The 144,179-nt window shown below is 38.2% G+C and overlaps 3 protein-coding genes and 2 pseudogenes across 3 annotated transcripts; 1 reads left to right on the forward strand and 4 right to left on the reverse strand.

The window, feature by feature from the left end:
- Window positions 1–20,292: 20,292 nt before the first annotated feature.
- Window positions 20,293–21,291, reverse strand: LOC125112973 (olfactory receptor 5L1-like; annotated as a pseudogene).
- An 8,835-nt stretch (window positions 21,292–30,126) lies between these two features.
- LOC125112899 (olfactory receptor 5D18-like) lies at window positions 30,127–31,065 on the reverse strand. Its single transcript, XM_047755388.1, is given in 1 exon segment — window positions 30,127–31,065. A coding segment is annotated over 1 exon segment (939 nt).
- Window positions 31,066–51,362: 20,297 nt separating this feature from the next.
- On the reverse strand, window positions 51,363–52,316 carry LOC125112890 (olfactory receptor 5L1-like). Its single transcript, XM_047755368.1, has one exon. The coding sequence runs from the start codon at window positions 52,314–52,316 to the stop codon at window positions 51,363–51,365; it is 954 nt and encodes a 317-aa protein (XP_047611324.1).
- A 10,206-nt stretch (window positions 52,317–62,522) lies between these two features.
- On the reverse strand, window positions 62,523–63,411 carry LOC125112974 (olfactory receptor 8K3-like; annotated as a pseudogene).
- A 20,055-nt stretch (window positions 63,412–83,466) lies between these two features.
- On the forward strand, window positions 83,467–84,405 carry LOC125113051 (olfactory receptor 1030-like). The gene has a single exon (XM_047755527.1). The coding sequence runs from the start codon at window positions 83,467–83,469 to the stop codon at window positions 84,403–84,405; it is 939 nt and encodes a 312-aa protein (XP_047611483.1).
- The last annotated feature ends 59,774 nt before the right edge of the window (window positions 84,406–144,179 follow it).

Genomic DNA, 144,179 nt, shown 5'->3' on the forward strand with positions numbered 1-144,179 from the left:
AAGTCTGTCTGAAATTTGCTAAATATGACTACTAGAACTGTAATTGTTCAGTCAATTGATATATGGATTTATTTTTTTATTTATTAATGATTTTAATTTTTCCATTATAGATGGTTTACAGTGTTCTGTCAATTTTCTACTGTACAAAAAAAGTGACTCAGTCACACATACATATATAGATTCTTCTTCTCACATTATCCTCTGTCATGTTCCATCATAAGTGACTAGAGATAGTTCACTGTGCTATACAGCAGGATGTCATTGCTTATCCACTCCAAATGCAATATTTTGCATCTACTGCCCACAAGCTCCCAGTCCATCCCACTCCCTCCCACAGTTCCTTAGCAAGCACAAATATGTTCTCAAAGTCCATGAGTTTCTTTTTTTGTGGAAAGTTTCATATGTGCTGTATGTTAAATTCCAGATATGTGTGATATCATATGGTATTTTCTTTCTCTTTCTGACTTAATTCACTTAGTATGAGAGTCTCTACTTCCATCAGTTCAGCTGCAAATGACATTAGTTTTTTTTTTTTTTTATGGCTGAGTAGTATTCCATTGCAAATACATACCACATCATCTTAATCCATTCATTTGTCAATGGACATTTAGGTTGTTTCCATGTCTTGGCTATTGTGAATAGTGCTGCAATGAACATGCAGGTGCATGTGTCTTTTTTAAGGAAAGTTTTATCAGGATATATGTCTAAGAGTGGTATTGCTGGGTCATATGGCAGTTCTATGTACAGTTTTCTAAGGTACCTCCATACTGTTCTCCATAGTGATTGTACCAGCCTACATTTCCAACAAAAGTGCAGGGTGATTCCCTTTTCTCCACACCCCCTCCAGCATTTGTTATTTGTGGACTTATTAATGATGGCCAGTCTGAGTGGTATGAGGTGGTACCTCATAGTAATTCTGTTTAGCATTTCTCTAATCATCAGTGATGTTGAGCATTTATTCATGTGCTTGTTGGCCATCTGCATATCTTTGGAGAAATGCCTATTCAAGTCTTTTTCCCATTTTTCAATTGGGTTGTTGGTTTTTTGCTGTTGAGTTGTATAAATTGTATATTTTTGAGATTAGCCCTTCCGTTCCATCATTTGAAACTATTTTCTCTCATTCTATACATTGTCTGTTTGTGTTTTCTTCTTCTTTTTTTTTAATGGTTTCCATTGCTGTGCATCACTTGTCAGTTTGATTAGGTCCCATTGGGTTATTTTTGTTTTGATTTCTGTTGCCTTGGGAGACTGACCTAAGAAAAGATCTGTAAGGTCAATGTCAGAGAATGTTTTTCTTATGTTCTCTTCCAGGTGTTTGATGGTGACTTATCTTACATTTAATTGTTTAAGCCATTTGGAGGTTATTTTTCTGCATAGTGTAAGGGTTTTTTCCAGTTTCATTGATGTACATGCAGCTGTCCAGTTTTCCCAGCACCACTTGCTGAAAAGACTTTATTTTCCCCTTTTTATATGCATGCCTCCCCAAAGATAAATTGACAATAGGTCTTTGGGTTTATTTCTGGGTTCTCTATTCTGTTCCAGTAGTCTGCATGTCTGTTTTGGAATCAGTATCACACTCTCTTGATTATGGTAGCTTTGTAATATTGTCTGAAGTCTGAGAGAGTTATGCCTCCTGCTTGGTTTTTTTCCCACAATATTGCTTTGGCAATTCTGGGTCTTTTGCAGCTCCATGTAAATTATTGGATTGCTTGTTCTAGTTCTGTAAAAAAATGTCATGGGTAATTTGATAGGGATTGCATTGAATCTGTAGGTTGCTTCGGGTAGTATAGCCATTTTTATGATATTAATTTTTCACACCCAGGAGCATGGAATTTCTTTATATTTCATTTAATCCTCTTTAATTTCCTTGATTAATATCTTATAGTTCTGAGCATATAAGTCTTTCACATCCTTGGTCAGGTTTATTCCCATGTATTTGATTTTCTGCATGTGATTTTAAAAGGTATTTTATTGTTGCATTTCTTTGCTTATACTTCATTGTTATTATACAGAAATGAAACTTATTTCTGAATGTTAATCTCTTATCCTGCCACTTTGCTCTATTCATTGATCAGTTTGAGTAGTTTTTGTATTGATTCCCTAGGGATTTCTATATATAGTATCATGTCATCTGCATTCAGTGACAGTTTTACCTCTTTAATTCCAATTTGAATAACTTTTATTTCTTTTGTTTGTCTGATTGCTGTGGCTAGGACTTCCAATACTATGTTGAATAAAATTGGTGAGAGTGGGCATCCTTGTTTCCTTTCAAATTTTAGTTGGAGGAATTTCAGCTTTTCTCCATTGAATATTATATATGCTGTGGGTTTGTCATAAATGGCTTTTATTATGTTAAGTTTCTTATCTCTATACCCACTTTGTCAAGAGATTTATCATGAAAAGATTTTGGACATCTTAAAGTAGTTTTTCTGCATCTATTGAGATGATCATGTGGTTTCTGACTTTTCTTTTGATCATGTAGTTTCTGACTTTTCTTTTGTTAGTGTGATTGATTTACATATGTTGAGCCATCCTTGTGCATCTGGGCTGAATCCCACCTGGTAGTGGTGTATGATCTTTTCTATATTTTGTTGGATTCAGTTGGCTAAAATTTTGTTGAGAATTTTAGAGTCTATATTCACCAAAGATATTCACCTATGGTTTTATTTTTTGGTAGTATTTTTGTCTGGTTTTGGTACTAGGGTGATGTTGGATTCATAAAATATCTTTGAGAGTGTTCCTTCTTCTTCAAACTTTTTTAAAACCCTAGGAAGTTTGGGTATAATTTCCTCTTTGTCTGTTTGGTAGAATTCTCCCATGAAGCCATCTGGTCCTGGATTTTATTTTTAGGGACTGTTTTTGTTACATTCAATTTCATTTCTAGTGATTGGTTTCTTCAAATGATCTATTTCTTCTTGATTCAGTTTTGGCAGACTGTATTTCTCCAGAAAGTTGTCCATGTCTTCTAGGTTGTCAAGTTTGTTGGCATACAATTTGTCATAGTATTCTCCTGTTTATGTTTTTTTTTTCTATTTTTCCAGTATCGAGATTCTCCTTTTTCATTTCTTATTTTGTTTATTTGGCTTTCTTCTCTCCTCTTTTTGGTGTGTCTGACCAGAGGCTTGTCATTTTTGTTTACCTTTTCAAAGAACCAGCTCTTGCTTTTATTGACTTCCTTCTATTTTTTCATGAATCTCTATTTTATTGATTTCCTCTCTGATTTTTATGATTTACTTCCTTCAGCTAACATTAGGTTTTGTTTATTCTTCTTTTTCTAATTCATTAAAGTCTTGGGTTTAGTTGTCGACTTAAGATTTTTCTTCTTTTTTTTGAGGAAGGCCTCTATTGCTGTGAATTTTCCTATAAGCACTGCTTTTTTGGCACCCCATTGATTTTTTTTTTTGGTATCAATTGGTAACACTTTTTTTTTTTTTTACAAACAATAGGTATTAGATCAAATGATTACTATAATCCAAAGGAAGTATTTAATAATCAAAGCAAATGCCATTATACATATTGCCAATACAAACTTAATAGACAATACTCATCTGTACGAGTTATTTATTTATCTTTAACCCCAAAACTATTTTAATAAAACAAAAAGCCATATTAAGATTTTTCCATTAGAAAACAATGTTATTTATAAAACACTGGATGGAAATATATATGTAAAATATCACTTAATCATTTCGTGGAAAATCCACCACTCCAATACCATGCAAAGTGTTTTAAGCAATGATTAAAATCAAATAAATGTAATAATTAATAAATTCCAGCTATTAAAAGAAGAAACCTAGCAATGTAGATGGCTACACAATATTTTTGACTACTCAGGTGTAATTTTTATTTTATTAATATTTATTTATTTATTTACTTTTGCTTTTTAGGGCCACACATGCAACATATGGAGGTTCCCAGGCTAGGGGTGAAATTGGAGCTACAGGTTCTGGCTTATGCCACAGCCACAGCAACACCAGATCCAAGCAGCATCTGTAATCTACACCACAGCTCACAGCAACTTTGGATCCTTAACTCAGTGAATGAGGCCAGGGACAGAAGCCATGACCTTATGGCTCCCAGTCTGATTCACTTCTGCTGAACCACAATGGGAACTCCAGAATTACTTTTTTACATCTATTTGTTTTTTCTGAGTCCTACCACATACCAGGTGCTGTACTTGTCCCTGTAGATATTTAAGAGAAAGTTGGTAAGGAGGAAGACCCCATAAAGCACTCCTTTGATTACCAGATTTAGATAATGAAACCCCAACTAAAAGGACAGAGTCTTCCAAATTTTATTTGATTTTATTAGTGAGGAGGTTGTTTGGTAAAGAGAAGTCATGGAATATTATTTATAATTCATTATTCCAATTGAAAGAGCATGTCAAAAGATAATTTGTTGTTTTTTAATGAGTTTAAGATTTGGCAGTATGTTGTTACATATGTGGTTCACTGACTCATTGTGAATCCTACAAGGCACACTGCTTAAACATTTTCTTTGTAGGCACACTGAGTAAACATTTTATTTGTATTTAGTGAAGTAATGGTATTAGATACACACTTTTGTCTTAAAATTCAATTCAGTTTAGGGTCCTGTGAAGAAAGTAAATCAAGTTATGGGGTGGAAAGGCAAATAAGGTAGACTAGTAAGGATTATTACTATATAAAGAAGTTTTATTTTCTTTTACTTTGAATAACAAGATGCTAACACTACTTTTATTAAAACAGGCAAACAAACAAAAGATTGCAACTACTGAATTGAGGCAAGTACTAAAGACCCATAAACTGACAATGCCATCCATTCATTACTATTTCTTCTTCACAAGACTGTTTTCCTTAAACACAATGCATAATCTAAGCTATAATTTGGAAATTAGCCAAGCATAACAATTACATTTGCAGGTAATACACTATTAGTTTTTGAAATATATTCAGTCATTTTTCATGATCCATCTGCAGTTAGGATGAAATAAGTAAAATTTTGTTTCTCGACTTGCAAGATGAAAAATGCGTATATAACATTTTTGCATATGTAGAAAATTGACAGATATAATGGAAAAATAAAAATCATTAAAAAATAAAAACAAACATTCATCATATAAATGGAAAACATTTTAAATAATATTTTCCAGATATAATGGAAAAATAAAAATAATTAAAAATAAAAACAAACACTCATCATATAAATGGAAAAAAATTAAATAATATTTTCACATAAGACATTTAAATAGTCTTCAGGTCATAACATTTTGGTACTTAAGGTGATTCATCCTGACATGCTACATAACCACAATAACTGTTCAACTTTTAAATTAAAAATAAATTCAGATAAATTGTAACAGATTTGGCATGGAATGTTGTAAGTTATTTCATCAGTAATCTGATTTTACTGATTATAAATTTCTGAGTTTGAAAACCTCAGAACAAAAACTGCAAGAAAAGTAATTCTTGATGGAATGTGAGATCTTCCTCAAAATGAATCTAGGACCTCACAATCTCAGTGTTTTATTAGAACATAAAGAAACACAACAAATTTGTACATTTTATTCCCATTTATTTTTCACCTTCAGTGTGCTCACAGAAAATTTTACCACCTTAAGCAGGAGTTTAGTAGCAGTTTTTGTAAGCAAAGTTACATCCCATCTCTAAGTCAAATTTGTCAAAGCTTCTCCAGTATTTACAAAACATGATAGACAAAATGCTACACAAAACCAGTGATTCTGAAGATTTTATTCCTTAATCTCAAAGACAAGTGGAAAAGAAAGCATTGTCTGCTGTAATCAAATACATACCACAGTATAAACCATAAGCATTCCCCTTATTATAGCTTGGATGAGTTTAAAAATTGTGTTTAAAAGGTCTAAGATGATTTCAGTTTTACAAAAATGGCAGGGTAGAATGGAAAGCACAAACTTCATGTGCTTCTGGATATCAAGATTTTTTTTTTTTTTTTGCAATGGTCACAGTTAAAAACACCTGGCTAGTAATACATAATTACACTTTATTAAGGTCATAAACAAACAATAAACAATAAAACCTATACAACTTGTAATTCTACAGCAGGATGGGGCTGAAGAATGGGTGCTATGGAACTTAAGGAAAAAAAGTTAATATAAACCAAGACACAGAGACATTTGTCTTAAGTAAAGGTGGAAACCTGGGGACTCAAGGTCTCAGGGACCAAGAGCCCTACCTCAAGAAACCACACTGCTTTTATTGTGCTCTTGAGGATTAAGTCAAGCAAAAAGGGGGTTGTAGGTGCAGGATATAGTTTTTTTTATTATTTTAAAAGTCACTTAGCTGGTAAATGGTTAAAATTTTTACTCTAAACTATAGGTATTTAAGAATCACTAGCATTTGAGTTAGCTATCTATGCATAGCATTTCAGAGAATCCTCACTGTGCTTCTGCAAATGGCATACCTATTTGTGGCAACCCTGTGTGCCTAGGTTTGCACCTTGGTTCTCTTTTCTAATGCATATTCTGTTAATGACCACTCACAAACCACTTGGTCATGAGGTTCCTCTTTCTCTTATTCTTTGCACATATCATACATGTGCAAATGGCATGCCAATCTGCACAGGTCCTGCATGCCTAGACCATTGTATTATGTCCTCATTCAGCTGACCCCATGAATAACCCATGCCCTTAGGTCTTTGTTCTTAAGCTTAAGTCATTTACCTTCACTGTGACTGTTTCTCAAGCAGGAAGATGGGACTAAGTAAGGAAGGACAAGATCGAGTTTTAAGCAAAGAGGCTAAGAAAATATTATGAAAACATGTCTCACAACAAATCACTGACTGGTACAGCTAACATGAGTTAAGTAAAGAGTTCCTATGGTTTAAACAAATTCCTAAGATTATGATCTTTTTAAAAATATGGGTATTGGTAGTTTATTTTTTTATTACAGTTTTTGTTTTTTCCTTTCTTTCCTTCTTAGTCAAGACTTGTAGTGTTTTAAACCAGCTTCACAAAATACACTGTAATAAATTTTCTTAAAAAAAAAAAGAAGGCTAAGCCTTTACACTGTTTCTAGTGATACACTATCTTGGCAATATTATGTACCACTTAAATTTCCCCATTATGACTTCTATCAATTCATCTGATATCCTTTTTTGACCAACTCATCTCCTTCATATATGGGCATGTCATCCATAGACTGACAAAGACAGTTTACATTTTTGAATAAAGATGCAAAGTATACAAAAATCATTAATAATGATGTAAAAACTAAAAATAAAAGAGAAGCAAGGCTGAGGAAATTAAGCATTCCTCAACCTGTTGGAATGGTGGTAACAGGATGATCTGAGATGGGATCTGTGGGGAGGGGAGAAATAAAATTTACTGCTGAAAAAAAAGTAAAACAACAAAAAGACATCTTTAAAATCAACCCCCAGTCATAGACACGCTCTCCACAACCAGTATGTATCACGTACCACCACTGCAACAAACAAGCTGGGGGGAGAAACATTCTTTGATTACCTTACAAAAATCTAGCCCTTTTACTCTGCTGCCTCTGCTGGGGGGCTTCTAGACTGAGCTCAGGCTCTGCCTCCTGTGAGGGGGCTGCACAGGCTGACACAGCCGCTGTGGCTGCCTCCTCCACGGGGGCCACCTCCTGCTCCATTGGGGGCACCAGACCTGTGGCAGAGGGCACCTTGCTGGTCTTGGGCTCCTCAGCCTTGCTGGGCTCCTCTGTGGCCTTGGCCTCCTTGCTGGCAGGCCCTTCCTCCAGTGCTGGATGGCAGCCTCCTGGGGATTGGCCTCCTGAAAGTCACCCCGCCCCCACCCCACCTCGCCTCCTTGCCAGTATCTGCTGCCTGCATCCTGGAGGCTGCACCTGTCCTGCAGGTAGCTGTGGCAACCCCAGGGCAGCCTTGTCCTTGCTGCCTTTGGCAGAAGTGCTGGCCGTGCCCTCAGCCTCAAGGGCCTTTTCTGCTTTCTTCTTCTTGAAGGAAAACCTGCTCAACTTGAAAGATTTCTTGAAGAAAATTTTTCAAGATTCTAGTACAGAGAGACAGGACACCAAGGCTTTTTGCCAAGAAGCAGTGTTTATTCATGCCAGCACTGGCTCAGTGGATTCATATCCAGAGGCTGAGCCCCAAACACAATGAGGACAGTGTCTTATATGCCCTCCATTATTTTTTCCTTTACACTTTTTTCCCTTTGTTCCCCTTATAAGGTAGCATACACTATAAATTCTGGTTGGATGGTCTATGCTACAAAGATGCACAGGGATACTGATTATGTCATACTGCAGCAAAGCTGTGCATGCCTGCACAGATGCTGGTTGTGCAAGTTGCCTTCCCACATTTTTATGGGATTGTGGTAGGGCCCCTACCACAATCCCATAAAAATAATGAGATTCAAAGTGACCATAGGAAGGGATTTTTGTTTCCATTTTTGTTTCCTGTGAGGAATTGACAGGACAAAAGAGTTTAGGGTCAGGGTAGTAATTAGTAAAGAAGTAACAAGGTTTGTTACTTGGTCCTACAATCTCTGCTTCTGTTAAAATGAGTATCTTCTATGCTCATGACACAGAGAGGAAAATTTTATATTTTTATTTTTATTTTTTTATCTTTTTAGAGCCACACCTATGGCATATGGAAAATTCCAGGCTAGGGGTTGAAACTGAGCTGCAGTTGCTGACCTCCACTACATCCACAGCAATGCCAGATCCAAGCCATATCTGTGAACTACACCACAGCTCACAGTAACACCAGATCCTTAAATCACTGAGTAAGGCCAGGGATCAAAATCAAATCCTCTTTGACATGAGTCGGGTTTATTACCACTGAGCCACAATGGGAACCCCTATAAAAATAATTTTTAATTATGGTTTGTATATTTTTTAAACACAGTTCTATTGCATACTTAATAATCTACAGTGTAGTGTAAATCTAAGTTTCACATGCACTGGGAACCAAAAAAAATGTATAGCTCCTTTTATTGCAATATTTACCTTATTGTGGTTTTCTGGTACTGAACCCTCAAGATGTCTGAGGTATGCCTAAATGTGTCTTTGTACTTTCCTACAGTTCTTAGTATAAGATTTCCACAAGTAATGACTCACTAAATGTGTGTTATTAAACATTTCCCTGTTGTCAGGCTGCTGAATGTTCTCTATCTCTGTTGATATAAGTCTGGTAGATGTTCAGCAAAATAAGAAGTAAACAGCATTTGAAGGCTCTATCTACTAATATAGTTCATATGAACAAAGGCCATCTCTTTAAAAATGTATTGGGAAAACACTTTCCAAAAAGATAGCCAATTTGCTTCCAAAATAGCTACATTTTATACATAGAAACACAGTAGAGAAAGGTGAAGACCAGGAGGTGGGGGTGGGAGAATTGAGGAGATGTTGGTTAAAGGGTTCAAACTCTCAGTTATGAGATACACAGCATTGTGATTAAATTTACAGTACTGAATTACATACTTTAAATTTGCTAAGAGAGTCGCTGTTAAATGTTCTCACCACTAAAAATAAACAGTAATTATATAACCAACTGGCACAGGTGTTACCTAAAGATATGGTAGTAATTGTATTCCAATGTATAAATGTATCAAATAAATACTGTACTGCACAATTCCAGGGAGCCAGAAAAATAAATAAAATGTTGCCCCTGAAGTTGTGCAACATGGCAGCCTTAGGTGATACTTTACTTCTTGGGCATGTTTTGAGTGATCATTTATAATATACAAGTTATTTCAGGCTGCCAACAAGGACACATTTCTATGTATTAATTAAAATCTACTGCTGAATATAACAGAAAATAATATTTTACTACTGTGTGTTCTGTCTTATTGTAATAGATGTATTTCTTCACAGGCAAATGCAAGATTTGTGTGTGTGTGTGCAAAGTAATTTATGAAGTGATAAGTGTAAGCCAATGTACATCTACAAAAACTCCAGGGGTTTTGTTTCTTTTGAAACTTCACTGGGTACTAGATAGAAACCTACATTTTTTTTTTCAGGGTCTTATAATGTTAGAAGACATTGTAGGCTAACATCATTAAAATAAGATATTAAAATATTTTCTGAAAATCATGGTGAATTCATTTTTATAATTTCAAATCCATGTATTTCTACACCTAATTACATTGACTATTATCTGTAGTTAAATGAATTACTACTGACAGTGGGCATTTTGGCATTGAAGCTGACCTTTTGTGTATGTGTCTTTTTGATCTTTTTATGGCCTCACCCAAGGCATATGGAAGTTCCCCTGCAAGGGGTCATATCAGAGCTGTAGCTTTCAGCCTATGCCACAGCAATGCATGATCCAAACCATGTCTGCAGCCTACACTGCAGATCACCACAACACTGAATTCTTAACCCACTATGTGTGGCCAGGGATCAAACCCAAATCCTCATGGATGCTAGTCAAGTTTCTTAACCACTGTGCCATGAGAGGAACTCTGCTTTGCAGCTGACCCTAAAGCAAAAGTTTCAACAATTCAGCATTCAACATGTTGTTTGCTAATTCTTTTGTAGATACCCATATATACAGCTTGTATGTTTATTTTTTTATTCCTAGTCTGGTACAAATATTCAACACTTTTTTTCATGTGCATCTGTTGAGATGATTATATAGTTTTTCTTCCTTTACTGTATTTATGTTGTAGTTCATCTTATTTTCGAAAGTTGAACTAATTTGTATTTTTAGTATAGACATGTGTCCACAACAAACTCTGGAGAGTATTTCATTCAATTTGCTAATAACATTTTGTTTAGAAATTTGTTATATTGATGACTAACCTTTATTTTTCATATATTTATCCAATATTACTATTATTTTTATTGTTTTAATACTGTGAGAATAAATGTCTGAATAATCTTAGCAATATGGGTTCCTTGAATAAATACTATAATTTCCTGATAAAACACAGTGGTTTGTGTTTTCTTTATATATAAAATGCTATTACTTCCAGAATTCCCATTATGGCTCAATGGGTTATGAACCCAATCAGTAGTATCCATGAGGATGTGGGTTTGATCCCTGACCTCAATTACTGGGTTAAGGATCTAGCTTTACCATGAGCTGTGGTGTAGGTTGCAGATGCGGCACAGATCATGTGTTACTATGGCTTTGGCATAGGCCTATAGTCACAGCTCTGATTCCACCCCTAGCCTGAGAACTTCCATTCACTTCAGGTGTGGCTCTAAAAATAAAAAGCAAAAAAAAAAAAAAAAAAAAACTATTATTTCAATTTATTTGTTATAGACTATTTAGACTTTCTATTCTGCCCTGTATCTATATTTTTATTATTATTATTAGGAATTTGGATATTGCACTCCTGGAGTAATGCTGTTTGCAACATTATATTATCTCTGCAACAATTAGGCCATGATGTTTTCTTTTTCATTCCTAACTTTTCTTATTGTTCTTTCTTTATACTTGTCTAATTGCTTGAACTTTGTAAATCTTATTAGTCTTTCTAAGGAATGAAATTTTGCCTACTGATTATATATATTGTAATTATTATTTTCTGCTTTTATAGTTAATATTTTTCTTATATTTATTTCATTTAGTTTTTTCTCTTCTTCTAATTTATTTAAGTGCCTAATTGATTTCTTTTTATCTTTATGTAACTTAAATGTATATTTGCACACAGTACCACTTTAGCTTTAAAAGAAAAGTTTTCATTACCAGTCATATTATTTTCAATTTTAATTACTATTTCTTCTTTTATGTAAAGATCACTTACGAGAGTCAATTTATTTCCCCCAACTTTGTGTTGTGGTTGTTCTCTAGAAATGCCTTTTACTGAATGTCAACATAATTTTATTCTTGTCAATAATGTGCTATTAGGATACTGCTACTGAGGATATAATAAGACCTACTTTATTGCTTTGTAGCTGATTACTTTTTATGAATATGGTATTTTTGCTTGAAAATGTTATACTTACTACATTTTAAAGTGTCATGTTGTATTTATATTCATTATATTGAGATTTTATTTAGTTTAAAACTTCTATATCTTTATTAAATTTTAACATCTTAATCTCCCTGGCTTAGAATTATCATTTTTTTTTCTTAGCATTTCTACAGTGTTGCATTTATATATGTGTGGTGTTTTTATTAGTTGCATGCATATTTATAATTTTATATCATCCTGATGACTTTCTTTCTTTTAATGGAAGTGTAGCTGATTTACAATTTAGTGTAAAATTTCTGGGATAAGTGAAATGATTCAGTTTAATGGACATATTAATTTATATATACACACATGCACACACACACATATTATATATGGTACTAAGTACTATATATATAAAGAGAGAGAGGACCTTGTACAATAGGACCCTGATTGTTATCTAATTTATATGCAGTAGTAGCTATCTGCTAATCACAAATTCCTAACTTATCTCTCCATACCCTTTCCCCTTTGGTAGCCATAAAGTTGTTTTCTATGCTTGTGAGTCTGTTTCTGTTTTATAAATTAGTTCATTTGTTTCATTTTTTAGATTCCAATATAAGTTGTCTTATATGATGTTTGTCTTTGTCTAACTTCATTTAGTCTGATAATCTCTAGGTGCATCCATGTTGCTGCAAATAGCATTATCCCATTCTTTTTTATGGCTGAGTAATATTCAATTGTATATATGTACTTCACTATATTCATTCCTCTGCTGATGAATATTTAGGTTGCTTCCATGTTGTAAGCAGTGCTGCTATGAACATTAGGGTGCATGTATCTTTCTGAATTAAAGTTTTCTCCAGATACATGCCAAGGATGAAACTGTTGGATCATACATTAACTCTATTTTTAGGTGTGTGGTTTTTTTTTTTTTTTTCCTTTTAGGGCTGCACCCATAGCATATGGAGGTTCCCAGGCTAGGGGTCTAATCAGAGCTTCAGATGCCAGCCTATACCACAGCTACAGCAATGCCAGATCCAAACTGTGTCTGCCACATATACCACAGCTCATGGCAATCCCTGATTCTTAACCCACTGAGTGAGTCCAGGGATTGAACATGCAAACTCATGGTTCCTAGTCAGATTTGTTTCCACTGCAGCACAACAGAAACTCCTATTTCATGAATTGAGTAGCAGTCTGTCTGGCAAGCAGAGAGGAGGTCTGAGGAGCTGCACAAAATGGAAGGATATTATAGGTAGAAGCCACACCTGAAAAGGGCATACAGAATTCCCCTGACTAGGGGTCAAATCAGAGCTGTAGCTGCAGGCCTACACCACAGGAGAAAGTTTCTAACAAAGAGCAAATCATTCAAGTGGGGCCACCTTCCTTTGGGGATGGTGTGTCTATCAGGCAGATTACCTCACTACAGCTAACCAACTAATTCTGGAATGACTGGTTAAAGATGATATTCCTGAGAGAGGCTGGCACTCATAGATATTAAGTCTTGGTTTGCTGACGTGGGACTCAGCACAACTGGCTCCATTTGGGGCCTGTTATTTATTTTTTAAACATTTGCACTGATACCTTTATGGTAATTTTCTTTCCATATGAAGTCCTTTCCTTAGAAATTTATTTAGTGAGATTACTATTTATAAAATTTATGAGCTCTTGCTTGTGTGATAATGGGTTTAATTTGAACTTAATTTTGAAAGATAACACACTAGTGGAAAATTTAGAATGGTAGTTACATTTAAGTATTTTGAGGTCATTGTTTCATTATCATCACTAAGTCACTTTTCTTTTTTTGCTAATGTCTGCCTTTTTTTATCATCCTTACCATCTTCTTTTACCTGTAGGCCTAAGCTATCATCATATCTCACCTGGTTTCCTGTAATAAAATTATAACTTGAACTCTGCCTTACCACCATCATCCTCAAACATACATTATTATTACACAGCAACTGGACTGATCCCTTTAAAGTATAAGTCAGTTCCCTGCTTAGAACCTTGCAGAGAATTTTTTTTATACTAAACCAAAACCAAAATCATGGCCAAGGTCTGGCCCCACTTGCCTGATTCCATTAACCCTCTGACCCTACGTGACTATGTGTCTTTTTTCTTTTTTTTTCTAACTTTACTCCAGACTCTTTGGCCTCTTTGCTCTTCCTTGACTAAGCTAGACACAATCCAACCTTAATGCACTTTTACTTATTTTTCTTTTTCATGGAACATTATTTTCCAGACATGCAATGCTTAACTCCTTCACTGCCTTCGAGATTTTCCTCAATGTTAGCTTCACATAGAGTAATGTCTTGAAAACCTCATTTGAAATTTCAAGCCTTACTCATCACTCTCAGTGTACATGACCCTAGACTAATGTTATAATTCTTATACCCTTATAACAATATTATGTACTTATTTCTAATGCATATAATTATTTTTATTTCTCTTTCTATACCATGTAAGGTCTGTGAGGGAAATTTTTTATCTATTTTATAATATTTCCACATGTCTTGAGCAGTGTTCACTTTTCCCCACAATTAGAATTGTTCAAGATATTTTGTCACTACATTGAATTTTGAACTGTGGTTGAATAACTCAGTAAATCCTTCCATGTAATTTTATATATCATCTAGTCCTCTTGCCCAACACCATCAAGCTACAGCCTCACACATGCAACCTGAGTTCTTTAAATATTAGCCAGATCCTACAATTCCTTTGGTGTGCAATATGTCTTTCTGGAGCAGGATTGAACTTTTCTGCCTGGGCTTCAGTTAAAACTGCCCTGGTTTTGCCCTATAGAAAGTGGTATTTTTGGAGATAGGGGAAAAAAGAAAAACTCTTGTTTTATGCTTTCCCTGACAAAGGATATCTATTTTCTTTTTCAAAGGCCAAAGGAGCCATTTTTGCCAGTTAGCATTCAAGGGAATTTATGAATCAGATGATTTTGATCATTGCCACTGCATGTTTCAGCAACCTACAGGTCCCAGTTGACATAGACAGAGGAGGTTATTGTGCCTGGAAATTTTCTCTCACTTTCAGTGCTCTCACCCTCATGATTAGGTTCTAAACATAATTTTTGGCAAACTCAGCCCCACAGCTGCAGCAGATGGGAGTGTCCTTTAGTGCTGTCACCGAGTCTCTCTGGCATTCAGAACTCCCCACAACTTGGCAACCAACTGTCTTTAGCTTGTCATTTTTATGTTTACAAAGTTTTAACATGATCAAAAGATGCAATATCAGAAAAGGAGGATTAAGGAGGACAGGAACAGGAGTAGAGTAAGATGAAAGAAGTTATGCACTATACTTAACTGGCCATAGCATTTTAGGAAATACAATTACTCCATTACAGGAGACTTCTTTGAATAAGCACTTAATAGCTTTCTTTGTGTTAGGTGCTTAACTTTGTTATAACTCTTTATTTTTTCATGAGGCCTCTCTAGGAATAATTTGGGAACCTAAGGCATTAGCCCCTCATTCATTGTGTCCATTGTGGTAGGTGCAAGTGTCTGGAATCTCTGATTGCCCTTGCAAGTGTCAGGCTCCATGATCTGTAGTTGTGTGTAATACAGACAATGTTGTAGGACTTCTGCACAGAGAAACAGGACACCAAGGCTTATATCCAGGAAGTAGTGTTTATTTGTGCCAGCACTGGCTCAGCAGATTAATATCCAAAGGCTGAGCCCCAAAGGCAGTCAGGTGTCACCTTATATACTCCATTAGGTTTCCCACTACATCTAAATTCCTTTGTCCCCTTTATGAGTTACTCTATAAATTTTGGGTAGACAGTTACAGATATGCCTGTCCTCATGGATACAGGTTAAGCTACATTGTTGCAGAACTGCACATGCATGCACAGATACTGGTATTGCATGCTATCTTCCCTGTGTTCTGGGAAGGCCCTTCCTCCTCCCCACTATATTCCTCCCTTTGATGCTCTGATCCCCTTACCAGGGTCAAAGAGCATCATTTTGATCTAGGGGCTTATATTTCCATAGCATCATCATGTGTGGCCATGTTTTTTTCTTTGACTATGGCATCAATGAGGTCAGATACAGAACTTATAACTAGAGGAGCCAGACAGGATAAGTCAGGAAGCCTCCCAAGATCATGAGCATGACACGCATGAGGGTTTTGAATCCCCCAATGGTTGAAAACCATCCCCTGAATAGCTCTCTGGAGTTTCAGCACTTCCAAGTCTGTACTGGGACATAAGCCATTTTTCTGATGTTTGTGGCTATGTCAGTTATGGCCTGGCCATTGTTGTCTATTTGGAGGCAGTAGTTGGTTTAATTAAATTTTCCACATACTTTTTCCTTCTTCTGTTGATAGGTAATCTAAGGCTAGGCAGCTTTGGTAAATAGCTGCATGCATTTGTGATTGTTGTTTTGCCATGAAATCCAGGGCCATGGCTGTTTTTTTTTTAGTAATAATTTCCAGTACTCTCTGTAACCTGATAAATCAATTGAGCGTATATATAGGTGTTCAATAGACCCAGCTCACATCTTGTACCAAAGTGGCTGGAGCATATGTCTCAATAATTCTCTGGGATGGCCACAAATTTCCTACCATCTTTGTTGTCCTCCTATCATAGGACTTCTTTTGATTCTAACCTTTAGGTTCTGATAAAGGGGAACCCCTAGATTTTTCCCTCCTTGTTAGGCAGGAGGAAATATCCTGGTTGAATTATTGCAATTGTGTAACTCCCCTTCCATCAAGTAGGGAGTTTTGTATATATTCTTTTTCCATATATCCAATGGGGAGCAGTGCATCAAAATAAGGGGACCAAAATGAGGAATAGAAACAGTCTATTTGTCCCATTTAGTGACAGATCCCTTAAGCTTCTGCTATGCATAGGCTAGTCGGCCTCCAGAGTAACTAGAGCAGGGCTGTAATCCTCAAAGATCCCTGAAGCTGCAGCTTGTTTCTTTCAAATGGTCAACTTGCATGGTGTTGAGGGATCAGGGATATACCCCCAGTCTCATGCTGCTGGCTTTACTCTGCTGCAGATTCCAAGGAGCCACTTCTGTCACATTTACTGCAGTAAGGGTGGATAAAATGACAGTAAATGGGCCCCTCCAAGGAGGTTTTAATGGCTGGACATTCCACTCTTTTACCCATATAGCATCCCCTGGTTTGAAGGGCTGGGGGTCTGTGATTAGGCTTACAGGTAACAGTTCCCTAACCCATTGATGGAGGGTGGACAGGGTGGAACTTAGTGTCTGCATCTGCTGCCTCATGGTGAGGTTCCCTAGTTTCTTTAAGTCCCCCCTAATGGGGGGGGGGGGTCCACAGAGGATTTTGTAAAGAGAAAATCCAGTCTGTTTAGTAGGGCTGGACATAATTTCTAGCAAGACTACTGGCAAGAGCTGGTCCCAGTGCACATATGTTTCATGATACAGTTTGTTTAACAAAAGAAAGGGAAATAGTAATCAACTGCTTAATCTGTCTCATTTTCTCACATTCATACAATGTCTCTAACCCAACTCCCAGTGCCTTAGAATTGTGGTTTCATCTCCTGTCTCCTCTATGAGAACTCCTGTGAAACTACTAGGGCAACTCTGACAGGTGATTAGGCTTTCCTTCTGCCTCTTAGGGGCAGGCCACCAAATTGAACCTGGGTTCTTACCAGTCTGATGGGTGGTGCTTCCTTGGATGGTTCCTGGGCATCGCTGGGTTCTTTTGTGCTCCTGGAGTCCTTGCCCTGACATGCCAGGAGTGGTAGTCACCTACAGATCAATTAGTCCACTGGCACCAGGTGAAGTCACCTCTCCTGGCATCCCAGAAGTTGCATCCTGGCAACAAGGAAGGTGAAATCACCATCACCATCTCCAAATCCTGGATGAGCCCCCAGAAATGTTGCAAGATTCTCATATAGTAAGACAAGACACTGAGGTCTTTTTGTCAGGAAACAGTATTTATTTGTGCCAGCACTGGTTTAATAGATTCATATCCGAAAGCTAAGCCCTGAAAGCAGTGGGGCATCACCTTATATACCCCATTAGTTTTCCCACTACACATAAATTCCTTTGTCTCCCTTATAAAGTGTTCTATAAATTTTGAGCAATTATATATATGTTTGCACTCATGGATACATGTTATGCTACATTATTGCAGAACTGCTCATGTGCACACAGATGCTGGTGTTGCATGTTTCCTTCCCTTTGCTCAGGGAGAACCCTTCCCTTCCCCACTACAACAGAAAAAAGTAAAAATCATTGAACATGAGGAATTCTTCCTTTCTCTTGCTGTTTTCTTTTCTCTGTTTGTTTCTAATTTTTAGTTTGACACATAAAATAAATATACCCTTTGACAAAAATCAGCATTAGGATGTTTTCTGAAGTCTTATTATATATAAAATATATTATTATAGAGAAATGTTTCTCATATACTTTTTCTTGAAGATATATGTACTTTGATTATATCATTTTATTTGACCCAAGAAATAAAACATAGAAATAAAGTTTAATGCTGTATCTACATTCCATGGCTCAATGATTTATGCCTTTCACTTACCACTTCCCAAATTCTGAACCACATTTCCTAATTCTGATAATCAAAGTCACAAAATGCTAAGGGAGTTTATATTTGATGATTAAAATTTCTTTTGGAGAAAGCTACCCAGGAAAGGCTCCTCTTAGCTACTAAGACTAAGAGCCACCAAGGAAAATAAAAAGATTCTTAATTAGGAAATGAATGGAACTTATTATATTTACCACACACCATGGAACCATACTTAGAAACTTAGATAGATCTTAAAGTGTGACCACTACACTCTGTCACGTTTGGTTTAAAAATGTTACAAAGAATGAAGTCTGTCTATAATTAATATAATAAAATGAAGCCTGAAGGTGCTTGATGTGTACTTGAGTGTTTAGTTTTAGAGAGATAATAATCTGTTGTAAGGAATTTGAGAACAGATTTAATAAAAAAAAAAGTCTTTGTGCAGTAAAGTGCAAATTCCTAGAATGCCTTGTTTGTAGACTTGTAACTCTTCTATCCTTTAGGCTGTTCTTCTGCTCCTGGGACTTGCAAACTGAATTTCCCAGATAGCTTTTTTTTTCTTTTTTTTTGTTTTTTGTTTTTTGCCATTTTCTTGGGCTGCTCCTGTGCCATATGGAGGTTCCCGGGCTAGGGGTCGAATCGGAGCTGCAGCCACCAGCCTACACCAGAGCCACAGAAACACAGGATCCAAGCCTCGTCTGCGACCTACACCACAGCTCACGGCAACGCCGGAACCTTGACCCACTGAGCAAGGGCAGGGACCGAACCCGCAACCACATGGTTCCTAGTCAGATTCACTAACCACTGCGCCATGACGGGAATTCCAGACATACCTAGGATATACCATGTGTACGGTGTATTGAAATAAAGCAAATATACAGAATCTACGATAGTGTGTGGGATCACCACAATAAACTGAATATCATTAATAAAGGCAACAAAAATTTTGGTGTGCAACAGCATTATGTCTAAAAAGTGTACAAAGCTTAGTAGAAAAATAATTTATTGCTAAAAATGCTAACCACTATATAAACCTTCAGTGTGTCATAATCTTTTTGCAATAGCAACATCAAATATCACTGATCTCATATCACCACAACATATACAATAATGAACATGTTTGAAATATTTCAAAAGTTACCAATGTGTGACAAAGAAACACAAGTGACAAAATGCTGTTGGAAAAATATTGCTGATAGCCTTCTTGCACAATAAAGCAAAGTGGAATAAAACATGGTATGCCTGTGCACATACACAGGTACATACACAAACACATATACAATACACTTGCATACACACTAATTTGTTTCAGAGATTATTCTAAATTAAATGCACTTGAACTGTTGTTTAATTTTCCTAAAATTTCTATGATATTATTACTAAATGTCTCCATTTTTCAGAGGTGATGAAATATGAAGTTCTAAAAACACTGGACTCAGCAATGACAACAACAAAATGATAAAGGAAGCAATAAATAAACAATAAACAGGATATATAGACATGTGAGATTCTCATTCTGTCCATAAATTGATAAAAGGTGTGTTCTTCACTATAAAATAACAGGTATTGAGTTTTCAAATGACTTTCAGTCCCCATAATAGATATTAGAATAAATGTGATTCAAGTTAGATCTTCATTAAGCTGCTGAAGCTTTTACAGTAAAATAAATGTGTGTGTCTAAACAGTCCAGTAACCATATCCATTTAAAGCATTTTAGATCAAATATAAGTGAAGAACTAGAATATGAATTTTGAAATATGTTCAATTCTAAACTTGTGAATAGTTGAGAAACAAAAATAAGTGAATCAAATTACACACTACTATCAACATCATAAATGTCCCCCCACTCCAAACCCTACAGTCCATCAATTCACCTTTCCATCAGCCTCCACTTTGGGAATGAGAATCCTGCTAAAAAAATATGATCTCTATGAAAATCTTTTGGGGTTCACCACTTTTCTGAGAGCTTCTTTCATGTCCTTGTTCCTCAGACTGTAGATCAGGGGGACAGCATGGGAATCACTATGGTGTAGAACAAGGTGGCCACTTTGTCTATGGCCATACTGTTTTTGACAGAATGGGGCTGGCAATAAATGAAAATGAGTGTTCCATGAAAGACAATGATGGTTGTGAGGTGGGAGGCACAGGCAGAAAAGGCTTTGGGTATTCCTCCTGCATAGTGCATCCTCAGCATGGTGATGAGAATGAACAAATAGGAGGTGAGGATGATCACATTGGATATGATCTCATTGAACATGGCCACAATTAACTCATAGTGACCTCTTTACAAGCAAGAAATGAGGGGGCATATCACAAAAGAAGAGATTGATCACATTTGATCTGTAGTAAGGAATCTTAAGAGCTAAACACACGTGAATCAGAGAACACACAGTCCCACAAAGGTAGCAACAAGACACCAGCTCCACACAGACATTTTGGGACATGGTGGACATGTATAACAGTGGGTTAGAGATGGCCAAGAAGCAGTCATAGGCCACTGCAGCCAGTAGGAGGACCTCAGTTACCACACATGTGCAAAACAAGTAAATTTGTACAACACACCTCAAGAAGGAAATGGCTTTGTCTAAGCCATTTATGATGTTAGCTAGCATCTTGGGAACAATGATTATGGAGTAACAGAAATCCACAAAGGAAAAGTGGCTGAGGAAAAAGTACATGGGGGTGTGGAGGTGATGGATGACCTGAATCAACCCAATCATGCCCAGGTTACCCAAGATTGTGATTCTGTAGGTGACAAGAAACACCAGGAAGAAGAAGCCTCCTAATAGAGGGGCATCTAAGAATCGAAGGAGAATGAATTCTGTGACAGAGGTGCAAATATCCTTGTCTATGACCAAATTTATTGAGGCTGAAAAAAATGTTAATAGATATTCTCCATTATACCATCCCAAACTCAGTTTTGACATTGTCCTAAAAACACTTGAGAATTAAGTAGGATAGTTAAATTTTTTTCAGAATAGAAACAGGACATTTTTTTGTGAAGTTTAGGAAAGTTTCGGACATTGTGGCACATATAGGCATAGTGTTCACAGTTTAATTCACAAATCATACAAAAGCATTCACCACTGTTAAGAGTATATATGATTTTTTTTATTACTCAATGAATTTTTTACATTTATAGTTGTTCATTGTGCATCAAAATCCAATTTTAGAGGATTTCCATCCCACAACCCCAGTGCATCCCCCCACACCCTGAATTGTCTCCTTTGGAAACCACAAGTTTTCAAAGTCTGTGAGTCACTATCTGTTCTACACAGAAGTTCATTCTGTCCTTTTTTCAGATTCCACATGTCAGTGAAAGCATTTGGTGTTAATATCTCATTGGATGACTGACTTCATTTAGCATAATTTCTAGGTCCATCCATGTCGCTAAAAATTCCAGTATTTCATTCATTTTAATGGCTGAGTAATATTCCATTATGTATATGCACCACCTCTTCTTGATCCACTCCTCTTTTGATGGACATTTATGTTGTTTCCATGTCTTGGCTAATGCAAAGAGTGCTTCAATGAACATTGGAGTACATGTGTCTTTGTGAGTCATGGTTTTCTCTGGATAGATGCCCAGGAGTGGGATTGCTCGACCAAATGGTAGATCTATTTTTAGTTTTTCTGAGGAATCTCCATACTGTGTTCCATAGTGGTTGCACCAATTTACAATCCCACTAACAGTGTAATGGGGTTACTTTTCCTCCACACCCTCTCCAGCACTTAATTGTAAGTAGAATTTTGATGATGGCCATTCTGGCTGGTGTAAGGTGATACCTCATCAGGGCTTTGATTAGAATTTCTCTAATAATGAGTGATGTTTAACATCTTTTCATGTGTTTTTTGGCCATCTGTATGTCTTCTTTGGACAACTGGCTGTTTAGATCTTCTGCCCATTTTTTAATGGGGTTGTATGTTTTTTGGTATTAAGCTGTAGAAGGTGTTTGTAAATTTTGGAGATTAATCCCTTGTCAGTCAATTCATTTGCAAAGATTTTCTCCCATTCTGTGGGTTGTCTTTTCATTTTGTTTAGAGATTGCTTTGCTGTGCAGAAACTTTTAAATTTAATTAGGCACCACTTGTTCATTTCTGTTTTTACTGTCATTACTCTAAGAAGTGGAACTGAGAAGATGTTGCTGTCATTTATGTCAGAGAGTGTTTGGCCTACATTTTCCTCTAAGAGTTTTATAGTATCTGGTCTTATATTTAGGTTTTTAACCCATTTGGAGTTTATTTTTGTCTACTGTGTTAAGGGGTGTTCTAATTTCATTCTTTTATGTGTGGCTGTCCAGTTTTCCAAGCACCACTTCTTGAACTGGCTATCTTTTCTCCATTGTATATTCTTGCCTCCTTTGTCATAGATTAGTTTGCTGTAGGTGTGTGGGTTCAATTCTGGGCTTTCTATCCTGTTCCACTGATCTATATTTCTGTCTTTGTGCCAGTACCATACAGTTTTGATGATTGTTCCTTTGTAGTATAGTCTGAAGTCAAGGAACCTGATTCTACCAGCTACATTTTTCTTTTTCAGGATGTCTTTGGCTAGTCTGTGTCTTTTGTGCTTCCAAAAAAACTTTAAAATATTTTGTTTAAGTTCAGTGAAAAATGTCCTCAGTAATTTGATAGGGATTGCATTGAATCTGTAGATTGCCTTGGTTCGTATAGTCATTTTGATCATATGGATTCTTCCAAGCCAAGAGCATGGTTTGTCTTTCCATCTGTTTGTGTCATCTTTGATTTCTTTCATCAGTGTCTTATAGCTTTCAGAATACAGGTCTTTTGCCTCTTTAGGTAGGTTTACACCTAGGTATTTTATTCTTTTGGATGTCATGATTAATGGGATTGCTTCCCTAATTTCCATTCTGAACTTTCATTGTTAGTATATAGATATGCCATTGATTTCTGTGTATTAATTTTGTATCCTGCGACTACCAATTTCATGGATGAACTCTAACAGTTTTCTGGTAGAGTCTTTAGGATTCTCTAGGTATAGTGTCATGTCATCTGCAAATAGTGATAGTTTTGATTCTTCCTTTCCAGTTTGGATTCACTTTATCTCTTTTACTTCTCTGATTGTTGTGGCTAGGACTTCCAAAACTATGTTGAAGAGTAGTGGCTAGAGCAGATATCCTTGTCTTGTACCTGATCTCAGAGGGAACTATTTCAGCTGTTCACCATTGAGAATGATGTTAGCTTATATGTGAATATATACCAATAAAATGGAAAACCTAGAAGAAATGGACAAATTCTTAGAAAGGCACCATCTTCCAAGACTAAACCAAGATGAAATAGAAAAATTGAACTGACCAATCACAAAAACTGAAAATGAAACTGTGATTTAAAAACTTCCAACGAAAAAAAGTCCAGGACCAGATGGCTTCACAGGCAAATTCCATTAAATATTTAGAGAAGAGCTAATACCTATCCTTCTGAAATTATTTCAAAAATTTGCAGAGGAATGGATACTCCCAGACTTATTCTGAGGCCATCATCACCCTAATACCAAAACCAGACAACGATACCACGAAAAAAAAAAAAAAAGAAAGAAAACTACAGGCCAATTTCACTGATGAACATATGATGCAAAAACCCTCAACAAACCACATCCAACAATACATTAAAAGGATTTTACATCATGATCAAGTGGGATTTATCCCAGGGGTGCAAGTGTTCCTGACTATCCGCAAATCAATCAGTGTGATACACCACATTAACAATCTGAAGAATAAAAACCACATGATCCTCTCAATAAACACAGAAAAAGCCTTTGACAAAATCCAACACCCATTTCTGATAGAAAACCCTTCAGAAAGTGGGCATAGCGGGAACATACCTCAACATAATAAAGGCCATATATGTATATGATTCCGTAAACAAGTTCCACACAATTAGAATTTGTAATTGAACCATTATAAAGGCATCCAATATTACTTAATAAGCCATTTTAAAAGGAAATGTAAATATCTTTTTCATGGCAGTGTTTATACTGGGTTTTTTTTAATAAACTACAAAGGAATGTTCTTTTTTTTCCTGCTGAATTGATACAAAGTTTGTTAATCCATAAAAGTTTATTTTTATCAATATATTTTAGATAGAGAGATGAGTTTTTGTACTCTATGGTAGTATCTTTTCCATAAAAGTGGCATAATGATTTTAGAAATTGTGCTATAGAATGTTGGTCATTGTTCCAGAAATTGTTACTCATTTCCCCAGTATTTATGATTGCAAAACTTAGAAATAATGAGTCAAGCAAAAGGTTCAGAGTTATGGTACACATATGTCATGGAAAACTATGCAGCTTGCTAAATAATATTTAATGACCTGAGAAAAGACTAGGATAAAATAAGTGAAAAAAATAATGACAGATTGCAGATATAGGATGTTATTTATCTGTCATAAGTTGCACACTTCAGTCTCAAAACACACAAGCAACATAAATATTTCATTTCAATTACTTTAAAAAAACAATGCAGAAACTTGTCTGAATTCTCACAAAATGTAAGTGATATGGAGTGTTTTTTGTTGTTGTTGTTGTTTTTTTTTTTTTTTTTTACTAAAGGTGGGGTACATTCAAAGCCTTTGCTGTATTGAAAATGCCACAGATAGTAAATATGCTCATTTATTCTCTCACCTGACCCTTAGCAACAATAAAATTCTTTAGAGGTACCAGTTGGTTATTCCTGGAATAAAGGGAATCTGTCATAAAACTGAACACATCTGGGTTTTTCCCTCATATTTCAAATAATTTCAGAGTAAAGGATATGTGAACTAAGAAAGCACTGATTTGTCTTCCAAGGCTAGTAAAAGTGAGGAATTTGTCTTTCTATGAGGAAAGTAGTACATTATTTTGAGTACCTTTCCTGTTTTTAAATCAACAGGCTGCTCATTACTTATAGGTCAGTGATTCTTAACCAGGAGTGTTTTTGATACCTATTAGACTTTCAGAAATATTTGGAGACATAGTGGGTGGTCACTGTAGGGAGGGTTACTACCAATATCCAATAGGTAGAGAACAGGACACTGATAAACACTCTACAAGGCACAGGATAGTGCCCCTCCCCAACCAACCCTGCACACATACTTACAGCACATGCAAACACAAAAATATGACCTGGCCCAAGATGTCAACAATATCAAGGATAAGAAACCTGGTATGGAGATACATCTATAGTCTCTTTGGCACAAGGTCTAAGTAATCCCTATGTGTCTGATTCAGAGGTGATTCCAAAGTCTGTACCCCTTCATAACAGTCCTGGGAACCCCTAATTCCCACCCTCAGCATCAGAGTGATTTTCAGGAAAATCTTCATGCTGTCTATATCAGGCTTAATGTACAGCATTAAAGTGAGAGAGGAGGAAGTGGGAAGGAGAGAGAAATCAAACATTCAAGTTTATACTCTTTCCTCTCTTACACTAATAGCTGTTACAAGGTATTTCCTCCTGAGATAAAATTGTCTCCATTTCCCATTGAGATTGTTTCTTAGTACAAAAAGGGAAAATAACCTTCCAAAAGGAATGCCCAGACCATTGCATTTCTTAAAATAATCTCTAAATATAATCTAAATACATACTTTAAAAAACATATCCAATGCTACCACCACCTTTAATGATTCCTTCCTCTCTTATAATTGGCTATAATGATTTATACCAATAAGAAAAATAAAACAAAGCAAACAATATTCCAGACCCAAGAAAATATTATTCCCTCCAAAATAGAGTGTAGTTCAACCAACCTATTGATAATCTTTGCTTTCCTTGTTTCTGAAGATGCTATGAAGGAAAATCTCACAGGCTTTATATTTTTATATGTTTATATACCTGTAGCCCATATTCCTTATGCTTCCAAAACCAATCATTGATCTCTGTGGGTCCTAAATAAGGTATGAAGAAAACAACATCATCTTGGGACTCAAAGTATTAATGATTTTTACAAGATACAAGAAGAGGGGGAAAACTATCCCAAGTTGGTACATGTTATCATAACAGGACCTGATTACTTCCAGAGGTTACAAGGAATTGTAGAGCATTGCCTGCTGCATCCCAGCATTTCTCTGTGAACCATTTGATTATGTTGCAGTTATGAAATGCCTGAATAGGTCTTAGAAACATTGCCTGTCTTACAACTCAGAGTTCCTTCCTGGAGGTCCAGAGTTTTACCAAATAAAAAAAAAGTGGTGGGGATAATGAGCATCCTCTGCTGAGGAAAATAGTAATTGCTTACACTTACCGACCAGCTCATATGTGCCCTGCTCTGAGTACAACTAAAACAATTCATCTCTATAAAACTATGTGAGATAAGTATAATTATGTACCTTTACAAATGAAGTGATTGAGGCATAGACAGGTGTAACTTGAAAGTCACACACTAAATATAATGGGCCTGTGTGTTGCTTATTGATTTGTGTCACTGATGTGACCCTGTGAGGAAGAGCAGAGCTTCTGAGCATACCGGGTGGCATACTCCCTGCTCAGTGCTAAGGGCTTTTAATGGGTTTTCCCAAAGTATCTCCCCCAGGTCTGTACATTTTCTGACTATATAAGAACACCCTGCATCAACAGTGTTCAAAGGAAAGTCTATGGTTTGTGTCCTTGGATACACCAAACATTCAAGAATTCCTCCAATGTAATTTGTTACAAGTAATATATTTCCAAATTCACAACCACCTACATAGGTTTCCATAAAACTTATCCAGCTGATAATTTCCTGAGATGGGGGAATGCTTCTCCTTCCAACCCAGCACACTCAACATTCCTCTTCTTTCATTTTTCAGAAGAAAGGGTTCCCATATTCCATATTACTCTGTGAATCACTCTAATTAGAAAAGCAAACTTCTAAAATGTAAATATAAGAATATTTTGACAGATTGTTTCTATGAAGCCTGAAGTTTACAAGACCAAGGCTTGACTTCTTGTTTCTATCGTTTATATATTCCTTTTCATGGAAAATATGTGCCTTGAACATGTCTTTTATATAATACAGTGATGTTTGAAAATGACATATTAGTATATTGATGATTATATTTGCTTATCAAATATTTTTTATTCTTCTTTGTATACCCTGAAACTAATGCCACAATATCCATTCCCATAAAAAGAATGTCTCATGACAGAAAAAATAATGAACATCTATAAAAAACATCATTGACTATGATTTTTATATGATCTGGACAATATACACACAGGAAATTTTTCTTACTTATTTATCTTAGATTTAAAGACAAGACATGTTTTTAAATAATATAAATATAAATATTTAATTCAATTATTTCATAATCATTATCCATAAATCAATTTTTATAAATATGAAGTTCTAAATTTTTGATGAACTCTATTTATACCACATAAGATAATATCATTTTACTTGACTATTGCATCCCAATATTCAATGAAATCAACATTATGTTAAAATTTCTATCCTTTTTAATTGCACATTTTCATCAAGTTGCCTGTAAGAGGAAGACTAGCAGTTCTGCTTAGTTAGTATATGATTAGAATTGGGGACGTCACTGTATTAATATCAGAAATTAAGGAAGTCAGTGGTTTTCATGACTGCATAGCAAATTGCTCCAAGACATATGATTTAAAAACAGCTGCTTTTCATGAATTACTATGACATGAGTCAGTAAGGCAGCTCTGCTTATCTGATCCTGCCATGATTGGTCTTGGCTGGTTTGCCTATGTGTGTGACAGTAACTTGGCAGGTTAGTGGATAAAAGGGCCTCACACTCAACTCTAGTGGTGGGCTAGATGCCAGGTCATGTGATAAGTGTGTGCACTATGTTTCTCATTATCTGCTTGTTCACATGGCAGCCTTCCTGAGACTGTGATTATTGAAAAGAATATGATTGTGAAAACACTGAGATTATGAAAAGGACAGAGGTCCTCTCAGAGACTTGAAGGTGGCACAATGTCACTTTGGTGGCCTTCTATTACCAAAGCTAGTCACAAAAGCATCCTACATTCAAGGAGTGGAGAAACTGATTCCACTATTTGTTGAGAGGAGTGGAGGGGGTCTGGCTACCTGGAGGCTAGAGAATGAGGACCACGTGTGTAGTCTAACACAATGGGTGACAATTCCTATTGAAAGATATTATCTCAAGAATTTTGGTCTTCAATAAAATTGGAAGGCAATGTAATTGAGTGTTTGTGTGTGTGTGGCCATGCTCATAGCATGCAGGCATTTCCTGGGGCTTGGAACCTGAGCTGCAGAATTTACCCAAGCCAGGGCAGTGACAACACAAGTTCCTTAATGCACTGAGCCACAGGAGAACTCCAGAAGGCAATCTAATTTTGTTTAGTGCATTATCTAAAAAAAGAAAAATCTTTGTGAGAAATTGGCTGAAATATCTGTGTGTTCAAACTATTAAAGCACAATTTCTGACAGTTTCTATTGCCATTTACCTTTAATACTATCAAATAGTCTGTGTTTTCATTTATTAAAGGGTAGAAATTTGGGAAATTTATCTAGATATATTGAGTAGAGAGAAGGGTTTATAAGTTATTCAAGCAAAAGTGAGCTATTAATGTTAGATCTGGTATTTATAATCTGCCAGATTAAGCAGGTCTGGATGCTACTGACTATCTGGTTTTCATTTTATTTTGAATATAGTTACTTAGCCAAGTCATTTTCAACTTGTAGGGCAACTCCAAGCACTTTTTTGAAGTAGGATTGTAGTTAAGAGTATTCAGACAGGATGGTCAGGATAAAAAAAAAACAAAAAACAAAAAAATAAACAAAACAATGGATTATCAATGTTTTTGATGTCCTCACAGAAATAATAATCACATGAAATGCAGATTGGGCAGAAAGCACATCATACTTTCTTTTGCATTTGAGATATTCTGAGATCTAGATCTACCATTTTTAAGCCTCTGGTGGAGTCTATCTTAGCTGGTCATGTTGCCACACTGGAGCTCTTTTAAAAACACATTCAGAATATAGATCTTATCTTATCAACTTTCATTCTTGCTGAGTGACATAGGTGCATAATACAAAACACAAACACTCAAACACACACAGACACATATACATTCATGTTAGGCAGTATTCACTCAATTAACATTTTGTTGGATATTTGACTCTGTATTATATTCACTCCTCCTTGTTTGCCATTCATTAGTCTCCCACCCCCACCAAAAAAAAAACCTCCAACCTTTTTGAAATATGTCTCCTAAAACTCTGACTACTCTGTTATCCCAGACCAGGTTTACATAATACTTATTATATGAAGGGATTTGAACTTTTATTTCTCTTAAACACTCTGTGATACTTAGCATATTCTACTTTATACAATGGTCAATTTCTTCACCACCCTATTTTCAAAAATAGATTTCCATTCCTTGAAGGGATAAAGACTAAGTTTTATCTTAACAACTATTTGAGATTTTATAAGGGAAATGCATGTGTTGATTGAGAGCTTAGTCTACTCCAGGCATAAAAAAGGTGGATTAATTTAATATTTCTTAAATTTACACAATATATTCCACATGATGTCTATACTGTTTTTTAATCTTCACAGTCATATTAGTTTATGTTGTCTCAAATATTTAGATGAAAAATTAAAGATTTTAAAGATTGTGGATTTTTTTCCAGTAAGTAAAAGACTGAGACAAGCTTGGTCTCTATTAGCCAAAATCCAATTTCTCCCCATTTTATAACATGAACTCTGCATTGATTTTAAAATTATATTTTAAAATGAACCTTAAGAGATACATTTTGTTTACATATCAAGGACAAACTCAACTAAAATAATATACTTAATGAGAAAATAATTTAGTGTCTGTTATTTTGCTGACTGTGTCCTTGACATCCTTATTTCTCAGACTGTAGATCAGGGGATTCAACATGGGAATTACCACTGTGTAAAACACAGATGCCACTTTGAATATGTACCTGGAAATTTTGGTGTTGGGTACACAGTAGAGGAAGAGGATAGTGCCATGGAAGATGGTGATGGTGGTCAGGTGGGAGGTACAGGTGGAGAAGGCTCTGTGGTGACCAGTAGCTGAATGCATCTTGAGGATGGTGCCAATGATAAAGATGTAAGACATGAGAATAATGAAGGGTGTGCTGATGGCATTAAAAGTGGCAAAAATGAAATGCAGCAACTGATTGAGAAAGGAGTCAGGGCAAGAGAGGAAGAACAATGAGAATTCACAGAAGAAGTGATTGATTGTGTTGAAAACCCAGAATGATAATTTGGTAACAGTGCATGTGAGTAGCAAGGAGCAGGCTACACCCCAGGCATATGATCCCAAGACAAGCAGGACACAGAGTTTCTGGGACATGGTGACAGTGTAGAGCAGAGGGTTGCAAATGGCCACAAAGTGGTCATAGGCCATCACAGCTAATAAAAAGTATTCAGTCACCACAAAGGTACAAAAGAAAAATAATCATATTATACAGCCTACCAATGAAATGGTTCTGTCTTCTACTAGTAGGTTTATCATCGTCTTGGGAGCAACTATGGAGAAATAGCAGAAACCCACAAAGAAGAGGTGGTTGAGGAAAAAGTACATGGGGGTATGCAGTTTGGGTTTAATTTTGATTATTACAATCATCCCAAGGTTTCCTATAGCTATGACACCATAAATGGCCAGAAATATCAAGAAGAGGGGAACTTGAAGTTCTGGGTAATCTGAGAAGCCCAGGAGAGTGAATGTGGCCCCACATTTATTTCTCTCTGATGCTATCATGGCTTCTATTTGAAAGAATCTGATTTTGTGCTAAAAACAAAAATATTAAGAAGTGTGATCATATAAGACACTCGGTTAATTACTCTTTGCCAAAATTTGGAAATGAAATAAAATATCTCTTTAAGATTTTCTCTGTTTATGTTGTATGCAAGTTGAGCTAAATGTCTAAAATTTCAAAACATGATCACTATTCTAAAATTATTTTTAGTCAAATAATACAATTATTGAATTTTTTAGTTCTCAATGGTAATTCTTAATATTTACAAATAAAAGTGTGAGATTGAGATATTTGGTTTTTTTTTAAAAGAAATTCTCCAATAACACTTTTATAACATTGTAAAAGCAGCATCAAGCTGAAATGAGAAAGAAATTAAAACAAATATTTCCCAGGAGAATAACTAAATATAGCAAATAATCTAACTTGGAAATGTCTCTTTCCTAGGCCCCTCTCTCCATTTTTGCTCCCTTTATAACATAGAAGATATTTATTTTTTCTCTATGTTGCAATTGAAGGAGACATTAAATTCTTGAGATAATACTACATACTGAAGAAATTTCATGAGAAAATAGAAATGTAAAAGACATATATTTCTCTAACTAGTGACCACACTTCTAAGATCCTACCATACTGGGAAATGCTTTCTCTATCATTTCTGATATGGTTCTCTTTGGTCCCACAACCAAAGAAATAGGTTTGTTGTTGTTGTTGTTGTTGCTATTGTTGTTGATTTCATGGCTACACTTGAGGCTTATGGAAATTCTGGGGCCAGGGATTGAATCTAGCCACTGCTGTGCCAAATATATTAACCTTCTGCACAGTGCTAGGGATTAAACCCACACCTCCACAGTGATCAGAGCCACTACGGTCAGATTCTTAACCCACTTCTCCACAGAAGTAATTCCAAAAAAAAATTTAGATGGTTCATCAGGAAGATGTTAGATCATATGCAAAACTGAGAAAGTCCCCTATCTTCCTCCAAACTCATCAATTCAGTTATTAAAGACAACCTCAAAAGACAATCCATCACAAAGCAGGCATTCTAACTATAGCTAATCTATCGAAGACTTACAAATTCATATTAAACTAATGTTCTATTTTATGTAATGGACCTTGTGACCCAAATGATACTTTTAAATTACTTATAAGTTTATATGGGTCCAGGAAATATGGAAGCTAAAATATTTCCTATTATTTTTTACATTTTGTTGTAACTATTGCTTTCATAGCTGCTTTATATTCTTAATTATAAATGGCCTATTTTTTCTTTTTTTTTACTCGAGTTTGAACTCTGTTTATTTTTTAAAATAATTATCAATTTTGTATTGACTACTACTTCAAAAACCTGTATAAATAAGACAATGCACATTTCCCAAATTCTCAGAGCTCTTTATGCCCCCATTCCAGGCACCTGTTGTTTATGGAGCTGTAATGCAGGGGCTCAGGCCTGAGCCAAACCCTCTAATACAAAGCCCTGTAGACTAAATAATTTTTCTTTTTTTCTGAATTTTCAGAGAAGTGAATTATGCAATGAATAAATATTTTTTATTCTAGAGATTCTTGTACTGAGTGAAGTAAGCAGAAAGAGAAAGACAAAAAACATATGATATCACTTATTCCTGGAATATAATATATGGCACAAAGGAAACTTTCCACAGAAAATAAAATCATGGATGTGGAGAATAGACTTGTGGTTGACTAGGGGGAGGGGAAGTGAGTGGGATGGATTGGGAGCTTGGGGTTAATGGATGCAAACTATTGCTTTTGGAATGGATATGCAATGAGATCCTGCTGTGTAGCTCTGAGAACTGTCTAGTCATGTATGATGGAGCATGATAACGGGAGAAAAAAGAATGTGTACATGTAAGTGTAACTGGGTCACCATGCTGTACAGTATAGAAAAATCATATTGGGGAAATAACAGTAAAAAAAAATAAAACAAGAAATGTCTACATCTAAATGGTAAGTTTCCCTTCACATATTTCTATTTTTCTAGATAAGCTACATTTAAATTAATACTAATATGTCTTTGGAATCTTAAAATATACCTGATGATGGCCCAGGTAGGACCTATTCTTGTTGGGAGTGATACATATATTCTTATACCTAGATTCACAACCCTGGGGACATAAACCCTAGAGACCAACAGTTGCCTCAATCTCTTAAAGCCATGAAATAAAAAATTAAAATCAGTAACCATTCTTTGATGTAATTCCTGTGTACTCAAAATCCTGGAGTAATGTTATGGGCATTTCATATGAATATTGATATGTTAAAGTCACATCTATCAACCACTTCATCACTTTCCCATAGTTATTGAAAATATATAATCTCAGATGTCATTATAAAATGTTAATTGAATGACTAAAATATGTTAGACATAACTGTCTTCCTTCATGTTTCCACTATAACCTATGGGAGACATTTGAATTTCTCTCTTAAAGTAATTATGATCTATTGAGAATTAAACCAGACATATTCCAAAACTTAAATATAAAGTTGGGAAAATGATCTAGTCCTTTTTAAATATCTGTTCTGCTCTATTACACCATTACATCCAACCTATTAAATATTTTTAGATATTGAATTATTGAAATCATACATATTCATTGACAAAAATATGAACTGTAGAGTTTACATAAGAAAAAGAACAATCAATAAATAATTGTTACTAAATCAACTGCATATAAATGCCACATTCAAGTTTAGAGAAACTTGGCCAATATTACCTGAATTAAAAAACAAAAGTGGAGGAAGGCCAAATGGCAGAAGAGTAGGGGGACACACTCACCCTCTCCCACAAACACATCAACAACAAAAAACACATCTACAGGTTAAACAGTTCACACAGAACAGCAATTAATCATTGGAGAAGAACATAATCTCCAATAATGGCAAGTGTCTCACAACATAACTGCGTAAAACAAGAGAAAAGAGGAGAGTGAGAGAAGGGGAATCAGGGCTGGACGGGCACTCCTGAAAGGGAACTGTGGAGGAGAATGGGATCCCACACTGGAAATTCACCTACTCGATGGAAAGATCAATCAAATCGGACGGATCTCCAGATGCAGAGAAGAGCACAGCAATAAGTCTGAGACCTGAACAGTAGAGTGAGAACAAAACAGATCATCTGAACTACTGGCACAGTCACCAAAAACAGAGATGCTTTGGTGGGGGCTGGGCACCAAGATCTTGGCTCCAGAGGTTAGTCCCCTGGAATGGGAACAGGCTGGGGTGGGCAGTGCAGGGACTGCTTGAGGGACTAGGAATTGGTTGCTCAGGTTGGCAGGGCAGAGACTGGGTGGAGGGAGCAATACGCTAAGGGCTGGGGAGTTGAAAGCCACATCATAGGGAACCCAGGAGAAGAGCTGCATCTGCAGGAGAGAGAAGTCACCAGTGTTGGGGAGGGGAGAGGAGGAGGGATGGGCCACAATAGAATACTCCCCACACCACACTGAGCTCAATTGCCTGCAGATATCACAAAGCTCTGCTTCCCATTGCATACCCCTTACCCCTACACTGCATGCACACACTGGACCTGAGACTGCCTGCCATCCCAGAGGGCTGGCCTCAACATTTGCAGGAAGCTGACCACTGCAGGGGCTTTCACTGACCTGGCCTGCCTGCCCTCTAGAGGGGCTACACCCCTGCAGAGCAGCACCCAATACCACCAGCCCCCTGGAAAAGGACCACAGCCCAGAAAAGCTAGAACAGGCTTGGCCCAGCCATGCAAAATCTGCCTCCATTTGTAGGTGGGGTTCTGCCAATTCCAGCCGCCCTGGGGAAGAGCCCCTTGGGATCTCAGTGGCCCAGCTAGCCGAATCTGCCCTCGTGGGTTTCTGTCCTCCTGTGGAACATCTGTCCAGCACTTCCAGTCCCCTGGAAAAGGCCAGCAGGCCAGAGAAGCTAGAACAAGTTTGGCCCAGCCATGCAAAATCCGCCTCCATCGTGGGGTGGTCCTGCCAATTCTAGCTGCCCTGGGGAAGATCCCCTTGCGTTCTCAGCAGCACAGCTAGCAGTTCCTGCCCTTGGGAGGTGCAGCACTCCTGTGGAAGAGCTGCCCAGCACCACCAGCCACCTGGGAGAGCCCTGTGGCCCAAAAACACCAGAGCAAGTACTGCTGGCCATGGGAAATCTGCTTCCATCAGTTTGGACCTCCCAGTCCTGACTGCCCTCAAGAAGTCCTCCTTTGCTTCAGAGAGACACTGTCAGCCCCACCTATCCTCTGGAAAAGCCACAACTGCAACAAAGAAGACCAACCAACAAGCCAGCCCTAGGGAAACATTCCCCAGCAGTGCCAAGGCAAACAATTCCTGGCCATGGTAAGTATAACTCCACCAAGAGAAAGAAAAGAACAAGTAAGATGAAGAAACTGAGAAATCACCCCCAGTTAAACCAACAGGAGATCTCACCTAAAGCAGTTGACAATGAAACAGACCTGTACAGTCTGACAGACTTGGAGTTCAAAAGGGAAATAGTGAAAATACTGAAGGAATTAAGGGAAGATATGAATAATAATGCAGACACCCTCAGAAAGGAACTAGAAAATATAAGGAGGAGCCATGAAAAACTAGAAAATTCAGTTGCAGAGATACTAACTGAACTAAGGGCAGTAAAAACCAGAATGAATAATGCAGAAGAACAAATTAGTGATGTGGAAGATAGAATAATGGAAATCACCCAATCAGGACAGCAGACAGAAAAACAAATGAAAAACATGAAAGCAATATAAGAGACCTATGGGATAATTTAAAGCAGGCCAATCTATGCATAAAAGGAATTCTAGAAGGAGCACAAAAAAGGGGATGGAAAATATATTTGAAGAAATTATCACTGGAAACCTTCCAAATCTAAAGGACACTGAGTTCAAGATACAGGAAGCACAGTGGGCCCAAAAAAAGTTGAACCCAAATAGACTCACACCAAGACACATTATAATAAAAATGGCAAAAGCTAATGATAAAGAGAGGATCCTAATGGCAGCAAGAGAAAAGAATATGTTACCTATAAGAGAATCCCCATAAGGTTATCAGCTGATTGCTCTACAGAAACTCTATAGGCCAGGAGGAAATGGTAAGAGATATTAAAATTTCTAAAAGGAAAAAAATTGCAACCTAGAATACTCTATCCAGAATGAATATCATTTAAAATAGGAGGGGAAATAAAAATTTTTCCCAACAAAAAAAAAGATAAAAGAATACAGCAATACAAAACACAGGCTAAAAACAAAAATTATTGAAAGGGCTTATCTAAACCAAAAAGAAAGGGAGGAAAGAAAGGGAGGAAAAAAAAAAGAAGAGGAAGAACTAGAATTGAGGAAACCACAATCAGAGAGCAGTCACTCAAATAAGCCAGCATACAGATTTAATCATGAACATGTTTAAAACAAAATAAAATTAAAAAGAAAAAAAAGAGTCATCAAAATCATAAAATGTGGGCAAGGGAAGTAAGGAAATTAAAAGACTCTTTTTAATTTTTTTTGTTTGTTTTTGTTTTTCTTCTTAGTTTTAGTATAGTAAGGAAGTGTTTGAATCTACAGGAATATCAGGCTAAAACACACAATTATAGGAAGAGGTTAGAATACTTAAGAAAAAGAGCAACTACAAACCAAAACCAAACACTGCATTAGCAAAAAAAAAAAAAAAAAAAAGGAAAAAAAAAGAAAAATACAAGCAGAAAATAATCGGAGACCATCCAACCAAAAAAGAGAAAGGAAGAATGCAGAACCATAGAATCAACAGGAACACGAGGTTCAAAATGGCAATAAATAATCATCTATAATTATCACCTTAAATGACAATGGACTGAATGCTCCAATCAAAAGACACAGAGTGGCTGAGTGGATAAAAAGGCAAAAACCTTCAATCTGCTGCCTACATGAAACTCACCTTAGGACAAAGGACACATATACATTGAAAATGAAGGAGTGGGACAAAATATTTCATGCCAGTAGACATAACAGGAAAGCAAGAGTTGCAATACTCACATCAGACAAAACAGACTTTAAAACAAAAGACGTAAAGAAAGACAAAGAAGGACACTATTTAATGATTAAGGGATTCATCCCAGGAGCGGATGTTACTATCATCAACATATATGCCCATAATACTGGCAAACCGAGATACATAAAATAAATACTAACAGACATAAAGGGAAAAATTGATGGGAAAACAATCATAGTAGATGTTAATACCCCACTCACACCAATGGACAGATCCTCTAGACAGAAAATCAATAAAGCACAGAGATCCTAACAGAAACCATAGAAAAATTAGACCTAATTGACATCTTCAGGACACGACACCCAAAATAATCAGAACACACATTCTTCTCTAATGCACATTGAACATTCTCAAGAATCGACCATATATTGGGACACAAAGCTAACCTCAACAAATTTAGGAGCATAGAAATTATCTCAAATATCTTCTCTGACCACAATGCCATGAACCTAGAAATCAACCATGGGAAAAGGAAAAAGAAAAATCCTACTACAAGGAGTCTAAACAACATGCTACTAAAAAACCAATGGGTCAATGAGGAAATCAAGAAGGAAATTAAAAAATACCTTGAAACAAATGATAATGAAGACACAACCTCTCAAAATCTATGGGAAGCTGCAAAAGCAGTGCTCAGAGGGAAATTCATAGTGATACAGGCCTTCCTCTAAAAAGAAGAAAGATCCCAAATTGACAACTTAACCCTCCACCTAAACAAATTAGAAAAAGAAGAACAAAAAAGTCCTAAAGTCAGCAGAAGGAAGGAAATTATAAAGATCAAAGAGGAAATCAATAAAATAGAGATTCAAAAAACAATAGAGAAAATTAAAACCAAGAGGTGGTTCTTTGAAAAGGTAAACAAAATTGGCACCCCTGGCTAGACTCACTAAGAAGAGGAGAGAAATAACTCAAACAAAATTATAAATGAAAAAGGAGAAATCACAATGGATACTGCAGGAATACACAAAACCATAAGAGAATACTATGAACAACTATACGGCAACAAATTTGACAATCTGGAAGTAATGGACAGTTTTATAGAATCTTACAGCATGCCAAAACTGAATCAAGAAGAAACAGACCAATCCCTAGAAATGAAATTGAAGAGGTCATCAAAACACTCCCTACAAATAAAAGTCCAGGACCAGATGGCTTCACAGGCAAATTCTACCAAACATATAAAGAGAAACTGGTGTCCATTCTCCTTAAACTCTTTCAAAAGGTTGAAGAATAAGGGATACTCCCAAAGACATTCTGTGATGCCACCATCACCCTCATTCCAAAACCAGATAAAGATACCACCAAAAATGAAAACTATTGGCCAATACCTTTGATGAATATAGACTCAAAAATTCTCAACAAAATATTCCCAACAAAATATTTGAGAACAAATATTCTCAACAAAAATGAATCCAACAACATATCAAAAAGATCATACACCATGACCAGGTAGGGTTCATACCAGGTTCACAAGGATGGTTCAACATATGCAAATCAATCAACATCATATACCACATTAAAAAAAGGAAAGTCAAAAACCATGTGATCAACTCAGTAGATGCAGAAAAAGTATTTCACAAAGTCCAACTTCCATTCATGATAAAATCTGTCACCAAAGTGGGTATAGAGGGAAAATTCCTGAACATAATCGAAGCCATTTCTGACAAACACACAGAAAATATAATACTCAATGGGGAAAAATTGAAAGCCTTCTCACTCAAATCTGGAAGACAGGGATGCGCACTCTCACCACTGCTATTCAACATAGTTTGAGAGGCCCTAGCCACAGCAATTAGACAAACAAAAGAAATAAAAATCATCCAAATAGGAAGAAAAGAGGTAAAAGTTTCACTGCATGAAGACAACATGCTACTATAAATAGAAAACCCTAAGGACTCAAACCAAAAGCTACTTGAACTGATTAATAAATTCAGCAAAGTAGCAGGATATAAGATTAACATTCAGAAATCAGTTGCATTTCTGTATACCAACAGTTAAATATTAGAAAAGGAATACAAAAATACAATACCTTTTAAAATCACACCTCACAAAATCAAATACCTCCTGACCAAGGAGGTAAAGGACATCTATGCCTAGAACTAAAAACTTTACTCAAAGAAATTAAAGAAGATATAAAGAAAGGGAAGTAGCTTCCATATTCATGAACTGGAAAAATGCATATTGTAAAAATAGCTATACTACCCTAAGCAATCTACAGATTCAATGCAATCCCTATCAAATTTCCCATGACATTTTTCACAGAACTGGAACAAACAATCCAAAAATTTATATGGAACCACAAAAGACCCAGAATCACAAAAGCAATCCTGAGAAACAAAAACCAAGCAGGGGGCATAACTCTCCCAGACTTCAAAAAATACTACAAAGCCACAGTCATCAAAACAGTGTGGTACTGGTATCAAAAAAGACAGACCAACCAGTGGAACAGAAAAGAGAACCCAGAAATAAACCCAGACACCTATGGTCAATTAATCTTTGACAAGGAAGGCAAGAACATAAAATGGGAAAAATAAAATCTATTCAGCAAGCATTTCTGGAAAACCTGGACAGCTGCATGCAAAGCAATGAAACTAGACCACACCCTCACACCATGCACAAAAATAAACTCCAAATGGCTGAAAGACTTAAATATAAGACAAGACACCATCAAACTCCTAGAAGAAAACATAGGCAGAACACTCTCTAACATCAATATCATGAATATTTCCTCAGGTAAGTCTCCCAAAGCAACAGAAATAAGAGCAAAAATAACCCATGGGAACTAATCAAACTGAAAAGCTTTTGCACAGCAAAGGAAACCCAAAAGAAAACCAAAAGGCAACTTTCAGAATGGGAGAAAACAGTTTCAAATGATGCAACCAACAAAGGCTTAATCTCTAGAATATACAAACAACTTATACAACCCAACAGCAAAAAAACCATCCAATCAATGGAAAAATGGGCAAAAGACCTGAATAGCCTGTTCTCCAAGGAAGATATACAGATGGCCAGCAAGCACATGAAAAAATGTTCAACATCGCTGATTATAAGAGAAATGCCAATAAAAACTACCACAAGATACCACCTCATACCAGTCAGAATGGCCATCATTCATAAGTCCACAAATAACAAGTGCTGGAGGGGCTGTGGAGAAAAGGGAACCCTCCTGCACTGTTGGTGTGAATGTGAACTGGTACAGCCACTATGGAGAACAGTTTGGAGATACCTTAAAAATCTAAACATAGAACTTCCATATGACCCCACAATCCCACTCTTGGGCATATATCCGGACAGAACTCTCCTTAAAAGAGACACATGCACCTGCATGTTCATTGCAGCACTATTCACAATAGCCAGGACATGCAAACAACCAAATGTCCATCAACAGATGATTGGATTAGGAAGAAGTGTTATATACACACAATGGAATACTACTCAGTCAGAAAAAAAGAATGACATAATGCCATTTGCAGCAACATAGATGGAACTAGAGACTCTCATACTGAGTGAAATAACTCAGAAAGACAAAGTGATATATGATATCACTTATAACTGGAATCTAATATACAGCACAAATTAACATTTCCATAGAAGAGAAAATCATGGACTTGGAGAATAGACATGTGGCTGCCTGACAGGAGAGGGAGGGAGTGGAGGGTTTGGGAGCTTGGGGTTATCAGATACAACTTGGAATGGATTTACAAGGAGATTCTGCTGAATAGCATTGAGAACTATGTCTAGATGCTTATATTGCAACAGAACAAAGGGTTGGAAAAAATGTATACATGTAAGAGTAACTTGGTCCCCATGCTATAGAGAGGCAAAAATAAATAAAATAACAAAAATAAAAAATGAAAGGAACAACAAAAAAGTGACCATCACTAGTGATGTAATGTGGATATAATTTATCCCCTGATATGATGTGATGAGAAAAGCTTCACCTCTGTGATATTCTTTCTTCCAAACCCATAATCCCAGGTTAATTTGAGAAAATCAGCAAGCAAACCCATATTTGGATGCATTCTATAGGATACTCACCTTAGAATTAAGTCAATAGAAACACGAAAAGAGTGAAACACATCACATATCAGAGGAAATTTTTGAGACATGATGGCTTAATAGAATGTGGTACCCTTGCTGGTATCCCAGAAATGAAAGAGTACATTAATGGGAAAAATTAATGAAATCCAAATAAAATTTAGATTTTAGTGATCATAATGTACCAATATTTCTTTTTAAGCATTACTTTATTGTGGTAAGGTCATGTGACCTACCCTCTTAAGATATTTTAAGTGTAAAACTCAGTATTCTTGACGACAGATGTGATTTTCTTGTATAGTACAACTCCAGAACTTATTCAACTTGCTTAACTGAAACTTTATGCCCATTGATTTGTAACTTCCCATTTTCCATCCACCTGCCTCTATCAAGGATCATTTCACTCTTTGATTCTATGAATTTTATTATATTGAATACAAGTGGAATCATGTAGTATTTGTCTTTCTTGGACTGGCTTAGTTCATTTGGCATGATGTCTTCAATGTTCATCCATGTGGTCAAATATTTTAGAATTTCTATCTCTTTTAAAGGCTGAATTGAATTTGGTTTTATTTATATGCGGCTTTTTCTTTATCCACTTATTTGTCCATAGTAATTTAGTCTGTTTCCACATCTTGGCTATGTGAATAATTCTGCAGTAAACATGGAAATGCTAATATGTTTTTGAACTCATAACTTCAATTATTTTGGATAAATATCCAGCAGTGAAATTACTGTATCATGTAGTTATTTAGTTTTTATATTATAAAACTCTTGTGTACTATTTTCCATAGAAACTGCCCTAGTTGACTTCCACCCAACAGTGTATAAGGGTTCCAATTTCTCCATATCCTTGCTTACACTTGTATTTTTTTAATGATGGTCATCTTTACAGATATGAGGTGATAACTCATTATGGTTTTGATTTTCAATTCCATGATGATTAGTAACAGTGACCATTTTTTTCTGATTTTATAGTACCTAAAGGCCATTTGTATATCTCTTGAGAAGAGATTATGTCCTTAGCTAGCATTTTAATTGGTGTATGATGGGCCTAGTGTGTTTTTTATTTGTTTGTTGGTTTGCTGTTTTTTTTTTTTAGTTCCTTTGTATGTATATGAGATTTGTCCTTTAGTAGATACATGGATTACAAATATTTTCTCATTCCTCTGCTTTTTCATTCTGTTTACTATTTCCTTTGATCTGTAGAAGGTTTTGATGAATGTAGGTGGCAGTTGTATAAGATATCAATAACAGGGAAAATTCAGAATGTCATGGTCATCAGCACACCCCAGTTCACCTGGAACTGTCTGAGTTTTTGTATTGTAACTCACACAAATGAAGAATTCCCTCAATCATGTCCCTTTATAACAATATTTTCTTTCTATGATAAGCATTTCCAGTAAGATCATCTCTGTTTCTAAAACCTTAGATCCAGATGGTTCTAGATTGTTTCAGCACTAAAGGTTAGTGGTCCCATGAAATAGTGGGAATATAATAGTTTTATGTTTTCAGAAATACTAGGATTTAAGGATCAATCAGAAGGTGATCGTTCCAGGTCAATTTCATTTACTACAAATATTCTTTATTAGTTATCATTTTCAGAGTTCCTCAACCTTGGCACTATTAATATTTCATGCTGGATTATTCTTTCTATAGCAGTTACACTCTGCCTCGTACCATGTATAGCAGCATCTCTGACCTCTGTCCAAGAGATGATAGTATCAACCTCACACTTGTCCCTCATTTGTGAAAAATCAATAGGTCTCCAGATATTTTCAAATGTCCATTTGGGAGGGGAGGGGAGGGGACAAGCATAATACCCTCATTTTGAGAACTCTTATTTTCTTGAATCTAGCAGGTTTTCAGGTTCTTATTCCTGACTTATGAGCAAATTAAATATCAAGTGCCTTATCCTTATTATATAGGTTAAACAATCTGTATTATCTTTACACCTAGAAAACATGGCATCTAAAATCCCTATAATTTTCTAAATTTTCTATAATTATCTTTACACCTATAATTTTAAATTTATAATTTATAATTCTATAATTCTATAATAATTTATAATTCTATTTATAATAATTTATAATTCTATAATTATCTTTACACCTATAATTTTCTATAATTATCTTTATACCTAGAAAACATGGCATCTAAAATCCCTATAATTTTCTAAATTTTCTATAATTTTCTAAATATAATCTAAAATCCCTATAATTTCCTTATTTTTTTACTACTGTGAATCAGCATCTTTCTTCCCATGCTTTAAAATAATATTTTGAACTTACCTTATTGATTCTATTCCTCCAGCGGATTCATTTTAATTCTTTTAAATTTAATTTTGTTTAAATGCCTGCCTATTTTCCATTGTACAATTCTTCTAAAGTTTCATAGATGCAGAGGGAGATATATACTTGGAAACACTCTCTGCCCTTCCCTTCTGTTCCCTCCCCCTGCAGGAAACACTTGTTTAGAACACTGCTATATAGACCTCAGCTAAACCATGCCCCCTCTACAAAGCTCTGTAGAAAGTAGGTGCTTCTTGTTCCTGACACATAATGTTCCAAGTGGCTCAAAAATTCCACCAAATTATTTTTCTCATGAAGAAATACCTGAACCTAAGCTGCTTTTAGAGTCTTCACACGATATAGAATATTCATATTTTCTCTGACCTTCATACAACCTTGCTGGTGGAAAATGCAGCCCCTGTCCAGCCTCAGGAGAGCTCACTTGTTTGGGGAAGATGCTAAGACTTTTATACCTACTCTCATTCCCTGTGCCACTATGACCCTAGAGAAAATTATTTGCCCTATTCTTCAGAGACCTCAAAACTTGCAATTAAAATTAATTATTTTTTTCCAATGTAATTCTGATATTTTGAAAAACTTTAAGAGACAGCATTCCTAAGACTGAGTATCAGAGTCCTTGTGTCTCCAATTAGGGTAATTTTGTGTAAGTTAAGCACAATTTGAAGATAATATGAGATTCCTGTCCAAATCCTGTCTTTAAGAATAAACACTATGGATGAAATTAAGGCCAGAGAGTCCCAGTGGATTTGTCTAAAATCACAGACAGTGACATAGACAAAACTGTGATAGAAATATTGTTTCATGGTTCACTTGTTTGTTTTGTATATTTAAAAAGTAAACTCAAAATGCCTTAAAGACTTAAATGTGAGAAAAGACACAATCAAACTCCTAGAAGAGAACACAGGCAAAACATTCTCTGACATCAACCTTACAAATGTATTCTTAAGTCAGTCTCCCAAGGCAACAGAAATAAAAGAAAAAATGAACCAATGGGATCTATCAAACTGACAAGCTTTTGCACAGTAAAGGAAACCATACAAAAAAAAAAAAGAGACAATCTATGGAATGGGAGAAAATAGTTTCAAACAATGCAACTGAGAAGGGCTTAATCTCTAAAATATACAAATGACTTATACAACTTGACAGCAAAAAAAAAAAAAACAAAAAAAACTCAGCTCAAAAATGGGCAAAAGACCCAAATAGACATTTCTCCAAAGAAGATAATCAGATCACCAACAAGCATATGAAAAAATGCCCAACATGACTCCTTATTACAGAAATGCAAATCAAAACTACTATGAGGTACCACCTCACACCTGTCAGAATGGTAATTATTAATAAATCCACAAATAACAAATGCTGGAGACGGCATTGAGAAAAGGGAACCCTCCTTCACTGTTGGAGGAATGTAAATTGGTACAACCACTATGGAAACCAGTATGGAGGTAACTAAGAAAACTAAATATAGAACTAACATATGACCCAGCAATACCACTTGTGGGCATATACCTGGACAAAACTTTCCTTAAAAAAGATACATGCCCCCATATGTTCATTGCAGCACTATTCTCAATAGCCAAGATACCAAAACAACCTAAATGTCCATGGACTGATGAATGAATTAAGAAGATGTGGTTTTGGCCAAGCCTTCCAATGTCTGAAGCTTAAACTACTTTTTTTTTTTTGCAAGAACAAGATGCTTATGCAACATATTCCAACCTCCTGGTGATTGTGGAAATGACCTCTTGATTTTGAATCACTGAGACATGAGAGCCCCAGGTCTCATTTAAAACCTGCAAGGAACTAGGAATGGGTTTTTTTTCAGTATGAACTACTTTCATTTTCACATGTTAGAAGGGTTAATAATCTGGAACAACAACAAAAAAAGAACTAAACTGATCAAGACGTGGCTAAATAGATGAGCTAATAAAATGGGAACTGCTTTTAATTGTGTAATAATTATAGAATGTATACTAATAAAATGGCTCACAATTTGAATTTACAATCGCTACTTACTCCTTAAGCCCTAGCATTTTAGAGGTGAGATTATCTAGTCACAAGGCTTCTTCCCAGCTCCTGTAAGAGGATTCTATTATGGGTAAACTTGAGATAAAATGAGAGTTTTAATATGACTATAGGTCAGTGGTTTTTGAATTGTTAATGCATAAAAGACCCCAAAGGCATATACTGAATATATAGTGTATGAAAGACAAAATTAAATAAATGAAAAGCATTTAAAAAAAAAGATGTGGTACATATACATAAGGGAATACTACTCAGCCATAAAAAAGAACAAAATAATGCCATTGTAGCAACATGGATGGAACTAGAGACTCTCATACTAAGTGAACCAAGTCAGAAAGAGAAAGACAAACACTGTATGATATCACTTATATCTGGAATCTAATATATAGCACTAATGAACCTTTCCACAGAAATGAAACTCATGGATTGGAGTCACCAAGGAGGAGGGAGAGGGGGACGGAGTGGTGTGGACTGGGAATCTGAAGTTAATAGATGCAAACTATTGCCTTTGAAATGGATATACAATGAAATCTTGCTGTATAGCAGTGAGAACTATATCTAGTCACTTGTGATGGAGTATGATGGAGGACAATATGAGAAAAAGAATGTATACACATATGTGTGGCTGGGTCACTTTTTTGTGTAGTAGAAAATTGACAGAACACTGTAAGCCAACTATAATGGGAAAATAATAATCATTAAAAAATAAAAATGAAAAATAAAAAACTGAATTGGATATTATTAACACTGTAATTACAAATTATGATTTGCTGTAGGCCAAAAATACCCTGAACAAGTTCTAACTTCTGTTTTTTCAGAGATAGCTCTTCTTCTGTTATGGAATTCAGGTCCTGCTGCTGGATGCTTGAATATCAATGCCAAGAGGCTTTAAGTCTGAATGATGGAAGCCTTTGGAAAAAGTGGACTTACATCTTAAAAACCAACTCTGAATATTCTGCAAATGAAAATTATAAAGTTAAAAGGGAAATAATCTCAGTTAACCACTGAGGTAGGACATCAGAATTGTATCCTCCTACTCAAGCGATCTTGTTGAATCCTCATCATCTTTCTTTAGATGTAATCTTATTCATTTGTCAGATTATTGCAGGGGAACTAGAGATTAAATCTGGTCATCTATTAATTATTTTTTCTTCATTTCTATTTATATAATCTACAGAGAGAACCAACATGTTAAGGGCAAGTTGTTTGATCAAAAGATTTTAAAGAGTGCTAGAGGTGGAGATGAGCAAAGCATAGGTGATTTTGGTTTAAAAGGTAGTTACAGGAGTTCTCTCATGGAAGGTTGAGGATCTGATGCTGTCACTGAAAAGGCTCAGGTTGCTGCTGTGGCCACAGGTTAGATATCTGGCCCTGGAACTTCTATATACCAGGGACGTGGTCAAAAAAAAAAAAAGGTTACAATGCAGATTTGCTAAAGTGACAAGACAGAATGAGCTACAATTATTTTGATGTCCACAAAGATGTAGATTATTATGAGCAATAGTGTTAATTCTACTCTCAAGCCAGTTTTGGAATTGTTTCAGTGCCATAGCTTTATTACTGCCCAAGGTGGAGCAGTTTATGTCAGGACTACAGTCTGTTCATCAAGAAGTTAACTTTTGGAGTTCCTATTGTGGCTCGGTGGGTTAAGTACTCACTAGGACATGTGTTCAACCCTTGGCTTCATTCAGGGTGTTAAGGATCCAGGGCTGCCACATGTGGTCACATGTTTCAATGTAGGTTGCAGTTGAGGCTCTGATTATGTGTTGCTCTGGCTGTGGCATAGGCCTCAGCTGCAGCTCCAATTTGACCCAGAGCCTGGGAAAATCCATATGCCACAGGTGTGGCCCTAAAAAGAAAAAAAGGAAGAAAAAATTATTTTTTTTCTCCCCCCTCTGGTGGCAGTTACAGTACATGTAAAACAACCCAGGAACCTGCACTAGACACTGATTCTGTGAGTCTATTGTCCTAAACATTAAATGCTGGAGCCTACTGTTTCTTATTCAGGGAGTCCAAGGAAATTTAAGCTCTTTAAACAAGAGGGAAAGGACATAGAAGGTCTTTGTACTTGGGGGGTGGGGGGAAGGTGAATACAGGGTTCTACTCTGCTGGGTTCCACTTAGAGTGCCTGTATCATCAAAGAGATTCTAAGAAGAATTCAGTGAGTTAAGGGATTGAAACAAAATTTCAGAATACGTGTTCATTTTAACCCTGAAAAATTTTTCCCCAATTTGTCAATAGGATATCTGGTGAAATGTAAAATTCATACTTTAAAACTTTCTTAACTGCCGAGATCCAGCCCCAGCAGCCAGGGAGTGCCGAAGGAGAGGAGGGGCTACAATCGGCGCGGAAAGAATTGGAGCCAACTCCTCAGCTGCATGCTGCAGATGACCCAATTTATTAAATGAAAAGCATCAGTTTTTATACCCTATCACAATCAGGTTTCGTGTAAGATTTGACATTAACATTTGATTTAAAACCCTTTTGTTCCCTCCACCCGAGATACAAAAAAGAAAAGTTAATTAAAACATATTCCTTTCAACTTCAGATTTTCCTTCAAGATTACAAACTTAAAGTTTCATACTGTACTTTTCTTAAAAGGTCAACAACAATATCTTATTCTATTCTATATAAAGAAAACAAAGCTTTAATAAGTAACAAACTATGATACCTAACATTCTTTAACTAAAGTTGTATGTGGTTAACAGAACGCATGAAAGCCTTGGGCTCATGGCATTCTTAAAACCACGATTTATTTGGCGCCAGCAAGCTAAGCGTATAACCCATTGTGCTGATTTACGTAAATTCCAAACCACCAATTTCAATAGAAAGAAGTATTGTGCCCAAAAATTAACAAATGCCTCCATAAAGGATAAAAGTTACATGTGACACTGTTATTTGATAAAAAATATATCTATTATAGAAAATAATAATTTATAGGCCAAACAACATTTTCCCAGCCCCAAACTTCTTTTTAAGTAAAGGGACTGAAATCACGTTCCCCCTGTATAATCTCACAAAATAGGTGCCATAAATTATTACTCCAAAACAAAGGCTTTTTCCATTACATTGTTTAAATAACTTCACTCTGTTTTGGTTCAAGTATTTTATGTACCCAGGGCAAATCTTTAGCAGTAAGAAAGCTGTGAATAGAAGATAGAAAAGGAAGAATAAACACAGAAAAATAGATTAACATATTTTTTAGGGGATATCATTTTTATTTTTCTGGAGCCGATGTCTTTCAAGGGATTGCTCTGCAATCCTTCTTCTTTCTTCAGCTTGTCTGTAGCTCTGCTAACCAGACAAGCCTCACGCATCCGCAATTCTTCTTTTTTCTTCAGCTTGTCTGTAGCTCTGCTAACCAGACAAGCCTCATGCAGGTGCCAACTATGGCTTTGCTCTCTTTACTGGAGCAGCCTTATGGCTCCTGACACTTAACATTACTTTTTGCCAGGAATTGATTATTCTTTTCAAAAGCCATTTTTAATCCAAATGCTCATATGATTGATTTAAATATACTTCTTACAGAGTGAACATTAAAGATTAACTCTATGGCAGAACATTGGCAAGGATCACTGCTATTTTGTCCCATTCAATGTAAGGTTTAATTTTTTGGTCCTTTATAAATGTCATTCCCACATTATTATTATATCCAGCTAGAGGCACAATATAGTTCTGCTCATATTTAATATTACAATGGCTAATAGAAGAGCAGTAGGGTATATTAGGCTTACTTAATACCATGGGCTATTGAAGATAAAATTTTGCACACTGAATGCTAAATATCATTATAAAATAATATAATTTTGCTCTCTATTAAAGAAAAAATAAAAGATCAGGTAGGGATTATTGGATATTATTCAACATCTGGCAGAAAGATCTATGCTAAGTGCATAATTTATTAATTAAATAATTTAACATATGTTAATGGATATATCACATGCCAAGAGGGAAGTAAATCAAACTTAATCAATTATGTTGTGAACATTACTACATATTTTCTGAAGGGAAATTGGAAAGTTTATTTGTAATCATCCAACCTTCATTTAGCATACACATAAACAAAACCCAGTAAGTTTAATACCAAAAGTTAAGCTCAAAATATCACACAAATTAGAAATACAATATACAACGGAGCAGGGTTTCTTTTCTTTGTATTTATACTTTAAATAGCCAAATAATGAATATAATTACATAAAAATATAAACTATAGATCAAAAACATACCTAAAACATAAAATTAAACATTACCAAATTATATTGTTTTTATAAATATTATCCTAGAAGTTAATGCTTTTAAAATGTAAAATGTCTTCTAAATCATTTTGAAAAACAGTAACACCCAGTGGAAATTTGAACAAAGTGAAAGAAACATTACAGAAAAAGTCAAAACCATTGGTCATTAAAATGCTTCCACTTTCAGATCTCTCTTGCTGTTTTTATTTTTTTTCTCTCCTGTCCCTAATTTTCAGGTTAACACAGAAAATCAACCTAACACTTGGATAAAATCAATATTAGGATATTTTCTTCAGTCTAATATTCAAAATATATTTTTACAGAGGAAATGTTTCTTTATACTTGCTCCTCATAACAATGGTCATTAAATTATTATGAAAACACACATACACACACACACACACACACACACACAGAGGCATACCTAGGAGATACTGTTCCTGCTCCTGCCCCTCATAAGAACAGTCATCAAATTATCAAGAACACACACACACACACACACACACACACACAGAGATATACCTTGCAGATAATGCAACTTGGGTTCCAGACAATTAGCATGAAAGCAATTATTCAAATAAAGCTAGTAAGAAAATTTTTTTTGGTTTGCCAGCAAAGATAGAAGTTTTGCTTATACTTAATTCTAGTCTATTCAGTGTTCACTAACATTATGTCTAAAGAAACACTGCATATATTTTAATTGAAAAATATTTTATTTCTAAATATTCCTACCCATCACAAGATGCTTTAATGAATTGCATTTTTTCAGTAATAGTAAGTCAATGATCACTAATTACCAATCACAATAGTGACAAAACAATGAAAAAATTTGAAACATTGTAGGAGTTAACAAAAAGTGACAGAGATGTGAAGTGAATAATTGCTTCTGGAAAAAAGGGCTCAAATATACTTAATGCAGAGTTGCCACAAAGGTTTAATTTAGATTAAAAAACACAAAATGTATGTGAAGTACAATAAAATTATGTATGCTGGAATGCACACTCATAGTGACACAGAAAGAGACAGAGAGAAACACAGACATAAGAGACAGAAAAAAAATTAATTATGTACTGGTAAATATTCTAACCTATTTGTACATGACCTTGAGTTATTTAACTTTCTTAAGATTTCTGTGGAACAGTTATTATTAATGCCTCAATTTTTCAGATGTAATGATATATGAAGTTCCAAAAATACTTGACACAGAAATAATAATAATTAAAAAAATACTTAACAGTAATGCAACTGGGAAAAATAATGAAGAAGGAAATAAACAACCAACATGATATACATTTGTGGAAATCTCATTCTGTGCATAAACTGACAAGGTGTGTCCTTAATTATAAAAAACAGGTATTCAATTTGGAAATAAACTTGTTTCCATGGATACTGAAATAAAATGTGAGTTCCTCGTTAAACTTATACATGTCTTACAGCAAAATAAATGTTTGTGTCTTAATATCCATTCCCTAGACCCATTTAATACATTTTATATCAAATAAAAGCAAACAAATGGGCTAAAAATTTTGAAATATGCTCAATCTTAAACATGTAAATTGACAATGCACAAAGATAAGTGAATTTAAAAACTCACAATTGCTAGGCATCTCTTGACTGTTCCCTGCCTCTCAGAACAGCAGCCAATCATTACACAATTCCACCAGCCTTCACTTTGGAATGCTGAGTCTCACTAGGAAAATATTCTCTTGGAAAATTTTTTGGAGTTCACTACTTTTCTCAGTGCTTCTTTTACATCCTTGTTCCTCGGACTGTAGATCAGGGGGTTCAGCATGGGAATCACTACAGTGTAGAACACTGTGGTCACTTTGTCCATGGCCATACTCTTGTTGGCAGAATGGGGCCAGCAATAAATGAAAAGGATTGTTCCATGAAAGACAATGATGACTGTGAGGTGGGACGCACAGGTGGAAAAGGCCTTGGACCTTCCCGCTGAAGAGCACATCCTCATTATGATGATGAGAATGAATAAGAAGGAGGTGAGGATGATCACTCTGGAGATGATCTCAGTGAACAGGGCCACAATGTATAACACCAGCTGATTTGTAGTGACATCAGAGCAAGCAAGAGATAAGAGAGGGGGCAGATCACAAAAGAAGTTGTTGATCACATTTGATCTGTAAGATGGAATCTTAAGAGCTAAACACACATGAAGCAGATAACACACAGTCCCACAGAGGTAGCAATAAGACACCAGCTCCACACAGACATTTTGGGAAATAGTGGCCATGTACAACATTGGGTTAGAGATGGCCACAAAGCAATCATAGGCCATTGTGGCTAGTAAGATGACCTCAGTTACCACACATGCGCAAAACAAGTAAAATTGCACAACCCACCTCATGAAGGAAATGGATTTGTCTTCATTTATGATGTTAGCTAGTATCTGGGGAACAATGATTGTGGAGTAACAGAAATCCACATAGGACAAATGGCTAAGGAAATAGTACATGGGGGTATGGAGTTGAAGGTTGACCCAAATAAACCCTATCATGCCCAGGTTCCCCAAGACTGTGACTCTGTAGATGACAAAAAACACCAGGAAGAGGAAGACTCTCAATGCAGGGACATCTGAGAATCCAAGGAGAATGAACTCTGTTACAAGGTTGCAATTTTCCTTGCCCATGTCCCCACAGTATTGGGGCTGTTGAAAAATTCTATTAGTTATTTTTCCTTATATCATTCCAAATTCAGTTTTGACTCCATCCTGAAAAATACATGAGAATAAATAGAATAGTTACATTTCTTCAGCAAAGGAATAGGATATTGTTTTTGGGAGATTTCAGCAAAAGTTCAGACATTGTGGCACATGCACAGAACTCACATTTTAATTCACAAATTGCATGCAAGTCTTCACATCCATAAGAGCCTGTATGATTCCTTAAAGCAGTTCTATACAATTTAGAGCTTGTAAAAGAATTATTAGGAAGATATCCAGTACTATCTAGTTAACTATAATATATTATGACAAATTCGTTTTTATTGGCAGACCCTTTATTCAGTCCCAGAAATACTACAACCCCAGGATATAATTTTTCTATAAATAGTTCATAGTAACTGTTTCTCACTAAAATTATGTTAAACTTGCTTATTAATATTATTAATCCACAAGTGTTCATTTTATCAATTTTTGATGGGAAAAGTAGTTTTTAGACTCTAGATTAGCACTTTATCAATAAAATTAGCATAGTGATTTTGTTAAATAGGCTATACAATGTTTGCAGTTGTTCAAGGAATAGGTCCTCATTTTCAAACTTTTTGAAACAGACTTATAAAGATCTACTTTACAAATGAATTCAGTTTTAAATCTGTTTGAAGAACTAATCGAATATGTGAATATGAAGTTTACAGAAATGTTTGGTGCTGCATCTCATCATTATTGATGATAGCAAATAAAGTGTAAAACTGAAGGTAAATGGTCAGAGTTATGATTTATACATATACCATGGAATATTATGCAGCTTTCTGAATAACTTTTTAAAGTACCAAGGATCTTTATTTTCAGAGCCTATAGTAAATTGGTGGCTGCAGATAATATTTCACTATTTCCCATTATCTTCCTTCTTTGCAAGTCTTCAGCCACAAGGTTACATCTCGTTTTCATAACAAGATTGCTGAGACCAGCTCAGCAGGATGGGGCTGAAGAATGGGTGCTGTGAAACTTAAGGAAAAAAGTTAACATAAAATAAGACACAGAGACATATAATTAAGTAAAGGTGGGAACAGGGGACTCAAGGTCTCAGGGACCAAGAACACTGCCTCAAGAAACCACACTGCTTTTATTGTGCTATTTAGGATGACATCAAGTAAGGAGGGGCTATGGGTGGAGGATATAGGGTTTCTTTACTATTTTATAAGTTCCTTTATTATTTTAAAAGCCACTTAGTTGTTAAAAGGTTAAGATTTTACTCTGACCTTTAGGCACATAACAATCATTAGCATTTGAGTTAGCTATGCATAGCATACCAGAGAATCCACACTGTGCTTCCACAAATGGCATACCTATTTTCTGCAACCAGGCATGCCTAGGTTTGCACCTTGGTTCACTTTGCTAATGCATAGTCTGCTAATGTCCCCTCATAAACCATTTGGCCATAAGGTTTCTCTTTCTCTTATTCCTTAGAGGACATATCATGCTTGTGCAAACAGCATGCCAATCTGCACAGGTACAGTATGCCTACACCAATGCATTATGTCCTCATTCAGCTGACCCTATGAATAGCCTTTAGGTCTTTGTTCTTAAGCTTAAGTCATTTACCAGCACTGTGACTGTTTTTCAAGAAGGAAGATGGGATAAAGTAAAGCAGGAAGATGGGATTTTTCAGCAAAGAGGCTAAGAAAATATTGTAGAGACATGTCTTATGACACAAGGTAAACAAATCATACTGGAAAGGGATTAAGGAGGTACACTTAATATAAAAGCAAAGGAAAACCAAACCTCTTTACAAGCATATCATGCCAATTCAATTACGTTGAATGTTAAGTTTCAGATTAATTTACAAAAGTTGTGTCAGAACCATGATTTACATGAAAATCAACACAAGTTACATCTTAAAAAAAAAAGGAAAGAAAAAATCAATTCAGAAATAGTAAGCCAGGTAAGCATGCAAACTTCAGAGTACATAAAATATGCAATGACTAGTGCCCAAGTAGTTATGTCCTGCAGAAAAAGGGAATTTGATTTGAAGGTTCTGAACAGAAGCAAAGGAATTACAAGCTAAACCAGGAGACCAATCCCCTCATTTCATATATGATGCAGTGGACAGACCAACTGGCAAAGTTCACTCAGATAGGTGAAAGGCGTACACAGATCTAACTGCTGGCACTCCCTACTGACACACATTACTTGACCATACACACATCTAAAACACAAGAAGAAAATATTTGAACACACTAAGCCCAGTGATTTAACAAAACATTTCAAGACTAATACACATGTTGGCGGTGAAGTTGTTACAGCACAGCAGTGTATGACATGTATTTAAGAGATTAAATGAAAATAAATAATTTCTCAAAGATTTTAATGCTCAGTTTTGATAAACACAATCAAGTTTTCATCCAGTTTTCTGATGTGTAGCAAAAATGTACTGCAGCTTTAAAAAAAAAGTTCATTCTTCAGCTTTGTACACTTCTTATGGTCTATCTTCAAAACTGAACATTGGGTTTTCTAATCTGCTTCCATGGCACGTGGAAGTTTGCAAGCCAGGGGTCAAACCCGAGCATCATGGCAACAACCCAAGCTGCTGCAGTGACAATGCTGAATCCATAACCTGCTGCACTACAAGGGAACTCCAGCACTAGGTATTTTTAACGTAAGCAATGTGATGTTCTATATACATTCTTAACACGTATTTTAGGAATAAACAAAATCCATGTTTTGGTAACTCATAGTGGATTTAGAAATGCAAATGCTCTGTATCAAAATACACTTTTTACTGGGAAAAATAAATAAAACAGACAAATGGGTCTACACAAAGTAAAATTTAATTTTGGTAGATTTGAGTGTAGGACAGTCCATGACAAGCATATTTGCCCTTACTTCCCCAGAGTTGCTCATCTTCCAAGATTTTAAAAATGTTTTTAATTGAGATCATGGTGACATTTGTCTCATTCCACATCTTCTCAGCCAAACTCTGAGGACATAAAATTTATCTGATTAATTTTTGGGAGCTTAGTCAGAAGCATCTGGAACACTAGTTGGTATAGTTTACTCTACACTTGCAGTAACTTCTGCTGCTGTCCACACACAGCAATTGCATTTGTCAGATGGTCTACACCCATCTCATATTCACCTTGAGCTACTAACCAAGCTATATTTCTCAGGGAAGAATTTCTGAACAGCTTCAGCATCTTTAAGATCAGGTAACTTGGAAAGTCCAACTCTCTCCTTAACAAGCTTTTGTTTATTTCTTCATTCTCTTACCTTGTTCTTGGAGTTGGGGTCATTACATCTCTTGCTGTCAACATAAATGCAGTGCCCAATGAAAAGTGCCCCATACAGGCCAACAGCAATGGCACTGTTCTAGGCCATAATCTTTGGTCCACCAAGGAGCAGCAGTGGCCAGTAGGAGAACTGAGAAGAAGCTGTTGACCATGAACCCGCCAAGCAGATTCTGCTGCTCAGGCCTGCTGCCTGCCATGAGGGAAATGGAAATCTGAGGAATTTTTAATTACTTGAAAAACACTATGTAAAATGGCAAGTCAAAAAATAGATAGCCGGGTTGCAAAATTATACATATATACACATATACATATACGTATATACATATATATACACACACACACAAGCCACATTGTATATTTAATCTTCATAACCTCCATGAAACATAACGATTTTATTCCAATTACTTTTTCAAAAAAGTAATTGGAATCTTGCTTGAATTCTCACAAAACATGACCACTATAAGCTGGTGTAAGTTTTTGTAAAAAAGAAGGGATATATTCAAATCCTTTCATTTGTAGAAAGTGCCAACAGAAGGTAAGACAGTATTATTTATTCTCTTTCCTGATCCTTAGGAACAATATGATGTTTGGAAGGACCAGCTGGTTATTCCTCGAGGGAAGAGACTTGGAACTAAGTCCAAATCATAATTAGGTATTTTTCTCCTTCTTCAAATAGTTTCATAGAGATGAAGGATAGGTGATCACACTGTGGCTCAATGGGATAAGGATATGGCATGGCTGAAGCTATGGCATAGTCAGTGTTGCAGCACAGATTCAGTCCCTGGCCTGGGACCTTCCATGTGTCATAAGTGCAGCCAAATTAAAACAAATAAATAAATAAAATGTTTTTAAAAAAGAGGTTAAAAGGTTTCAGGTAACAAGTATACCTGAAATAAAATATCCCAGTTTTAAAACATAATTATTCTGAAGATATGATTTTCTCTCTCCAATGCCCAGTAAAAATGAGATATTCTTTTCTTTCAAAGTACAAAGTAGTATATAATTTTGAAAACCTTTTCTTGTTCTTAAGTCTAGAGATGAAAAATCAGGCTGCTCATTACTTATAGATCAGTGATTCTTAACCAGGAGTGATTTTGATCTTTGTGACATACTGGCAATATCTAATGATATACCTGGTGGTTGCCATAGGGAGGGTTATTACTGGCATCCAGTAGGTAGAGACCAGGAAACTGCTAAACACTCTACAAGGCACAGGGCAGCATCCCCTCCCCAACCCCAGCCTGTATACATGCATACAACACATGATGCAAACACCAAAATATGATCTAGCTACAAATATCAATAATCCCAAGGATGAAAAACCTGCTATGGAGATACATCCTAAAGTCCCTTTGGCACAAGGTCAAATTAATTCCTTTTCTGTTGCTTCCAAAGCAGTTCCCATGTCTGCATTCATTCATGACAGTCTTGAGGACCCCTCACTCTCACCCTCAGCATCAGAGTGACTGCTAGACAATCTCCATACTGTCTTCATCAGGTTCTATAGATGGTGTTAAAGTGAGAGAGGAAGAAGGGGGAAGGAGAGAGAAATCAAGAATTCTTTCCTATTTGTTTACACTCTTCCCCCTCTCACATTAATAGCTTGTAGAAGACATTTAGTTCTGCAGATTAAGTTGTTCCCATTCTCAACTGAGATCACTACTCAGTACAAAAATGGAAAATATTTTCATAAAGGAGTGCTTAAAAGAAGTTGGCATTTCTTAACAATCTAAGAAAGGGCTAAATATAGGCATATAAAAGTATGCCTAATACCACTTCCTTTTTAAAAAAAATTCCTCTTTCTCTTATACATGGGTATAATAAATTTCTCTCATGAGGAGAAACAAACAAACAAGCTTACAGTCTCAAGAAAATATTCAATCCATTCCCCCCAAATAGACTGTAGTTCATCCAACCTGTGGTATAGGCATTGCTTCCCCTGTTTCTGAAGATGCTATGATGAAAAATGTCAGAGGCTTTAGGTTTTTATGTATGTGCATCCCTGGGAACCATATTCTTTAAGCTCCCAAGTAGTCACTGATCTTTGTGGGACAAGATGTCAAAAACAATATCACCTTGGGACTCGATTAAATTGCATAAGATACAAACAGAGTAGAAAATCATCCCCAGTAGGTTGTTATAATAGGGCATGAGTCCTTCCAGAGGCTGTACTGACTCATAACATTGTATGCTGAAGCCAAGCATCATTCTATGATGCAGGAATTATGTTGCAATTATGAAATACATGAATAAGTCAGATTAACTTTTTGAGTTTTGATTAAGTCTGTCCTTAATATTCCTTCCTGTGGACAAAAGGATGAGAAGTCATACCAGAGTTGTCCCAAATACCAAAAGGAGGTAAAAATCATGAACCTTTGCTCTGCAGAATGTTTTGACAAAAGTATGTTGCAATTGTGCAATATATTTATAATTGAAATAATTCAGAATGTTATGGTAATCAGCACACCCTATCTCACCTGGAAGTGTCCTCAATTTAGAGCTGTAAGTCACACAAAAAAGAAATTTCTCATACATATCCCTTTATAATAAAAATATATTTCTAAGATAAACATTTCTGGTAAGATCATCTCTGTTTCTACAACCTTTGACCCAACTGATTATAGATGTTTCAGTGCTATAAGCTATAGTTCTCATGAAACAGTGGGAACTCTTGATAGTTGTATGTGTTTAGACATACTATGATTTAAGAATCAAACAGAAGTTAATCTTTCCCAGTCAATTCCCATTATTATAAAATACTTTATTAGTGATCTTTTTCAGAGTTCCTTAACCTTGGTGCTATTGATATTTCATGTTTGTTATTCTACGGGGAGCTTCCTTGTGCCTGGTACCACATATAGCAGCATCTCTGGCTTCTGTCTAGGAGATGATCATATCGCCCTTACCGCTGGTCTCTCCTTGTGACAAATTAAAAATGTTTTTAGATATTGTCAAATGTCCCCTTGGTAGAGGAGGGGAGGGGGTGCACATAATCTCCTGATGTTGAGAGACCCTGACTTATTTTCTTGAATCTGGAAGATTTTCAGTTTCTTCTGTTTTGTTTTGCTTTTGTTTTATGTCTTATTTAGGACTACCCCGGAGGCATAGGGAAGTTCCTGGGTTAGAGGTCAAATCAGAGCTGCAGATACAGGCCTACCCCTCAGCCACAGAAATGAGAGGTCCAAGCTTCATCTGTAACGTACCCTGCAGCTTGAGGCAACTTAGGATCCTTAACCCACAGAGTGAGGCCAGGAATTGAACACTTATCCCTGTGGATACTAGTCAGGTTCTTAACACAATGAGCTACATCAGGAACTCCCTCATGTTCTTCTGTTTAATGTGCTAATTAAATATCTATTCCTTTATCCCAAATGATATTATTATATAGATTAAACAATTTGTATTATCATTAAACAAGAGAAGCATGGTTTCTAAAGTCTTTATCCTTATAATTTCTTCCCATTTTTTTTTTTGCTCGTGTGAATCAGCATCTTTTCCCCATGATCTAAAATCTTATTTAGAGCTGAACTGCTCTTCCTATTTCTCCAAAAGATTCATTTAAAATTTTTTCAATTCAATTTTTTTAAAAAACCTACTTATTCTCCCAAGTACATATTTTCTAAAAAATCACAGAAGCAGAGAAATATATATCTGAAAACTCTCAGGGCCTTTCTGGTCCCCTGCTACCAGGAGACATTCATTCAGGACACTGCCATGTAGGCCTCAGCTAAGTCAGGCCTCTTCTACACAGTTCTATAGAAAGATTAAACTTCCTGTTCTTGATACTCAATATTTACATAGGCTCAAAATTCCCCCAAAATTATTTTTCTCAAGAAAAATCACTGAACCTTGGGAGTTCCTGTTATGGCTCAGTGGTTATTAAATCTGACTAGGAACCATGAGGTTGCAGGTTCCAACCCTGGCCTTTCTCAGTGGGTTAAGTATCTGGCGTTGCTGTGAGCTGTGGTGTAGGTTGCAGACATGGCTCAGATCCTGTGTTGCTGTGGCTCTGGTGTAGGCCAGCGGCTACAGCTCTGATTAGACCCCTAGCCTGGGAACTTCCATATGCCATAGGAGCAGCCCTAGAAATTCAAAAAGACAAAAAATAAAAATAAAAATAAAGACTGAATCTAAGCTATCTCTTAGATAACTTACATTGTAAAAATATCCATATTTTCTCATACCTTGAGACAGCCCTAATGGTAAGGCTCGCTTGCTGGCTGATTCTCTTGGAGGCTCTGTAATATTAGTATGTGAGTCTGACCCAAGCCCTTTTCAAATGACTGCTTCTGCCCACTTCCCATAGCTGTCTTCTGGCTCCTTCAAAATCAGCTCTATGTGCCCTCAAAGCCAATTAATTTTGGGTGCTCATCTTCATAGTGCAGGATTACTTGGCTAAGGATCTAAATGTGGGGCTCAGAACCTTATCATTTATAGAGAAGCCCTGCTATTGTAAGTAATCTGCTTTTTGTGGTTCCCGCACTTCATAGTATGTGTCTTGTCTCTATAGTGTCCTGCTACCTGTTTTGTATTAGTTCCTCATTTATACTTCTGTTGTACAGGAACATTTTTTGCTAGACTTCAGGTCATTCTTCTCAGTAGATGCTCTGTATTTTGGTGTCCCTATGGGAAGAAGTGAGCTCAGGGTCTTTCTACTCTGCCATATAGGGCACCACTTCCTATATATCTGCCTTTTTATCCAAACCATAATGCTGAGATCCCCATAGTTTTGATTATTGGTCTTTCTGTCCGTATATGCATTGATGACACAACTGTTAAAATAATCTAGCCTTATTTAAGGATGTGAAATCTGCTATTGGAAGTCCTCTGGAATCCTGCTTCTACTGAGGTTTTCTCCAGACTGTTCTCAATCATTTGCATTTCCACATATATTTTAATACTAACTTGAGTGGAATTCTAATTGTTATTGCATTAAATATATGGGGCAATTTAGACACAAATGACTTGATCATATTTATTTCTTCCAGCCAATGGTATTTTGCTGCATGCCTGTCTTCTTTAGGAATTCAGTAATGTTTCCGTAGGTCCTAACAATGAAGTCACACAAGTTGTTCCCTAAGAATTTTACAGATTTTTTCCTATGTAATTAATTATTTAATATTGTGTTTTTACCTGCTTTATGCTAGTATTATACAAAAATTGTATTTTTGTGTGCTGACCTTATATCTACCAACATTGCAAAATCACATTTCTCATGTGAGAAATCCTTGGAAGTTATTTTGGATTTTTAATTAGTACATTTATACCACTGGAAAACAGTTATATATATATTTCTTCCTTGTTAAGGCCACACCTGCAGCATATTGAAGTGTCCCAGGCTAGGGGTCAAATCAGAGCTGTGGCTGAGGGCCTACATGAAAGCCACAGAAAGACTGGATCCAAGCTGGCTCCTTAACCCACTGAGTGAGGCTAGGGATCAAACTCACATCCTCCTGGAGACAATGTTGGGTTCTTAACACACTGAGCCACAATGGAAATGGTGCGAAGAGGTACACTTTTGTTTCTGTATTCCTATGCTTATAAATGTTCACATATCATAATTTAACAGAAATCTAAGGTGCCACCATCACAGAGGAGAGATAGTTAAAGCATTGTTAAGGAGTTATTTTTGATATATTATTCATTGCTGTATAAGTGCTCAGGACAAAGAACAGTAGGGGCCATCTTCTATGTGTCAGTATACCAGTGTGATGGGCACTAGTGTTTAAATGTTGCATAACACACATAAAATATTTATGCAAATCAAAACTACCATGAGATACCACCTCACACCAGTCAGAATGGCCATCATTAATAAGTCCAGAAATAACAAGTGCTGGAGGGGGTGTGGAGAAAAGAGAACCCTCCTGCACTGCTCGTGGGAATGGAAACTGGTACAGCCACTATGGAGAACAGTTTGGAGATACCTGAGAAAGCTATACATAGAACTTCCATATGACCCCACAATCCCACTCTTGGGCATCTATCCGGACAGAACTCTCCTTAAAAGAGACACATGCACCTGCATGTTCATTGCAGCACTATTCACAATAGCCAGGACATGGAAGCAACCCAAATGTCCATCGACAGAGGATTGGATTCAGAAGATGTGTTATATGTATACAATGGAATATTGTTAAGCCATAAAAAAGAATGACATAATGCCATTTGCAGCAACATGGATGGAACTAGAGACTCTCATCCTGAGTGAAATGAGCCAGAAAGACAAAGACAAATACCATATGATATCACTTATAACTGGAATCTAATATCCAGCACAAATGAACATCTCCTCAGAACAGAAACTCATGGACTTGGAGAAAAGACTTGTGGCTGCCTGATGGGAGGGGGAGGGAGTGGGAGGGATCGGGAGCTTGGGCTTATCAGACACAACTTAGAATAGATTTACAAGGAGATCCTGCTGAGTAGCATTGAGAACTTTGTCTAGATACTCATGTTGCAACAGAACAAAGGGTGGGGAAAAAATGTAATTGTAATGTATACATGTAAGGATGACTTGATCCCCTTGCTGTACAGTGGGAAAAAAATAAAAATAAAAAGACACTTTTTAAGAGGAAAATAAAACACATAAGAAGCCTTTTTCAGAAAGATTATTTAATGATAGATGCAGTAAAAAAAGTTTTGCCTTCAATCATAACATACTAGGCAGTGTGGGAACAGTGATCTGGACTTTAGTCTCTTGCACTGAAACTTGAGGCAAATCAAATTTTATACCAGAGGGATCATCACTACTTGAACATCTATAAATTGAAAACAAGGAAAAAGATCTCTATATTGCCTGCTTTTGACAAACAATTGCTTTCTAATTGCTTTCTAATAAACAGTATTTTATAACCAAATATATCATATACACATTCTATATTTAATTTTATGTAGGGTGTTTGTGCAGATTTTTCCATATCCTATGCAGAGAACCTTTTACTTCTTTGTTCCTCAAGCTGTATATCATAAGGTTCAGCATGGGAATTATCATGGTGTAAGATACAGTATCAAAGGAGTGACTGGACTTGGGCTGCATGTATGTAACGGATGGAGTTGCATATAATACAACTACCACTGTCAGCTGTGATCCACGGGTGGAGAAATCCTTGTGTCTTCCCTGTGCAGTGTTCATTCTGAGGCTGGCCTTAAGAATCAGTATGTAGGACACAAGGGCTATCAGAAGAGATGGAACCAAATTAAACATTGAACAGGTCAGTATGAACAGCTCAATTTCTCATGTGCTTGAGCACAGCAAAGTTAACAGCATGAGACTGTCACAGTAAAAATGACTAATGACATTACAGCCACAAAAGGATGAAATAAATATCTTTATGGTGGTTATCGGAGAAACAAAGGCACTGTAAAGTAGGGGACTGCTACCAGAACCCAGCATACTCTTTGTGATGTGACCACTGTGCAGAGCAGAGGGTGACTGATGCCCGCAGAGCAGTCATAGGCCACTGCTGACAGAATGAAAAGTTCACTCATGATGAACAAAATGAAGAAAGTCAGCTGTGTAGCACACCAATGATAGGAGATTTTATTTCAATCCACTACAAAGTTTACCAACATTTTGGGTCCCACAGTGAATAACCAAGATCAGTGAAAGCCAGGTGTCTGAGAAAGAAGTACATGGGGGTCTGTAGACGTGAGTTCACCCTGGTGAGGATGATCATGTGCAAGTTGCCCACCACCGATATGGCATAGATGATGAAGAACAGTCCAAAGAAGGGACCCTGAAGCTCACGAAGGTCTGTGATCTCCATGAGGATGAATCACTCAGCAGTTTGATTCCATTTGGCCATCCAAGCCATTAAGGACAATAGCTGTGGGATAACTGTTGGAAAAGATGTTGCATTTCAGGAGATCTCATCTGTTAAAAGTTTATTATGTAAAGCTATTATATGTAAGATAAATGTAGTCATTTTAGATAGAGCAATTTAAAACAAGATTCATTGGTTTCCTGTTGGGCTTACCTGTACCAAACTCAACTAGTATGTATGATGACATGGGTTTGATCCCTGACCTTGCTCAGTCTGTTACTGGTCTGGTGTTGCCGTGAGCTGTGGTACAGGCCAGCAGGTGCAGCTCCAATGTGACCCCTAGCCTGGGAACTTCCACATGCTGTGGGTGTGGCCCTAAAAAGTCAAGTAAATAAATAAATAGATATACATACATACATACATACATACAAGACTCACCTCAATTTTAGAACCTGGAGCCAAATTTAGAAACAATTGCAACCTAGGATGTAGAGTAGCCATATTATTTTCCCTTTCTGTGTCCTGGTTCCCATTTCAAGGTCTATACAGTCCCTCTATATTTTTGTCCAAAATATATCATTAGAAATATATGGCCAGAATGGAAATCCTGATATTTTTCAAAATATTTTTATTTAAAAGAGATAATTCAGAGTTCCTTATGGGCCTAGAAGTTTGTGGAACTAGCATTGTCACTGCTGTGTCTCTGGTCACTGTGGTGGTGCAGTTTGGATATCTGGCCCTGGGAACTTCCATACACCATGGCCACATCCAAAAAAAAGGGGAGGGGGAGATCAATCTAGATTTCCAAGTCCAAAATAAGTAAGTAAATAAATGAACAAGCAAACATATAATTAGTTAAACTGTATCAGATTGTAGAAAGAATTAAAATAAGTAATAGTCCTCTGCTTCTTGTCCTTGCAACTTCAGTCTTTGTCTCCAAAGAAAACCATTGCTAAACTCATTTAATAGACTTTGATTTACTTGCCTTTATTATAACTCCACATACTCAAATACTTTTTTATTCCACTATTTGTTTGATTTTTTTAACTTTATTTATTTATTTTTGTCTTTTGCTTTTTAGGGTCACACCCACAGCATATGGGGGTTCCCAGGCTAAGGGTCCAATTGGAGCTGTAGCTGCTGGCCTATGCCATAGCCACAGAAATGCCAGATCTGCACCACATCTGTGACCTACACCACAGCTCACAGCCACGCCGGATCCTTAACCCACTGAGCAAGGCCAGGGATTGAACCCGCAACCTCATGGTTCCTAGTCAGATTTATTTCTCCTGTGCCACAATGGGAACCCCCGTTTGATTTTTTAAATTGTGCTCTAATTCAACTATGTTTTTATGAATTTAAATGTTATTTAATGATTTTTATGATAGAAAGTAATTTAGCTACCTTGCAATAGACCTTAACATGCCCACTTATTTGCACAGAAATATATTTCACTTCCTCTAGAAGAGTGTATATTAGTTCCAGCACTGTGTGCTGATACTTGGAGTTTCTGATGTTTTTCCTGTGTTGCCGATCAAATAAGCCTTGCATCTATAATTTATTCAATCTGAAAAAGAACAATAAGTAAGCAATCCCACACGTGCTGTTACCCTAACACAGTATTGCTGATATGATGGATTTAACACCGTAGTTATATTTTCCTAGCACATTTTATGAAAAGTAGAAACTTATTAAAACATGTTTGCTAATGTACCACATAAAAACATCCAGTAAACTATTATGAATGTTCTTATCTAACACACAAAAATATTACTCTAAAGTGTAGGTTCATGATAATGTGAGAAAAATATACATGAATATATGAATGTGTAATGGGTCACCATGCTGTACAGTAGGAAAAAAAAATAATGTATTTGGGAAATAAACAAAATAGAATATAATTGAAAATAAACAAATAAATAAATCAGGATCTTTAAAAAATAATGTATAGAATGCTATTTCAAATGCCTCAGGGGCTGGCAAGGGATATCATTGTATGAAGTATAAAGACGAAAAAGAAAGACAATAATAAGAAACAAGAGGAACTACATATTGCATGATTCATTTGAAGTATTCAAATTTTACTTGATTAAATACACATGGACAGGACAATAGATTATTTGATCCAGATTAAGTCAACTGGACATGACATTCATAGAAATAAGGAATATTTACCATATTTTGATTTGAAAGCTATTCTTATGCCTTCAATTCATCTTCCGTTGGGGCTACATACCATGTTTTGAATGAATACCATTTAAGTGAAGGATCACATTATCTCTACCTCTATTTCCTAACTCTTCTTTCCTTCAATTTTTTTTAAAAGTCAGTTGCTTCCAAACTTTTATGAAAAATAACTATACAGGGAGCTCTCTGCATGGGTCAGCAGTTAACAAAACTGACTAGGATCCATGAGGACACGGGTTGGATCCCTGGCCTCGCTCAGTGGGTTGGGGATCTGACATTGCCATGAGCTGTGGTGGTGTAGGTTGTAGATGTTGTTTGGATCTGGCATCGTTGTGTCTCTGGTGTAGACTGGCAGCTGTAGCTCTGATTCAACCCCTAGACTCTGAACCTCCATATGCCATGGGTGTGGCCCTAAAAAAGCAAATCAAAGAAAAGAATATAATGGAAATTCCACAATGATAGACTATTGTATAAAAACTAAACTAAACACTTGTGAAAGGAAAAAAAAGTTAAAACATTATTGAAAAACATGACAGAAGATCTAAGTAAGTTGATAGATATACTCCGTTCCCGGATTGCACAACCAGATGTTATAAAGATATCATTTCTGCTGAAATTAATTTATTTGCTTAATGTCTTTGCAATTAAAACCTCATTGGGGGAATTTGACACCAGCTTAAAATGTATTTAGAAAATGTGAAGAATACGTTAGACACATTTGAAAAGATTAGCATGACCAGCTATTAAAACTTATATGGCTAGTGTTGTTGAGACAATGTAGCATTGGTACAAGGTGGGCACATACATCAGTGGAACAGAATAGAGAACTCAGAAAAGACTCATGACTGTATACAAGTGTGTTATATGAGAGAGGTTGCACGTTAGAACAATGAGGACAATATTACTACTCAATAAATGGAGTTGGAGAAAATGATCATCCCTATAGAAAATGATGAAATTGAAGGTTTAGTCCATCCACGTACTGGTCAAGAACTTAAGGTGAAAATATAATGTTTAAACTCATAGTCTTAAAGACTAGAACTTCTGGAGGTCACTAACTAAATTTAAATTTCAAGAACATCAGAATTTAAATTCAAGAGGAATCTGCAAGATTAAATCTGCCTTTTATGATTTACTCTTTCCAAAATTTTATTCACAGTATTAACAATGTATTGACTGAAAAGTAAAAATACACACTCATTAGCACCAGCCAAACAAGGAAGAGATATATATATACATACACACACATATACTATTTAAAAATGCCTAAAAAGCACAAACATCCATACTCCTCTTATCCAACACAGCTAATAAAGCCACTGGCTCTTACATAGTTTCCCATTCCTTATTTTGTAAAATACACAGCATTTTTTTGGCAACTGCATGATGTGGGATCTCAGTTCCCAGACCAGAAATCAAACCTGGGTTGCAGCTATGAAAGCACTAAATCCTAAACATTAGAATACCAAGGAACTCTTCATGGAGATTTTTTTTTAAGTGAACTTCATCATTATAATTAGTTCCCATGATGCTAGATTCTCAAACATGCAGGCAAAATTCTATGAGCTAACACAGTTTGTGTTTTGCTTGTGTCCTATAACTGGGATCTGTGGAGGTCATCTGCCCTCTCTTCATACCCTTCAAAAGAATAAATTTTCCTATTCACTTGTGATATGTGCAATTTGTAACATGAAAAACAAGATATTAAGGAGAAACTGCCCCTCGATGCATTTAGGTTCATTACGAAATCGGAAAGGAAATGCCCTAGGCTAGATTATGGGGGCATTGAGAATAAATCTGCCTTTTATTATTTACTCTTTCCAAAATTCTATTCACAATATTAACAATGTATTGACCCTAGGCTAGATTATGGGGGCATTGAGAAAATGTCCCTCAGTGCATTTAGGCACATTATGAAATAGTAAAGAAAATGCCCTAGGCTAGATTATGGGGTGTTTCAGGCATGGCAATTTCACCAATACTGAAAGGATAATGCATCCAATAGATTAACAATTCTAGCAAGAACTGAGCTTCTTCAACCATTTAATGACATTGAATTTTGATTCTGTTTTGGCCCGGCTATGAATATCTTAGGAGATACTTACAAGACTTTAGCCTATCTATATTTTTAAAAATGCAGAGATAGTAGGGACCAAGCCCTCATTATGTTGTTGTGTGGTGGAAATGTTAACTGAAGTCCAAAGTTCTATTTTGGAGGCCAAGAAAAGGCAATGCAATCTCCTGTTACACGAGTTTGGAAGGGCCAAGTCAGTGCAGTCCACATACTCCATGTTGGCAGAATATTCTCATACCCATGTGAGGAGACATATGACAGGAATGAAAAAGTTCACAGTTTGGTCTCCATATAGGAGGTGACTTTTCCTGAATCTCTCTTGAGACAAAGGGTAGAAGAGGGCCTTTTCAGCATTTCAAGGTCCTTCTGCCTGGGGTTTGTGATAGGAGCAGGGAAAGGAGCTGTGCCGAGGCCTTCAAACCATTTGAAAAGGCTGGTATGGTTCCTCAGCACAATATTGATGAGAAAATGATCCAGAGCAGGAGGAAGAAGAGGAGGAGAAGGCGCCTTCTCAGAGAATGTTTTGGGCTTCTCCTGCAGCATATGGGAGATCTGGGGCTAGCGATCAAATTGGAGCTGCAGCTGCCTGCCTATGCCACAACCACAGCAACACAAGATCTGAGCTATGTCTGCAACCTATGCTTCAGCTTGCAGCAATGCTGGGTCCTTAACACACTGAGAAAGGCTCAGGACTGAACCTGCATCCTCACAGACACTAGTTGGATGCTTAACTCACTGAGCCACAGCAGGAATTCCCGATAATTTTCTTTTAAAAGTCTAATTTGTGTTATTTTGTCTTTGCCATCAACTTAACTAATGCAAATTTCACTGTGGCATACATCTATTTCACACTCTTTGTCATTCTGGGTCACATCTGACTTGAACTAGAGCCATGCTGGCATGCTGGTAACTTCCCATTTCAAGTGTCTGGCTTCTTTTCCTGAGGTCAAATGATCCTGAGAGCTTCCTCAGACCACACTCAATGTGATTTGGAAGTGCCTGAGATCTAACATGTTATGAACAGTTCCCAAATAGGAAGACATAGAACTCAATGGAAAAGCACCCCAACACAGTAGCCTTCATTTGGACAATTCCTAGTAGGCACTTAAAGGAAAACTACAGAACATCTTAATTTGATTGAAACTTAGTTGCATACAAAAGATGTGGCACATGTATACAATGGGGTGTCACTCAGCCATAAAAAAAGAATGAAATAATGCCCTTTGCATCACCATGGATGGACATGGAGATGATTGTACTATGCGAAGCTAGAAAGTGAAAGACAAACATCATATGACATCAATTCCATGTGGCATCTAAAATAAATGATACCGATGAACTTATTTGTGGAGTAGAAAAAGACACGCAGTCTTTGAAATCAAACATATGGTTACCAAAGTGGACTGCTGGGGCTGGGAATGGACTGGGGTTTTCAGACTGGCACATGCACGTTATAGTGTATGGAATAACTGGCCAATGGGGAGATGCTGTATAGCACAGACAGCTCTACCAATATTCTGTGATAATTTATAGGGGGAAAAGGACTGGAAATAGAATGGATGTGTGTACATGTATAACTGAATCACTTTGTTGTACAGCAGAAATTATCACAACATTGTAAATTAAATATACCTCAACAAAACTTTAAACACATGGCAGTAATTTATCCTTTTTCTTTTGCACAATTTATTAACTTTCTTCCTTATCATTCTCACACTCCCCATTCCCTCATTTTTGCTTCCTAGAATCTTTTACCAAATAAACATTATATATCAATTATATTATCCGTATATATGTATATATATATGGATAATCATATATATCCTAGGATCATCTGCCCAATAAGTATATACCAGGTAAATGTTATTTCATTCTTGACTCAGTCTTCTCTTGAGGGAAATTACCCTCTGACATTCCAGTCTCTTATATGATGTTTACAAAAACATGGATATCTACAGCACAAATAAAACTCTATGGATGCACGGTGGTAAGAGATAATGGCAAAGTCATGTTCCTGAGTAACACAAAAGCCCTATAAAAAACTATTACTGTCTGAGGCATAGACACAGCATCAATACCTCTGGCCTGATGATTAACATCTGTGCTTAGCCAAGATCCCAGTTGGAGCTTTAAAGAAATGCTTACTCCCCCTTCAGACTATTTATGGTGCAGCATCCCAGTATTTAAATTAGAAGGCATAGAAATAAGGTTGTTTACTCCATTCAAAGAACACAATAACAGTGGTAAAAACATACCCTTTCTCCAGAAATGATAGTTACGAAAAGATAATTCACATTCATGATATAGTGTGTTGAGTCTGGCATCAGTGACTAAAAGTTATATCTATAATTTTAAATTGAAGATGGGCCTATAGTTGTCACTGGAGCTATTCTAGTAATTATGTTAATCAGTGCCATCTACTCACCTAAAACAAGGAATGCCTTCTTGTTCCCCCATGTGATTACTAGTCTTGCTGCAGTCAGAGGAATTGAAGGGTGTCTCTCCCCCTTGGAGACAGTGCCCTGTGAACTTGAATCTAATTTCATGGTTATTCTGAAAGGTTCAGGGAATAGAAATTATGTCACTGATCTTTGTTAATTATTCAGAGTTACTTTGATTTCCATATTGAGGAAATTTCTTTTTTTATTAAAATTTGGGCAAAATAATAGGTATATTGGGGAGGTGGGGAGATACACACTGCAATTTTCTGCCGGAAGAATCAACACTAATCCTGATTATACATATCATGTAAATTTCATTATTACATAGCCCTTGAATGAACCCAAGTACTTTCAGAAGCTTGCTCTGGGGCTGGAATAAAATCAGCCCTTTCTGATGTGGCATGGGGGATAGCTGGTTAGTGATATTTGCAACATAGTGGGTCAGAATGATACCTGTTGCCTGCAATGGTGTTTTGCCATGCACAGAGCTTCCCTGGCTACCTGGAAAAAATTTGAAGGGACACAGAGGACTTCTTTCAAGCCCGAGATAAAGCACAAACCCCCCAGCTACCCTCTCTCAAAAAACATGAGGTTTGTTCTCACCCCTACTCTGTACTTTTTCATCCAACATCCTTCAGCTCATGTCAAGCCTAATGTGCCAAAGCCTGTGACTGGGTAACAAGATCCTAAAGCTTAGGATACCCTACAAACCTGCCCACAGAGCTAGAGTAACTTGCCTTCCTTGCTCAGGTGTCCCCTCTAGGGATTTTCTGTTTTGAATCTCATGAAGTCTTTCAAAGCACAAAGTGCATTGAAAGATGCACTTCTTCAAGAGTTCTCCGAAATAAAGCCTGGGAGGTGGGAATGGATGGTGAGGTACATAGAGCAGAGAACCACACCAAACACAAACTAAACTGGTGGCTCAAAAAGGGAGAAGCTCTGAACTGAGCACACTCTGTGCCCACTCTCCAGGGATCTGCTCAAGGGCCACTGTGCCACTGAGACCTGCGAGGCTGCAGGCCCAGCCCACTCACTGACCTGGCCATCTCCCAGGCCCTGGCTGTGCCTTGACCCTGAAAACTTTTTCACGTTCTGATTTTCACCACTGCAAAAAAACTGGTAAACACTCTGAAGCATCTTGGCCCATGAAGGACTGACCATCTTGCTCTCTAACCCAAACAGCTGCTGCCGTTAGAGCCTAGGTTGGAAAACTTCAAGTGTGTGCACACTCAACAAATCCTGTTACTGCCTCCTATGCTGGGCGAAGAGCGACCTGCATGATCTAGTTGGGTTGGAGAATCAGAATCCTGACATTTCAGCCAGAAAATGCTCTCCTGGAGCACTGACAAGCCCCATCTCTAATCGTTTATTAACAGCAAATATTCAGGCTTCTCCTTATCTGCAACAAAACGTCTCTCATACCTTCTGTATTAAGAAACAATAAACTATGAAGACATCGTTCTTGACTACTGTCTGAAAAAACACAGGGGATAAAGAGGCAACTGGGGCACAAGGGCTTAATTCAATATCAAACTGATTAGTTCACTATTATTCCACTTTCTGTGTTGTACTGCAGAAGAGAGGCTCAGGGAGTCTTAACAGTGCAGCTGCTGAGGAACCTTGTTTCTTGGTGTCAGACCCAACTGAAAATGGGGGCGGGGATGGGATCCAGGATTCAGGGAAACTGAGCAGAGTGGATTTTAAATAGTGGGGATTAAATGTGATTGGCTCCTGGAAGCAGACATGTTGGTGTGGGAATCAAGGAAGTTTTTAAAAATATGATTCACTTGCTTTCTTTTGTTGTTAGTTTTGCCGCACTCCCTCGGATATCTGGATTTGAGTTTACTATTTGTTGTATAGATACTTTAACCACCCACACATTACTTCAACATTCAGTGTTTTCCACATTGGCTTCTTCCCAAGTTTTATGTCTGAAGATAAAAATAAACCACTTTAAATATGCCCTATAGTCTTTGGAAAGAATCAGAAGGAATATAAACTCTTAATATGTAAGACTAAATTGAGTTAATTATACCTTAATTCCATACTGCATAATCATCCCCATCCCTCATTTTCCATCCTCACTTCATTTTCACCTCCCCACGCAGGTACCATCTCTATTAAAGTTGATAAAAGTTCTTAAAAAGGAATATAGCCGTATGATGGAAATATAATGTCTGGTTTAATGTGTGGTCATCTCATGTTGTTATATAACTCACTTTGATACCTAAAGGTTCTCATTCAACACTGTTTTGGAAGCACATCCGTTGTACTACATATACACCAAGATGTTACTATCTTCTGTTTCGTAAAATTACTCTAAGCTGAGTTTTCCCCCATTGAATATAAGATTTTTCCCATAGTAAGTGTCATTCAGTGAGTTACCAACTCTCATTCTACATATGTCCCCATAAGTAATAGCTTTGTGTGTGTTGTCCCCACTGATAGATATATTAACACTTCTGTGATCTCATAGAATGGGCCCCTTATATGAGAAAAATAATAAAATATTTTATTTAAATAAATATGGATCTATTCCAAGATTTCCTCTATCAATATACAGTCCATCAACAGTACACAAGAATTTCATACTCCTCACATACAACTTATGACTATGTACTGTTTTACCATATGATAAGGGACTGCAATAAATAAATAAATCAGATATAACTCTATAGAGCTAACATTGTTTTACTTAACCCACTATTTTAAAAATAATTCAAATGCTGGTCTTAATTTGCAATAGAACAATGTACTCAGCAAAATCCATGTCAACAAGAAGTTAAAAAGATGAAATGGAGACAGATAAACAAATAATTTTAATCCACTTTTTCAAAAATTTTATTAAAATTGTTGATACATTGTTGTGTCAATTTCTGTTGTAAAGCATATTGACCCAGTGACTTTCCTTTTCTCATACTATCCTCCATAATGTTCTATCCCAAGAGATGGGGTATACTTCCCTGTGCTGTACAGTATGATCTCATTGCTTATCCATTCTAAATGTCATAGTTTGTGTCTAACAATATTCAAATGTCTGTAGCAGTGAGGATATTGACAATGTTGGATAATGATGATGAAACAGTTATTGAAATGACACCAAAAACTGCACACACGCACCCTGTAACAGAGACAGCCTGGCCGATCACCAAATCTTTTTGTTTTTACTCCTTCTACCCACATCTCCAACTTTTAGTCCATCCTACTTTTTTGCATGATTTCTTTGAATAGACTTTTTTCATTTCCATGGAGATGGCTTGTGGAAATAATCTTTGGTAAGCAGTGATGGTAGATATGACCTATGACAATGTCAACAAATGGAGATGATGCTTGAGGACTTCCAGTGTGAGGACATTAGCTGCTCAGACCAAACATAGCTAGAATAGGCCTTTTACAAAGTATTTTTCTTTTAAAAAATTCTTAAAATATAGTTGATCCACAATGTTCCAAAAGTTTCTGCTGTAGAGCAAAGCACCCTAGTCATACATATGTGTGTGTATGTATATATGTATATACTATCTTCCATAATGTTTTGCATAAGTAATTGGACATGGTTCCCTGTGCTATAACATAGGACCTCCATGTTTATCCATTCCAAATGTAATAGTTTGCATCTGCCAACCCCAACTCCCTGTTCATCATCCCACTCCCTCCTCCCTCCCCCATGCCAACCACAAGCCTGTTCTCCATGTCCATGGTCTGTTTCCTGAGTATTTTTCTTTTCCTTTTTTTTTCCTTTTTTTTTTTTTTTTGAGCATTTGTAATCTATACCAACCAAGGGATAAGAAAATCTCCAGTGGAAACCTTAAAACTCCTCAATTTTGCTTTTGAATTTAAAATTCTGAATTGTGCCAATTTCTGTTTTCTTTTTGGATGTCAATGTAGTATGAGCATTTTTTGCTTGTTTAAACCAGAGTGTTTTAAGCTGTATGTAAAATATTGAGATACTTGTTTCCAGTCCTTCAAAAGAAAGGGAAATGCTGTGAAAAAAGCAGGGTCTATCAGTAAGATTTGGGATTTAAACTTGTAAAATGACATTTATTTTTCAGAATTGGGGTAAATCAAATGGCTTTTCTTATTTCATGATCTTGAAGTGGTTCACAGTGTTTCATCCAAGACGAACACACTTAGAGTGTTTTCTGCCTAGGAAATCCCTACCACATGGAGTTGGGATAAGCTTCTTAATGCCTCTGCTGCAGGTATGGAATGAGAGACCCCTGTGGTTGCTGTTTCAAATCTGTCCTAACTTTCATTATTTGTACACAAAGACCATGGACCAACCTGAGGCCTGAAAATATATGTGGCTTAATGCCCCAGAGGATGAGCTTTAAACAATAGGAGATGAGAACTGACAGATAAATTATTTTTTATATTTCTCCTCATTGAGAACCGACGATGGGATGCTGTGTCTATGTGATTGTCTGATGGAGTCAGTTCATCATTTCCGATAAGTGGGCAAGTGATATGTGAGTACGTGTCTATGTGTGTAATACATTTGTAACCTTCAAACAACATACTTCTTGTTTATCTTTCCTTCAAAGGAGGCTTTGTGTATAGTTTGTTTAGAACAGACATTGCAGCTAATTAATGCAGAAAGGGTATACAGTTTGTAAGCTTTGGTGAGACTATCTTATTGAGAATTAATGACAGCTACAAGATTTTAGATTGTCCAATTTCACAAAATATGCCAATATAGATATTGATGTTTTAGGCAGAATCACAACCCCTCCCCCACCCAGCCTCCCAAAGTTGCCTGGGTCTGTATCCCCAGAATCTGTGAAAATACTCCATGGAAGATAAAGTTATTTCCTGATGATATTGAGTTAAGGACCTTGAGAAGGAGAGGCTACCCTGGCTTATCCCAGTGGGTCCAATGTAATCAGAAGGGAAAAAAGGACACAAGAGAGGAGGAATTAGAGAGGAATATATGGTATTAAAACAGAGGTCAGAATGATGGACTTGCTGGATGGAAGAGGACACCAGGCATGGGTGGTGGGCAGCCTCTAGGAAAGGAAAGAAAACATTTTTTTTGTGGGGAGCCGAGAACATACAAGGAGCCAAGGAAGGGAGCTTGCCTGAATGGTGCAGATCTGAGGGCAAACTCCTAATCAGAAACAGGGGCCTGTCTGAACGGTGCAATTCTGAGGGCAGGTTCCTAAGCAAGGGGATGCCTCCCTGCATGGCGCAATTCCGAGGACAGGCCCCACAAGACAATAAGGCCCACCCACTGACCTTGGTAGGGAACTAAATTTTCCAGGAAACCATTTCCATTTTGCGTTGCTGAGTGGGGATTGTTCCATGGATGACTTGGTCTTTTCTGTTATTCACTTGCTAGTCAGTTTTCCTCAGTCTTTCCTGATTATTTGCTTATTATTCTTATTTTCCTGTGGTGATTTGTGATTTAACAAAATTGCAACAATAATGTAATAAGAATTTCATTCTAAAGGACTTTTCCCCTATTCAATCCAACTTAATTAAAACATAGTGTTTAATCTACGGACTAGTTATACAGTAAACTTTAGAGTTAGGATTTTAATGAGGTTCATAGAAGTTAGACATATATTATTCCTGGTCAAAAGAAACCCAGCTGTGAGTTTCATCCTTGATATTAGAAGCTTTTAGTGATAACTGGCTAAGTTGATTTGTATTTTCTCACACTGTCTCTCTGCCAAGGACACTTTGAAGATAGACTCTAGTCTGAAGACAGCATTTTTTGTGTCTATAACTTCTTCAGCTTGTGGGAATTGGCTGGCCATGAGATGGTTTGTGCTGGGTCTCCTCTTTCCCACATGATGTGTGGTGCCTGTTTGTCCTTGAATTGTACTCACCAAATTTGGTTAGGCTGAAGATTTTAAAACATGACGTATTGCTACTGTACCATGTGATCAAAAAACAAAGCCTAATAGTTAACCAATGTACTTTTAACACTATGATGTAATCTGTAGTGAAAAACTGACTATATAATCAACCACTTATGCCAATAAAGTTTGAGCAGTCCAGCACCCTGAAAGAAGGGACAAAGAGGCTGTCTCCATGTGCATATGCCGACACTGTCCACCTCCTTTCAGGACGTATACACCCTGGCTGTTGGACCTAGTTGTTGGAGCTGGACTCTGGCACATTTTCCCCCTTACACATCCTGAAATGCATGCAACATCCTGATACCTTGACTTTAGCTCAACAAGACTAATTTTGAACTTCTGCCTTCCAGAACTTTGGCATTATAAGTTCTTATTTCAAACCACTGAGGTAATGGTGTTTTGCTACAAAAACACTAGGAAACTAATACAAGGGACAATATAATGATTTTTAGGGAAAAAAATGCATGTGAATCAAATTAAAATACTACAGCTTTCATTCTTAAATTTAATTACTTTTAAAAAGTATGGAGGACATGGATGAACCTTGAGATTGTCATACTGAGTGAAGTAACTCACACAGGAAAAGACAAATATCATATATCACATCTATGTGAAATCTAATTTAAAAAGGGCACAAAAGAATTTATTTATAAAATAAAGTCAAATCCACAAATTTCAAAACCAATCTTATGGTCACCAGAAGTGAAAACATAGGAAGAAGGGAAGAATTGGGAGGGCAGGAAAAACATATTGACATTACTGTACAAGACAGATGAATAATGAGAACCTACTATATAGCACAGGAAAATCTACTCAATAGTTTGTAATAACCTATATGGGGAAAAGAGAATGGGTATATTTATATGTATGTCTGATTCATTTTGCTGTAAACCTCAAGTTAATACAATATTGTAAGCCAACCATACTCCGATACAATTAAATTAACAAATAAAAATAAATAAAATATAGAGGATTTATAGCAATGCAAGTGTGACTTCCGTCTTGTTACTCCAATTCTGCACCTAAGAGGATCATTTGCTTCTGGGGACTAAGTGCCTAAGCTGGTGAAGGCAAAGACAACCACAATACAGTAAAAACAAACAGACAAATATAAAATAAAATTATACTCCATGTACTTTTATATATTTATAAATAATACAACATAAAAATCCTAGAGGCTAATGCTATTGACTTATTGCTGATGTTGTCCCTGAAGACCAGAAATTTCCATCATATAAGTGTGACTCTTCTGTTCTCAACTATACTGTTTATTTGTGACTAATGTTAGAAATTAACTCATGAACCAACCTAAGTCTCATGGTTCCTGTATTTGACTTATTTCTGACTTCTCTAAAAAAGTCATTAATTATTTATATTTAGATGTTTTCTGTACCTCCAAAGTCATGCTCATTCTCCCCCACTGCACTGTACGTCAGTAGTGTTTTATGTGTACAGTCAGATAAGTCACAAAATGACGTATTTATCTCATTTTTGGCAATGAGATCTTTGAGAAGTGGTGTCATTTGGAGAACTGTGATCTTTTTGTGTATTTGTAAAAATATCTCAATCCAAAACAAATTCACTAAAATGGCTAAGAGAAGTATTTATTTTTCTGATTCTATAACAAAGACAATGACTTTTATATAATATTTTAAATATGAGACTTCGGAGGTAAAACTGTTCTATGTCATATGTGGTTTAATATCAAATTTTATTTTGAATATGTATACCAAGTGTGAGAGCTGAAAAAGTAGAATTACCTTTTATTTATTTTTTTTTCAGTCTGTTTTGCCACATGGTCTATTTTCAAGTATATCTAACCACTTTATGTTTAATTTTTATTTTCCGCAAAGGTTTATTTCTCATCCAGTGGTGTAAATTTATTTTAAATACAAGATAAATAATTGGTCCAAAAAGTGTTGATAAACAGATGGGTAAAATGCTCCAAAAAATTATAAAACTTTTAGCAGTTGCAGAAAAGACATCTGTGATAAGGAAGATGATTTACCTGACTCCTAACAACTGCCCAAGAAATGATTCCTGCATGCATTCCTCCATCATGAGCTACAGTGCTTTCTCTTCCATGTTTAGAAATTCTGAAAACCCTTTACCACCTCTACTATCTTGCATAATAAAAATAATTTTTATTGAAATATAATTTACAAGGCTGTGTTAGTTTGATGTGTACAGCAAAACAACTCTCTCTCTCTCTATATATATATATATACACACACACATACAAATATACACATATACATTTATACATAATTTTAGATTATTTCCATTATAAGTTATTATAAAATATTGAGTATAGTTTCCTGTGCTATAGAGTAGGTCTTTGTGGTTATCTATTTTATATAGCATGTACATCTTAATCCTAAACTACTAATATATCCATTCTCTTTCCATAAGTTTTTTTCCTACCTCTATGTGTCTATTTCTGTCTTGTAAGTAAGTTCATTTGTTTGTTTGTTTTATGTTGAAGGCTGCGCCTGTGGCATATGGAAATTCCCATGCTGGTGGTAACATTGAAGCCACAGCCAGGGCAACTCGGGATCCAAGCCCCTTCTGTGACCTATACCACAGCACATGGCAACACTTGATTCCTAACCCACTAAGTGAGGACAGGGATTGAACCCACATTCTCATGGATACTAGTCAGATTTGTTTCTGATGCACCACAATGGGAACTGCAGTTTTGTATATAAGTTCATTTGTAAACCCTTTGCTTTAAAATGTGTTTACTGTCAAATTATTGTTTATGACTTATAGTAGTGCATTTTCTTTGAATAATAAATGCATTTTCCTACAGGGAAATTTTGCCTGACCTCCTCAGCTCAAGTCCCCAGCAGAAGGAGTCTGGGGTATGACGACTGTTTGATCCTAATATGGCATTTCTTATAGTTACTACTAATTCCATTTTGTTCCAAAGAGGAAGTAGTAAGAAATCAATGTTTCTAATGAGTTTCTGATTTTCAGACCTGTCAGACTTAACCTATGAAGGGTTAATCTTACCTCCCTGAAGGGCCCCAAATAGGAGGATGTATACCTGAACAGCTACATTAGGGGGTTCATCCCTGAAGATTTCATCAAGAAGTCACGTAAGGGACAGCATTAGAATTCCTGCTGGAGGTGTTTACAAAACTCACAACTTAATAAATGGGATCTTAGTTTTTGGGTTAATCATCATATGCACATAGTGTCTTTAATAAATGCAAAGTACATAGATAGTATACATTTTGATATTGGGAGTAACTCTGGGGCTGACTCTGAAAACACTCCAAAACATACGATTTAGCTTTTTAATGGGTAATTAGGTTTTGGGAAGTTTACAAAATTCATAAATTTTATATTATTATATATAAGACCTATGTGTGTATATATATATGCATCTATATTTAAAATATATTATAAAATGTTATTGTTGTTATATAACTGGGCAGAAAGAATGGGGTCTTCTAATAGGTTGATGGTGTGAGTGTAGATGATGAGACAAAAAGTGGTCAGAGCCATTACTTGCTTTCCCTGAGACAAACAATTCCAGGTCATAGCATCCCTCAAATTGAAATTTTTATTTAAGAAATGAATTCATGAAAGTTTGTAAGATTTTAAGAAAAAAGAGCTTCCCATACTTGCAAAGTATCATCGCAAACTTCTTTGGAGTTCCTTTCAGTTGAGGGAATGCCTTTCTTCTCTTCCTCTTTGCTCTCTTCTTTCTCTCCCTCTCTCCTTCATGTAGGAAAACTGGACTCTTAAGGTATTTAAAAAGTCAAGGGGATGATATTTATACCCGAACAGCTACTTTAGGGGCTTCATCACGAAGTCACCTAAGGGACAGCATTAGAATTCCTGCTGGAGGTGCTTACAAAACTCACTCACAACTTAATAAATGGGATCTTAATTTTTAGGTTAATCATTAGATGCGCATAATGATTGAGAGGAGGAAATCAAGGATGACAGACTTTTGGAATGAATACAGAGATGGAAGAGGGTGACAACTATGATAAAAATAATTGAGGCAGAGGTTTTTCACAGACTGTAGAGGGAATGATTTTGAAGGACAGCCCAGCTTTCTCTCCATATTTCAGACACTTCAGATCTCCCCCTACACACTCATCCTCGGGCAAATGGAGATTGTTGAGATTATGAAAAATATCACTGCAGCTGCCTGGCTGTCAAAACAAAACATCCTCTTCTTCTGTATGTGACTGACATGCATGTCTCTTCTCAGTAGAACATGGTGATTGGTCACAGCTTTGGAAAAGGAAGGAGAGAACAAGTTATTTCAGTGCTTTGCTGTGCTTCCATGACTTATTTCAAAGGAAAGGGACAGAAAAGCATGTCTAAGTCACATTCTCAAATCCAACTTTACCTGTTATGTTACAAGAAATATTAATATCTGACCCTTGTGTGTAGTCTTCAAGAAATTCAGAACCCAAAGGAGAGTGATTCAATGGCTTGTTTAACCTCCAACGATGGTGAAGCCAGGAATAGCTCAACATTTAACAAAATTAATTAGTATTAATGCTGCTACAACTTCCACTCTGATATTTATCGGGTAACTCCTGTGTGCCGCTCTGGCCTGAGTCAGGAACATGGCATAAAACACAATTCTACTCAGATGCTTTAACTGAAGAGAATTTAATGAAAAGCCAGAATACAGGCACCATTAAATCAGTCAAAGAAGCTGAAGCACTTGGAGGCTAATTGCAGAAGGGAACTTCCATCCTAGTCCCAAAGCAAGCCAGGCAGAGGCTACCATCAGGAATCCAACGAGAGGCAGAGCCAGGAAAAATGTCAGCAGCCACTTTCTTCTCAACACACACCTTAGCAGGAGTTTTCCTTGTAAGTCTGCAGACACTCCAGTGCCTTCACTGTGAGACTTGGAGAAAGCAAAAAATAAATTGAACTAGTTTTTCCTTCCTCTCACCCCTGCTGGGCCTCTGGTTTCTTCCATTTGCCAAACTCAGATGGGAAGTAGACCCAAAGGAGCTCTACTGATGGACTCTGAGGATTAAACTCCAGGTGGAAAAAGCAGAGAAGGAAATGAAACAGGTCTGGGAGGGATAGGCTGAACAAAGAAAACTTACCAGTGAATTTGCATAATCCGTATATCCACGATATTCCCTTTGCTGTCAGTTGTTACCCTATTAAAATAAGAAGGACAAGTCTCAGGATCAGGAAATTACTAAAGCAAAGTCAAAAGTTTAATTGATCTGCCAATGGTTTTCCAGACTCCAAAACTTCGTCCATATACCATGCAATATTCTCTTGCATATTGTAAACAAGAGAATTTAATATTTCCCCCATGTTGTCTCAAAATATCAAGACATTAAGGCATAAGTTAATGTAAATAATAAATCCCATTGCTTTATCATTTCAGGAGATTTCATTCCCTGATGATACTGGGAAGTGGCAAAAACTTATGTCCTTGATGAGCTTAAAATTTTAAAAACAATGAAACAGTAGTGGTTGTATGTCATGTGACTTTCTGCTGGAAATAATTGAACTACAGGGAGCTGGCCCCTCTGTGACCAATCTGTTATAAACTCTTTGGTTTCTTCATATCAGTGCTCATTGGGAAATTGCTCTTCTTTCACAGGTAGGACTCAGTATTGTTAAAACATATTTTGAAACCTATAAATACAAATTTTAATAAAAATAAATGAATTTATGGTCTGAAACATATTCTGATGAGTTAGCAAATATCTTGATTTAAATTCTGCTCTTCTTCCCAGAATACTAATATTTATACATATATGAGAGAGTAGGATCATAATGGAAAAAGCAGTAGACCGAAGGCCGTCTGACAGGGTGGGGGTGAATATCAAGACTGCCAAGCCTCTTTGTCCCCTGAGGCACTTCTGTCCACTTGCTAAAATGTCTGAGTTTTCCTTGTTCAATCATGGAAGATGTTGTGTTCTGTTTTTGTCAAGGAAGATTAATGCCATAAGGTATTCAGTTACATCATCTGTGTGTTCATTGCTTGCAATGCCTTATTTCCCTACAGTAGAAATGAACAAAGATATTATTTTGGATCTTGATTAATGATTTAATAAATAGAGCCATTAAAATATAATCCCAGAATCAAAAGAGTGTTTACTTATTATTACAGTTAAGATAATCTAATGAATTTATAAAATAAAACCACAGAATTTTTATTGAATTTATTTAATTGACTTGTCTTGCATTTTGTCACCCTAGTCAATAGGTACAAAGTCCTCAAGCACAGAATGAGATAATGCAAATGGGAAAAAAAGCAGAAGTAGTTCATTTACAAATTACCTTACAAAGTAATCCATATTACTAGGTATGCTATCCTTGGTATAGTATCTATTAACAAGCTCCAGTATAACAATGGTGTTACTGGTTTTGTGTTATGGAAGGAAAATGTACATTTTTTTTTGCAGGATGGCCTTCATAGTCATTTTTATCCTGCACAAATGTTGAGAGATATACTTCATGATTTCCTATATACTGACTCAGTTGTATGTGTCATGCTATTATTACTACCAATATGACCTTTTACATGTCTTAAAAAACTTAAATTTACTTCATGTTATAGCATTTTTTTTTCTTCCTTCCTTATTTTAGCAAGAGTTAAAATGAGGTAGAGTTACAGCAAAATCATTAGGATTTGGGTATATGTTTGTCAAACTTTTTTCGTGATTGTCTCCTCCCCAACAAGGGAGCATTTTATACATTATTTTTCCCCTGACTACTCCCCTCTTTAATAGTTAATATCACCAATATGTGTATGGTATATGTTGACACAAATACACATATTGATAATGTAATATTTTCTTATCTGTTTTTACACACAAAAAAACAGTGATTTATTTTTATGCCTCATTAATCAATTTTGCCCATAATAATTTGCTATAATTTACAAGGAAAAATGTATCCTAAACTTTGTCTTAAAATTTAAGAGAGATTTTGTGATATGAGGGCCACTTGAGATAGACAAGTATGTGGAAAATGGTCATGCACTGGAGATTGAGGGACCAGATTGAAAATAAAAGACCTTGAGTGTAGAGGGGCAGGTAGACAGACTCTGGTTCCATAAGGATCTGTGCATATATCAGTTCCATTTTCTTTTACTCCATTCAGCTGTGAAAACACCTGCGCGTCAATGACTGATGCTTTAGATACCACATCAAAGGGTATATTGAAAAACAAAGGATCATCAATTCAAAGAAAAGCAAAGTTTAAGGGGGACTGTAAGTGAACAATTTATGATAATGATTTTGCAGAAAGGATAAATGCTTTTCAAATATGAAAAGATTTGCAGAAAGCAGTTAAAATATGACTGCTTGTATATAAAGGAGTTCTATACTAAGGTACTGAAAACATCAATTGCATGCTATTTCTTTATGCCACATGTATTTGCAGGTTTGAGAGGAGTGTGCATCGGATGACATGATGTGGGTAATGGAAAAAATGACAAAAGACCAATGCATGTTTATTTCCTTTCCTTTAGACCTCATTTGAAGCTAAGCAAACAATGTTAAAGGAAAACTACACAGCGGTGACTGAGTTTATTCTTCTGGGATTGACAGATCGAGCTGAGTTGCAGCCTGTCATTTTTGTGGTATTCCTAGTGGTATACCTTATTACAGTAATTGGCAATGCCAGTATGATTTTGTTAATCCAAAGTGACTCAAAACTTCACACTCCAATGTACTTCTTCCTCAGCCATCTATCCTTTGTAGATCTCTGTTACACCACCACTGTCACCCCTCAGATGCTTGTTAATCTCTTATCTAAGAGAAAAACCATTTCCTTTCTTGGCTGTGTTATCCAATTTCACTTTTTCATTGCCCTAGTGATCACAGATTATTATGTGCTCGCAGTGATGGCTTTTGACCGTTACATGGCCATCTGCAAACCCTTGCTCTATGGGAGCAAAATGTCCCAAAGTGTCTGCTTCTCTCTTGTTGCTGCTCCTTATATGTATGGCTTTGTAAATGGCCTAGCACAGACCGTCCTCTTGCTCCACCTCTCCTTCTGTGGACCTAATGAAATCAACCACTTTTACTGTGCTGATCCACCTCTTTTAGTCCTGGCCTGCTCAGATACTTATGTCAAAGAGACCGCCATGTTTGTGGTGGCTGGTTTCAACCTCACTTGTTCTCTCACCATCATCCTCATCTCCTACATTTTTATTTTCGCAGCAATTCTACGTATCCGCTCTGCTGAGGGGAGGCACAAGGCTTTTTCCACCTGTGGGTCCCATTTGACAGCTGTCACTATTTTTTATGGGACACTGTTCTTCATGCATCTGAGGCCTCCTTCAGAGGCATCTGTAGAACAAGGCAAAATTGTAGCTGTTTTCTATATCTTTGTGAGTCCCATGTTAAACCCTCTGATCTATAGCCTTCGGAACAAAGACGTTAAAAGGGCAGTAAGGAAAGTTGTTCAAAAGAAATTGTATGTCAAATAGGGTAGACATTTTAATCACAGAGGTATGTTATATATGCGTATTCCCTGAACAATTTCTGAGAGTTTTACAAATCACTTTTTTTCAATGGGTAATATTTTGTCTTTATGAGACCTGGAAGAGTGTCTGATTACTAGCTTGGTTTTCCTCAGTGTACTTAAATGAAATACCACATAGAAATCCAAGACAAAGCCAGAAAACGTTATTGCTCCATAAAATCAGTAAATGACAGGTAATTTTTATCTACAGTACTCTTGTGAGTACTAAGTTATCAAAGAGAGAATTACCAAATGATGCTACAGTAATGTCAATTTGGATTTTCAGTGCTTAATGATTTCCAAACAATTTTCCAGAAACTTGTCCACTGTAGCATGTGCATTTTTTCCTCTTTATTCCAATTATGTATCAATGAAAATTGTGAGGAATGTCAGGTTATTACTCCAAATAGTATCTTTAGATGATAGTGGTTTTCTAATGGGATCCTCATTCATAGGGTCTTGATGAAAATGGCAAACTTCCTAAGTATTTTAAAATTTTTCGTTTATTTCTTAACCAATATGCATCCATATCTTAGCACTGATTTTGTGGTTTCTCCTTTTATTTTTGGTGATGAACTATTTCCAACAAGCAGAGAAATACAGGAATTCATATGAAGAGCACTAGCATAATCATAACAAAACATTAATGTTTTCACACAATGCCACTTTTGTTTCAGATATGTTGGAAACTCAGATATTGCACATCACTCCATGTCATGGGCATTGAGTCATTCACATTGGGGAACCCTATGGTGCCAGAAAATTCTCAGAAGTGATGGAATTGAACAGAGCAGGGTTCAATTAGGTCAATCTATTTGATCTTTTTTTTTTTTCCTTCAGATCTTCAGCATCCCTACAAATATTTTATTGTTTCATGTATAAAACCTGAGAGAAATGTTTGCGGATTTGCATTTTTTCTTCCTTTAAACAATTGAGGCTAAATTATTGGTTCATGTCAAGTAGTAAAATAGTGTTATTCCTTTTATCATTTACAGTTTCTAACCCATCTCTAATGCTTAAATCTAAAAATCTAGTTTAGTATTTATAGATCTTCAGCATTAGTTTTAGTTGTTTTTAGTTACCTATTATACATATTTCTACCCTTTTTAAATTGGAGTATAGCTGATTGACAATATTATGTAAGTTTAAGATGTAGAACACAGTGGTTCACAATTTTTAAATGTTATACTCCATTTGTAGTTATTATTAAATAGTGGATACATTCTTGTGGTGTACCATACATCATTGTAGCCCATTTGTTTTATTCCTAGTAGTTTTTACTCCTTAATTCTCTATCCCCCTATTGTCCCTCTCCCTTCTCTCTACCCATTGGTAACCACTAGTTTACTTCTTTTTTTCTTTTTTTTTGTCTTTTTAGGGCCTCATCCACAGCATATGGTGGTTCCCAGGCTGGGGGTCAAATCAGAGCTGTAGCTGCTTGCCTACACCACAGCCACAGCAGTGCAGGATCTGGGCCACATCTGTAACCTACACCACAGCTCACAGTAATGCCTGATCCTTAACCCCCTGAGCAAGGCCAGGGATCAAACCTGTGTCCTCATGGATACTAGTCAGATTTGTTTCCCCTGAGCCATGACAGGCACTCCACTGGTAACCACTAATTTCTTCTCTATATCTGTAAATATATCTCTTTTTTATAGTCACTATTTTGTTATTTTGTTTTTAGATTTCGCATATAATGATATTGTACAGTATTTGTTTTTCCTCTGCCTTATTTCCCTTAGCATAACACCCTTTTATTTTCAGGCCCTGAGTCTTTTTAATCATGAGGTTCCTTATTTGACTATTAATATTATACTTTGGAATACGTTATAACAACTTATTTTGTGTTTTTTACAAATTTTCTCTATGCCTTTTTATTCTTTAACAGCTCTGAATTAAATTGTAATTTATAAGTTTATTTCATTTTTTAAATTCATGCTTGATTACACATTTGATTTCAATAAATTCTCTTAAGTTTTCCTATTCATTCTTAAACATCTGTTTATCAGTAGGTCTACTTTGCTATGAAATGACAGAAGGAACTTAGAATATTTTTAATCTTGGTATGTTCTGTTTCTAGTTTATATGCTGTCATTTCAGCTATAAATTTCATATAATAAATTATTTAATAATTAACCTTAGATATTATACATTATATATAATTACAATTATACTTTTATTTAATATTTATCCAATGCCAATGCTCCTTCAACTTTAGTGAGTGTTGTCAATTACTCTCTCACTCTTCTCTTTCTTCCCAATCCTCATTCATGGCTTAGTTTTCTTCTGTGTGATAAAAAAACTTAATTGTTGCCTTCAGTGAGAGTTTTTATGTTTTCACTTGTCTGAGAATTTCTTCTCTTAACTTTCACTCTCAAAGAAGAATTAATTTTGGTATGATTATGAATGTAGATTAATAAATGTTTTCAGGACTTATGAATATTTCATTTTCTGCCTTCATGTAGTTTGGTTATACAAATGGTTACACTACCAGATTATTTGTTATGTCCCTGACTTTTTTTTTCTTTAATTTGCTGATTGTCAGTTTCAGTTTTTGTATTTGTTGGGATTTAGTTATATTTGTCCTTTTGCATTTTCAGTGCCTCCTTGGCTGATCCCTTGAAGTCCTGTCTTCTTAGTGTACATTCTCACAATAGCATATAACTTTGTTGAACTGTCCACAACTATAATTTTAACATTACACTTCTGACTGATTCAATGTTATGTTATACTCGGGATTGTTGACTTCATAAGGGCCAGGTGTATGTCTGGTTTTACTCAATGGTTAAATTTAGCATTTTCCTCCAAACCTAAAATATAGATGGTTCTCAGCAATCATATATCAAGTTAAAAATCACTATGCCCTTTGCACTGTAGCTATTTTAGTATTGCACGCTCTACTACCTTTCACTTTCCAACAAGCCTTTCACTAATTCTTGGTAATCTAAAACCTGATAGTACAACTGCTACACCTCATTCTTCCCACCATGAAGTTGAATCACTTTAAGGACACAAACCATCTTTTGGCTTTCTCCTACACTCTCTGACTTTATAGTATTGTGGCAAATAGAAGGTTGCCCCTGAATATTTGATAACTATATGGATAAATGAATGAATTGCTGGTTGAATGAAGGCCACTATATCCAGAGAGTGCACAGTGTTGTGTGAAATTTTCACATTTCTTTTCTAAACAATGTGATATCAGAGATTCTTGACTGGCCTATATGAATCTCACCCTCACAATGTATTAGCTATGTATACCAGACAAAGTTAATTAACCTCTACTTGCTTCAGTTTTTCCTCTATAGAATTAAGGTAATAACACTACCAACCCAGAAAGTTTGTGAGGATTCTTTCAGCTAATGCTCGTATAGTCATCAGGCTAATGCCTGACTTATCTTGAGTATTTAATGCCCATTACCTACATCTAATTATTATCCCCATGTGTTGTCTTTGCTCTGGTTTTCTGGTTTTTAAACAAGAGCGTCTGTCATCCCATATCATTTCCCTACAGAGTTTCAGTTTTGAGGAATGAAGAAAAGCATTCTGTAATAAACAAAGTTATCTGAAAGAGGATAACCACAATTTGTGTACATTCCCTGAATTAAATACATATTACACACTCCTTACATTATTCAGTAAGATCAACTACTATCTCCAGGGTGTGTGCTAGTTGTGGAGATCACAGTCCTTGATCACAAGAATTTGTGATTTAGTGATGGCAACTGAAATATTAGCAGGTTATTAGTACAGAGTGTGTTAGCCAGCAGTGGTACAGAGTGGTAAGATAGCATGGAAGATGGAGGTCATACCCAGTTCTGTGGGGGGAAAGAAAGGATCTTTGGAGAAGACAGATTTCAATTTGAGCCTTTTAGTTAGTGCTAGGACATATGTGAATCTGATGGGGATAAGGAAAGAACTGACTGGGGGAAAGCTAATGAAATATTTTTTAAATGGTGAATGGATGAAATATAATCAGTGACTTTAGATTGAGAGATGGCAGCTAATTGCAACTGAAAAACTAGTCAACTGGGTATGTGAAGGTGCAAATTCAAATCCTACCCTGTCCTTTTCAAAAACCATATGTCACATGGTTTATTGTTCCTCTAGTGGAACCACTGGTTCTTTAGCTGAAAGTGTGGGTTGGAGTCCCTACTTCTAAGGTTTATTTTGAGGGATCAATTAAATTGCCTACATGAAAGGTGTTTGCCTTTCACCTTGTCTGTTTCACATTCCTGCTCATGTCTGACCCTGTCCAAGACATGGATGTTCATCAGGAAGGACATTGATAAGAGTTCTGGATATTGAACAGGAGAGAGTTTCAGTATAAAAGAAAAATAAAACAAAATATCAGATAACCACAAAAATTTCAAATTGAAATTTCATGTGTGCCTTCCACAAACAGTAATTTGAAACAATGAGGAATAAAACGGAGGCATGTGATTTGCTTTCTGATCCCAGGTGTTCCAATTAATTCTGAGGATGGTGATTCCCAATTTCACACTTACTTCTACTGCTCTTGAATCCTCCTGAGATGCACTTGAAGAGGAAGTCCCTACCTTCTATTTCCTACTAGAAATGTGTCTACATTTTTTCAGCCTAGAGAGGATCAAAGAACTTCCATAATCAGAGTTTGACAAAATAGGCTCATACCCAAACCAGAAGTAAGTATTTGTGTTTCTTTATTCGAATGAGATTGTAGTAAAGTTTCAGACTGAGGCCCACAAGTTGCAACGTGTTTGCTCATAATAGTATGCCATAGTCTTGTCTGTTTTTAGTACCAGTGTTTGAATTTCAACTGATTGAAATTTTCCAGGGCAAAAAACTTACTGAAATTTAAATTGATCTTTCAGGCTATATTTTACAGATCTGTAACTTGTTCAAAAAATGAAAAAAAAAAGCAAGCAATCTGCTCACCACACACAAATTTGGGGGAATTTTCAGATGAGGGAAAGGGCTGACACAAATACAAGAGTTCTTATCCTTAGAGCCTGGTATGAGCCCCTCATATATTGTTTTGTTGAGTATTTTGCCATCAGATTTTGTGTGGGCACCTTGATTTTCATAGAGGATCCATAGTTTCAATAGCTTTAATACTGTTTCATGAGACTAAAATAAAAACAGAAGAAGCTTAAGGATTGTAAGCAGCTTATGGCAGAAAAGAGCTCTTTGCAAGAAGATGTCTGCATGAAGCCCCTTTGTCTTGTCACTAACCTTATTTCATATTTTTTTTGACTGCATCTGCAGATGTTCCCAGGATCTTGTCACTAACCTTAAACCAGGCACCCCATGCTCAACTCATCTTCAGCCCTAGCACAGCTTTCACTTTTTTTTGGGGGGGGGCCTTTTTAGGGCTGCACCCATGGCATATGGAGATTCCCAGGCTAGGGGTAGAATCGTTTGATGGCACAATACTTTGGCTAATCTGTTAGTTCTTTCTGTAGCTTAAAGAACTAGAAATGAAGAATAAGTAATTAACAGATGACCAGGTCTCTTCTCTAATCTCCCTTTTGGTAATATGGAGAAAAAAACTGTCTGCACTAAAGAAAGATCAGTGGGAGGCTAAAAGCCTGGACTCAGTGGGGATGGTGAGGACTTTGACCCCCCTATATCAATGATTGAATGAGATTACTTCAATCATTCCCTTTAAAAACTTTCATGGCCAAGCAGAATCTTCGGAGGTAGTTTTTGGGGACAGAGTCCACCGTGTCCTCAGGTTGCCAGCAGTCTGCTTAAAAGTAATTTTCCCTTCAGTCAACATGTTTCTCTGTCTTTGGTATTGATTTTTTTGACTGGCCCGACCTGATTCAGTAATAGAACCATTCTTAAAATGAATTCTTACTAATGTTTTCCTTTAACTTGACTTCCTTCTTATACTGAAACAAAACCTCTTCTCATTTGCTTTCTTAAAATATTTTTATTATAGTTGATTTGCAATGTTCTTTCAATTTCTGCTGTACAGCAATGTGACCCAGTTATATTTATATTTCACACATTTTCACACATTATCCTCCATCATGTTCCATTACTGGTGATAGATATTGTTCCCTGTGCTATAGAGCAAGATCTCATTGCTTATCCACTCCACATGTTATAGTGCTAGAATTTGTATCTACTAACCCCAAACTCCCAGTCCATCCGACTCCCTCCCCCTCCTCCTCCCTTTTGGCAAACACGCGTCTATTCTCCATGTCCATGATTTTTTCCTGTAGGTATGTTCCTTTGTGCCATATATTAGATTCAAAAAATAAGTGATATGTCATGTTTGTCTTTCTCTTTCTGACTTATCAACTTAGTAGGAGAGTCTCTAGCTTCATCCATGTTCCTGCAAATGGCATTATTTTATTCTCTTTATGGCTGAATGGTATTCCGTTGTGTATATGTACCACATCTCCTTAATCCATTCATCTTTTGATGGACATTTAGGTTGTTTCCATGTCCTGGCTGTGGTGAATAGTGCTAGAATGCATATAGGGGTGCATGTATTTTTTCAGTGAAAGTTTTATCTGGCCATATGCCCAGGAGTGGGATTGCTGGTTCATATGGTAGTTCTATATTTAGTTTTCTTAGGCACCCCTATACTGTTTTCTATAGTGGTTGTACCAATTGACATTTCCATGAGAGTGTAGGAGGGTACCCTTTACTTCACACCATCTCCAGCATTTGTTATTTGTAGATTTACTAATGGCCATTCTGACTGGTGTGAAGTGGTACTTCATTGCAGTTTTTATTTGCATTTCCCTAATAATTACTGATATTGAGCAGTTTTTAATGTGCCTGGTAACAATCTGTATGTCTCTGGAGAAATGTGTATTCAGATTTTTGCCCATTTTTCAATTTTTTTTCTTGTTGAATTGTATGAGTTGTTTGTATATTTCAGAGATTAAGCCCTTGTTGGTTGAAATACACAGTCAATGCCATCTTTATACAATTACACATGACATTTTCCACAGAACTGGAACAAACGATCCACAGATTTATGTGGAATAATAAAAGCCTCAGAACAATCCAAGCCAACACAATCCTGAGGAACAAAAACCAAGCAGGAGTCACTACTTTCCCAAAGGTTGGACAATATTACAAAGCAACAGTAATCAAAGCACTGTTTGCATTGGTACACAAACAGATATATAGACCAATGGAACAGAATAGAGTGCTCAGAAATACACCCAGGCACAATATGGTCAATTCATCTTCAAAAAAGGAGGCAAGGATGACAAAATGGGAAAAAGTCTCCTCAGTAAGTGGTGCTGGGAAAAGTGGACAGCTGCATGTAAATCAATGAATGTAGAACATACCCTCACATCATGTACAAAAATAAACTCAAATGGCTTATATACTTAAATATAAGACAAGACAACATAAAACTCCTAGATGAGGACATAGGCAAAGCATTCTCTGACGTCAACTGTACAAATGTTTTCTTAGGTCAATGTCCCAAAACAATAGGAGAAAAAAAAAACAAACAAAAATAAACCAATGGGAACACATCAAACTTACAAGCTCTTGCACAAGAAAGGAAAGCACACACACAAAAAATTCAACCTATGGAGTGGGAGAAAATAGTTTCAAAAGATGCAACTGACAAGGGCTTAGTCTCATTTACTTTCTCTCTCTCTTTTTTTTTTTTTTCCTTTTTGGCTACCCCATAGCATAGGGCTATTCTGGGCCAGGTAACAGATCCAAGCCTCAGATGTGGACTAAGCCACAGTGATGGCAATAACATATCCTTAACCCATTGTGACAGGTGAAGTATTAAACCTGTATCCCAGCACCCCCAAGATGCCACTGATTGTAATGGACAGCTGAGTTCATTCAGACAGGTGTGTTCGCCTTTAAGACAATCTCACAAGTGCTTAACACTTGCCCTGGGGTCTGTTTTTCTTTTCTTCTTCTTTCTTCTTCTTCTTTCTTCTTCTTCTTTCTTCTTCTTCTTCTTCTTCTTCTTCTTCTTCTTCTTCTTCTTCTTCTTCTTCTTCTTCTTCTTCTTCTTCTTCTTCTTCTTCTTCTTCTTCTTCTTCTTTCTTCTTCTTTCTTCTTCTTCTTTCTTCTTCTTCTTCTTTCTTCTTCTTCTTCTTTCTTCTTCTTCTTCTTTCTTCTTCTTTCTTCTTCTTTCTTCTTCTTCTTTTTTTTTTGAAGATGTTAGGATGCTCTCCTTCCTCCATGTGCTCATGATCACCTCTGCTGGCCTCTGTGTTCCAGGAATGGCTGGTTTCATGTGCATGCAACTTGTGCAGTTGTTAGGAATATGTTTTCAGAAGCCCTTTAAATCAGATGTAAAACTCCCTTATTGTTTTGAAATAATATTTTTTCAACAAGGGTATTGTACATTTTCTTTTTCCTGAATCCGGCCTATTGTTAACAATTTGTAGCTTTCTACTGTCCTTGAGCTACTCCTTTGCTGCTTCTCCCTCCATCAGATAGAGGCTCTCCTTGGCCAGGGACTAGTTAACCCATAAACAGCATGTTCAGAAGAGGTTCATTTTTCACTCTGCCCTGACTCAGGCAGTCACGTCAGCTCTGATTTTCTTTCTCTATAAACATATAATTTTCATTTTCTTTTTTTTTTGGATCCTTCCAGTTACCAGTATTTCCACTGGACTTCACTTGATAGGGCTGAATCCTACACAAGTCACTGAGCTTGGGAGACAAGACAATTTCAGACCCCACAGGCAATCATGAAGTGACCTATAATAATTTGAGTCCTTCTGCAAATGAACTTCTCAAGTCCAATTTCCTGCCATTTCATTTTATATATGAAATTTCTACATATTGGTATTTTCTTCCCATTATTTTCTGTTCTGATAACCACCATCTATTCTTTCTCTGAGATCTTTTTGAGTAATGAAGATCATAAAACATCTTCCAAGCCACCTTGCTGTTATACTGGGAGAATGCCCTGAGAAAATCTTCATGAGGTTGATGTCAGAGAATGCTTTGCCTATGTTCTCCTCCAGGATTTTGATGGTGCCTTGTCTTATATTTAAGTCTTTCAGCCATTTTGAGTTTATTTTTGCGCATGCTGTGAGGGTGTGTTCTAGTTTCATTGATTTGCATGCAGCTGTTCAGTAAGCCCAGCAATTCTTGCTGAATAGACTTTCATTTTCCCATTGTATGCTCTTGCCTCCTTTGTCAAAGATTAATTGACCATAGGTGCCAGGGTTTATTTCTGGGTTCTCTAATCTGTTTCGTTGGTCTGTCTGTTTGTTTTGGAACCAGTACCACACTGTTTTGATGACTCTGGCTTTGTAATATTGCGTGAAGTCTGGAAGCAACAGAAATAAGAGCAAAAATAAACCAATGGGACCTAGTCAAACTGACAAGCCTTTGCACAGCAAAGGAAACCAAAATGAAAACAAAAAGAAAACTTACAGAATGGGAGAATATAGTTTCAAACAATGCAACAGACAAGGGCTTAATCCCTAGAATATATAAGCCACTTATACAACCCAACAGCAAAAAAAGCCAATCAACCAATGGAAAAATGGGCAAAAGACATGAATAGACCATTCTCCAAGGAAGATATACAGATGGCCAACAAGCTCTTGAAACAATGCTCAACATCTCTGATCATTAGAGAAATGCAAATCAAACTACCATGAGACAGTACCTCCCACCAGTCAGAATGGCCATCATTAATAAGTCCACAAATAAATGCTGGAGGGGTTGTGGAGAAAAGGGAAGCCTCCTGCACTGTTGGTGGGAATGCAAGCTGGTAGAGGCACTATGTAGAACAGTATGGAGGTACCTTAGAAATTGATACATAGAACTACCATATGACCGAGCAGTCCCACTCTTAGGCATATATCTGGATAAAACTCTCCTTCAAAAATACACATGCACCCACATGTTCATTGCAGAACTGTTCACAATAGCCAAGACATGGAAACAACCCAAATGTCCATCGACAGAGGATTGGATTAGGAAGATGTGGTATATATACACAATGGAATACTACTCAGACATAAAAAAAGAATGACATAAAGCCATTTGCAGCAACATGGATGGAACTAGAGACTCTCATACTGAGTGAAGTCAGAAAGAGAAAGACAAATACCATATGGTATCATTTAAACTGGAATCTATTATACAGCATAAATGAACATTTCCACGGAAAAGAAAATCATAGACTTGGACCATAGACTCGTGGCTGCCCAGGGAGGAGAGGGAGGGAATGGGAGGGACCAGGAGTTTGGGGTTAATGGATGCAAACTATTGCTCTTGGAATGGATTTACAATGAGATATTGCTGTGTAGCATGGAGAACTATGTCTAGATACTTACATCATAACACAACAGTGGGAGGAAAAAGTATGTATACATGTATGTGTGACTTTGTCCCCATGCTGCACAGTGGAAAAAATAAATTAATTCATTTAAAAAAATTTTAAAAACACAAATAAATGTACTGTTTTCAGAGTGTTTTCTCCTAACTAATTCTTGCAGAGAAGTTGCAACTAACCACAAACTCCTGTCCTCAAGTGAAGGTTGTATGTAATATCTTGGCAGGAAGTTCATGGATAGAAATGAATCATATTCAATCAAGTGAAAAATTTCTGTTTTAGAGAACATATCATCAAGGATTTTCTGCATTTCCTTGCATGGACTCTGTACCCACACACACATGTGTCTACAAGTTCCAAAGAAAAACCACATATGGTGTCTTTGCATCTGTTCCTTCTCCTTCCTAGAACATGCTTCTCAAAATAGCCTTATTGCTTGTTCTCCTCCTTCTGTTTGTGGCTAAAACTTTACCTTTGCCTGAATTTTTGTAGATGTCACTATTTAACATTCATATTTCTTCTCTCCAAATTCCATGTTTAATATTTTTCTACATAACAGTGCCATTTGAAACACTAGTGACTTGCATGCAATGCTGTCTGTCTCTGCTAACGAGAATGTGGATGTAACAAGGATTGTGTTTTTGCAAGGTTTTATTTGTTTTTCAGCCACAGTGCCGAATCACACAATATGTTGTGCAGTAATAAATTCTTGCTTTATGAATACCTAGTTTGATGCCTGAAATGACTTGAAAGAGAGAGGCAAATATTACTACTCTCATTTACAAATTAGGAAATGAAGAGGCTTGTAGTTAATTATCACTATATGTTATCAATAATTATTAATACATTTGACAAGTGTTAATTAAATACTTAATGGTCGATAAAGGAGATATAGGTGCAAGAAGACTTTGTCACTGTTTTTGTAAACCTGAGAATAACATAATTTAGAAATGAAACAAAAATTGGACAGGTGTTTAAAAAATACTAAGTAAGAGTGAAAATGCAAAAAATAAAAGAATTTGGAGAGAAAGGGAGAGGCGATTCAGCACCAGTTAAGCGGTGAAGGAGAGCTAAAATGCCATAAGTATTATAAATACCAGTTGTGATTAATATCTTAAATACTAAGTAGAACTTATTTCTTTTCTTTATCATCACATTATATCACCACTGCAGACCATTCACAAAATGTTGTACGAGAATTCCCTTAATTTGACAGTTACTTATTTATTTGATGTGTATTTATGGACCACTGTGACTTTTCCTTCTATAAGTATAATTCTGGGAATATTTGCATTAGTTCTTCTGAATAATTGTTAGATATGAGATCCCAGGATCCCACATGAGATTTTCTGTAACCGAAGTTGTGTTTATCTGCTGGATTAACAAACTTCTTGAGCAAATTTTCTGTACAATGGAGTTCAAAAACTCCTTAACTTTTGTAAGGATATGACACCATGAAAAGCTTCCTGGAGATAGATACTTCAAATAATTAATTTTTTCCTGCTCACATTCCTTTTTTTTCCTTTTAAATTTAGCATATATAATGTGGTTAGATGGAGTTCCTGTTGTGGCTCAGTGGGTAAAGAACACAACATTTTTGCTCTGAGGTTAGGGGCTTGATCCCTGGCCTTGCTCAGGAGGTTAAAGATCTGGCATTGCCTCAGGCTGCAGTGTGTGTCACAGATGCATGTGACTTAAATCCAGTGTAACCATGGCTGTGGCTTAGCCTGCAGTTGCAGTCCTGATTCAACCCCTAGTCCAGGAGTTTCCAGATGCAGCAGGTGTGCTTGTAAAAACAATAAATAAATAAATAAATAAATAAATAAATATGTGCTTAGAAGTTACAATACAATAAGGAACTGGATCTGCCCATGACTCTGAGGAATATAAATATGTAGTATATACATATACACAAATTAGAATGGATAGGGTGTGCAAACAGCACAAAGCAGAAAGGGATTAATTCACACTCATGAATCATGGGAATGGATGGAGAAATTCTCAGAAAGGACTGACTTTTCAAGTGAGTCTTACAGATTAAGCAGAATTTGAGAGGCCAAAACTAATGCAGAGATGTAGGGAGTGTGTACTTCAGTTGAACATATGGACATGGGTGTTGCTATAAGAATAGATATCCATAGGTACAGGCATGGGTACAGGGTAGGTATGAGATAGAAATAAAACAGTAAATAGAAAACTGAATTAATGCCTAAGCAGAAGCAAAACATCAGTAAATGGTAGTATTCATTTTGAAAGGCATCTGAAGATGTAGTGAAAAATCATTTTAAAAGTCATTAATCCAATCATCTGTCAATGGACATTTGGGTTGTTTCCACACCTTGGCTATTGTGAATAGTGCTGCAAAGAACATGCAGGTACATGTGTCCTTTTCAAGGAAAGTTTTGTCTGGATATATGACCAAGAGTGGGCTTGCTGTGTCATATCGTAGTTCTATGTGTAGTTTTCTGAGGTACCTCCATACTGTTCTCCATAGTGGTTGTACCAGTTTACATTCCCACCAACAGTGCAGGAGGGTTCCCTTTTCTCCACAACCCCTCCAGCATTTATTTGTGGACTTATTAATGATGGCCATTCTGACTGGTGGGAGGTGCTGTCTCATGGTAGTTTTGATTGGCATTTCTATAATAACCAGTGATGTTGAGCATTGTTTCAAGAGCTTGTTGGCCATCTGTATATCTTCTTTGGAGAATGGTCTATTCATGTCTTTTGCCCATTTTTCCCTTGGGTTGTGGCCTTTTTTGCTGTTGAGTAGTTGTATAAGCTGTTTGCATATTTTAGAGATTAAGCCCTTGTCTGTTGCATTGTTTGAAACTATATTCTCCCATTCTGTAAGTTTTCTTTTTGTTTTCATTTTGGTTTCCTTTGCTGTGCAAAGGCTTGTCAGTTTGACTAGGCCCCATTGGTTTATTTTTGCTTATATTTCAGTTGCCTTGGGAGACTGACCCGGGAAAATATTTGTAAGGTTTATGCCAGAGAATGCTTTGCCTATGTTCTCCTCCAGGAGATTTGTTGTGCCTTGTCTTATAGTTATGTCTTTCAGCCATTTTGAGTTTATTTTTGTGCATGCTGTGAGGGTGTGTTCTAGTCTCATTGATTTGCATGCAGCTGTTCAGTAAGCCCAGCAATTCTTGCTGAATAGACTTTCATTTTCCCATTGTATGCTCTTGCCTCCTTTGTCAGAGATTAATTGACCATAGGTGCCAGGGTTTATTTCTGGGTTCGCTAATCTGTTCCATTGGTCTGTCTGTCTGTTTTGGTACCAGGACCACACTGTCTCAATGACTGTGGCTTTGTAATATTGCCTGAAGTCTGGGAGAGTTACATCTCCTGCTTGTTTTTTGTTTCTCAGGATTGCTTTAGCAATTTTGGGTCTTTTGTGGTTCCATATAAATTTTTGGATTGTTTCTGCTACATCTGTGAAAAATGATGTCATGGGTAATTTGATAGGGATTTTATTGAAACTGTAGATTGATTTGGGTAGAATGGACATTTTTTCAATATAATTTTTCCAACCCAGGAGCATGGAATATCTTTCCATTTCTTTATATGCTTTTAATTTCCTTGAATAATGTTTTATAGTTCTCAGCATATAAGTCTTTTACCTCCTTGGTCAGGTGTATTCCGTGGCATTTGATTTTTTGGGTGCAATTTTAAAAGGTAATACATTTTTATATTCCTTTTCTAATATTTCATTGTTAGAATACAGAAATGTGATGGATTTCTGAATGTTAATCTTATATCCTGCTACTTTGCTGAATTTGTTGATCAGTTCAAGTAATTTTTGGGTCAAGTCCTTAGGGTTTTCTATATTTAGTATCATGTCATATGCAAACAGGGACAGTTTTACCTCTTTTCTTCCTATTTGGATGCCTTTTATCTTTTGTTTGTCTGACCGCTGTGACTAGGTCATCCAGTACAATGTTGAATAACAGTGGTGAAGTGGGCATCCTCATCTTGCTCCAGATTTGAGTGGGAAGGCTTTCAGCTTTTCTCCCTTGAGTATTACATTTGCTTTGGGTTTGTCATAAATGTCTTTTATTATGTTAAGGTATGTTCCATCTATACCCATTTTGGTAAGTATTTTTATATGAATGGATGGTGGACTATGCCAAATGCTTTTTCTGTGTCTATTGAGATGATCATGTGGTTTTTGACTTTTCTGTTGTTAATGTGGTATATGACATTGATTGATTTGTGTATGTTGAACCATCCTTGTGCACCTTGGGTGAATCCCACCTGGTCATGGTGTATGATGTTGTTTATATGCAGATTGTATAAAAAAGCAAGAACCTTCAATCTTCTGCCTACGAGAAACTCACTTTAGGGCAAAGGACACATATAGATTTAAAGTGAGGGGATGGAAAAAGACATTTCATGCCAATGGACAAGACAGGAAAGTAGGAGTTGCAATACTCGTATCAGACAAAATATACTTTGAAATGCAGGCCATAGTGAAAGAGAAAGTAGGACACTATTTAATTATTAAGGATCCACTCAAGAAGAGGATATTACAATCATCAATATATATGCCCCTAATATAGGAGCACCCAGATACATACAACAAACACTAACATACATAAAAGGAGAAATCAATGGGAATAGGAATGCAATCATAGTGGCAGGTATTAACATCCCACTCACATCCCTGGACAGCTCCTCCAGACAGAAAATCAATAAGGCAGCAGATATCCTAAAGGACACAATATAAAAGTTAGACTTAATTGACATTTTCAGGACATTACATCCAAAAAAATCAGAATATACATTCTTCTCAAGCGCACATGGAATATTCTTAAGCATCAATCACATATAGGGGCACCAAGCTAACCTCAAGAAATTTAACAGTATAGCAATTATTTCAAGTATCTTCTCTAACCACAATGGCATGAAACTAGAAATCAACCACAGGGAAAGAAATGAGAGGAAAAAAAAAAACAAACTTACTGCATGGAGACCAAACAACATGCCACTAAAAAACCAGTGGGTCAATGAGGAAATCAAGAAGAAAATTAAAAAATACCTTGAGACAAATGATAATGAAGACAGACCCACTAAAATCTATGGGATGCCACAAAAGCAGAGGGAATTCATAGCAATACAGGCCTTCCTCAAGAAAAAGAAGAAAAATCTCACATTGACAACTTAACCCACACCTAAATGAATTAGGAAAGGAATCTCAAAAAATACCTGAAGTCAGCAGAAGGAAGGAAATCATAAATATCAGAGAGGAAATCAATAAAATAGAGATTCAAAAAACAATAGAAAAAAATCAATAAAACCAAGCTCTGGTTCTTTGAAAAGGTAAACAAAATTGACAAACCTCTGGCCAGACTCACCAAGAAGAGGAGAGAAAAAAAAATAAACAAAATAAGAAATGAACAAGGAGAAGACACAACGGATACTGCAGAAATACAAAAGACAAAACAAAAAAAGAGAGAGAGAGAGAATACTGTCAACAATTGTATGTCAACGAATTAGACAACCTAGAAGAAATGGACAACTTTCTAAAGACTTACAGCCTGGAAATACTGAACCAAGAAGAAATAGATCAACTGAACACAGCAATCACTAGAAATGAAATTGAATATGTCATAAAAAACACTCCCTACAAATAAATATCCAGGACCAGAAGGCTTCACAGGTGAATTCTACCAAACATACAAAGAGAAACTTGTACCCATCTTTCTTAAACCTTTTCAAAAGGTTGAGGAAGAAGGAACACTCCCAAAGACATTCTGTGATGCCAGCATCACCCTAATTCCAAAACCAGAAAAAGATACCACCAATAAAGAAAACTATATGCCAATAGCTTTGATGAATATATACCCAAAACTTCTCAACAAAATTTTAGCCAAATGAATCCAACAATATAACAAATTTGTAAAAAAGCATTAGTAGCTAATTGAATGCAATAATGTCCAGAGATTGTTATGGACACATTTCTATACTAAAAACGCAAATTAATTCACCTTTAGAAAATAGGATTATATACAACATTAATACAGCAAAGGAAGAAAACCTATATAATCATCTCAACAGATACACTTTAAAAAAAATGTTGAATATTTGTACCAGACTATGAATAGAAAAAAAATATATATATATATATATATATACATATACAGAGAGAGAGACTGGACTCTGCAGAAGAATTAGGAACCAACATGTTGAATGCTGAAATGTTGAAACTTTTGCTCTGAGGTCAGTTGCAAGGCAGATTTCCCATCATGGCTCAGCTGTTAATACTCCCAACTAGCGTCCATGAGGACTAATGTTCAATCCCTGGCCTCATGTAGTGGCTTAAGAATCTGGTGTTGCAGTGAGCTGTGGTATAGGCCACAGGCAAGGCTAGGATCCTGCCTTGCTGTGGTGTAAGCTGGCAGCTACAGCTCTGATTCAAGTCCTAGCCCAGGAACCTCCATATGCCATGGGTGTGGCCCTAAAAAGGCCAAAACACACACACACACACAAAAAGGCTAGCTGCAATGCTAAAATGCTAAAATGCCCACTGTCAGTAGTACATTTAACTGCAGGTAACAGTCAATGCAATTAGGTGTAGAAATATATGGATTTGAAATTATAAAACAATTAATTCATCATGATTTGCAGCTCACAGCAATACCAGATCCTTAACACACTGAGCGAGGCCCTGACTAGGACCCACATCCTTCATGGATCCTAGTCAGTTTTGCTTCCACTGAGCCACAGCAGAAACTCCAAAAAGCAGTTATAAGGAGGAAGTTTATTATGATATACTCTTAACTCAGGTTAAAAAAATGAAAATCTCAAACTTAAAATTTTGCCTACAGAAAGTAAACAAATAAGAAACAAACTCAAGTATTAAAGAGAAGTTTTTAAAATTAATATTCTCAGTCCATGTTTTTTATACTTCTAAACCTTAAATTTTTACTGAGATTTTATTTTACTCATTTTATTTCATTTTCTTATGTTTATACTGAGATATCCACTAGTTATTTTTTATCTGCCATCTTCACATGAGTGAGTTTGTGGATTTTTTTGAATATGTTTGAACTTAAATGACTCACATTTCAAAAAGGTAGGTATTTAGAGTTTCCTGGTGGCTCATAAGGTTAAGTATCCAGTGTTGTTACTGCTGTGGCTTGGGTAACGGCTGTGGTTCAAGGTCAATCCCCCATCTAGGATCTTCCACATGCTGCAGGAGAAATAAATAAAAACTAAAAACAGAAAGTAGATTTTTTATGACCACATATATAAACCCCATGGTAATTAAAAATAAAAACCTTTAAGAGATAACAGGAAAAAAAAGCATATCACTAAAGAAAATCATTAAACCACAAGGAAACAGAAGTTCCCATCAAGGTGCAGCAGAAACTAATCTGAATAGGAACCATGAGGTTGCAGGTTCGATCCCTGGCCTTGCCCAGTGGATTAAGGATCTGGCTCTGCCACAAGCTCTGGTATAGGTTGAAGACATGGCTAGGATCTAGCTTGGCTATGGCCGAGGTTGGCAGCTGTAGCTCCGATTGTATCCCTAGCCTGAGAAACTCCATATGCCATGGGTGTGGCCCTCCAAAAATAAACAAATAAAACAAGGAAATAAACTGTATAGAAAAGAACAGATAAGTACTACCGAAACAACCAGAAAACAAGCAATGAAATCACAATATGTATATCCCATAAAAACTTAAAATGTCAATAACTAAATGTTCCAATCAAAAAATATATGATGGTAAATCAGACAAATAAAAAAGCAAAGCATTACTTTAAAAAGGACGTACTTAAGAGATAAAAACACAGAGAGAATCAAAAGATAGCATGGATAAATCTTTGTCATGAAAATGGAAATGACAAGAAAGCTGACATAGTAATGCTCATAAAACAAAGTAGACTTTAAAACAAAGTCTGGAGTTCTCATCATGGCTCAGTGGTTAATGAATCTGACTAGGAACCATGAGGTTGTGGTTTGATCCCTGGCCTCGCTCAGTGGATTAAGGATCTGGCATTGCTGTGAGCCGTGGTTTAGGTCACAGACATGGCTCAGATCCTGCATTGCTGTGGCTCTTATGTAGGAAGCTACAGCTCTGACTAGACCCCTAGCCTGGGAACCTCCATGTGCCATGGGTACAGCCCTAGAAAAGACCAAAAAAAAAAAAAAGTCTGACATTATTTCCCTGGTTTCTCAGCAGATTAAGGACCTGGCACTGTCACTGTCGTGGCTCTGGTTTCCTCTTTGCCTAAGGCATGTGTTCCATCCCTGGCCCATGCTGCACATGCCATGGGTACATCAAATAAATGAATAAATAAAGTCTGACCAAAAACAAAGAAGGGGATTTTATAAAATAAAGGAACCAACACAAGAATGGTATGTAACATGTGTTAACATATAGATACCTAACAGAGGAACACTTAAATATAAAAAGTTAATATTAACAGACACAAAGGGATAAATTGACATAATATAACAGTGGCAGCAGGCTTTAACACTTCACCTACATCAGTGGACAGATTCTCCTGATAGAAAATCAGCAAGGAAAGAGAATCTCTAATGATATATTAGACCACTTGGACTTCATAGATACCTATATGATGTTCCATCCAATGACAGTATAATAAACATTCTTTTAAACATTCTGCAATATTCCCTAGATAGACAACATGATAGGCCACACAACAAGACACAGCAAATTGAAAACGATAGAGAAATTATATCGAGCATTTCCCCCTTATCACAATATGATTCTAGGAATCGATTACAGGAATAAAAATGGAAAAGCAAACCTGTTAACGACCACCACTGAAAAACCAACAGGCAATGATGAAATCAAATAAATTAGAAAATACCTTGAAACAAATGAAAATTAAAAACACAATTTTCCAACATTCATGGAACATAGAAAAAATAATCCTAAGAGTGAAGTTATAGCAATACAGCCTTAATTCAAGAAATGAGAATTCTTAAAAAAATAAACAATCTAACATACCATCTAAGGGGGGAAAAAACAGAACCAATAAAGCCCAAAATCACTAGAGAAAAAGATATAATAAAAATATGATAGGAAATAAATAAAGAGACTGAAAAAAAGAACAATGAAGAGATGAAGAGATAGTTTTTGGAAAAGCTAAACAAAATTGATAAAGCTTTATTTAGCCAGGCTCATTATGAAAACAAGTGAGGTTAAAACATTATAAATGGATGGAGAAATTACAACTGATATAACAAATACAAAATATCATAGGAATACTAAGAACACATTCATGTCAACAAGTTGGACAATCTGAAGGAAGTAGAAATATACAATCTCCCAAGACTGAATCAAGTAGAAATAGACTATCTGAACAGCTCATTCACTAATAGTGAAACTGGATTCATAAACCCCTTCCCAAAGCAAAAATCTAAAACTGGTTAGCTTCACCAGGAAATTCTAACAACAATTACTCTAATACCAAAACCAGAAAATAAACACAGAAAATTAATTTATAGGCCAATATTTCTGATGAATATAGGTATTAAAATCCTTAAAAATACTTACTTTCAAATTCAATGATATACAAAAATGACCATACACGGTGGGATATATTCCAGGGATGCAAAGATGGTTCAATCTGTAAATCAATGAGAAATACAAACACATTAACAAAACAAAGGACAAATTCACATGATCATCTCAAGATGAAGAAAAAACATTTGACAAGATTCAGCATCACTTTATAATAAAATCTCATCAACATGGCTACAGAGGGAACATCATGCCATTTGCAGCAACATGGATTGCCCTGGTGAGTACCATACTAACTGAAGTTAATCAGACAGTGAAAAACACACATCCTATGATTTTTTTTATTACTTATATGTGGAATCTTAAAAAAAAATGAGTACAAACTAACTTATTTGCAGAAGAGAAACAGTTGCACAGATTTTGGAAACAAATTTATGGTTACCAAAGGGGACTATTTGGTGGGAGAGGGACAGACTAGAGATTTGGGATTGGTATATGCACACTGTGGTAGGCATATGGAATGACTGGCCAATAGGGAATGGCTGTGTAGCAGAGAACTCTACTCAATGTTCTGTGAGAATCTATGTGGGAAAAGAATCTTAAAGAGACAGGATGGGTTTCCATGTGTAACTGAATCACTGTTATACAGCAGAAATAGTCACAATATTGTACATCAACTATACTTCAGTAGAACTTGAAAAAATGAAAAAAAGAACCAAATTAGAAAATGTTAAAAAGGCTGTTTATTTCAAAGCCACAGCTAACATCATACTCAATGGTTAAAAGCTAAAAGCTAATATCAGGACTAAGCAGAGGATGGCCTCTCTTGCTATTTCTACTAAATGTGGCATTGGATGTCCTAGTTATAACATTCAGATAAGGGAAACAAATGAAAAGAACCAAATTGGAAAATAAGCACTAAAACTCACTATTTGAAGGTTCTGTGATACCATACATATTACATCCTAAACTCTCCAACAAAAACAACAAAGAAGAAATAGTGCAAGAACTCAGTAAACTTACAGGATTCAAGATTAATATGACTTTCTTTACCCTAGTAACAAACTATCAGAAAGAGAAAGCAGGAAAACCACCTCATTTAAAATTCTATCAAAAAGAGTAAATACCCAAGGATAACCTTGACCAATGAGGTGAAAAACTTGAAAATTATAACATTGATGAAGGAAATTGAAGGTAATAAATAGAAAACTTTCTCCATGTGTTGGAAGAATGAATGTTATTAAAATATCAGTAATAACCAAACCAATCCAAAGAGTGAAATTTCTCTCAAAATAGGCATGATATTTTTTTTCCCAGAACTAGAACAAATTATCACAATATTTATGTGGAACCAGAAAAAAAAGAAAAAATGCACAGATTGTGAAAGCAATCTTAAGAAACAGGAACAAATCTGGAGGTACCACATTACTGGTTTCAGACTATACTAGAAAGCTCCAGTAGTCAAAGGGTATGGAAGAAAACAGACACACACATCAGTGGAACGGAACAGAGAGCCCAGAAGTAAACCCCCACACCATGGTTAATCTATGAAACCCATGAAAAAGAAGGAGAATATACAATGGGGAAAAGACAGCATCTTCAATAAGTGGTGCTTGAGAAACATGACAGCCAAGTGTAAAATAAAATTAGAACATTCTCTAACACAGTATACAAAAATAAACTCAAAATTCATTAAAGAACTAAATGTAAGACTGTAAATCATAAAACTACTAGAAGCAAACACCGATGGAACAAACTTTGACATGAATAGCAGCAATAATTTTTTTTGTTTTGTCTTCTCAAGCAATGGAAACAAGAACAAAAATACATGGAACCGAATTAAACTTAAAAGCTTTGCACAGCAAAGGAAATTATCAACAAAAGCCATAGACAACTTAATGTAAGAAACTAATTGTAAATGATATGACTGGTAAACATCCAAAGTGTTTAGAGAGCTTATACAACTCAATATCCAAAAACAAAGACCTTATTAAAAAATGGACAGAAGCCTTGAATAAATATTTTTCTAAAGAAGACATATAGATGGCCAATAGGCACATGAACAAAATGCTTAACATTACTAATTATCAGAGGAATGCAAATCACAACAGTGGGATATCATTTCAAACCAACAAGACTGGCTACCATCACAAAGACCACATGTCACAGAAGTTGATGAGGATATGGAGAATAAGGAATCCCTGTGCACTGTTGTGGGAATATATTTGCATAGGCAATATGGAAAATGTCATAGAGCTTCCTCCAAAAACAAACAAACAAAAAGAATTATCATATGATGCAGCAATTCCACCTCAGGGTATGTATTAAAAAAAAAAAAAAAACACTAATTTTACTTTTTGGATCCAACATAAAATAATAATGTACAGTAATTGCCTTCCATGTACCACAGCATTCATAGTATTATCTATTTTTGTGAAGATATGGAAGCAACCTAAGTGTCCCTCACCAAATAAATAAAGAAGATAGGTAAATATCCACAATGAAATATTACTCTGTTAAAACTAAGAGCGAAATTTTGTCATTTGCAACAACATAGGCAGTCCTACAGAATATTATGCTTAGAGAAAAAAAGACAGACAAATACCATATGTTATCACTTATATGTGGAAAATAAAATGACATTATAACAAAACAGTAATAATATTTACTGACATAAAGGACAGACTTGGTTACCAGTATGGAGAGGGAAGAGGGGAGGAGCAGGACAGAGGTAAGGGGTTAAGAGGTAGAAACCCCTCTGTATAAAATAAATAAGTTACAAGGATATATTGTGCACCACAGGGTAATATAGGCAAATATTTTAGAACTTTTAGTGCAATATAATCTACAGAAGTGTTGAGTTACTACACTATAAACCTGAAATTTAGTAGAGTAAATCAATCCTATTTCAATTTAAAAAGAAAATACACCAACGAAGGACATATAATAAAATCATAACTCATCAACAATAATAGAGAAAAAGGAAAAAAGGAGTAAGTTACAAATAGAAAACTTGTTTAACAGTGTATCAGTCAGAGTCACACAAGGCACTGAGGTACCCACAGGGCCTGCTCCCCTCCAGCACAGTCCAAGGTCAGGCCAGATGTGTTGGACCACACCCTTTCCCCTGCCCAGCCTGGGCTGCCCACACCCACCCACACCCTTAGTGTGCAGCTCAAATCCCCATCGCTCTGCCCAGTTCACACTGGCCCTTGCCTTTGGTCCTGGGAAGGTTGCCACTGGGCTTAAGCTCCAGAAGATGGGCAGCAGAGGCTCCAGGTTCCCCCAGGGAAGGGCACCCGGATTGTTCACCGACATCACAGCTCCTTGCCTCTAACCTCATGTGGCTGCTCCCCTATGACCTCAGAAAAAGCCAGACTTCAGCCCACATCCCAGGTCAGGTAGGAAGGAGACACAACTCAGGGTCCAAGGAGATGGGGCCCCAGGACAAGAGCCAGTGCCCACCCAAGGCCCCACCTCCAGGATTCCCAGATCCCAGGGGATGTTCTGGCTAGGATGGTGGTCCGGGGAACAGGATTGGGAACCAATATGTTCTAGAAGTGGTGTGGAACCTGCCCCATCCTGGGGGATCTGAGGGAGGATACTTGAGGCTAGAGGCAACCTGTCAGTCAGGGCCAGGGGAGACACCCCCAATGTGACCACCCCAACTTGGATGAAAGTTTTAAATGATCAGTTGCTTTCCTTGTGTGAGGCCAGGCTCACTGCTCTGCTATGTAATGGCCTCAGAAATTAGGGGGGAAAAAACACAAAAGTATTCAATGTAAAACATAAAATCTATTTTCTTTTCATGAAATTGCTCAATTGTTCCAAAACCCTGGACTCCATCATCTGGGAACCATGCCCCCACCTTAAACACCCTACCAGTGCCTGGGGCAGAGCCCAGCTGGAGGTGTGGGGGCTAGCTTTTGCAACCTCGTGGGCTGTGGAGGTTTCCACTCAGCCCCATCTTGCTCCTCACTGCTCTCTGAGTGTGGTCATTAAAATGGGCCACGCTCTGTTATTTCGTGACAGGGTATTTTGTGAGAAAAACCCCAATTTTGTAAGATTTTTTAAAATTTATTTTTAATTAACTTGCGGTTGCATGGCCCTGGGGGTCCACATTCAGGCTGAAATCTTTTTACTCAAATATTACATTAACTGGTTTTGTTGTTGTTGTTTCGGCTGCACCTGCAGCATGTGGAAGAACCTGAGACAGGGATCAAACCTGGACCACAGCAATGACAAGGCCAAACCCTTAATCACTAGGCCACTGGGGAAGTCCAAGACTCTTTACTACCAACTGCTATGAACTTGAGGAACCAAAAACGCTGAAGGGGAAGTGGCAGCTGAGACAGGTTGTCACCGGGCAACTGCAAGACCTGCCACCCCAAGGGCTCAGGAACCCAGGGAAGAGACTGGAGTCATTTATCTTTAGAAGCTGGGGGTGGGGGCTGTGAGGAGGGGCTGGTGTCTCAAAGAAAGAACAATGGAGCTGGTTCCTCCAGTGCTGGGGAGACAGAAAACTGGAACCAACTGGTCCTACCCCGTGAAGGGAGTTTAGGGGCAACACTGACAAGGAAACAAAGCAAAAAGAGAACTGGGAAACAAAAATGGGAGGCAGAAGACAGTTCTCTCCTCTGGCCCTGCACTCTCCTCTGGCACACCCTATAGGCAGAGTCCCACCCAGCCCAAATGTGGTTATCAGAACCTCAGTCCCAGGGACACAAAGCAGGAAGGATGGGTTTGAGGCCCAGAGACAAAATCCCTATAAAGGGTACAAATGAATATCAGATACCACATGGCTCCAATGCCCAGTTTAAGTATGACAACATGTCATTGTGATGATGAAGATGCCAGTGCTCTGCTTATAGGATGAACGGAAATCCTGAAATTTGAAATGGGTGCATCAGAAAATTGAACCAACAGGGTTCAAGTAAGAGGCAAGTAAGTGACAAGCTCCATGATAGATGGGTCATAGGTAGAAAACCCAAAGGTGGGAAGGTTAACATGAAGTAACTCTTGTGTTGTTGGCAAATATTCTGTAGGTTGGAGAAGTTTCAGCTGGCAAAGATGGGGAAAGAGTTGCTGGGATGTGGAGTATTGAAGATGAGAAGCCAAAAATTGAGCTGATTTTCTAGTTGCACGTCACTTGTGTGATCTCCCTCTGCATGGGGTGCTGGAGGGGAGCAGAGGGGATTTTTCCCTTTTGAGACCAGCAGGTACCACAAAATTCACAAGACGTAACTGATATGACACTGCTGTTCATGCTTGGTTCTCCACTCCCATAGAATGTGCTGGGGCCTACTTGAAGCCAGCCAACCTCCCAAGACGAAGAAAGAGGACACTGTCTCCATCACATCTCCTCTCCTCCCTGCCCTCTGTAGAAACACACACACTTCCACTGCAAGGACAGGTCACACAGTGGCATGGAACTCTGCTGAACTCTCCTATGGAGGGCAGGGGTCCCTGTGGGGGATGGGAGGGGTAAGTGTCTCGGAGTGAGTGTTGATGAGGTTGCTGCATGGCTAGGCATCTCCTTGTAATCTTTTTCTCCTGCTCACCATGTCAACCAGGAAAGATGCAGGGCAGGTCCAGATTTTTCTTACTGCCCACACCTGGGCAGAAGGCACATGGAGGAGAAAGTGTTCCCAGAAACTGGCACTGCCTTGGCCTGTCCCAGCCAGATGCCAAGTGACCCCAGGGCGCTGGTAGACACTAGGTAACAGCTGGACTCTGAGGCTGGCCACCCCCCATGATAGGCCCTAGGGTCAGAGCTGTGGAAAGACCAGCGATCTCCTCCACCCCTGAGAAGCTGTGGTTTTCCTGAGCTCACTGGCTGGCCAGATGGGAGAGTTGGCAGTGAGCAAATTGCAGTCCAATGGTGACAACAGTGGAAGGCACAGGGCTTGTCCTTTTCCCTCTAATGAGCTGTGCCTGCCATCACCCTTAAGGTGATCCCAGAAGGGGATGCTGGGTTGAATGATGGTTTCCCCCACCAGTGTTTCTGGCCCACATCCATCCCACTGCACTCAGGCTGGAATGTGCATGGGCAGAATCCCAGGCCTGTCTTCAAAAAGGCTCAAGGAGACATCCCAGAGGCTGCAAGCCCAGGCATTGCCTGAGGTCTGCTACTTCCTCCATCCTGTTTTTCTTTGGCAAGACTGGAGCAAGGGCCAGCCCCAAACCCATCTGCAGGAAAAACCAAACCAAACCACTGTGCCCCTCTCTTGCACCTCTTGGATTCACCTCCAGCTCTCTTTCCACCTCTCTTGTTCTGTTCCTCTCCATCCCCCACTTCCTCACTTTCTCCCACTCCTCCTCACCCAGGATGAAACCAAGGCCCCACTACACCACCCAATAACCTATAGTATAATCATAGGGACCACACTTGTGAGATCCTCCTCCTCCTCAAACCACCAGCTTGCAGGGTAGTCCAAACTCCCCACCCCCACCTGAGTCAGAGAAAAAAGGCAGAAGCCCCACCCAGCTTAAATCAGCCCTCCCCACCACTGACACCAAGGGCCGTCTCAAGGTTCTGCCTTGGCCCTGTCCTTTCCTCCCATCAGCATGCGTCCTCTGACCCACTTGCCTCCCTTCACTCTGCTCACTCCCCTCATCCCTACTCCCCTCCCCTCTTTTCACCACCTCTCACACCTTCTCTCCTAGCATCACCCCTACTCACCTCCCTCACATCTTCTCACCTAACATCACCCCTACTCAACTCCCCTCAAACCCTCACACACTGAGGATATTACATTAAGAATTAAAATCTCAAAAAGAAAACTTTCCCACTTGACCCTGGGGTAGGAAGCTCTTTCCAGAAAAAAATGTTATCTGGAAGCAACACGTCCACCTTTCACTCAATGTGGAAACACAGATCTTAACCTGGCTAGGCCTCTCGTGTGCACTGAGAAATTGACATTCATGAAGTAATGAAATTTGGCACTCTCATACAAAACGTTCTTCCACTCACTGGAGAATACACTGTCTAACAGTGATCTGCTCTGCCTATAAAGGTTTGGCACTAACCTAAATGGCTTTCAAGTTTGATTGTGCCTTCTGTAAAGTTAAACTTTCAGATTCCAAGCACTTTGAGTTCGGCACCATATCACATGCTATGTACAACAGCAAGCAGACATGCCAAGTTTCACCAATCCCTCCAGATATCTCAGACTGGGTATAACACTGAGGCCATAAATGGGTCCTCACAGCCTGCAATACCCAGTAAGTCCCAAGAAAGCCAAGGGCTCTTTCCAGGTCTCAGGATTGGGGAGATACAATAAGCTCTGCACTCGATGGGATGACAGCCATCAAGTTCCCGGAGTGAGGATTACTCCTGTTTCCCGGGCTGGGATTTGTCCTTAGAGACCTGGTACTCCTCTTTGCCAGAAAGTCAAAAGCCACTACAGTGTGTTCTTGAGGCTAGTTTTGGCTCAGTGAACAAATGGGAAGGTTATCTATCTACATATTGTAACAGCTTTCCTCCTGATCCAACGTCTAGTTCTGTTAGGTCCTGTGCTAAGGCCTGTCCAAAGAGATGGGGACTGTGTCTGAATCTCTGTGGCATGACTGTCCATGTGAACTCTGATAGTTTCCTTCAGGGGCATCCCATGCAAAGGCAAAGAGGAATTGGGATTCCTTTGCAAATACAATACAGAAAAAAGCATCTTTCTGGTCATGGACAGTAAACCATTGAGACCATGGAGGAATCTCTCTGAGGAGCACATAAGGGTTAGATACAGAGGGATGCAAGGGGACCACTACTTCATTTACTATCCATTGGTCCTGGACTATTCACCAGGTCCCATCCTCTTAAATCACCAGAAAATTGGAATGTTACATGGTGTTTTGAGTGTTACCCATGGGCAAGGAACATGTTAATCATGGTTTCTAGTCCTTCTGTGGCCTTGCTTTTATGGGGATGCTGTCTTTGTTTGGGAAATCTGATGCCTTCCTTAAATGAGATTACAATCAGTGCTGCCTGTGAACTCATGCAGGTATTCTCTGGTCCCAGACATAGGAGTTGATATCCAATTCCCAAGATGCTGTCTCCTGAGCCTCAGGTGTGTTTTCTTCGCCTACAACAACTAGGAGTTGCAAGGGTCTTGGGCCAGGAACCCAACCTAGAGTTATGACGGCTCTCCCACCTTGGGGAGTATGGCCCTTCCCAGTAATGCAATGGGGCATTCAAGCACCACCACCAAGCTGTGGGTGAACCCATCCTACCAGCAAAGTAGTATCTGTGGGAAGTGGTTAGTCGTAGCTTTCCCTGTGGCTCACAGAACAGTGCAGAATTGAGAGATGGATACTGAGGAGGAGATGAAAACAGAGTAGGCAGCCCCAGTTTCTACACAAAAATTTTTGTTCTTACCTCCTTCTTCCAGTTGTACCCTTGGCTCCAGGCCCTTGATGATTACACCAGAAATTGGGGCTGGCTCGAGTGGGCTGCTTCAGTCCTGTTGGACCACCATTGCCTTTGAGTTTGCTTCTGACCCAGGGGCCCAGGGGGCATAAGGCTCCCCAACATTCCTGTCAATGACAATTAGGGCAAGCTATTTTAAGGGCTTGGTTCAGTCTTGGCAATCTTTGGACCAATGTCCCAGCTGTTGGCAAATATGGCATTTACCACCTGTTTTCTTTCTAGGGGCATTAGTGGATGTTTGTGTGCCCTTGGAGGGCCACAACCATGTGGGCATGCCCAAGTTCCTTTTTCCTCTCCTCTCCTTAGCCTTGGCTTCCCTTTCCTGCTCCCTGTCGTAAAAGCTATGTAATAGCTCATGACCTTTGGCTGTACTACCTTCAACTCCTCCTTGAGACATAAAAGAAGACGGTCTCTTTCCCAATGATGACCTGGGTTGTATTAGGTCCACTAAGGGTCTGAGTGGGGACTACCATTTCCCCGATGATGACCTGGGTTGTATTAGGTCCACTAAGGGTCTGAGTGGGGACTACCATTTCCCCGATGATGACCTGGGTTGTATTAGGTCCACTAAGGGTCTGAGTGGGGACTACCATTTCCCCGATGATGACCTGGGTTGTATTAGGTCCACTAAGGGTCTGAGTGGGGACTACCATTTCCCCGATGATGACCTGGGTTGTATTAGGTCCACTAAGGGTCTGAGTGGGGACTACCATTTCCCCGATGATGACCTGGGTTGTATTAGGTCCACTAAGGGTCTGAGTGGGGACTACCATTTCCCCGATGATGACCTGGGTTGTATTAGGTCCACTAAGGGTCTGAGTGGGGACTACCATTTCCCCGATGATGACCTGGGTTGTATTAGGTCCACTAAGGGTCTGAGTGGGGACTACCATTTCCCCGATGATGACCTGGGTTGTATTAGGTCCACTAAGGGTCTGAGTGGGGACTACCATTTCCCCGATGATGACCTGGGTTGTATTAGGTCCACTAAGGGTCTGAGTGGGGACTACCATTTCCCTGATGATAACCTGGGTTGTATTAGGTCCAATAAGGGTCTGAGTGGGCACTACTGTTTCCCCCACCAGACACCTGGAGTTACACCTGTGGAGCCCATTGGCATATTTCCTAGATTTCCTGATTAATTGACTCTGTTCTGGATTTATCATAGGCTGGTTTAGGATCATTATTACGTCCTATCAGTTCAAGTCAAAAGCTAAAAGTACATGTTGCAAGGCATAGACACAGTGGGTTGGGTCATTTGTATGGTTCCCCATTTTCCGTCTGATTTGTCTTACTGCAAGGAGAAGAGAAATGGTGTACCCCATGAGGCCCAAATTCCCCTTCTGTCTCTACTAATGGGCAGAACTTTACATTGGATATTGTCTCCTTTTGTCCATTTTTTCCACATGTGAGCATGTCCCCATTTATTCCTAAGTTTGATCCCGTGTAAGGAAATAATTCTGAAAAAATTTGGGGGAACTTTGGTTTCACTTCATGAGAGAATTTATGTTTCAAATTTCCCTGAAGTATAGTGCCTCCTTTCTCTATCTGGCCTCTATTGGGCTCACAACTCTGATCATTATCCAATCCACACTTATGACAAAGATCCCTGTTTTCCCTAGGTCAGAAGATTGCCTGCACATGGGGTGTTTCCCCTCCTGTTTTCCCTGCCATTTACTATATATATATATTTTTTTTTTCCTAGTTGTAAGGTAGTGTTCTAATGTATGCTCCCCTTCTCTGGTCAATGTTCCCCATCCCTAAGTGGGTATCAGGGCTACGGGTTGTTTCAGAAAATTTAGCTCTCAGGTTTTAGGAATCAAATAAACCCCAATTATCAGGGATTCATATTAAGAGTCATCCTGCTTGTTTTTTTTTCTGAAAACCCCTTTAGGATTGGCATCCGTGACCCCTCAGCTGAGAGTTTTGCAGGGTTACACAGAGATTTGGAGACTTTCCTGGCAGGGTTGAGAGCTGAGCATGCTTAGGACACAGCCTGCATAGTTTGAGGGAAGACCAAATGCCCCTGGAATCCTAGAGGTGGTTTAGGGCATCCCCTACCCAGCTAGCACAGTGGGACCCCCTACTGGATGGTTTCACCCTGGTCTGAATTCTCCATACCACACTTAAGAAGATGGTAGGTATAATCAGGCTAGATTGTTCAGCCTAGGTGATGTTATCTCATTTGGGGGAGCTTTAATGGTAGTAGACTTAGCCCTGGCCTGTCTCCTTCACTTTGGTAGAGAGAACATGGCTTGTTACAGAGAGAGAGAAATTACCACAGAATGCCAATAGAGGACCAGGGTTTTAATCAAAGCCTCCTTTAAAATGGCCAGGGGTGGCAGCTTTGTCAGTGTCTGAAACACATTAACAATATAAAAGCCAAGACTAGAGGTAAGAGGCAACAGTTACTAAGGCAGAGAATTCTGGTGCCTTCTGAAAACATCAGTGCATAGTCCTGACTAGAATCCATCAGTTGCTTCCAAATACACTTATGTTTTCAGAGAGGGTTCTGGACAGGAGTAAAGAGAAAAAGAGAAAAAGGAAGGAAAAAGAATGTGAAACCACAGTTGTAGACAGGATAAGTTGATTTTAAGTTGTAGGGAGACAGGTGGACATCCTGCTGAGCTTCTCTTCCCCCTGGGAGTAGGAAGAGAGGAAGAATTCAGGAAATTTAATCATGCTAGACACCACCAGAATTTTCTTCCCAGAAAAAAAAAAAAACAAAAACAAAACACATTTTAGCTGTGGTCAGAGTTCTGGAGACACAAGACTAGAACTTGGATTTGTTTCGTCACTGGACATCGCATACTCCCCCAACAAACCAGCACTTTTCTAACACAGAACAGAAGATATGCAGCTCTAGAAGTGAACTTCTCCCCGTGCTTGCTGAGCAGTTGCCCCACCTCAGCTCTCTAAGGTGTAGTTGTCCAACAAGCCCAACATGCTAGTGTATCAGTACCAACTGTGTGGTTCTGGGCAACATGCCCAGCAAGCTAAGACAGAAGCAAAATGATCCCACCTAGTTTTTCCCAACAGCAGGAGAGATCCTACAACCTGACAGGCTAGTTAAACAGAAGAGTGATGTGCACAGAATAAAAATCTCAGCCCCACCAGCCCCACCAACCCCACCAAGAGTAACCCCACCAGGAGAAGTTCCATAGAGATTCCCCACCCTTCACATGCCTCACAAAAATAGGTGAAAGTAATGCATTATAGAAATCAACTGTCATGGATAGGAGTCAAAATGGGACTGATCCTCCAACTTCCTAAAAAACTATGACCCCTACCTTAAGTGGCTTTTCATAGGAAGTTGATGATGATCTCGATCATTGCACCAAAATTAGCCAGGGTCCACTCCTCTTTCTCTTTCCCTACTTGCCTATATACAAGAAAGGGAATGTAGGCCAAAAAGCACTGTAGTTGCACTGTGATACAACCAGTGGACTTCGGTGTGCACAGCTGGAGACATGCCATCTGACGGAAGGTTGTTCTGGCCAAAAAAATGATGCAGCAGTGCAGGAATAAATGGCGAACTTACTGGGCCAGGTCAGAAACAAGCAGTCTTTTCAAACAGAAGTCATTAGCTCAGAATATAGGGGATTCTGATCAAAAAGATTTTTTCTTTGAACAGACACCACAGCATAACAGCTCTGATTTAGGCCCTTTCAAAGAGGTACAGTCCTTAATCCCATGCCCAACCACGCTCTAGCCAGCAGCCACAAAAGAAAAGAAAAAAAAAAGAGAAAATCCCAACAAGGGCAAGACATGGTAGTGTACAGCAAGTTTTACTACACTTACAGAGTGGGTAATCTCCGGCTGCAGCTTGGCCTTGCCTTATATACTTATGTTGTGGACCTGTTTGAGGACCCCAATTATCTGGCACCATGCCCCCTAATTTCCTGGCCTCTTCTCCCTCTTTCCCCCCCATCCCCCAGCAGCACTGGGGTGCTTGGCATAAGAGTGAGTGTGGTACTGGGGGTGGGGTGGAGGCATGTTCTCATCTTCTGATTGGTTCCAATGTGAAGCTTTATTTGCATGGGGAAAAGGATATAAGGCAGTGCTCCAAAAAGCATTCCTCTGGTACTTGCATGTTTCTTCATTGTTGCATAACAGGCATCAGGGTTCTGGTAATGATAAATGGCCTATTTTTAATTATCCAATTCCGAGTCCCTCTCCTATGTAATATTTTGTCATTACTCAAAACAGGTTTTTCTTTGATCTGGCTCTATGTCCACAATTTGTGTATATAGTCCCTGTAAAAGACAGGATATTTTGATATTTGGCAGTATGAACTCCTTGGGACCACAGTCACAATGCAAATGATTCCATTTTGTGGTTGCGAGAAAGGAGCTCAGCTGAGGGGGGTTTTGTCAGCTCAGGGCTCCTAGTCAGAACGTGGCATAGTGCAGCAGGCTCAGCTGTGCTGCATATAGGGACTCAGCTAGGCTGGGGTGAGGCCAAAGCATCTTATCTTCAGCATCTGGACAGGCGTTTCCCCAACAAGTGACCCAGGCCCACACAGAGCAATTCTGTCTGTTCAGTATGGTGGCATCAGCCGTGAGTAGCTGTCGAGCCCTTGAAATGTGGCTAGTGCTACAAGTTTAAATGGCAGTATTTTTCAGGTGTTGAATACCATAAAATATATTATCAATATTAATTTCAGCTGAGATTCTTTTTCTTTCCTTTTGATATTTGGCTACTTGGAAATTAGAAATTACACTTGTGGCTTGCATTCTCTTTCTGCCAGCACAGGTTAGTAGCATGCCTTACTGGCGTCTGGGATCAGCTTCCTTATTTTGTGCCCCCTGACCACCCCACCAAGTCCCTCCTGCTCCTTCCTCATCACCCCATCCTCGTGTTTTCAGATGGAGCCCTGACCTGAAGACAAGTTTCCTGGGATAGGCTAAAAAGGCTCTTCTCTGGCTGGACAAAGAGGCATGTTAAAACCCTGGTCATCTCACCTTCCTGCCCCAGGGTGGAGATCAGCCCACCTCTCCGAGAGACTGGGCTTTCAGGGACCCCACAACTGATATATGATTCATCACAGTTCCGCGATGTTGGCACCGGAGCACCCAGGCAAGACATGGTGCCTCAGGAAGGAGAATGTACCTGGCCAGGGCCTGGTGGGTTTCCTGCTGGTTCCCAGGTTCCCAGGGTCCAGCAGCTGACCCCAAACCTCAAGGCCAGTGTGGCTCAGTGTAGACCCAGTCCCCTGAAATAGCATCTGGGGTACACTTTCCTAAAAAGCTGGATTCTTACCGGAAGTGCCCGGGAGGAGTGTTACTCTTACTATTGAACATTCCTTGCTGACCTCAGATGTATGGACAGTATGGACAGTCCTGAGGCTGTCAGGGTGTGCCATCACCTGAAACACCTGGTAGCTTCCACAACAAAAGGTAACTCCCCAGGGTGGGGTCAGTGCTTTCCCAGAAGATGGGAAACAGCTCTGATTTAAACCACCAGCCAGCAACCTCCACAATGCTCTGCATTCTGAGGCAAAATGCACACACCGTACAATTCAGCCATTTAAAGTGTGCAATGAATGGCTTTTGTCTTTTGTTTGTTTGTTTGTTTTTTGGCACACTTATGGATTGTACGACAATCACCACCATCAATTTTGGAACATTTCTGATCCCCCTGAAATAAACCTTGTACCTGTTAGCAGTTGCCCGCTCTCATCCCCCCTCCTCTTTCTCATCTGTTTTCTGTCTCTGTGGATTTGCCTATTCAGAGCATCTCATGTCAACAGAACCACACAATATGATGTCCTGTGTCTGGCTTCTTTCACTGAGCATCGTGTTTCCAGGGCTCACACATGTTGTAGCCTGTGTCAATGACTCATTACTTTTTGTGGCAGAATAAGATTCTGTTGCATGGATAGACCCCATTTGATTTGCCTGGCCCTTGGTTGGTGAACATTTAGGTGATTTCTTCTTTGGGACTATTAGGAAGGATGCTGCAGTGGACATTGTAGTCCAAGTTTTTGTGTGGACTTAGGTTCTTATCAGTTTTAGGTCTGTGCCTTTGAGTAGAATCATGTCTCTTGGGTCATGTGGCAGCTCTGCATAACTTCTCATTTTTTTTCCCACAATGTGCTTTTTAAAATAAAAAGAGGAGTTCCTGCTGTGGCACCACTGAATTGGTAGTGTCTCCACAGCCACAGGACACAGGTTCCATCCTGGGCCCTGCACAGTGGGTTGAAGGATCTGGCATTGCTGAAGCTGTGGTGTAGGTAAAGCTGCATCTCACATCTAATCCCTGGGCCAGGAGCTCCATATGCCATGGGTCATCCAAAAAACAAAAGAAAAAATAAAATAAAATAAATAACCCTCTATTTTTTAAAATCAACTGCAATTGTAAGAAATAATACCAAGCTAACCCCCACACCCTCTACCCAGATCACCCCCCAAGTGGTGTCTGGCAGAACTAAATGTGCAGGATCCCAGGGAGGACGGTGTCCGTGACACAATTGAGATACAAATATTTCCATCAGTACCAGGGCCCTTCATGCTGCCTACTATAGTCATAAGAATATTTTCCTCCCTTGTCTGCTTTTCAACCCCTGGCAGCCACTCATCTGTCTTCCATCTCTATAATTTTGTCTTAATAATTCAGCAGAAGTGGAATAATACAGTAAGAACTTTCTGGGGTTGGCTTCCCTCTGTCATCCAAACTCTGTACTCATGGTCCCTCCTTCCTTATGCCCAGTAGGATTCCATGCTGAGCATGCATCTGTTTGTTTAACCAGTCACCCTCCGAGGGACACCCAGGCTCTTTAGGGGCTGTCATGAATAAATGTGCTGTTAACATTAGTGTTCAGGTTTTTGTGTAAATGTAATTGTTCATTTCTCTGGGATAAATGCCTGTGAGGGCAATTGTCAGATCGTATGTAGTTGCATGTTTAGACTTTTAAGAATCCACCACACTGTTTTCCAACATGGCTGCCCCATTTTTTATTCCCACCGGCAATGTAAGAGTTTGTCCAATTTCTCACCAGCAATTGGTGTTATTGTTTTTACTGTAGCCACTCTGAGGTAGCTATACCCCATTGTGGTTTTAATTTGCATTTTTTTCATGGCTAACGATGTTCAACTTCTTTTCATGTGCTCCTTTACCATGTCACTGTCCTCCTCTGTAAAATGTCTCTACACGTATTTTGTCTGTGTTTCAGTTTGTCTGATTTTTATCCTAAGTTTGAGAATTCTTTATATTCTAGACATTAGTCCTCTGTTTGATGAGTGGTTTTCAGATTTCTTCACCAAGCCTGTAATTTGCATTTTAATCCTCTCTCCAGAGTTTTTCACAGAACAAAAACTTTTACTTTTGACAATGTCTGCCTTTTTTTTTTTATTTTCCTGTGTGAGAATTATGCTTTTGGCATCAAGTCTAAGAACTTGTTTCTCAACCCAAGATCCTAAAGATGTTCTCCTATGAGAAGTTTTTTTGCTAAAGTTTTATATTTTTCCATTTTCCATTTAAGTCCATGATCTGTTTTGAGATGATTTTTTTTAAATTGAATTATAGTTGATTTACAATGTTGTGTTAGATTCAGGAGTACAGCAAAGTGATTCGGTTATAGATATATAGATATATATCTATTCTTTTTGAGATTGTTTTCCATTTTTCTTGTTGAAAAATATTGAATAGAGTTCTCTCTGTTGTACAGTAGATCCTTGTTGTTTATCTGTTTTATATGTAGTACGGTGTATATTTTAATCCCCAAATCCTAATTTATCCTTCTCTTTTTCCTTTGGTGACATGAGTTTGTCTTCTATATATGTGGGTCTGTTTCTGTTTGGTAAGTTCACTTGTGCCATAATTTAGATTCCACATGTCAGTGGTACAACATTATATTTGTCTATCTGTGACTTACTTCTCTTAGTATGAAAATCTCTAGGTCTATCCATATTGCTGCCAACAGCATTATCCCATTCTTCTTCTTTATGGGTGGGTAAGAGGCCATCGTGTATGTGTATCTTCTTTATCTATTTGCCTGTGGTTGGATATTTATCTTGCTCCCAAGTCTTGGCTCTTGTGAATAGTAATGCCATGAACTTTGGGGTGCATGTATCTTTTTGGATTTGTTTTCATCTTTTCTGGCACTATGCCCAGGAATGGGATTCCTGGGTCATTGTGTAAGGCTCAGGTTGATGGCCATTCTTTTCTTCTTAATGTCCAATCACTCCAGCACCATTTGTTGAAGGGGTCTTTCTTCCTCCACTGAATTGCTTTTACACCTTGCTCAAAAATCAGTTGGGCATTTGGCTGGGTCTCTTTCTGGGCTTTCTGTTGATTTCTGCTGATCTGTGTTCCTATCTATACACCAGAACCACACCACTTTGATTAGCATAGCTGTGTCAGTCTGGAAATTGGGTAGATAAGTCCTGTCTAATATTTCCTTCAAAATTCTTTCCGTTTTCTTTCTAGTTATTTTGCCATTCCGTATAAATTTCAGAATAACTTTTTCTATATCTACTGAAAATAATCTTCCTGGGATTTTGGTTGTAATTACCTCCCACCCCACGTCAGTCTGGAAAGAGTTGACTTCATGACTGTGCTGTGTCTTCTAATCCATGAATATACTTTGCCTCTCCACATCTTTAGATATTCTTTGATTTCCTTCACCAATGTTGTGTAGATTTCCACATATAAGCCTTGTACATAACTTGTTGGATTTACACATAAGTATTTCATTCCACTGAGCCAAGACGGGGACTCCACAATAGACTATTATGCATTGGTCTTGTAACTTGGGACCTTGTTTAACACATTTATTATTTCTATGAGGTTTTTTTTGGGAGATACTGTCATGTCACGTGTAAATGGGACAGTTTTATTTCTATTTTCCTGATCTCTGTGCTATTTATTTCATTTTCTTGTCTTTTGTACTAGATAGAATGTCTCCTGATATGTTGAATAAGAGTGATGAGAGCCAGCGTCATTGCCTTGTTCCTGATCACAAGAGGAAAGCACTTAGTCTTTTGCTCTTTGGAATAATGTTACCTGATATGATGATGTTTTGCAGATGTTTTTTATCAAGTTGAGGATTTTCCCCTCATCCTAATTTTTGGAGAGTTTTTGAACTATATGGATGCTAAATTTTCATCAACTTTGTTCTGCATTGGTTATTGTGACTGCGATTTTCCTTCTTTAGCCCATTGACAGAGTGCCTTACACGGATTGATTTTTTTAATATCGAAACAGCCTACCATTAAATAAATAAACCCTACTTGTTATGATGTAGACTTCTTTGTATAATTGCTTAATTCTGCTTGATAATAGTTTGTTAAGTATTTTTTTAAATCTCTATGTATGAGGGATATTGATGTGTGCTTTTCTTTTTTATACTCTTTTTGCGTGGTTTTAGCATCTGGATCATATTTGCTTCATAAAGTGATATGGATGATATTTTTTTTTTGGTAAAGACAATGTAGAATTAATGTTAATTCTGCAAATATTTCATGGAAATATATGGGTGAAACCATTTAGATGTGGAAATTCCCCCCTTTTTACAAAAAGATAAGAGTTTTAAAATTGAGGTCACCATGACCTTGATACTAAAACCAGACAAAGATACCACAAGAAAAGAAAACTGCAGGCCAATTTCACTGATGAACATAGACACAAAAATCCTCAACAAAATACTAGCAAACCCAATCCAATGACACATTAAAAGGATTGGACATCATGATCAAGAAGGATTTATCCCAGGGATGCAAGGATTCTTCAATATCTGCAAATCAATCATTGTGATACACCACATTAACAGACTGAAGAATAAAAACCACATGATCCTCTCAATAGAGGCGGAAAATGCCTTTGACAAAATCCAACACCCATTTCTGATAAAAACCCTTCAGAAAGTGGGCATAGTGGGAACCTACCTCAACATAATAAAGGCCGTACATGACAAACCCACAGCGAACATCATTCTCAGTGGGGAGAAGCTGAAAGAATTCCCCGCTGAGATCAGGAACAAGACAAGGATGTCTGCTCTCGCCACTACTCTTCAACATAGTTTTGGAAGTCCTAGCCACAGCAATCAGAGAAGTAAAAGAGATAAAAGGAATCCAAATTGGAAAGGAGGAAGTATAACTATCACTATTTGCAGATGACATGATACTATAGCTAGAGAATCCTAAAGACTCTACCAGAAATCTGTTAGAGCTCATCCATGAATTTGGCAAAGTCGCAGGATTCAAAATTAATACACAGAAATCAATGGCATTTCTATACACGAACAACGAAAGGTCAGAAAGAGAAATTAGGGAGGCAGTCCCATTTACCACTGCATCCAAAAGAATAAAATACCTAGGAGTAAACCTACCTAAAGTGGCAAAAGACCTGTACTCGGAAAACTATAAGACACTGATGAAAGACATCAAAGATGACACAAATAGAAGGAAAGACATAGCATGCTCTTGGGTCGGAAGAGTCAATATTATCAAAATGACTATACTACCCAAGGCAAACTATAGATTCAATGCAATTCCTCTCAAACTACCAAGGACATTTTTCACTGAACTTAAACAAAATATTTTAAAGTTTGTTTGGAAGCACAAAATTACCCGGAAGAGCCAAAGACATCCTGAAAGAGAAAAATGGAGCTGGAGGAATCAGGCTCCCCGACTTCAGACTGTACTACAAGCAAACAGTCAGTCATCAAAACCGTATGGTACTGGCACAAAGACAGAAATATAGATCAGTGGAACAGGAGAGAGAGCCCAGAATTCAACCCACGCAGCACCTACAGCCAACTCATCTATGACAAAGGAGGCAAGAATATACAATGAAGAAAAGACAACCTGTTCAAGAAATGGTGCTGGGAAAACTGGACAGCCACATGGAAAAGAATGAAATTAGAACACTCCCGAACACCACACACAAAAATCAACTCCAAATGGATCAAAGTCCTAGATATAAGACCAGACACTATAAAACTCTTAGAGGAAACCATAGGCCAAACCCTCTCTGACATAAACGACAGCAACGTCTTCTCAGATCCACCTCTTAGGGTAATGACGGTAGAAACAAAAACAAATGGGACCTCATTAAACTTAAAAGTTTCTGCACAGCAAAGGAAACCCTAAACAAAACAAAAAGACAAGCCACAGAATGGGAGAAAATCTTTGCAAATGAATCAACTGACAAGGGATTAATCTCCAAAATTTATAAACACCTTCTGTAGCTCAATACCAAAACAAAACAAAACAAAACAAAACAAAACAACCCTATCAAAAAATGGGCAGAAGATCTAAACAGACAGTTCTCCAAAGAAGACATACGGGTGGCCAAAAAACACATGAAAAGATGTTCAACATCACTCATTATTAGAGAAATGCCAATCAAAGCCATGATGAGGTACCACTTTACACCAGCCAGAATGGCCATCATCCAAAAGTCTACACACAATAAGTGCTGGAGAGGGTGTGGAGAAAAAGGAGCCCTGTTATACTGTTGGTGGGATTGTAAATTGGTGCAGCCACTGTGGAAAACAGTATGGAGATTCCTCAGAAAACTAAAATTAGAACCACCATTTGATCCAGCAATCCCACTCCTGGGCATCTATCCAGAGAAAACCATGACTCGCAAAGACACGTGTACTCCGATGTTCATTCAAGCACTCTTTTCAATAGCCAAGACATGGAAACAACCTAAATGTCCATCGACAGAGGAGTGGATCAAGAAGAGGTGGTACACATACATAATGGAATATTACTCACCCAATAAAAGGAATGAAGTGCCGGCATTTTTAGCAACATGGGTGGACCTAGACATTATCATGCTAAGTGAAGTCCGCCGTACAATGAGACACCAACATCAGATGCTTTCACTGACATGTGGAATCTGAAAAAAGGATAGAATGACCTTCTTTGCAGAAGAGATACTGACACAAAGACTTTGAAAAACTTATGGTCTCCAAAGGAGACAGTTTGGTGTTTGGGGGGTTGTGCTGTGGTTGTAGATTTTAATGACCATTGTACCTCTCCAAATGTAATAAATTCATTGAATATAAAAATAATAATAGCCATCCTAATAGGTATGGATTGGATTAATGTTTTTTTATCCATTTCCCTCTTTACTCTTTACTGTGGAGCTATGTGTTCTGAAAAACTGTACCCATAATTTAAAGATTAGGGAACTGAGATCCAGAGAGCAAAGTCTCTGATTTAGAAAGATGAACATCATAAATGGTGGAGGAGACAGCATTCAGGCCTAGGTCTCTGACTCTAGAACCCACGTGGTTGTTACCATTGTACAGGGTCTATATGGATCCAGATCCAAGAGCTGATGGGAGAGTCCTGAATGCCAATGCTTCCTACGTGCTTGGCAGCAGGGCCACCACTTGGCACTGGTGGGCATCCCATAAGAGGATTCTCCCATGAAAGAAGATGCAGCTTGCCTTTCCAATGTTGTCCAGTTTGTGATGGCTGCCTAAGAGATGGGATACAGCAGGATGAGTTTCTCTTGATTTTTCTGAATCTCATTTCTGATGAACCAGTGTCCCTCTTTCATTCCCACCAATAGATTCTGAAAGATATGGGCCAGGACAGATCTGCTGTCAGGGTGACCCACCTCCCTTGGCTCAGTGACAGGAGGGGAGCCCAGAGGCACTGTTGGGGGATGGCTCTGGGTCACAGCACTGCCATTAATGGCATTCCCAGACCACGGCACTATTTCAAACAGCACTAAGTGGTCTCAGCAAATGACCTACAAGGAAGTCTTGCTGCTAAGGAACCACAGCTGAGACACCATCTTGCCTACTTTGCAGGAAGGTGGCTAAGCTGACAAAGGTGGTGGAGGAACCACTAGGGGGAGCACTTACTTCAAAAATTCCTTTGGAAAGTGAGGAATTTAATTTAATTTGTTTTATTTTTTTAGGAAGGTAAGTCTATCTACTTTCATGCAGATTTAGTCATTCCTTATATTATCCAGTATCTCCAGAGATCACTGGGTTTGCCAAAAGCTCAAGGGAGTGATGTTGCGCCATGGCCCACAACCTGGGGCAGGAACCACCAAATAATAACTTTTTGCAAGACCCTGGTAATTCATTGGTCACAACACCTGCAGGATCAGCATGTCTCTGAGTATGCTAGGGATGTTTCCAAGCCCTAGATTTTCCAGTACTCTGTAAAGGGAGAGCGTTTCCTTCCACAAAGATCTGCAGTTTGAATGGGGGGGGGGGGGTGTCAAACACTAGAGTCCAAACAATGACATGTTTCTAGCACAGAATTTTCCACTATACAAAACACCACCCATGACTCTCCATGAAGAATATATATATTTTTTTTCTTACATTAATTTTTAGGACATGCCTGAGATTTACATGAGCCTGTGACTTCAACATACCAAAGGAAAAGTTAAATATTTGCTCTGGATAATTTTTTTCCTGCTTGCATAATTGTCCCAAAGAAGTCTTTAAAAGCACTTAAGATTAAAAAACAAAATGTTGTGTTTGGGCCTAATATTTCAGGACACATAGGGTAAATCCTGTAACTCCTTTAGGGCAGCTGCAAGATGCAAGCTCCTTTCTATCCTCTGCTCCCTTAAGCATGAGATTTAATAAAACATTTGTTGCATGAATAAAGGAGGCAATCAGTCAAATAATAAGAATCCTTCAAAACAGGAAGAAGCCTGGGGGAGGGATCTTGCAGGCAGAATATTTTTGACATGGAAGTAGGGGATTCTGACATGGGTGAGAATATTCTCATGGTCTTTGGGTTTGTCAGTGTGGAATCTTCAAGAAGGCAGAAGCCTCAAGACCAGAGTTACTGCCCACGTCCCACTGCCAGGACCACCCCAGAGGCCAGGGGCTATTCTGGCCAGGACTGTGCTCCTGGGAACAGACTTGGGTACCTAGATGTTCTGGGAAGGGTCTGGGACCTGCCCACTCCTGCAGGACCTGTGGGAAGCTGCTTGAGGCAGCCAAGGCCACAGGAGACCACCCTATCCCCACACCAACTTGGAAGAAAGTTTTAAATTATCCTTTGTTTTCATTTTGTGAGGCCAGGCTCACTGCAAAGCTATGTAATTATCTCAGAAATTAGAAAAAAAAAACAGACAAAAATTCAATGTAAAACACAAAATCTACTTTCTTTTCATGAAAATATTCCATTGTTCAGAATCCTGTACTCTTTAACCTGAGAAACTCACCCTCCCTCCTACCAGCACCCCAACAGTGCTTGGGACTGAGACCAGCTGGAGGGGAGGGGGCTAGTATTTGCAGCTTGTAGACTGTGGGGGTTTTCACTCAGCCCATTTTGCTCCCCACTGCCAATTAAGTTTGGGGACTTAAAGTGGAAAAAAATACAATTCTTTATGATTCTTTAAATTTTTAATTAACTTGGATTACATGGACCTGCGGTCTATCTTCAGGGTGAAGATTTTAGGCAAAACTTGATTTTTTTCTTGTTTTTTTAGAGGTCACACCCACATCTTATGGAAGTTCCCAGGTGCTAGGGGTTGAATTGGAGCGGGAGCTGCTGGCCTATGCCACAGCAACAGCAATGTGGGATTTGAACTGCATCTGTGACCACCACAGCTCATGGCAACATTGGATCCTTAATCCACTGAGCAAGGCCAGGGATAGAAGTTGCATCCTCATGGATGATAGTCAGATTCATCTATGCTGAGCCACAATGGGAACTTGTTTGTTTGTTTGTTTTGTCTGTTCCTGGAGCATGTGGAATTTTCTGGGCCAGGGATGGAACCTGCACCACAGGAGTGACAAGCTTGAATCTTTAACTGGCTGGCCACCTGGGGAGTCTAATATGCTTTACTACCAACTTCTATGAATTTCAAATTTGGAATTTTTTTTGTCTTTTCAGAGTGGCTCCTGTGGCATATGGAGGTTATTGAAGGCTAAGAGTCAGATTGAAGCTACAGCTATTGCCCTATGCTGCAACCATGCAAGACCCTAGCCATGTCTTCCACTTACACCACAGCTAATGGCAATGTTGGATCCTTAACCCTCTGAGCAAGGGCAGGAATCAAACCTGTGGTCTCATGGTTACCAGTCAGATTCATTTCTGCTGAGCCATGATGGCAAGTCCTGGATCATTTTCTGGATGTAAGTTTTTATTTCATTTGGGTAAATTCTTAGGAATGGATACTAGATAAGATTTTCACATGAAAAATTTAAAATTTATTAAACTCTTGAATGAAATGGGTAATAGAAACACAAAATTCAGAATTTCTAAAGAAAAATAATGAAAGCATTTCATACAACAATTTAAGAATGCATTTGAAGTGATGCAAAGGAGAAAATCTGTAAAGTTAATATTTGTATCAGTTTAAAAAAGAATAAAATGATGAATTAACAAAGTAATCATAAAATTATAGGAAAGCACCCAACAACAAAAAAAGAAAAATAACTACATTTTTCACTAGGGTGTGGTGAGTTAAAAATCCAGATGTAACAACCTGGGTTGCTGTGGAGGTACATTTTCAATCCATGGCCTGCCATAGTGGGTCAAAGGATCCAGCACTGACATGGCTGGGGAGTAGTTCAAAGCTATAGCTGGGATTCAGTCCCTGGTACAGCCATTACATTTAAATAATGCAAATTAAGAAAAAACTAGGGGGGAAGAAGGTAATAGTGGCAGCATAAATGTGAAACTTCCAAATAATTCTCTAAAGAAATAAAGTAGTAAAGAGAACAAGTGAAGCATTTTCAAGCCCACTTCCCTCACCCAGCATGACTATAAGACAGTGAACAACAAAACTTCAAATTACCTATAAAAAGAAAAATATACACTGAATCCTAAGAAGCTGTTTCCTATATTCCTACCACAAGGTCTTGAGGATGGTAATCCCTGGCAAGAAAATGCACAAGGAAGGGAGGTATTGACAAGCCTAAACTTTATCTAAACCACCACCAGAAAGTACACCATAAGTGTGAAAATACTGGGGAAAAGCATAGGAGATCAGAGCAATGGCAAAGTGTCTTTAGATTGAGCAAAGAATGTGAGGGAGGAGTCTTGGAAAGCTGTGAAGAGGCTCAAACTAAAGGTTCTTTGGAAACAAGGTAGTGAAGAAAAAGGAATCAAGAAGTACATTTTGGATTCTGCAAGACAAAAGAGAATAAAAAAATTGAAAGACTTAAAATCTCTCCCCACATTGACAACCCCTTTCACATCTGGTTCAAAAAAAAAAAACACTTTATTTGGCTGAGAGAAAAGGGTGCTCTTAAATTAGGAATTTTATAAACTACTCCACATTTCATCTCCCACATTGTTGGTGGGAATGCAAAATAGTGCAGCACTCTGGAAAGTACCTTATTACTTTTTTTTTTTTTTGCTTTTTTAGGGCTGTACCTTCGGCATATGGAGATTCCCAGGCTAGGGGTCTAATCAGAGCTACAGCTACCAGCCACAGCCACAGCCACACCAGATCCAAGCCGCATCTGTGACCTACACCACAGCTGACAGCAATGCCAGATCCTTAACCCACTGAGCGAGGCCAGGGATTGAACCTGAAACCTCATGGTTCCTAGTCAGATTCATTTCTGCTGTGCCACAATGGGAACACCCCCTTATCACATTTGTAATAAAGTCAAACATGTTCATATAACCTGATCATTCCATCCCTAAGTATTGACTCAGTGGGTAAAATAATAAGTGTCCTGACACCTAGAGGAAAAAAGCGATTTTTTTTTTTTGAACTTACATAAAAATATCTCTGGTCTGGAGTTCCAGTTTTGGCTCAGCAGTTTAAGAACCCAACATAGTGTTCATAGGGATGCAGATTTGTTCTCTGGGCTCACTCAGTGGGTTAATGATTCAGCCTGTGGCAAGCTGCATCTATAGGTCACAGATGTGGCTCAGATCTTGGATTGCTGTAGCTGTGGCAAAGACTGGCAGCTGCAGCTCTAATTAAACTCCTATCCCAGGAACTTCCATATACCACAGGTTCAGTCATTAAAAAAAACAAAACAAAACAAAACAAAAACTTGTTTGCAAAAGTTTTATGCTGAGTGTACCCTCAGTTTTTGTTTCATATTCCTGTATTAAAGAGAAGATTTAAACTGATCATGCTCTGAGTTTTCACTTATTTTCCCCATATTAGAAAGAAGACATTCAGTATTGCACCTTTATGTATAAGATTAGCTGTGGGTTTTTTCATAGAATTATTTTATCAAGTTGAGGAAGTTTCTTTCCATTCCTAGCATTCTGAGAGATTTTGTAAATGGATGTTGAATTCTGTCATTCTTTTTCTGAATATATTGAAATTATTGCATGGTGTTTCTCTTCCATTCTGTTACTATAACAGATTTTATGGATTTATAGATGTTAAACCTTGCATTCCAAAGATAAATTCAAATGTGTCAGCTACTCCTTCACATTACACAATGTACTTTAGCCTGTTCTCAGGACCAAGTCTTTGTCTGCTTTGAGTAATAGGTCATTGGTCTCCTTAAATGAGTTGGGAAATGGTCCCTCTTCTCCCAGTGCCTAAGGGTTTGTGCAGGGCTATCACCCTTCTCCTGGAATTTCTCTAGGACCAATTTCAATTCCAGCAGCAATCCAGTCAAGAAGCACAACTACATGGCACATTATCAGTATGGTGTGGGAGAGGTTATACATTAAAAAAAAGAATAAATTGTTTACTAAGTATTGAAGAACCAAAAAAAGCTGAAGGGGTAAGTCACAGCTGAAAGAAGTTGTCACCACCCAACTGAAAGACCTGCCACCCCCAGAGCTCAGGAACAAAGGCAAGAGCCTAGAATCATTAAAATTTAAAGGCTGCGGCCCTCCTAGGAAGGACCTGTGTCTCAAAAGGAGAACAATGAAGCTGATTCCTCCAGTGCTGGGAAGAAAGAAAACTGGAACCAACTGGTCCTACCCTGTGAAGAGAGCTGACAGGCAACACTGACAAGGAAATAAAGCAAAAGCAGTGTCGGGAGATTTTCCATAATTTTTCTTAGCCTCTTTGCTTCTATTTTCTATGCTGAAAACTCAGTCTTGTCCTGCTTTACTTTACCCCATATTCCTGCTTGAAAAACATTTGCAGTGCTGGCAAATGGCTTAAGCTTAAGAACAAAGACCTAAAGGCATAATTTATTCATATGGTCAGATGAATGAGGACATAATGTGTTGGTCTATGCATTCCATTTGCACAACATGATATGGCCTGTTAAAATAAGAGAAAGAGGAACCTCATGGTCCCAGGGGTTTTATGAGCCATCTTAGCAGGATATGCATCAGCAAGGAGAACCAAGATTCAAACCTAGGCACTCCAAGTTGCAGAAGATAGGCAAGCCATTTGAGGAAGCACAATGGTAATTCTCTAGATGCTTTGCAGAGACAGCTAAAGCCAAGCTTCCTCAAATGCTAATAATTGTTAAATGCCTAAAGGTCAGAATGAAAGCTTAACCATCTACCAGCTATGTGACTTAAAATAATAAAAGAACTTTTTAAAATAATAAAAAGAACTATATCCTGCATCTACAACCCCCTCCTCACTTGATGTAATCCTAAAGAGCACAATAAAAGCAGTGTGGTTTCTTGAGGCAGGCCTTGAGTCCCCAGGTTCCTGCAGGGAGCCAAGGAGATGCAGGGACTCAAGGAAGGGACCTTGCCTGAGGGCAGAAAAACCTGAAGGCAGGTTCCTAACCAAGGAAGGGAGCTCACCTGCATGGTGCATGCTGAAGGTGGGCTTCTGGTCAGGATAAAAGCCTGCCTGTATGGTGAAAAACCGGAGAACATGGATTGTTTCCCGGGTGACCTAATCTTTCCTGTTATTTGCTTATTATTCTTATTTTCCATTCTTATTTATTTTCCTGTGGTGATTTGTGACTTAACAAAATTACAATAATATTATAAAAATTTCATCCTGATGGACTTTCCCCTATTCAAATCCAATTTAATTAAAAACAGTGTTTATCTACTAACTGGTTATTCTGTAAGCTTTAGAAGTTGGAATGTACTACAGACTTAGATAAAGGTAGGCATATATTATTCATGGTCAAAGAAACCTAGCTAGTAGAGTTGTCCTTGATTTTAGCAACTTTTTAGTGATAGCCTACTGAAGTTGATTTTCTCGTACTGTCCTGCTGCCATGACGCTTTGAAGATAAGCACTAATCTAAAAACAAGACTTGTGAATGACAAATTCTTATATCTGTAGCCTTTTAGGAAGCATAATCTGGGAGTTCACCTTTATAACTTGACTTTCAGGTGTACTTTTAACATTGTGGTGCAATTGAAAACTGTCTATGTAAACAATCATCTATGCCAATAAAATTTGAGCAGTCTAGCGCTCTGAAAAATAGACGAAGAGGCTGTCTCTATGTGCATTTGCTGACACCGTCCATCCCCGACAGTGTGCGCATCCCTGGCCACTGGAGCTGGACTCCGGCAATTTCCCAACTTTAATTCAGAGAAATTTCTCTGTGTCTTGTTTTATGTTAACTTTTTTCTTACATTTCACAGTAGCCATTCTTCAGCCCTCACCTGTTGAGCTGGCTTTGGCAAAACAGGATTGGGAAACAAATTTGGGTGGCAGAAGACAGGTCCCTGCTCCAGCCCTGCAGTCTCCTCTAGAGCTCCCTATGTGCAGAGTCCCACCCAGCCTAATAGTGGTTGGCAGAACCCCTATATCAGGGGCACAAAGCAAGAAGGATAGGTTTAAGGTTGAGATAAAAAATCTGCATAGATGGCACAACTGAGTATCAGATACCACATGGCACCATTGTCCAGTTTCTAAGTGTGAGAGTGTATTGATGATGATGAAGGATTCCAGTGCTCTGCTGATAGGCTGCCCTGAAGTCCTTAAAGGTGAGATGCATGCATCAGAAGCTTGAACCTATGTGGTCCAAATTAGAGGCAGGTTAGAGATAAGATCCATGAGACACAGGTCATTGAGATAGACGGCACAAATGTGGGAATGTTAACATGCAGTAGATCTTGGGCTGTTGGCAAATATTCTGTAGATTTGGGAAGTTTCAACTGACAAAGATGGAGAGAGAGTTGTTGGGATCTAGAGTTCTGATCTCTTGGAAGATCAGAAGCCAAAAATCAAGCTGGTTTTCTTTCTCTTTGCACATCAACTGTGATCTCCCTCTGTGTGGGGCAATGGAGCAGAGGGGAGCTGATGGGATTTTTGCCTTTTGAAACCAGCAGCTACCACTATTTTTATAAGACAAAACTGATATGATGCTGCTGTATGTATTTTGTTCTCTGCTGCCATTGATTGTGTAGGCAGCTCCTTGACACCAGCCAACCCCGCAAAGTCTGAGAAAAAGAATACTGTCTCCATCACATCTTCCCTCCTCCCTAACCACTGTAGACACAGACTCATTTCTACTGCAAGGAAAGTTCCCATTGGCAGCTGGCATTCAGCTGATCCCTCCATGTCATCCTATGGGGGATAGTGGTCCATGTGGGAGTGGGGTAGGTGTCTGAGTAAGAGTGCTGGAGAGGTCACTGCCTGGCCTTGCTTCTCCTCAAAATCCTTTTTTTTCCACTGCTCATCGTGTCCCCCAGGAAGAAAGCAATGCAGGTCCTAGTTTCTTACTGCCCACACTTGGACAAGGGCTGAGAGGAGGAGAAATGGTTCCTAGAAACTGGTACTGCCTTGACCCCTTCCAGTCAGACAACAAGTGACTACAAAGAGCTTGAAGATACTGGGAAAGAGCTAGAACCTATGGGTGGCTAACCCCCTGGGAGAGGTCTTAGGGTCAGAGTTGTGGAAAGACCAGCCTACACCTCCTCCCCTGAGAAGCTGGGCTTTTCCTGGGCACCTGAGCTCTCTCACCTGCTGACTGGAAGAGAGAGGTGGCAGTGAGCAAGATACAGTTCCATGGTGGCAACAAAGGAAGGCACTGAGCTTGTCATCTGCCCTCAGATGGACTGTGCCCACCTTGCTTGTCACCACCCCTCATCTGATCCCAGAAGGGGATGCTGGGGTGAATGATGACCTCCCCAAGTATTGATTTTTGCCCTCATCCATCCTACTTCCCTCAGGCTGGAATGTGGGTGGGGAGAATTCCAGGCCAGTTCTCAAGAACTTTCAAGGAAAGAGCCCAGGGGCTGCAAGCCCAGGCATTGATGCTGGGGGTCTTGTGCTTCCTCCATCCTTACTGTCCATGGCCAGAGCAGAGCCAGGGACAGGCCCAAGTCCATCTTCAGGCAAGACAACCCTTGCACCCCTATCCTTCACCTCTTGGATTCACCTCCATCTCTCTCTCCACCTCTCTTGTATTGATCTTCCCCATCTTCCAATTCCTCTTCATGTCCTCCCCCTCTTCCTCACCCAGGATGTAAAAGCCCCTCTACCCCACCCCAAATCCTTTAGCCAAATCATGGGGCTCCAACTGTAATCTATTCCTCCCTCTTAAGCCACCAGCTGGCTGGGTGGCCCACATGGTCCCTGAGTCAAAAGAAAAGTAGGCAGGAGCCCCATCCATTTTAGGCAAGCCCTCCAAATCTCTGACACCAAGGTCTGTCTGTCAGGGTACTGCCTTGGCACTGACCTTTCTTCCTGTCAGCATGATGTCCACCCACTCACTTGCCCTCACCCTGCTCCCTCCCATTTCTACTTACCTCACCAAATTCCCTACTGACTCCCTTCACCACCATTCTCACTTCCCCTCATTCACTACTCCTTTCCCCTTACCCCTAATTCTCCTCTCACACCCTACTTAGCTTCACACCTATTCACCTTTCCTCAATCCTGTACAAACTGAAGATTGCATACAGGAAGAATATGCTTATGCTAAGAACTAATACCTCAAAAAGAAATCCTTTCCACTTGAACCTAGGGTAGGAAGCTCTTCCCAGAAGAAATATGGTCTGGAAGGCAAAACTTCCACCTCTCATTCAAAGTGAAGGCACAGATCTTAAGTTGGCTTGGCCCTTCATGTGCTTTCAGAACTGTGACATGCATTGAACAAAAAATTCAGGCAATGTTATTCAAAACACACTTTTACTCACTCAATATAGTGCCTAAAACTGATCTGCTCTACTTATTAATGCTTGCCACTAAACTAAATGACTAACAAGTTTAGTTATGCCTTCTGTAAAGAGAAACTTTAAGATGCCATGCACTGTAAGTTCAGGGCCATACAATGTGCCATGTACAACAGTGAGCAGGCTTGCCAGATTTTACCAATCACTCCAGATATCTCAGACCAGGTTTACTAATGAGACCATAATTGGTTACCCTTAGCCTCTAATACCTAACAAGTCCCAGGAAGGCCAGTAGATGTTTTCTAGTCATGGGATTGGGGAGCTGTAGTACACCCTGCACTCAATCATCTGGGAACTCAAAGATGATAGTCTTTGAGTTCCCAGATGAGGGTTAACCCTAAAGAGACCTCCTTTCATAAGGTGGGCTTTGCCCTTAGTGACCAGGTGGGACAGAAACTTAAGAGCCACTATAGTGTGTGGTTGAAAGTCATTTTGGTGTGGTGAACAAATGAGAAGATCATCTACATTGTAACAGATTTCCTTCTGGTCCTAAGTCTAGGTCTGCCAGGTCCTGTGCTAAGGCCTGTACAAAGAGATGAGGGCTGTCTCTGAATTCCTGAAATAGGCCTGTCCATGTGAAATGGTGATAATATCCTTCATGGGTTTCTCATGCAAAGGCAGACGGAATTGCAATTTTATCATCAGTGCAACACAGAAAAAAGCATCTCTCAGGTCCAGAACAGTGAACAGTTTGAGCCCTTGGAGCAGTCTCTCTGAGAAGCACATAGGGTTAGTTATGGTAGGATGCAATGGGGACCATGGCTTCATTTACTATCAGTAGGTCCTGGACCATTCACCAGATCGCATCTTTTTAACTCACTGAGAAAAATGGAGTGTTACAGAGTTTTTAGTGTTACCCACAGAAAGGAGCTTGTTAATCATGGGCTGTACTTCTCCCTAGCCTCAATTTTAAAAGAATGTTGTATTTCATTGGGAAATCTGGCAGGATCCTCAAGTGAAATTACAACCAGGGATGCCCTATGAGCTGGTCCAAGTATTCCCTTGTCCCAGAGCTGGGGGTTGAGGTCCAGTTCCAAAAATTCTGTCTCCCAAGGCTCAAGTGTGTTTTCCTCCCCTAGATTTAGGCATTGCAAGCATATTGGGCCAGAAGTCCCAAGAAGAGTTTTTGTGACTCCCTACTTGGGGAGCATGTCCCTTCCTCATGAGGGAATGGGGCATTCAGAGACAACCAGGAAGCTGCGGCTGACTGTTATTCCATCCCAACAGCAAAGTGGTATTGGCATGAACCACGTTAGTGGGTGGCTTCCTGCAGCTCTGAGAGTGGCACAGGATTGAGAGATGGATCCTGAGTAGGGGATTAAAATGGCAGCCCCAGCTTCTATAATAAAACTTTCAGTCCTACCTACCACTTTCATTTGTACCCTTGTCTCCAGTACCATGGGAACATTCCTCTAAACTAGGATCAGCTGGAGTGGGCTGCTTCAGTCCTTTTGGACCAGCATTTTGTCTTTGGGTTCACCTCTTACCCAGGACCCAGTGGACAAATGTCCCCAAAATTTTCCTGTTGATAACAATTGGGGAAAACTCTTCTAGGTGGTCGGATTCATTTCAGACAATCTTGGGCACAATGCCCAGGCTTTGTGCAAATCCAGCATTTCCTACCTGGTTTACCTTTAGGGGCTTTAATGGACTTCAATATGTGTCTCTGGAGGGATGCAATCATTTGGACATGGCTAAATGCCTTTTTCATCTCCTTCTCCTGAGCCTTGGCCTCCCTATTTTGTTCCCTATTATAATCAGTAGTGGCAATTAGGATCACCTCTTCTAGTGTGGCCCCAGGGTCCTGCTGTGGTAGTTTTTTTCTGTAACTTGATCCTGATATATGATGTCTATTGGGTCAGGAACTGATTTTTTAGGATGACTTGTCCTTCATAGGATTCTAGATCTAAGATTGTGAATTTCTAGAGGGCATCCTATAGCCTTTCTAGGAATGCAAGAGGGTTTTCCTTGGGACCCTGGGCCACTGCTGATACCTTTTCATAGTTAATGACCCTTTCCTATGCTGTCTTTAGTCCTCCTTTCAGATGGTAGATAAATTGGTCTCTTTACCAAGTATAACCTGGGTTTTTTGAACTACTCTTAGGGTCTGAAGTGGGGCCTGCCATTTTCCCCACTGGGTATCTAGAATTACACCTCCAGAGCCCAGTGACCTATTTCCTAGCTTTCCAGATTATTTGACTGTTCTGTGTCTGTCAGAATCAGTAAGGATCTCCATTACATCCTTCCAGTTTAAGTCAAAAGGTAAAATTTCATGTTAGAAAACATATGTTCAGTGGTTTGGATCATCCCTATAGTTCCCCATTTCTTGTTTGATCTGTTGTAGTTCAAGGAGAAAATGACCTGTGTATCCCATGAGGCCAAAACTCCTCTTATGTCTCCACTGATGAGCAAATTTTTACATCAGATACTGTCTCCTAGTCTAATTTTTTTTTTTTTTTACTTCTGAGCATGTCCCCACTATACCCAAGTTTGGCCCCAAGTAAGGATGTAATTCTAGATAGATCTCAGGGACCCTTGGGGTCACCTCATGAGGACCTTCAGGTTTTAAATTACTCTGAGGTGGAGAGGCCTCTACCTTTATCTGATTTCTATTGGGCTCACACCTCTAATAAATATCCAATCCACACTTATGACTTAGCTCTCTGTTATCCCTCAGCCAGAAGATGGTCTGCATGTAAGATATTTCCATTTTCCCTGCTACTTACAAAACAGGTCTAGCTGTAGGATAGTGCTCTAATTTATGCTCCCATTGTCTGCCCAGTGTTTCCCATCCCCACATGGGTATCAGGGCCAAGGGATGTTAAAGAGAAATTCATTTTCCTTCTCATATTTTTGGGGTCAAATAGATCCCAATTACCAAGGATATATCTTAGAGGCATCCTCTTTGGTGCTGAGTGATTCCCCCAGAAATCTCTGTGAGGACTATCATCCCTGGATCCACAGGTTTGGATTTTGCAGGGTGACAATGAAATTTGGCGACCATTCTGGCAGGCTTAAGAACTGACTATTCTTAGGTCAGATCCTGCATATTTTGAAGGAGCAACAAATGTCCCTCAAACCCTAAGGTTAGTATAGGGCCTCCCCTAACCAGCTAGGATAGTGGCCCCCCCTACTGGAAAGTTTCACCCTGGTGTGAGTTCTCTGTGCCACACTTAAGATGGAGATGGTTGGGTATATTTAGGCTAGGTTGTTCAGCCCAGGTAGTTCCATTTCATTGGGAAGGGCTTTAAATGGTGATAGATTAACCCTGACCTATTCCCTTTCCCTTGATAGAGGGAGCATGGTTTGTGCCATATGAGAGAAATTACCCTAAGAGAACACTAGAGGACTGAGAACTTAAAGTTTCCTTTAAAACAGCTCAGAGGTATCAGCTCTGTCAGGGTCTGAGGCAAAGTTTCATTAACAGAAAGAGAAGGCTGGTGGTAATAAGCAACAGTTCCTGAGGCAGGGAGCTACTGTGACATTGGAACACATCAAGGTCTAGCCCCCAAAAAAGTAAGTCAGTTACTTCCATGGCCACTCACCTCTTCACAGAGTGTTTCAGACTGAGGAGTAAGAGGAGAAAAAGTAAAGGATAAAAGGTGAGATTACAGTTGCAGACAGGTTAAATTAATTTTAATTTGCCCAGAGACAGGCAAACCTCCTGCTGAGCCTCCCTTCACCAGAAATAATAGAAGACAAAGAATTTTGGGAAATTAATTGTGTCAGACATGCCCACTAATTTGTGCCTCCCCTAAAAGAAGCATTCTAACTGCAGCTGGAATTTCAAGAGCTGTAAGAACCTGGATTTGTTTCATCACTGGACATCACACACTACCCCAAACAAGCCAACACTATTGAGACAGGAAATATGCAGCTCTAGATATGGCCTGCCCCCTGTGCTTGCTGAATGGAAACCCCACTCTCCAAGTTCCAATGGGCTAGGGAGCCCTAGGAGACAGCCCACACTCAGCACCAACACCCATGTGGGTGGTTCCTGGGAGCAGGCCTTGCTGGATACAGCAGCAGAGAGCCTGCCTAGTTTTGCCCAACAGCACAGAGGCCCCATGGCATGGGTGGATAGAGAAGTGGTTGTGGCAGGAAAACCTCAGCCCCATCAATAGTACCCACACCAAAAAACTCTCTGGAGATCCTGAACACTCCTCCCCTTCTCATGCCCCATGCAGAAATGAAAATCAATTATCACAGATGAACAACAGAACATGATATATCCTCAAGATTCTCAGAAAGCTAGGATCCCTACCTTAAATGGGTCTTTGTGGGAGATTGATGATGACTCAGGTCACTGCACCACAAAAATCAGGTTCCTCTGCTCTTCAGTTTTTCTCTCTTACCTCGCCTACATGCAAGGATTTAGTGATACAAGCTGAAAAAGTGCTGTAGCTGCACTAAAATAACATCAGGGAATTTTGTTGCTCAAAGACAGAGGTAGGCAACTTGACTGCATGTTGCTTTGGCCTGCAGGTGATGTAGCCACACAGAGGTAGACCTAAGGTTTGCTACAACCAGACTGAAGGCAGGCATTCTCTTCAGGCAAAAGCTGCTCAGGACAGAAGCATTTCTGGTCAAAGAAAAGGTCCCTCTGGACCAACACCACAGTGTATCAACTCTGACCTGACCCACTTCCAAAGAATCCTTCTGGTACCTCGCCCCAAGTGAGAAATGCTCCTGCTCATTGTTGCAGAGATCCAAATCGAGGGCCAGTCAGCACTGTGCAGCAAAGGGTAGGGAAGCTTTCAAAGAGAGTGAGCTGTCTCTGGGGGCAGTGTCTGCTTGACCTTATAAGCTTCTACCAAGACCTGTTTGGGGACAACTATTCTCTTGTAACATACCCCCTTATTTCTGGCCCCAACCCCTCCGCACTGTGCATGCTTGCATAAGAGCTGAGAGGTGGTGTTGTGATGTGTTCTCATCCTCTGATTGGTTCCAGTGTTATGCCTTATTTGCATGTGGAGAATGTTATAGGCACTGATCCTAAGAGTATTATTCAAGTACCTGCATGTTTCTTCATTGTTGGGTCCCTGGTCCTCATCTCACTGAAAACTTCAGCCCAGGATTGCTCCAGGAATTTACAAACAAGTTTGACTTTTTCTACGTGAGTGTGTTTATTCAGCGTGTTGTCTGATTGGTCAGTGAGACATCATGAAGCCAAGGTGTGTGGTTGTTACATGGCCTGTGTCCACCCCTGTGAGGCTGGGGCTGTGGTCCCACTTCAGCTGTCAAGGTGTCTGCAGGCCTCAGCAGAGTGACCATGCAGACACCACCATCTGGGCTCTCAGGTTTTATCATAGTGTTTGGTCCAGCCAGCCACACAGGGAATTCTCAGATTAGATTGGAGGACTCTAGATTAGACTAAATTGAGGAATTTAGGTTAGACTTTAAGATACTGATAAACTTTCACATGCTGCTATACAGGGTACAAGATTTGGGTTTCCAAGGTCAAGACTTCCCTGAATTAGCCTAGAGGGAGAGACATGGGGACAGTGTGATTTAGTGCTGAGTGAAGGTGTTCTCCAAACTGTGTGTGCTGGGTATGTGGGGTGGGGATGTGGGTTGAGGGTGTGGGGTGGAAGGGTAAGGTGTGGGAGTGGGGGGTTCATGAAATCAGTTCACTGAACCAAGTACAGCATTAAAAAATAACATAAAGTGAGGCATTTCCCACTGTGGCTCAGTGGGTTACAAACCCGACTGGTATCCTTGAGGATGCTGGTTTGATCCCTGAACTTTTTCAGTGGGTTAAGTATCTGGGATTGCCATGAGCTGTGGTGTGGTTTGCAGATGTGGCTCAGATCTGGGATTGCTATGGCTATGTCATAGGCTGGTAACTGTAGCTCTAATTCAACCCCTAGCCCAGAAACCTCCATATACAATGGGTATGTTCCTAAAAAGGAAAGGTAATAATAATAATAATAATAATAATAATTAATAAAATAAGATAAAATGACAGAGTATCATAGTCTGAATATCTGAGTGTACAGAGAAATGCAGGAAAGAGAGGATGAAGAAGAGATGAACTTTGTCTTTAACTACAGAGGTAACATGTAAAGGCTATTTTAAGGCAGTTGGTTGCCACATTTTAGGATTGGGCTCATTAAGGCAAACCCCATATCAGATGACCACATGGCACTGCTCACAGCTGACCCCCTCCAGCAGGAAGGATTCCTCTCATCCATAAGGGGTCACACCTCCTGAGAGCCCCCAGGTCCAGCCCCTTCTCAACAGGGTCAGCTGCAGTGAGTGTCACCCCCAAGGTCATGGCCCTCTGCAGGAGGCTATGTGCAGCACTTGGGTGCAGGGTATGGCCATCACACTCCATCCAAGATAACTTAAAAGGGTCACCCTGCCTTATAGCTACCAGTGATTGTGGCCTTCATCTACCCTGCAGGGCACCCCAGCCCACCTGCTGCCCAAATCTGTGTCCCTCCCCTCCCTTCTCATCCCTCCCAGAAGACTTCCCCCAAGGGTTACCCCTGGTGAACATCCTCCTCACCACACTCCATCACAAACCCCACTTCCCTGGGGACAGCATCTGCCATAGCTGGCACCAGGAATGGTGGCAATGAGAAAATCCTGAGATAGGATCAGGACCATGATCACCCACTGCCTTATGGCAGCACAGAACAGAGGCCCTTGTCAGCTTAAGGTGCAATGGATGAACCTACCTGTTGGTTGGTGGGCTCCTGGAGGGAGGAGTTACAATTTGGTGCAGAAGATCAGGTGTTTGAGAATACAGGGATGCAGAGTTTGTGCACAATGGGGTGAGAAGCAGTTTCTAACCAATCAGATATATGGAGGCAGAGGGACAAATTGACAATGAAAAGGAGGTGTGAAAGCTAAGGGCTGCTTGGTGAATGGAAAGCCCTTGCTCTTGGCGAATGGATCTAAGACCTAGAGACCAGCCAACTTGGGGACTGGGAGATGATCTGGGACACAGTGGGATCCTGGCATGGATGGGGCATTGGGGTGATGCACCCCAATTCTTGCACTTCCAGGTTCCCTGTACTGCCTGAGTATGCAGGATGTCCCTACCAGTCCCAACCCCATTGTGGTAGTCATGCCCCCTTGCTTAGACATTACACAGAGACTTCCATTCTGTATGCACGTCCCCATCCCCAGGTCCCCATTGTCTGCCTGGGAACCCTCCCTTGATTGCCAAGACAATGACAAAGGTCTTCAGAACATAACCCAGCCAGGGACCTCTGACCTGACAGCAGGAAAAAAGTGACAGAGCCCACCAATTCCAGGAAAAGTCCAGAGAGTTCCATGGGGCTGTGTGGTGATGAGATCACTTCGGTGGAACTGAGTGTGGAGAAAGAAGGGTCTATCATCTCCTTGGGAGCACTCTCCCAGGATAAAGGATGCATCCCCTACCAGGGACCTCAGGAGCTGGTGCAAACAGGATGCTAGGGAGGCTCCTATAAGCCTGGGAAACTGTGGGATGGAAATCCTATGAAATCAGATTGTTATGAACATTATACAACCACAGATGTGATAAATTCATTTGAGTAATAAAAAAAATGAAAAAAAAGAAAGAGGTTTGTAAAAGACATGAGAAGGCTAGTTACACAGGAATGCTGGGGCAGATATGCTCTGTGATCCCTGAATCATCCAGTGGTGACCATTCAGTACAGAGGCCAAGCCCACACCACTCCCTGTGGCAGGGACTGTGCTTCTGAGCATCAGGGCTTCCCCAAGGACCCCAGGAGCTGATGTTATAGATGCCACTACCAAAGTGAGCTCACTCATTGTGGTGGGCAAGTTGGGACCCCAAATAGCTGAGAGGAAGTGGACACAGGATGGTGGATTACCCCATGAAAGTTGGGATCCCTCTTCCAGGTTCCAGGCCTAAGCTCGTGTTCCTACCTGAGACCCAGGGCCTTTAGGTGAGGCCAGGTTCCCACAGTAAGACCCAGTCAACCTACAGCCAAGGTACCTGACAAAGATGTGCCAAACTTGAGGGAATGCATATCAACGTGACATAGGGATATTCAAGGGTCTGAGAGTGCCTGCTGGGACACAGTCCCCCTTCCTTCCCAGGCACACTTGGGGCATCATTCCCAGAGGAGCCAAACAACCATGATCCACCCCATTTGGATTTTATATTTCCATTTATTTCTGAATGATTTCTGTCTTTACTGGCCCATAATTCTCTATTGGTTTTCACTGTCTCTAGAACATTGTAGATTTCACCATGTTAATTTCTGGGTCTCATTATTTTTTGCCAACCTATCATCAGATGGTATTATTCTTCACAAGTAATGTGCTTTTATTCTCTGGCTACAGGTTTTAGTTTATGTTTTTTTTTCATTTTTTTAAATTTTATTGAAGTAGAGTTGATTTACAATATTGTGATCATTTCTGTCATACAAGAAAGTGGTTCAGTTAAACAGGTACACATATCAGTGCTCTCTCAAGATCCTTTCCCACTTAGATTATCATAAAGTATGGGGTAGGATTCTCTGTGCTATACAGCAGGTCTCTTTTGGCCAAGCATTCCATACACCTCAGTGTGCATATGCCAATCCCAAACCCCCAGTCCAGCCCTCCCCCAGCTGTCCCCTTTAGAAATCATAAGTTTATTTTCAAAGACTGTTCCTGTTCTGCATATAATTTGATTTGTATCTTTTTTTGTTTAGGTTCCACATATAGTGATATCATAAGATGTTTGTCTTTCAGTCTAACTTCAATTAGTATGATAATTTCTTAGTCCATCCATCTTGCTTCAGATGGCATTATTTCATTCTTTTTAATGGCTGAGTTATACACAATTGTACATATGTACCACAATTTCTTTATCCATTCCTCTCTTGACGGGCATTCAGTTTGCTTCCATGTCTTGGCTATTGTAATTAGTGCTGCAATGAACATTGGGGTGCACATGTATTCTTGAATTATGGTTTTCTACAGAGAGTTTTATTTTATTTTTTTAATGATATATGTTTAAGTCACCTACCCTAAAATGCCTCCATTTTGAAACAATGTTTTATAATGTGTGAACCCCTGTCACCACCCAAACCAAGGCATAGAATATGTATCACCTCCCACCTTGTCACTTCCCCATTGTAATCCCTTTCCTGCAATCATTAGTCCATCTGATCAGATATTAATTTCCATAGGTTCCTTCTACTTGCTCTAGAGCTCCATAAAAATCACACAATGTATAATAATTTGTGCTTAATTTTTTTAGCTCACAACTCTTTTGTGATTCATTCCAGTTCCCTCATGCATCTGCCACCTGTTCCTTTGATCACCCAGTGGTTTTCCATTATATGAGCACATCACAACTTTTCCACCCCCTAACATGTGGATGGATATTTCAAAGCCTGAGTTGTTCACATTTTTGGCTATATAAAGTTGCCATAAATATGGACTATGTGTTTTATTTTTTTAAATAAACATATACTCTTATTTCTCTCGGGTCGGGGGAATTGCTCTGTTATACTACACAGTAGGTTGTCATTGTTCTCAGATTCTATATTTGTTAATTCACCAGTGTAACTCTTGTAGAAAACCAAGGTGGTTTTTGTTCAGTCCAAGT

Source organism: Phacochoerus africanus, chromosome 12, assembly GCF_016906955.1.
Source record: "Phacochoerus africanus isolate WHEZ1 chromosome 12, ROS_Pafr_v1, whole genome shotgun sequence".
NCBI classification, from domain to species: domain Eukaryota; kingdom Metazoa; phylum Chordata; class Mammalia; order Artiodactyla; family Suidae; genus Phacochoerus; species Phacochoerus africanus.

Coding starts and splice junctions, on each gene's coding strand:
- LOC125113051 (XM_047755527.1), top strand. CDS start 83,467: ATGTTAAAGGAAAACTACACAGCGGTGACTGAGTTTATTCTTCTGGGA.
- LOC125112890 (XM_047755368.1), bottom strand. CDS start 52,316: ATGGGCAAGGAAAATTGCAACCTTGTAACAGAGTTCATTCTCCTTGGA.